The sequence below is a fragment of the Zosterops lateralis genome, assembly GCF_965231275.1.
Source record: "Zosterops lateralis genome assembly, contig: HAP1_HAP1_SCAFFOLD_75, whole genome shotgun sequence".
Lineage (NCBI taxonomy): Eukaryota > Metazoa > Chordata > Aves > Passeriformes > Zosteropidae > Zosterops > Zosterops lateralis.
Window position 1 is genome coordinate 130,243 of NW_028154597.1, and position 140,459 is coordinate 270,701.

At 46.5% G+C, this 140,459-nt stretch overlaps 4 protein-coding genes across 4 annotated transcripts; 2 read left to right on the forward strand and 2 right to left on the reverse strand.

Annotated features, from left to right (window-relative positions):
• Window positions 1–6,174: 6,174 nt before the first annotated feature.
• On the reverse strand, window positions 6,175–17,724 carry LOC310923499 (mitochondrial import inner membrane translocase subunit Tim21-like; the record flags this gene model as incomplete). The annotated part of the gene is made up of 8 exons (XM_083885477.1): window positions 6,175–7,577; window positions 7,672–7,777; window positions 9,562–9,635; window positions 10,916–11,013; window positions 11,114–11,176; window positions 12,342–12,644; window positions 17,493–17,569; window positions 17,705–17,724. 8 exons carry the CDS (start codon window positions 17,722–17,724, stop codon window positions 7,485–7,487), a joined length of 834 nt encoding a protein of 277 aa, XP_083741603.1. The 3' UTR covers window positions 6,175–7,484.
• Window positions 17,725–19,936: 2,212 nt separating this feature from the next.
• On the forward strand, window positions 19,937–53,131 carry LOC310923503 (F-box only protein 15-like; the record flags this gene model as incomplete). The annotated part of the gene is made up of 10 exons (XM_083885481.1): window positions 19,937–20,444; window positions 23,777–23,890; window positions 25,793–25,897; window positions 29,430–29,663; window positions 29,914–30,123; window positions 31,916–32,045; window positions 34,325–34,407; window positions 35,551–35,696; window positions 41,083–41,207; window positions 52,862–53,131. The coding sequence occupies exons 1-10, from the start codon at window positions 20,425–20,427 to the stop codon at window positions 53,129–53,131; spliced, it is 1,437 nt and encodes a 478-aa protein (XP_083741607.1). The 5' UTR covers window positions 19,937–20,424.
• Window positions 53,132–61,388: 8,257 nt separating this feature from the next.
• On the reverse strand, window positions 61,389–67,193 carry LOC310923501 (beta-sarcoglycan-like). The gene is made up of 6 exons (XM_083885479.1): window positions 67,137–67,193; window positions 65,701–65,910; window positions 64,729–64,914; window positions 64,436–64,627; window positions 63,792–63,923; window positions 61,389–62,952 (listed from the first exon to the last, which is right to left on the reverse strand). Exons 1-6 carry the CDS (start codon window positions 67,158–67,160, stop codon window positions 62,749–62,751), a joined length of 948 nt encoding a protein of 315 aa, XP_083741605.1. The 5' UTR covers window positions 67,161–67,193; the 3' UTR covers window positions 61,389–62,748.
• A 6,022-nt stretch (window positions 67,194–73,215) lies between these two features.
• Window positions 73,216–118,174, forward strand: LOC310923500 (uncharacterized protein; the record flags this gene model as incomplete). The annotated part of the gene is given in 11 exon segments (XM_083885478.1): window positions 73,216–73,725; window positions 73,727–74,014; window positions 74,998–75,159; window positions 75,519–75,694; window positions 77,592–77,715; window positions 78,066–78,131; window positions 78,946–78,995; window positions 79,724–79,866; window positions 80,007–80,239; window positions 80,337–80,456; window positions 117,869–118,174. Coding segments are annotated over 11 exon segments (2,178 nt in total), but the record flags the coding sequence as incomplete, so codon positions are not given.
• Between the last annotated feature and the right edge of the window lie 22,285 nt (window positions 118,175–140,459).

Sequence of the window (140,459 nt, forward strand, 5' to 3'; positions counted from 1 at the left end):
TTATGTGAGAATCAAGATCTGCTTTCAACTTTGTGGCTTTTAGGCTGTTTATAATGTAGAGTGATGTATGTGCACATAGGACTGTGCCTGCTGTTTGCATCATAAGCAAGCTGCATCCAGCTCAGGATAAAATATATTTTATTCTTCATATGCATAAAGAATTTCATTCTGTCCTCAAGTGATGAGTTTTGTTCTGCTATGCATAAAATTCTTCTGTTTGCTGTTTTTAACCTGAGTTTAAAACTGAGCTTCTGCTTCTGGTCACGTTCTTTTTCAAGTCTGAAGATGTTTTCACTAAAACCAGAGATTAATTGCAGTGCAGGCATGTGGGATGTCCAGGAATACCAGGCTTGGGCTACTGGACACTTCCACCCTTCATCATCAGTGCTAATATTCTCAGTTTACTATGAAACTTCCTACATAACAATGGATTTTTTGGAGGAATGGCTTGAGATAAAGGTCAATAGTGTTTGTTTCCCTAATGTTGTGACACGTTATCAAACAATTTCTTTACTCATCATTTTGATAGACAGAAGTGATGAAATCTTCTTCCTGGAAAAATGGTTTCAGGTACTGACTTGAAATGTGTTTAGAAATCAAGGGTTTCTGAAAATTGATCCTTCTGGGGTCCTCAGACTCATTGTTTTCTCCTGCTTACCTGACCAGGCTGTCTGCAGCTTCAGTTCCTTACCTGATTCTCACAACATTTGCAAGAAGTGATTATTATAGCAGAGAAAAAGACAACAATACTCACTCCTGGTCCACAGAAGAGAAGGGTGATAGAATTTATCATACAATCAGTATTTTCTGAGTGCCATCTGTGCTCACTACCTATCTGTGTGACGAAAAAAAAATAAATCTGTATCATTACTAATATGTCCTTATTTCTACTAAGTAAATTATTTCAGTGTGAAAGTGTGATTTGCACATAACCCTGTATGAAGCAGTGGTAATGTACAGGCTGTTCCAAAAATACCCATGTTATTTCTGGTCTTTAAAATCCAGTGACATCTGCATGGAATTGCTTCAGAAAGCATGGCCTGAGGGACATGTGTGGTATGCAGAGGTCTGAAAGACCTGCCTGCAGTTGGTCGCTTAATAAGAGGCCAACCAGCAAACGGCTTCTTATTCCTTAAGAAGAGATGAATTAGAGAAGAATTAGACAAGAACCATTCCTGGGGCTCCAAGGGTGAGGAGAATGTATTTTTAGAAAGCATCAGATGTCTGCCATTTGAAAGCTGGAGACTCCCATGAGCAGGACACCAGCTGGCACAGCAGCAAAACCCTTTATAAAAACCATCACAATCACCTCAACATGGATATGTATGTGCTGGTTGCTCCTGAACTCTGTGACAAGGGACAGCAATGTAACCACATCCAAATGGGCACATAGCAGAGTATTTAATCCTCTCACAGAGCAAGATTGCTCACTGATTACAGCATTACCTGGTAATGTTCACAGAAGTGTGCTAAATGTAAAAACATTGATTTCAGTCCATGGAATCCATATTGTTTTCTTCATGTTTCATTTTTTAAAGCATTAGTTTTCCCTTGATTTTGTGTATGCATTGGTATTTATGTTGAGGTGTACAGTTATTTTAGAGGCATTATGCAGGAACACTGTTTAGGACGCACAGAGCTTGTCCTCTGGGAAAAGGAAGTCCCTATGTCACATCCCTTGTGGGAGCAGTACAGCATGACAGCTATAGCCTGTGGATAAATGGGGCTGACTGTGACATTGATGGTTGCTTTAGGATACTTCCCACACGAAAAATGCATGTTTTTACAAAAGCACAAAAGCCATGTTCACATACTTCCACTTCTAATCCCATCCCAAAGGCTGACAAGCTGACAACTACCAGCAAGGCAGGACAACTTTACTGGCCTTTACCATTATAATGCAGGATGGCTTATCAAGAAGGAATTGCCATCATGATTCACTCAGTACAGAAGAGATTAGAATTGACTGGCTCTAATCTTAGCACAACTCACATCCTTTTGCTTATCTAATTTCTTCATAACTCACCTTGAAGTATTTGCCACTGAGAGATACCTGGAGCTTTTGTAGCTGTCAGTCATCCAACGCTTGGATGGGGTGTGGGATATCAGCTAAAAATGAAGGTGTCAATCGGACCCACCACCCAGAATTCAAGAGTTGTTTGTTCCATTCCTATGAGGATCACAGTGCTCTCAGGACCATCTCTGGAGACCAGCTCTGCAACATGACTTGGTCAGTAATGGGAAGTGTCTGTTTTGGAATGGCCCTAGAAGCTGGTTTATTTTGATGTTACCTGAAAAGCTTTCGAGATGAAGTCAGGAACATAAATATATACATATATGGAGATATGTATTTTTTTAAATCTGTGTAATATATATTATGCAACATATATGCTCTACATTATATATTTATAATGTTTTTATGCATGGGTCTATATATGTATAAGGGCAATGAAGCTGACAAAGGGTCTAGAAAATATCTTACGATGAGAAGTTGAGGGAGATTAGCTTTTATTCTGCTAAATTAAATATAGGTAAAGGAGAGACATGCAGACACACAAGTTAAACACAGTAATTTGAAGGAAAAGAGAAATACATGCAGATGCTGGAAGGAGTCCCCACAAAAAAAGGTGTTAAAAGAGAAATTCAAGGAAAATAAGTGTGAAAAATACAAAAAAGTTAGCACAGCAGGACACTTTGCATAGATGTTTTCAGGGAAAAATAGTTGTAGATTATGAGGCTTTTATGCTCAAGGCAGTTGATAGAAAGCTGCTGTTTTAAATCTTGAGATGTCTCAGTTATTTCTCCCCAACACTATTATCCTAACTCCAGTGTCAGACCCCTGAATGTGGTTCTTTGCAGCCACACAGAGGAGACAAGGGCATCTGTACCTCACCAGGTATCACACCAAAAAGCAACTGGTGGCATTTTGCAAATCTGCACTCCGACACTGGGATTTGTCTCTGTTTTATTAAAACACAGGAAAATGCATGGTCCCAGACAGCATACAAGATAGCAATTCACTTCCAGCTCCTCTACAGAGGTTGTAGCACTAATGAAGCAAATCACATCTCAGGGAATATAGCCATGATTTAGTACGTGTATAACTGTAATAAAATGTTGTTATGGCTGAGATTGTTATGTTTTTAATGGAAAAAAAGAAGAATTAGGATTGAAATTGAAAAACAACCCAGTTCCCATAAAGGGTAAAAATGTGCTTGGATAAAAGGTTAATAGAGTTAATTGTGGGGAGTAATACAAGACAGCAACTCGTGCTAGAGAAGATAATTGTGATTCTGATAAAGGGGAATTGTAATTAAATAGAGGTTGGATAAACACGATTATCCTGAAAAGGTTTCCCAGCACAGTACGGGAAGGTTTTAAGATGTGGAGGCAGACGCCTGTACGTGATCTGGAAGTCGAGACACCACTGCTGCCAGCCCTGCTAAGTGCTCACCTCTGTGGCACACTGCCCACGCTGCTGCTCTGGCCAGCAAAAGGCAATAAATTGAGCTCATTTTGAAGTTTAGTTCACCTGCAACACTTAACTGGCAAGTGATGTCCCTGTCTTGCTCACAACCCCCAAGATTTCTCATTTCTGCTGGTCCCCATTTCCACCCCCATCCTGCTGTGGGGGGAGCAGCTCTGGGTGCTGGCCAAGGTTGATCTGCTGCAGGGTGGCTGCGGGCTGGAGCAGGTGAGGGCATCCCTCCCATACTACGCTTTTTCCAGAACTGACAGAATTTTTTTACATGGATATTAAAACGAAATGCAGTAGTTTGATACTGAACCCTGAGAGGCAAACAGAGGCTTTCCACACTGATCTCTTTTACTGAAATGGGTATTTGTGATAAATATTTTTGATTAGCTGAGTTACAAATGTTCTACAATAACCTATATAGAGGAAGGGAATCAAATACAGCATATTTCTCCCAAGAAGAACAAAATTCCAAAAAGCTTTTTTGTTTCCTTTGTTTCCTTTAAATTGCAAAACATTTTCGCTACATTTTCAACTTTTAAGTATATATCATTAAAAAATATAAATAGACTGAATTTGAATACAGGATGGTATTAATTCACATTTTTCTAGAATTCCTATACATTATTTTACAGAACACATACACAATAAAAAACCCTGAGAATTTACTAAGAAAAACTATCAAATACTTCTGCTGTTCAATTATTTATTGTACTGTTTGGAATCACTGTATACCATAACAACATACATTCCCAGATGCCTAAGGAAAATTTCTACTGGAGTTCTATTATTTCCTATTTGGAGCAAGTGAACATCTCTCTAGGGACTCTCTAGGGCCTTTTTTCCCCCTCTCAAAAAAAGAGGGTGAAGATCTTTTTGCTTTCAAATTTTTTGGCTTTGCTTTCAAACTTTTGTTTTTCCAGTGCCAACTGTACCCCAGATCTTCAGACAGACTTCACAACCCCATATGCAGAGACCAGTTGTGAGCCCTGTCACCTTTAAGCTTGACTTCTGTCAGTTTACAAGCTGGAGTGAATCATAAAAGTGGGCTTGGGTTCAAAATGTGTCCTTGATGATTTTTGGGCATAATCTGCAATGTTTGGTTGCTGACAATATACACAGTGGAATAATCCTGTAAGTATTAGGGTGGATAGCATCTGTTGTGATAGTGAATGAGACTGAGAGCAAAGTGAAAGCTGAAAGCAAACTCCCAGCACATTTTCTTTGGCTTTTTATCTCTGCATCTGGCACGTGATACAGTAATTGTCTTACTCACATTCCTGTCTTGTTTGTTTCTTCGCTTGTTAAATGAGTTTGTTGAAGTTTCTTGTATCAGATATGCATTTATTCACAACCATTTCTAAGATCATGACTCCATTGCCTAAATCAGTTGCTGAAACTTGAATTCTGTGCAAGAAATATTTAGGTAACAAGGTTATTTTTAAACTCAGTCATGCACAACAACACCTTTGCTTCCCAATCTACATTCATTTTTTTTTACAAGAGCTTCTGTTTATCAAAGCTTATTGAGTGTTTTTTTTTGTTATTGTTTTTTTTAATTCATTTATTTATTTCATTTTCTTATTTATTTATTTATTTATTTATTGTTTGCTGCTGTTGTTGCTGTTTGGATTTTTTTTAATATATATATTTTAACGTTTCCACTCAGTTCATTTCCTAGAGGGATTTTCTTTTTGTTGCTATACAGCAAGTATACACAGGATCTAGAATCAAACACAGGTCATAGAGATGACACAGTAACATTATTCCCATAAACCACCTCTAAGGATATTGGCTGCCTATGAAGCATACATAGGGTTTGGCATCCACAAAAATGAATGTAGAGATGGGAAACTTAAGACCAAGTTGTACACCTACTTAAAACACATTTTGAATAGTCTGCCACACAGTGTTTCTGGAAAAACAACCTTTCACTGGTGAGTAACATATTTCCGATTCCTAAAGGAGGGGTTTTAAGAATACTACTTTTATTTATTCTGCAACAATCAAAACTGAACTCTGAAAAATGTGTTTAATTTCTATGAAAACTTAATTTCTTTGGCTCTGACTTGCTAGCAGTGATTTTTTCCCCAATACTTGAGTAACAATAACATGACACATTTACTTCAGAAAGTAACTGGCAGATGCTGTAATTTTGTTTTCCCAAGGGAAAAAGAAGTGAGAGCTTTAAAAAGGAAATAGTGAAATGGTTACTGCTTGTGTTTACCGACAACTGAAGGTGAATCTTTCAGTTATTTTGCTGTCTCCCCAGCCTAACAGCCTCCAGTGAGAGGATGGAACACTGAGCTCTGCCATGGAGAAGGATCTCTGCACGACTTTCTGGTAGTACAATGATCCAGTGAAGCAGGGGCAGCTCCATATGGAAAACTGAGGCTAACACTCTTTGGAATTACCAAAGCGGTGTTCTAAAACATTGTTTAAACTCAGTGAACACAGCTATTCCCCTCCAGTGCAAACTACCACCAGGAAAGATGATACTGCACAAGAGATCAATGTTCAGTATTCCAAATGTCTTGTTCAACTAATCTTCACCTAATTTTGATTACAGTGTCTCCATAGATGCATTTGTATGAAACAGAATTTAAGAAAGCTTTGTAAGCATGGGTGCCAGCCAAGTCCACAAAGAGAACTTCAGCCTCAGGAGAAATATGGAAAGAAGTAATCAGTTCACATAAGACTTCTGTTAGCAAAAAATGTTTGACTTTTATTTCTGCAGACAATCTATATTTCTAAAAAGCTTTAACACTCCTGAAGTTTCAAGAGGCTTAAATAATCTTGCTGGTGATAGGTATCCAGCTAGTAGAAAGTTGACAAACAAAGCTATGAAGTGTTTTTTTTTTTTCTTCACTGATGAGATGTTCCTAGAAAAAAGATTACAAAAAGCTTCCTGCAATGAGATTGGAAAGCATTTGAGCCTTGTATTTGTAATTCATTCAAATTAAGAACATTAAGGTCAGATAAAGGTGGATTTCTTCTGCTACTTTTTCTGTCTTAATTTTATCAAGAATATTCTCAGCTTTTTCACAACACAGGAGAAATTATGTCCTTCACAGCTGTGTCCCTCATTCATGAAATATAAAGAAGCATCCTGGTAAATCTCAGCTAGCAAGGTGATGCAGGCAGTAAAAGAAAATAATGTGGAACATTTTACGGATCAAAGATGCCATGATAAACACCACAGGTGTTTATCAGATGTAGATACAGACAAGGTGGCAAAGAGAAGTTTAAATTAAATATTGTGGTTTTCAAAACATTTTGAAGGTGATGTCCAACCCAAATCTCCCCTGACAGAGGTTGAGGCCGTGTCCTCTTGTCCTGTCACTAGTTGCCTGGGAGAAAAGGCCAATCCCCACCTTGCTACAACCATGCAGAGCAGCATGGCAAACACCGGAAAGAGCAGATGGTAGTGATGTTCTGCTTGCTGGTAATTTATTTAGAAGACACCAATATTAAAGTGTTTATCTTCAGTTGTTTGCCATGGGTGTGTGTGCCTCCACCATTCCTACCCTTACATGCCTAGATCTCTTTTGCATCACTAACATTCTTACTTTACCTTTTTACTACAAAGGTATCCAAAATGAAAACAGTAGAGTTCTGTCTACAGTTAAACTACCTCTTTCTTTATTGCAGTGGTAGTGGGAAATCCAAGCCAAGGAAGACAAAAAACTCCCCATCCAAACCTAAATCCTTGAAAAACTCAGGTTTTGGGTGTGCAGAAGTATTATCGATCATTAGACTGTTCATTAGGAGGCATTATTTTCCTATGTCAAGAATATCTTCCATGATAGTTCTGCTATATTTCATTGGTTTCACTTTAAATCCCTTATCTGTTATTATCAAAAGTCCTTAGTGGAGGTCCTGAGAGGCTACTTCCCATAACACAGCCCTGAAGCTGTGAGACACAATTGGCAACACCACACAATTCATGTGTAGCCTGGCTACAACATCATTATCCAATGTGAGATAAGGCAGCAGCTTTGACCGTTGGCTATCTGTTGTCTTCTATAACAATGGTTCTTCTTGGATAGGTCTCAACGTCCACAATAATATAGTGAACCTTGAATTTTCCTGTTTCAAGATTCTGCAAAGAAAAAAATTCAGAGTGTTTTTTTCTCTTTGGTAGTTTAAATTCATGACTTGTCAGGTTGTCAGGTGTATCAAGCAATTGTACATACCTCTTTGACTTCCACATGGACCGTTCCCTGTTTCCCTGATTCAATGCCCTCAATATAGAACTTCAAACGCATATGTTTCAGTCCGTCCTTTACGTATTCAATGTGACTAAAAACAGCAACAGAAAACAAAAACCCAACCACCCAGCAAGAATACAGATTATATGCTAGTTAAGACTTCAAATTTAAACTTACTTAGAGGAGTTGCTTACTTATTTTGTAAGAAAGTGTATTCCAGTGGTGTCCTTACTCTACCTTGGGTTCCTTCTCTACTGCTCCTCTCAAGCTTTACTGTCAGTGCGTAAGGACTAGTGGAGTTAGAAGAGCTAATTAGCTGCTGAGGATTAAGAGATGAAATGCTTAAATGTCCTCACCCCAGTCCTCCCCTCAAAACTGAAAAGCAATCCAGTGCTGAAGACTATGGAAATGCCTTGTATTAATTCTAAAAAAACCCAGATTTGAAGCCTGACATCTAGAAAGGGACCCCACATCACCAAGAATTCCAGAGTTATTTTAGGCACCTAAACTAAGTTATCAAACCGAAACACACACAGCATATTTTTTCAAATTAATTATTAGGTTGGTTAAACCACATCAAAACAAACAGTTTACTATGTGCAAAGTTACTTTGGCAATAATTTTGTTCTGCTGAAATTGTGTAACTTTGGCACTGATATGAGATCTCCAACCTAAATGCTGGTATTCAGACTGGAGTTGGGTTGCGCTCAAGTATTAAATAAATAGCACATCACTTTCAAAGTGACCACTTTGGGAAACTAATGACCCCATTAGAGTTCTGGTTTATGTTTCCTACTGAAAATATTAACTGCTGCTTAGCACCAATCTCTTATTTCCATCAGTCATGCCCAGGTACACACTGTGAAATAAACTTCCAATATAGTTTAAAGTGACATGATGGTAGAGAGAACAAATATGAAAGAAGAGCCTTACTGCAGTAAATTTACATTCAGGGTATTCATACACAAAAAAAACCTGTAGATTTTTGAGACATTTAAGATCATTCTTATACTGCAGATGCAAACTCTACAATCTTACACAGTTCTCATCTCAAAAATTTATTTAAGATACTAGTCATTCAAAATAATGGAAATTAAATACTAGGAAAGCTGATTCATAGTACATTTCCTTATTTACAGACAGGTGCTCAAGATGTTTGTGCACGTTGATTTCATTTAGCAGCTTTACTTTAAACATTTTTTCACTGAGTCTGGTGAAGAGATAGAGCTTCAATGATTAAAAGCCACTTTCCTCAGACCTAACAAGGAATCTCAATTTCATGGTTCAACCTCTGTCTGGGCTTATGTGTCTCATCCTATATGAAACCTCACTGAATATATTCCTGCCAAATAACCCAATAAAGGCAAAGCAGGGAGGACTTACGTTTTGTAAGAAATAGTTTTCTTGTTTCTTTTAAAAGGAAAGTAATAAAAAGACACACTCATGAGAGGTTAAGGTGATAGACGTTCTGTTAAATATGCAGTAGAGATGCTGCTTCAAGTACCAAAAAGCATCCTGTGTATCAGCTCAGTATAGTTTCAGACTGTAAACTTCTGTCAGATTACTGCTCTCCTCATGCAAGCCTAGGCCTCTGCACTACTGTTTTCAGGCTCATCCCATTTTCTGGAGAGCTCTATGTTTACCATGATGACCATTGCTTGTTCTGAGGCATTCAGAATTGGCATTTTATATTATATGTACACTGTACTTAGTGATATATGGCACACAAGAGGCACTGCAAAAAAACTTCTATGTTTGATCAAAAGTGACAGGATATGTTACATACAGTTCATCACTCTAGAACTAACTTGTGATCCAAAAATATCTTTGCTGTGCAGAAACTGATGTCTTTATGGGGCAAGCACCAAGGGGTATCTGACATGCTGTCGTCTTCCTCTTCTTGTTGCCTCTCCGTAACCTTTGATAGATTCACCAAAAACACCAATTATCTACAAGAGAAAAGAGGTTTGAGCTGTCAGAAGGGATAACATACAAACAGGTATTCCAGTATCAGCTCACGCCTCTGCTGTGAATACACCCTCTTTTAACAAAATGCCCCTGGAGAATCTAACATGTCAAGAATAGGAGTGTTTATGAAAAAAAAAGAGTTTAAGAAAAATGCCTCTGTATTCCAGTCTTTTTTTTACAGTTCTGTATTAAATGCCTAAAATAAATCCTATTGATATCTTCTATTTGTACTGTTCTCTGAGATGAAGATGTGGAAATTGACATTTTGTGTAAAAAGAAAAAAAAAAAAAGCACAAAATATTTGCCTATGTCTCCTCCAAGAGAATGTTTCAAAGTTTAAAATGCAAATGCATTCCCCTTCCTATTATCTAAAAACCACGACTGAATAAGAAATTCAGCAATTTTTTTTTTCAGATCTATAAAATCAGAGTAGATCAACATAGTCTTAAACTTACTTTAAATTTGGTTAGAAGAAGAGAAGTTTTACTGTGCAAGTACTGGAAAGAAGTATTAATTCTACAAACTTGTTCCAAAGCAGTCTTTTTATTGTTACTAGAGCAACGACTTGTCACTTCATTTCTAGGTTACCTTCAAAGGCATCTGCTACAATCTTTTCTGAAGGATGTTTTGTCTGAAGTAGTGTTTTTTAAAATCTAGTTTCACACTGATTTTTTTGTTTACACCTAGCTATGATGACTGTGTGATCCCATGACTGTTCTCTGCCTGTTTTCCTGTTAGCCAAAGGAATGCTAACTGTGCTTCAAATGAAGAATTTCAATTCCTGGGTATCAGTGCAGTGCTTCACAGAATGACAGAACCATAGGGAAGTGTCACAATAGAGTAAGAGTGTTGAGAAAAGGCAGCAGGTTAGATCTACACAACTTAGTGGGACTAGTTGCCTCTCTGACATGGAGAATTCAAGTTCTATATTTAGCAGGCACTTAGGTAAGTCCCTAAGAGTTTCTGTATGGTGACACAAGCCCAGGCTCTGAAAGACAGACTGTATTTCCATCAGTTTTTATGCTGTGGCACACTCACTTGGCTTCTAGCAGGCTAGTTCAATGCTTGCACTGACATGTCCTGACGAAGGCTCTGCTCTGGAGCTGACCCACCCCATCCCAGCTAAAAGCACTGGCAGAACTGCTAAAGCACCACACGGGTCTTCAAGTAGCTTGTGAGATTCCTAGTGTGAAGTTTTGACTTGAAGAAAGGCAGTAACTACTGAGAAACACAAACTGATGACTGAAGTTCAAAAACCAACCTCGGGGTGAGATCTGCATTTCTCCAAGGCATCTCCATAGATCTTATTTGGACTAGAAGAAGAGAATAGCTCTTTAAAAATCACATAGAACAAGCCACCTGTAACAGAGACAACAGCAGATGAAATGAAAACTTATGAAACCAGATGGAATTAACGAAAAGTGTCTTCTGATAAAGAATGTAATGTAAAAAAAATAACCTGTAACACCAATTCCAACAAGCACCACAATAAAATAGGTAAAGTCTCTTCCAGCTTCTTTCACTGAAATAAAAAAGATAATAACACATAAGTTGCAGCCTTGGATAACACTTGTATGCCTTTCTTACATAAATGCTCTTCTGTTAGTCTGTAGTTCAAACAACGTTTTACCAGAAGAAAAAATTCCAGTAACAGTTTCCATAATGCCACATTGCTGTAAAACAGGCCAAGGAACATCTCTTACATTGTACAGGTCATGTTTACATGTCAGTGTTAAGCCTTATTACTTTCGGTTTGCCAGATGTTTGCAAGATCCAAAGTAGCAATGACTGCTACTTCTTGGGTACATGAGAGCTAGATTTTTTAGGAACTAATGAGGCATTTAGCACTGCAGTATTCACACTACCACCTAAACGCACAATCACTGCAATCCTTATGCAAAGAAAAGAAGTAAAAATAAAAAAGTGAAAGCTTAAAAGTCACACACACTGAAAATAACCGGTTTTATGAATTAGCAATCAATAGAACAGTAAAAGGGGCAATATTAGCCCCAAAACAATATTTTATTTATTAACAAAACTAACTGCTGTTTGATTAGTTTTTATCTTTCAATTTTGATCTAAAGTACAAGTGTCAGTATATACTTCAAAGTAAGTCATATGAGAGTCTCTCTTTCAAAATATTTGAGTATTTGGAAAGAGACTACTATCTTTTAGTGGCAGTGTGCATTTTAGTGGAGTACAAGTTAAGGAGGAAACGTTAGTAACTATTTCTCCTGCAGTCTTCTAATTAGTTGAAGGCGTTTTTTGTAAATCATTTCAAAGTACTTAAACTTTCTGAGGCTAATTATGCAGTAATCACTTTTCACTGAAGTGAATGAGTGAAGGCAATCCATCACGTGTAGTGACGATTTGGTTGGAGGTGAATTTATCCCAACAGCCCTACAGTCAGGCTGCATGTGATAGGTTTTCCTTCTGAAAAGGAAAATGAGAGTCTGCTACACCTTGTGCCTGATAATTACTTAAATCCACAGATTATTTAGAAGAAATCACATAATTTGTTCTGATTGTGCAACGCATATATAGAAATGTAATAGCTGCTCCAAACAATATGATGCGAAAAGAAACCGGCTCGGTGTGCTGAGATTTATTTTTTTTTTTTTCCTAGATACTTGATGTTTGGAACTACAAAACTTTAGCTGAGCAGCGTACAGCATCCTGCGCCTTACCTTTCTGAGCCGCCGACACCAGCGTCTCCTCGTTCAGTGCCCTTTGCACGGACACATCTTTGCTATCGCCGCCAGGCTTTGCAGCTTTCAGCCCTCCTGCCTGGGTCCCGATTCCCCGACGGGCGGCCCTGAGCAGCAGCGGGGGCTGGTGCCGCCGCCCCAGGCAGGAGCAGGAGCAGGAGCAGGCCCCGGTGCCGGTACCAGTCCCCAGGATCGCCCACCCGCGGGTGGCGAGCAGCCAGCGGCCCAGGCAGCGCCGCCCGAGGGAGGCCCGGGGCAGCATCCCGGGCACGGCTCCGCCGCCTCACAGGGGCACGGCCGGGGCAGGCCCGCCGGATGGAGACTCTGTGCCGCTCGCCACCGCTCTCCCGGGGAACCCTCGGGGAAGTGCCCGGGCGGCCTCCGGCCCCCAGCGGCCGCTGCCCCAGCTCAGGAGCCCACCCGAACCTTTGCCGCCGGCCGCTGCTGCCTGCCCCCGCCCCGGCGGAAATGTTTGGGGCGGCGGAGCGGCGGGCCCTGGGAGCGGTAGTTTGAGCGGGCTCCCTCTCCCGCCCGCCGCCGGGAGCGGCTCCCAGCGAGGTCACTACAGCGCCCGCCGTGCCCAGCGCCGCCACCGCCAGGGCCACGGCCCGCCCTCCGCGGGCGGGGACACACCGCCCCTCACAGGGGGGCTGCTGGCGGCGCCTGCCGTGCCCGTCACGCCTTTAAAGCTGTGTTTTCATGCCTGTGTTTTTTCTTGGTCTTGTATGTTATGAATAAAAATGGGCGGAGAAAATATCAATCTCCATAAACGCCTTTATTAATCAGCTCTTATTAATATTTGCCCGAGGGGTTTGGTCGCCGTGGAGGAGGAGGGCTTTATCAGCTCTGCTGCATGCAATTCAACAGAGTTGGAGGACCGACCCTCGCTGGGAACAAACCCCAGAGTCCTGTCAGTTCTTTGTTTTCTCCTGTGGTCTCATCTCTGGTTTGGTCTTTTTAACTTACGGCTAGTAAGCAAAACCGGAGAAATTAGCTCTTTTGATTCCTCAGGGTCTACACGGCTGAGTATTAGTTCTTATCCGTTTTAATTTTACTTGGTTTTTATTTGATAAGGGTTTTTTTATGTCAGATTTCATCCCGGGACGCTTCTGGAGTTTTTAATTTGCATGCGGGATCACCGGGGCGGGCACTTGGAGCTCTTTGCGGCCACGTGGTAGTCTTTGCCGCAGCAATGGCGTTTCGGTCTCACGCTGCTTCACAGCGGCGGCAACGTTGTGGGGGTTTGGGCCGGGGCTTGTGCGGTGGGAGGTGGAACGTGGCGGGTGTGGGGTTTTTCTCTTGAAGCGGGGCAGCGGTCCGGCCAGCTTGGGGACCTTTCATCTGGCCGAGGCGGCTGACCGCGTGGCGGCTGCGGGCAGACAGGCGGCCGGGGCTCTTTTCTTCGCTCCGGCACGGGGAGCGGCTGGGGCTTGGGGAAAGGCTGCTCCGCGGCTGCGGGCGGGGGCGGCCGGGGTTTCTTTGCGCTGGACCGGCGGCGCCTGACTGCGGGCGGCTCCGTGGGCTGGACGGCCGGGGAGCATGGCAGCTGCGGGCGGCTCTGCAGACCCTGGGTTTTCTCCCCCGCCGGCTCCCGGCCGCGGACGGGGCTGGAGAGGGGCTTTTCCGCGGCGAACCGGGGTGGGGACGGGACAGCCGGCTCTCTCCTCTCTCCTTGTCGGTGGCAGAGCCGGCCGCTCTGCCGCGGCTCCCTCGCCCCGTTTCCGACCTGGGATGGGGGGGCGCAGCGCCCGAGAGTTTCTCTACGGGAACGGGCTCCCTGTTTTTAAGGTGGTCTGGGAGGAAAGGTGCCACGTGCCACTGAGGTGGCTTTTTACTGTTTTATTTTTATCAATTCCCTCCTCTTTGCTTTTGATCAGGTTTTTTAACCTGCATCAACTTATTTATGGTAATACTTTTTGATTGTTTTTGGGGTTTAACTTTACTTGTTCAAGTTTGGACTTTGCTCATATCAATCACAGCTTGGTTTTGTTTTGTTATTTTTTTGTTTAACCTTTGGGGCTTTCTTTGAGGTGCTTTTGGTATTAAAAGGAATCTGAATCTGGGCTATATTTGTGACTACTAGGGACTGTTTGTAGCTTATTTTTTTTTTATCAAAATAATAACCAAATTCTTATTGAGAGGTTTGCCTAGCTAAAACCATTCTCTTATAGAGCACTCTCCAGTTAAGCTCTGCTCAAAGGTGGCCGTATTTTTATAACTAATTGTTTTTTCTCATCCTGACAGGTTGAGGGTTGCAGATCAGCAAAGCAAGTGTGGTTTGGGGTTGATATAAACTCCTATTGAGGACTTTGAGTTCTTCTCATCATTGATGAGGGAATGCCTCTTTGAACCAGCTCTTCTCATGGGTTTACTCATCATTCAGACTATCATGAGTCTTTCCAAGAGTCCAGTGTGAACCAGTTTCATTTTTTCGATCTCACCTGGCCTTGCCTCTTGGTTTTAGGAGCTCTCCGGGTTCAGTTTCTAGAGTTTTTCTTGCACTTTCACACTTGGCTGTTAACTTTTAGGTAGCCTTTTTGGGTTGTGCTCTATGAGAGATTTTTAAATTCTTGTAGTAATTTTCTCAATAATTTATACTAATTCAAAACAACAAACAATCCCACAGCTTTTGTGATTGATATGCGCTTTCAGTTACAACATTACAATAATAACAACAACAAACTTTTAACAACAATATCACAACCACTAATACAAACAGTAAAAAAACTTCTTCTATGCAATATGTAGTCTGGGTGTTTTTTTGAAAGTAATTTTTGAAGAGTTTGAATATGAAACAACAGTCTATGGGGGATGATGTTTTGAAAGGTTTGTGCTGGACAGGATGTTTGGAGGTGGTGTTGCTGGTCCTTTCACTCTGGTCTTTAGCAGCACCTGGAAAGGACTTATATTTTGGGGTTAATGGGGTGATATTTGAATTAAGGGGAGGAGTTTGGGGATTTTGGTTTTCTTTCTTGGTAACCTCCTGGGTTAGGGGGTTAACAAGAATGGAAGTTTAAACATTTTTTTAAGGGGAAGCTCTTATGTTAAATTGGGGCCAGGTTTTAATTTACAGAAGAGCTAGAGGCAAACAAACAGCTGAGCCAATTTAGCTGTGTTTCCTCTATTAATTTGGTTTTTATAATTTTGCAAGTCATACATTTTATGACTTTTTAAGTTTCATCATCTTTTTCATTTAATATACTTTCTAATATATCTTTTTCTCTCTTGATTGCCTCATCAAATGATACTTTTGGGCAATCTTTTTTGAGGTGCCCTATTTCTTCACAATAAAAACACTTTCGAGTTTCCCCTTGTCTTTTAGGGGTCACCCAAGGTAGTAAATTATTTCTTTGCCCTCTGACTGGCTTCTTATCCTCTCGGTGGGGTGAACTCTGGTTAGATACACTTTCTCTAGCCACAGCTACCATGATTTTTCCCTTCGTGATGGTTTTTTCTTCTTCCCTTCTTAAATAGACTTTTAAGGCTTCCCTTAACAAGTCATTTATTCTTCTATCTTGCCAGTCTTCTAACTTTTCTAATTTTCTTCTAATATCTGGCCAGACTTTGTAACAAACTGTGTTTTAAGTAACACCTGGCCTTCAGGGCTTTCTGGGTCAATATTAGAATATATCCGGAAATTTTGTTTTATTCTGCTCAGCCAAGTGGCTGGGGTCTCATCCTTTCTTTGCATACTATCAAATGCAAGCTTTGAGTTATTGCTTCTGGGGACTGATTCTTTAATTCCTTTGATTATCAAATTTCGATAATCATCCATATTCCTCCTGTCTTCTTCCCTATTTGGATTCCACTTTGGATTACTTACTGGCAGTTTATGTTCACCTGGGGGCCCTATTCTATTCTCCCTTTCCCAAATCCTTATCCCTGCCATTCGAATTATCCTTATCTCTTCGGAGCTAAATAAAATTCTGAATATAGAATTTATTTCCCCCCATGTGAAGGTATTGGGACTTAGGAACTGATCTACTTGTTCAGCCACCCCCACTGGATCTTCTACTAAGTTTCTTAGTTCTTTTTTGAAGTTCCTGACCTCTGAGGCTGTCAGAGGGGCATTTACAAATCCCACCCCTCCAGCAACTCCGCCCATTGGAACCTCCCTCAAGGGAAAAAGCTTAGCTTTAGATCTGGTGTTATAAGAATGTTCCTCTGGATTATTTTCAGGGGGACGCTCTATGCTTGGGGTGGGCAAATTTGGTTCCCAGTTTGCAGGTGGGGCTGGAACCATGGATGGTAAGGGAGAAAAAACATAGCTACTGTTGGGGGAAACTGGGGGTACTTCTGTTGTATAGAAGGGGTTAGTACTGGATGGGGGTAGACTCACCGGAGGGCTGGTTAGGGAGGGGGCAAAGGTATTGGTAGAGGGAGGAATAGGGGAATTAGTTTGAGGGATTTGAGGGTGGCTTGGGGCTGAAGGTAGGGGGGAAACAGGGGTTACAGTTTGGGGAAGTCGGAAGGGGTTTCCAGGGGGAACCTGGGGCATATCCGGATATGCGGGAGGGGGAGGTAAGTAATTAAGTGGATCCCAGATGGGGTCATTCTTTTCTTTATCACTTTTTTCTTTTTTCCCCTGTAACTTACAGATCCTTATGTTGTCTCTGTTTTTGTTTTGTTTTTCCCAACAAGCAGCATACTGCATTTGTTCTGCTTCTTTATCACCTTGGGCTCTCAGATGTTGATTTAACTGAGCACACATCCAAGGGTCTGTTGTTCCGTGCCATGGCCATTCTCCAGGTAAACCTAGAGTAGGCCATACTTCTATACAATAATGGATCATTTTGATCCTATCTAAATATTTAGTACTTTCCTCCCTGTCCCACTGTTCTAACATCTTTCCTAGTGGGCTCTCTGGAGGGATATGTGGTATTTTTTCTTTTTGTACTTCAGCCTCTCTAGGCCTACTTATCCAAGTACCCATTTTTACTTGGTAAAATTTATTCAAAAATTTTTTTGAAAGCTCTTTCACTCACACTCACTCACTCACACTCACTCGTGAGCTCTGGAAGCAGTTCGTATGACCCGCCCTTAGGGCCCCGACCACTGCCACAGCCAGCCCCCGGTACCCGTCAATGGCCTCAGCACCCCTGGTGCTTCCGTCACCACCCCAGCCGGTACCCTCTTTCACTCCTGCGCGTCCGGCGTATCCCCGTAAGCAGCCGGTCAACCTGGGCCCAGAGTTCCAGTCACTACTTCTGCCAGGACACACACACACAGTATGCGACTCACTCACTCGCCCTATCGTTAAGTTCCTCGCACGTTGGAACTCCCCTAACTTTCACTCACTGCACCCGGTAGCACCGGCCTTAGATACCCCCGACCAGCTTTACCTCTCCGTGTCCGGTAGCATGGCGCTCCTGGCCACCCCCGCCCAACACGACACACTCAAGCCCGGTAGCGTATCTAATCCGACCCCCGCCCAATGCACTCTTCACACCCGGTAGCGTGCTCCCCTTTGAGCACCCCCGCCCAGTGTGACCGTCCTGTACCCCGTCAGTTACCTCAGCCTGGCCACCCCTCCCTTGGGAGCAGCCCCTGGTAACCTCGGCCAGTACCTCTTTCTCTCCCCACACCCCTGCAGGTCCCTGGGAGCAGCCCCTAGCCACCCTTTCTCCTGCGTCGGTGTGGTGCGTGCCTCACACACTTGTCCCTGGCCTCCCCGCACACTTGAGGTGACCCGGGTGGTTTGCCCCTACAGGTTTAGGGGAAACCCACAGTACCACTCACTCTATGACGTGCCACTCACACTCTATTCAGCCTCCGCACGTCCGGAGGGGGGTCCCCTACACCCCTGGAGACGCCTCGCTCACTCTGTTTCCTCTCGCTTCCTCCTGTTCCTGACCACTCCTCTCGCGAAGATGTGGAAATGCAGTACTGAGGAGTCCTCACTCGCGGCGGGGGTCCGAGCTGCCGGCCCCCGTCTCACTCACACACACACTCGCACGTCTCCTGCTCCCGCCACCGAGTTTTATACTTACCCGGTGCTCCTCAACGGCGCCCCCTTGTGGCTGCTGTGTGTCCCTCGAGGCTGGCGTGCGTTGTCCTCTTTGGTTGTCCCTCGAGGCTGGCGTGCGTTGTCCTCTTTGGTCCAGGAGGCCAGCTGTCCAGGAGGTGCAAGGTGGGCGGCGCCTTCCCGTCTCGGTCCTCTTCTGGGCGTGGCCAATCCCGGACGAGCCTCCAGTTGTTATGAATAAAAATGGGCGGAGAAAATACTAATCTCCATAAACGCCTTTATTAATCAGCTCTTATTGATATTTGCCTGAGGGGTTTGGTCGCCGTGGAGGAGGAGGGCTTTATCAGCTCTGCTGCATGCAATTCAACAGAGCTGGAGGACTGGCCCTCGCCTGGGGAGCAACCCCAGAGTCCTGACAGTTCTTTGTTTTCTCCTGTGGTCTCATCTCCGGTTTGGTCTTTTTAACTTACGGCTAGTAAGCAAAACCGGAGAAATTAGCTCTTCTGATTCCTCAGGGTCCACACGGCTGAGTATTAGTTCTTATCTGTTTTAATTTTACTTGGTTTTTATTTGATAAGGGGTTTTTTATGTCAGATTTCATCCCGGGACGCTTCTGGAGTTTTTAATTTGCATGCGGGATCACCGGGGCGGGCACTTGAAGCTCTTTGCGGCCACGTGGTAGTCTTTGCCGCAGCAATGGCGTTTCGGTCTCACGCTGCTTCACAGCGGCGGCAACGTTGTGGGGGTTTGGGCCGGGGCTTGTGCGGTGGGAGGTGGAACGTGGCGGGTGTGGGGTTTTTCTCTTGAAGCGGGGCAGCGGTCCGGCCAGCTTGGGGACGCTTCATCTGGCCGAGGCGGCTGACCGCGTGGCGGCTGCGGGCGGCTCGTACGGGGAGCATGGCAACTGCGGGCAGACGGGGCGGCCGGGGCTCTTTTCTCCGCTCCAGCACGGGGAGCGGCTGCAGTCAGGCTGCTCTTCGGCTGGAACTCTTTGTGCTGAGCCTGGGGGGGGGAAAGCGGCCGGCTCCTTTCCGCTCCGGCGGCGGCGGCGGGGGTCGGAACCTCCCCGTGCCAGACGGCCGACTGCTCCGCGGCTGGAGCTCCACTGAGGCAGGCGGCTCCGCTGCGGCTCCCTCGCCCCATCTCTGACCCGGGGTGGGGGCGCGGCGCCTGAGAGTTCCTTGATGGGAACGGGTTCTCCGTTTTTAAGGTGGTCTGGGAGGAAAGGTGCCACGTGCCACTGAGGTGGCTTTCCACTGTTACATTGTAGGATAAACATTTTATTTTTATCAGGCACTGTTGAGGCCACACCACTGAGAGTACTGTGTTCGGTTTTGACACCCTCGATTTAAGAAGGACATTGAGTTGCTGGAGTGTGTCCAGAGAAAGGCAGTGGAGCTGGTGAAGAGTCTGGAGCACAAGTCTGAGGAGTGGCCGAGGGAGCTGGGGATGTTTAGCCTGGAGAACAGGAGGCTCAGGGGGACTTGATCACTCTGCACAAATGCCTGAAGGTGGGACTCGGCCTGTTCTCCAAGAGGAAATGGCCTCAAGCTGTACTAGGGAGGTCTGGGTTGGATATTAGGAAGAATTTCTTCACAGAAAAGGCGATTAGACATTGGAATGGGCTGCTCAGGGAGGTGGTGGAGCCACCGGGTCTGGAGGTGTTTAAGGAAAGACTGGAATCTGCACTTAGTGCTGTGGTCTAACTGCCGTGGTGGTGTTTGGTCATAAATTGTAAAGTAATCTCAGAGGTATTTTCCAGCCTAATTAATTATGTGATTCTGAGACCCGAGCCCACAGTGCCCGAGAGCTCGGAGCTCGCCGTGGAGCCGGGGCGAGGCTCAGGCACCTCCGCCGTCCCCGTTACCGCCTCCCCCGTGCCCGCCCGGCCCCGCTCCAGCCCCGCCCGCCCTCAGCCAGCGCTCCCGGCCCCGCTCGGCCCCGCCTCGGCCCCGCCCGCCCTCAGCCAGCGCTCCGGGTGCCGCCGTTCCGGCCCACCCCGCCCCAGGGCGTGCCCCGGGGGGTGGCTGCCCTTGTTCCTTCCCTGCCCTCCCCGCGGGCGGTGCGAGGCCGGCGCTGTCCCATGCTGGAGCGGCCATGGCGACGGGCCGGGGCAGGTAACAGTGGGCTCTGCCGGCCCGGGGCCGCCCGCTCGGCCTTCTTCACCTTTAACGGGGAGGGGGGTTTAATTGTTTTCCCTCAGCTCCCATTGCTCCTCTGAAAAACTTATTTCACGTGTTGCACGGCTCTGGTTTCCAGCTCTCGAGTCTTCGCGGCGAGGGCTGTGGGCATGGTACTCTCCTCTCCTGGCCCAGTGGACGCCTTGCAGTGGAGAACGCTGGTGTTGCCAGGTGCACAGAGGCCTGGGGTTAACACTTTTTTTTCCTGCCTGGGGAGCCTAAACTTCTGTGTCCTTCAGCTTGGAGGAGATGCTGTAATGGGTACCCACAAAGTTAGTTTAGTGGCTGCTTTATACGTCCAGGGTGGTTTGGGTTTTGTGATAAATAGGAGGGTTTCGCTGTGGAAGGTGTGATTACCATAATTCTTACAGTACAGGGTAGGCTTTCAAAATTTTAAAGCATCAGTCTTAGAGGCAAAGTTGAGAAAACAGATTTTTCTGCTAACCCATTTCTACAGCCTTAGGTTTCATAGCAGTTTCATTCCCCCTGCTGTTTTTTGGGTGGGTTTTTTTGCCTTTTTTCAACCTGCTAATGGATTGGGGTAATATCCACCCTTTAAAAATTAAATTGAAATAGACAGCTGAAGGAAAAAAAAAAAAAACCCACAACCAACCCATGCCAAAACATCATTGTAATTTTTCTTTTTCCCTGCATACGCTTACAGAGGTGGAGGAGACACGTTTTTTCACTACTTAAAACTTTGTGTACATCATTTGAAATGTTTCTCAGAAGACAATTGTTTGCTAACCATCAAAAAACCAAAGCACATTGCAAGTATTATAGGGTATGAAAATGAAAATACTGGAAAAGTGAGCCCCACAGGTTGAAAGCTAATGAAAAAGCAATTGAAGTTGTGCCTCTTGAGTAAGATCATCTCAGTTCTAGAAGTCTCTAAAGAGAGGGTGTAACAGCTGTCATTGACTTTCATCTTAGGCTTATCTGCCCAAACTGTGTCAATGCAACCTAAAAGCATTTTGTTAATGCTAATTTAAAATCTTAGCACACGCAGTACTTGAAAAGTAATTTATGGATTCGGTTGCTGTTTGTTTCTTCACACCTTGAGAATATTTTTGTTTTGGCGAATACAAAAGTTCAGCAGATTTTTTTTAAAATTGAAGCTTACAAAAACAATAGCTATTACATTAAAGTTTTCAAGGCACCCATGGGCAAAGTGTTTCTTCCCTCAGATATTTCTCCCTGGAGTGAAGAAGGGAGAGGTTAGTGGTTAAAATGAGCAAGAAGGACAGTCTGTGCAGTTTATGCTTGTCCAAGGTAGCTTATTTTAAAATCCAGAATCCAGCTTCGTATCTGAATTATTTCTGTGCCTGGAGTTTGTGAAATTGCGTCCCTAGAGAGTATGCCCAAACTCTCTGCTTTCAGCATGGATTTAGGGCAGAATAGCCTGGGATGTGCTGCCCTGGAACATACAGAAGTGATGGCTCTGCTGCTGTTGAACACAACTTGTGTCTCTAAATCCCTTTAACAGCAGTTTGTTACTGCTTCATCATCTAAGTGTTTAGGGCCTCATCATCTAAGTGTTTTTGATAATGATACATTAGTAAAACCCTTTGTTTGATCTCCAGATTGTATTTATTACAAGACTACTTTTTTGTAGTTGTTAATGTAGTTGGTTAGCACCCAAGCTCAAATGTGCATGTCTTTTTGTTAAGCTTGTAACAATTCTTAGTAAAGTGTCTTGGATATTTTTGTTTTGTTTTACATAGCACAGTTGACAATGTAGGCCAGCGCTGTTAATTTATTTTGATTTTTTTTTCTTTAAGCATAAATCAATCTTAAATCAAGAACTTATTAAATGTATATGATAACCATATACTTCAAAATTAGCTATTTCCCCCCCATATGGATTGGTTGCCTAGAAACCCCAAGCTGGTTTGACCAGGTGTTGGAAATCTGCTGGCAATTTAAAGCGTCAGTAATGCAGTGAATGGGGAGCTCTGCTTGTTCAGTGGCATCCGAGGGTATGAAGTGTAAGGATTTGGTTTAAGATTGAAACTCTGTCCCCATCTTTCTCTGTGGATTAATGATAGGATTTGTTTGCAATTACAGCTGACAAAGACCTTTCTATCAGAAAACTTGGAAAAATCTGTGAGCAGTTGGATTGTAAGAATTTGTGTTAGAAATATGCAAAGTTTCTTCCTTTTCTATCCCAACTGTGATGTGGAAATGTTGCCAGAGCAGGTTCTTTCACCATGGTGTGCAAGAGACCAATCCAGACATGGAGTTATTTGATGTATTTACAGTTCTGCACAGTGCTGGGTGGCATTTAGCAAAGGAAGGAATTAGTTCCTTGGCTACAAGCTACATAATTCTCTTATTAATTAATTTTCTATCTTCTGTTGGTTAACAATTCTCTTGCTTCTCATGCTGATTAGTTTGCATGCTCAGTCTTTCTCTTTTTTGAGTCAGTGGTGGCAGTCTCACATTTCTGGAAGCTGTAGCTGATTTCAGCACAATTGCTGAGTTGGCTTTAATAGTTTCTTCCTTATCTTGGGAGTTGTTCCAGGTATCCCTCTGGCCTGTAAATTCTGCATTCTTTGTGTCCACTCTCAGTGGTCATCCTTCTTCCCAAGCTTTGTTAACCTCTCACTACATCTGAAATCTTTGAAGTGTGTCAAGCCATAAACCTTACTAAAGCAATTCTACCGACAGGTAATTTGTCTGTCTAACACCTAGACATCCCTTAGACCTTGTTAGCTGCTCTCTGTTTCATGGGTTAAATCTCCTTTCTTTTTGTTTATGCTTGAAAGGATACAAATTCTTTTTGAACCTCAGCAGTTTCTGAGGAAGTTTCAACGTATTGTTTTTATCTGGTATCTTTTAATCGCTTAGCAAAGTTGAGTGGCTCAAAAATGTCTCTGGAGTAATGTTGTGAAACAGAAGAATAATCAGTGAGTTTGACTTGCTGCAGGGGCCTCAGTGGAGCTTGGCTGTAGTGGCCACAGGGGTGCAGCTGTCTAAGGGTAATAAACCTCTACCGGATTCAAACTGATTTGGGGGAGCAGCAACACTATTATTGCCTTTGCCTGCTGTGAGAGATCAATCACAGGGTTGACAGCTGTGAGTTTAAATCTGAATCTTCCTGATGCCAGGTATTTTAACTTGGGTGTAATTGTTCAAATCATAATGATTGCCACGTGGTGTATTCCCTGCATCCTGCCTTGGTTGAAGTGTTGTGTCTAGGTGTGCACAATATGCGTATTTCTTCATTTTGTGAATATGTGTTAACAGCTTTTCCTTCTTACAAGTAGGTTAAGGACCTTTGCTGCCAGGCCTGGGGAATGTTCTGAAACTGTAAATGCTGGCATTGAAAGTCTGTATTTGACACCTCCCAGAAAACTGAAACGAAACATGAGCTTTGAGAGGTGAGTATGTCTGTGAGTAAGTCACCCTGTAAACTGCCTTTTGACTGCTTGCAGTAATTGTATTCATATCTTGGAGATTTCTATGTCAAATATTCTGAGTTGAAAAGATTTTCTTTCCTGGCCTGCTTTGGGATCCTGTGTTCACCTTCTAATGTTTTCTGGCATGGTTCTCCTTTGTGTTATTTGCTAGGTTCATAAGGATTATGTAGGTTTTCCAAGCCATGTGAAGCCTTCAGCAACTTCTTTGGAAGTCATGGGCAGTGTTGTTCCTTGAGAATAAAAATTGTTATTTTATTACTTCAATAAAAGCCAGATTGGAATTAAACTTCATGTGTTTCTCTTGGTTATTGGTTGTCATCAAGTGTATCTTAGTGTATGGAGAGGCTGAGAATGGTGGATTGGGATAAAAGGAGGGAGGAATTACTGGCTGCTGCATATTTACTGCAAGGTAAATGTTTCTCTTGCTGTTTGGCAGTGAAAGAGTAGTTTCAATATAATTATGAGTTGTTTTCTTTTTGAAAATTAGTTACATTTTTACAAAAAATATTCTAAGACTATGTTACCTGAAAAAGCAATTAGTTTTATACATTTGATCACTACTGTGTAGTGATTTCTCTGTTTTGCATTGGATGGCCAGTTCAGCACCTCTATGCTGTCTGACTGGTGTGATAGTGAGAGAAAAAAGAAAAAAAAAATCAGCTTCCTTCAAAGGAGAAAGAATACAGCTGTAAAAACTGCTGTTGAAAATTCTGGATCAAGTATATTATTTTAGCTAATTTGCAGCTTTTTAAGGTATCACTTCTAAATTGTCTCTGGAATGAGTGCACTAATTGCTTTGGACTTAGAGTTTATGAGTTATTTCACATAATAACAGTGCAAGTTTTTGCATGTTATTTCTATGTCAATGTAACTAAGATTGTGAGTTTAATACAAACATTGAGGTATTGGCATTGTTGTGCTACCCTTTAAAGCTCTCTGCTTCTGAAACAGTGTCATAAATCAACAAGTGTTGCAAATAACCCCGTAGTAAAAGGACAAGAGGCACAGATGGGGTGTTGACTTTCACAGCACCTTTTATTTTCAGCAGTGATTTTGATGTGGCCATACTCAATGCTCAAAAAAATTAAGAGTATAAAATGCGTGTATTTTAAACTCTGCAGCTATGAGCTACTGCTCAAATTGTATGAGGTTCATGTCTGCTAATGCAAAAATCACTTTGGCTCAATCCCAGGGTGTGTTCTGCTTGTCATGCCTAGACTGGCTCCTGCATTTCAGGCAGCCTTCCAGATGCAGAGACATTGGCATTTTCAGGATATCACTTGGCTCTTACTTTGAAGTTCACATCTTTCTGCTGACATAAATGAAAACTGCACAAGACCCCTGAGCACGTACAGTTTGGAGATGATGATGAGGTAGAGCATGATCTTGCTGTTAGACTAGGACATTTCTGTCCTGGTGCGTTCTCAGGCCAGACGCGGCAGTCAAAAGGGAGAGTGAATGTATCTGCAGTTTTGCAAATGCTGGTGATTGTGGAATAAACGTTAAAATCATGGTACAAGCAGTAAGGAACTGAAGCTAAATGAGATAGTTTCATATCAAACATAGTTAAAGTTAACAAAGTCTAATAAAACCTCAAACTTACAACTTTTTGTGTAATCGTGCTGTGCCACTGGAATAAGTTGTGATGAATTATTTTAGGCAAATGCCACATACTAAAGAGTGAAGTTACAGCCCAAACTCCACAATTTAACTCTTTAGGTGATTTTTTGTTTCATCTGTTTACAACCTGCTGCTTTCCACCTCTTCTGTTTTTGTCTGGTTTGAAATTAAAATTCTCTGCCATTGTAATTTCTGGAGTTTGCAGGCAAGTCTAACAGAATTCCTCTTTCTCTTCTTTTCTAGCATGCCATCAGAAATGCTGCTGAAGATATTTTCCTATTTAGATGCTGTGTCCCTACTGTCTCTTGGTTGTGTGAATAGACGCTTCTATGAGTTGGCCAATGACAAGTAAGGAAGAGAGAAGGTCTCAGTTTGTGCCCTAGTTGTGTTTACCTGAATTATGAGTCTTTCCAGTTCAGTTTCTCTGATGCCAGAGCACCTCTGGGCAGTTACTCTGCTGAAATTGCCCTGCACAGCGTACAGTACATGTTGCATGCAATTCTAGCTGTGCAGGGCCTGTTGTTTATTGGGGGTTATGAGGCAAAAACTAAATCCAGTGCTTTGAAATGTTGGTGTTAGCACTTTTTTAATTTTAAAATATTTATATATTTATTTGTATTCACATGGACCTGCAGAAACTTTTCGGTTCAGGTGATCCTTAATGGTGTGTTGCCAGTAGCTTTATGGAATTGTAGCTTTGACAATTTTGAAGTCCTGCATACTTTATTCTTTCATTAGATTTTTGAAGAGGAATTGATTCAATCAAATGATCCACTAGTGGTTTTTATCTGTTGCTCTGTTTGTGAATCTTTGGTGACGTCTAAATGAGAACAAAAGAGACAAAGATAAATACCGACACGTTTTTTAATAAGGATTGCTTATACAGAGTTCATAAATTGCTCCAACCAATATCATGATAATTTTGTGAAAGAGTAAAGAGGAGAGACTTGGGTTGGTGTGTGATAACTAGGATCTGGGCATCCTTTTCTTTGTAGGATTCTACTGCATTAGTGTTGTTTGAATGAGAAAATGTCTTCCTCTATAGGAAGTTGCTGTACCAGGTATGAATCTATTTCTCCCTTATTTACTAAAAATTGTGTGGTGAATTAGTTGGTTTACCTTGGCATTAATACCTTTAGAACTGATGAGTTTAAAGGGAAGATCTGTAATCCAGATTTAGGTTTTGAGGGTAGATAAAAATTGCATAGTTGACACAAATTACCAATCTTGGTATGTGTTTTCCACTTCAGGATGGTGAAGCAGGATAAAATCACTGTGGCTGTCCAGGGGAAGATGATTCATCTGTCTCCATCTCGACAATGTCTGTTTCCATTTTCTAATCTCAATAGAGATTAGTGTGCGTGCACAAATGAGACTTTGGAAAGAGTTAGTTTCCCTTATCTAGGAGCCTGACTGGTTCAGGGGGGACCAGGTAATTTCTTCCTGATGGATTTTCCTGGACCTTCTCAAGACCCTGAATCTTGCAGTGAATGAACAGAAGTTTTAATGGGAGTCACTGCATATTTCTGTGACAAATCTGACTGTGGTTTTTAGGATATTTCTGGTGTCCTGGATGTACAGGGAGCTGTCCTTGTTGCAACAGGACCATCAGTCTTTCATTGTGCTATGTCTGTGCTGCCTAATGCAGTGATTTGTCTTTGGGCTGTTCACTTGAACAGTTCTTGGCACTGATGTCTCTCCAGTGTAACTATTGAGGACAAGGAAATGTTTATGACCCTCCCTTTCTGTACCCTCCTTGTCACAGCATGGGATATTCCAGCCTTCCTACCATGCAGTGTGGGAAGTTCATGGGTATGGTCTGCCTGTGAAGGCCTGAGGATTCTGATCACCAGCAGAACGTGCTTGTGTGAGAGGAAGTGAGAGCACAGGGCAAAGTCTTTGCCACTGTGGTCAAGTGATGACTGATGATGATGTGTCTGATTCTGGCATCTGAGTTAGCAGTAGAAGATTTGTTTGGTTTGTTGTAGTCATGTTCAGTAAGAGACCTTGAGATGAGTATTAACAATTTGAGGCAAGAAGGGCAGGGCATGTATTCTGCTGTGAAAGAGGCAAACTTGTGCTTCCCTGTTGGATGCCTTTTTGATTTATCTGCCCTGACTTCTTCAGAAGTTGAGGATGAAGGGGAAGTGATACCTTCCTAAACACTTGTGATTCCAAGTCCTCCTTCATCTTCTTCTCTGTCTCCCTGCCCTAGCTGAATTTTTGAGTTTCTTGAACTAATTTCTTTGCTTGCCCAACACTGTTTTGGGAAAGGAAGATGCAATATGTTTCTGAGAGTGAGGATGAACATGGTAGGTATTTGTCCTTAGTCTATCTTCAGTCAACTAAATTGCCTGAGCCTGCAACTTCAAAATGCAGGAAATGCCTAGTACTAAGCCCTGTCTTTTCAGCATCATACAGTAAGATGCAGAGTATCTCTCTCCATCAAAGGATATCTTTTTTTGGGAAGGAGTTTCTAGTTATCAGGAAAGTTTTATAGGAGGTTATTTTACTGGGTGTTTTAGGCTGGTGAAGACCAATTGGATGATACACAGCTCAAATTCCCCATGTGATGTTATGTTAAGGACATCTCTCCTTTTTTCATGACTGGACAGTTCTAAACTGCTTTGGAGTTAAAAAAAGAACTTTCCCCCTCCATCAGAAATGTTTTTTATACTGTCTGGTAACTTGGCTACCCTTTATGGTCTTAAAGTAGAAGGATTTTAAAACTTTGTTTCAGTTATGGGGATTGTTCTTTATGTTACCCTTCCCACTCTGCTTTTGGTGAATGGAAGGTTGAAAACTCATGATGACTGTGAACCCACCTTTACCAGTTATGGTAACTTATTGGTCTGTGTGTTTTAGACACTTTTGTCTTAAAAAATGGCAGTGGGGAATTCTGTCTATATCTGCAGAGCAGCAGGCTGGAAGGTTTTTGCGAAATTCCTGGGTCTGCTTGCATCAATAACCAGAGCTGGCTCTCAATATGTGGGGAGTTATTCTCAGTAGCTAATGAATTGAGAATGCTTTTGATGGGTAGGAGGCAGTGTGGGATGGATCTAGTCCTTGAATACTTTAAGGAGAAGGGAAGATGCCATACCATACATGCTAGTGTAAGTTTGCCTGAGGATAAGTGAGAACTGGTAGCCTTGCTGATAAATGGTAGAAAATGTCTCAACTATTTGTTGCCCTCACTAGTAATTTTCTTCAGTGCAGTTATGTACACTGTGTGTCTAGCATTTCAAAATTAGAAAACTTATTGGCAACCTATATTCACAGATTATTGATTGAATTTTTGTAGGTTCCTGGACTCAATGTTCTGTGAATTGTCCTAGAGATACTGGGGTGTGCTAGAGATACTGGGGTGTGAGGGGCTGAAATGTGAACTAATAGTTTTCCTGGCATGAAAGAGATGAACCCATCATTACAGTCACATATTTCTTTGACTTCAGAAAGTCATGTCTTCTCTGGGCTTTTCCAAAGAGAGTGCAGAAAGGATTGAAATTACATTAGTACCACCAAACAAAGGTGATTCTAATTGTCCTCCTCAGCTGAACTGAGAAACTTGAAGTCTACAGATGGTCTTTGTTGAATAGGAGATATTAAACCACTTTTTCCACTAGCTGATTTTCTATGAGGAGGACACATCATTGTTTTAGGGTGGAATTTTCAAAAATTTCTGCTTAACCTTTATCAGTTTTCACTTACTTGCTGACTGACTGTGCTGTCACAGAGCTTCATCCTGGATCCCATATTTTTGAGAAGACAGACAAGACTGGTTTTTTGCTAACACTATGCTCAGTGGTAGCTGAGATGTGCATGTAAAAATGAAGTGACTATTCTTGAAATTTACTCCTCTTTATTCTATTTTTATTTTCAGTGGAATTTGGCTGAAACTTTATTCCAATTATTTGCAACCAAAATGGAAAATGAAGTCTAAACAAACAGAAGCTGTTTCTTTGGGCCGTGCTGCTCTACATGATAAAAAGCCTGGGTACTGGAAGAAAGAATACATCTTCAAACAAACGTGTGCCTTCAAGACTAGAGTAATGCGACTCGTTAAATTTCTAGATCCTTACACAGGTCTTACATGTAAAAACACAGAAGCTATGAAGTAAGCAATGCCTTGTCACAAAGATTTACTTCAGAACAATGTACAAAACATTAATGGCTTGGAGTAGTATAGAATTAGAGCTATAAAATGTATATCATAATGGAATGATACAATGATAATCTATAAATGACTGAAACTGAGTCGCAGTTAGTAGAAATGTAAAAATTCTGTTGAAAGCATAGTTTAAATTTTATCACTTTGAGAATTTGTTTTTAAACACTCCTCTCCCCTCTCAATTCCTAAATAACAGAGTCTCTGGCTTGAGTTGGATAATTGTTCTAAAGGACAAAAATGGAAAAGAATATGTAGTAGAGAATCCAAAACTATCATTTAAGGACACATCTGTTACCATACTTTGGTATGGTACAGACTGGCCATGCTTGGACATCCTGTCAACCCTAAAACTGTTTGGAGTTACACCATTGCTTCCTGACCAAAACAGACCTCCCAGCAAGAATGGGTGAGTTTTAATATAGGATTTTTGAGGATTTTTTGGGTGTAACTGATTGATAATATGTCTGTAGGACCTATCTGACATTTGTTTGATTCAATAAGTTAACCCTTCATTTGAAAGCCTCCCCGCAGTAGTTCTTTCTATGTTCTTCTCTTTGGTAGAGCTTTTTAGAGAGGAATAGTAGAAATAGTATAATCCAGCAAGCTATGGCATTAATTCATAGGTTAATTGGCATGTGATATGCAGGCTGATAGGTCCTGACTTGGAAAGCTGAATCTAAGCCCTAGAGCATGAAAGAAAAATGTAAATCTAGAAGACTTTATTGTGAGAAATTTAGCTTGGAAGAGTTAATCAGTATTTATGTGGCTACAGTCAGGTATTCTATGTTGTTAAAATTTATTTTCTGTCTGGTAGGTGTGTATATGAATTTAGGGAACTTGATGTTTAACTATGTGTGCAGTCTTCAGTACATGCATATGAAGTCACACAGTCCACAGCATGTCCCTTGTTTTTTAATTTACATGTGTACAGTGGTTTTTGTCATTATATTCTAAAAAATAAATGAAAAGTGTTTATTTGAGGTATTTGGTTGCTGTCAAGGAGTTTTGCCCACATCTGGGCCTGTGTGTATAGTAGGTACAGAGTCAGCTGCCTGCTTCTTACACAAAGCCCCTGGCCATAGAGCTCTGAAAAGAGGGAATTGGTCACCTACAAAACATCTGGTTCTTCAACCATAAGCAGAGTATATACTTATAAAACAAATAAATCAAGAGAAGCCTTTTGTATAAAGTTAACTGAACAAGTCTTGCAGTCAAATTATGTGGGAAATGTAGTTGTTTTACCGAGATGATGATTCATATGTAGAAAATAAAAAAGCTTGCAGGCAGTTGATGTGTTTATTTCACAGAGTTACAAGTTTTAGAAATTGTGACTAGAGATGAAGTCAGTGGTTTCACCAATTTCAGTATGTCATTGTTTAGACTATAAGGCAGTAGTGCAGGGACAGGCCTGATTGACTTAAAGATGGAAAAGGTTGATGTTGATCAAGAAGAAATGTTTTACTGTAAGAGTGGTGTGACACTGGAATGGGTTGTCCAGGGAGGTTGTGGATGCCCCATCCCAGACAGTGTTCAGTGTTTGATTGTAGGTGGTATTACAGTGATACTATGTGGAAGTCTAGGAACTGTTTTGAATATAGTAAGAGCCTGAGTCTGAAAAGGATTTGAGGAAGACTTCTTCAGTCTGAGTAGGTAATGCAAACTCTTACTTACTGCCCTTTTTTAAAATGCATCATTAGTTAATAAGAGTGTTCATGAACTTATATTTAAGATTTTTTTGGAGCTAATGGCTTTAATTATAGGTAAAATATAGAAAAAAAATCTAAAAAAGGAAAGCTTCCTGTAGCACATACTTTTAATTTATTATATGTACAGTTTGATACTTTCCTTTGAATTTTGCTTCTCAGTGATTTCATCTAGTATCAATAGAGTATGAAAAACAAGTTATAAAGTAATTCTGTATCTTGAAAAATTGGGCAAGTACGTAAGTTCTTTTTTTAAGCATGTTTTAGAAGATCGTAGTGTTTTTTATTTCTTTTCTTGTTAGGGGTTGAGATCCTGCTAGTACACTGTGGTTGTTCAAATGTATGGTTTATGATTCTGCATGGCAAATGCTTTCAAAACCATTTTCATCATGTGCTGCTGGTCAGACTTTACAGTTAAAAATGAAATTAAACTGAACTTTTACATGAATAAGGAGACACAGCCTTTTTACTTCATTCTGTATGTTCTTTTCAAAGACCTCGTCGATTTTCCTTGATTGCTGAATACCCTCTTGGCAACCTGACTGAAAGTAGTGTCGCAGTTGGTGCTGATGAGCTTGTCCAGCTCTTCAGTCTGAGTCCAGGACTGTTAGTAGGAATTTGGAAGGTAAGATAACATTTTGTTTCTGTATTTTATTATGATTTGAATGAAAAAAAAAAAAAATGGCTTGTAGTTTGGGTTTGAGGAGGGCTTTTTTTTTTTTAATCTTCCTTTTTTTTCCCCTTTGGATTTTGAAAGATCTTGTCTAAACTAGTAACCACAAAACACATGTAGGGACAGTAAGTGGAAGATTTATTGTATCCTGAAGAGCTGTCACAGGAGTATATATACTTTTTTAAAAAATCCACTTCTAATTAAGAGATCAGTTATCTATCATTCCATATTAGATGCTGTGTTCAATTTTATTTATTTTACAGTCTTCACATGCCCAAGTTTGATATGCTAGAATAATTTTAAATGGAATGGTTTGAGAAAAGAAGTGCTTCTTCCTCTGATTCATGCCATTACCTGCCCATGCCACTCAAAATGATGAGTTCCCACATAGCAACTTAATTTTAATCTACATCACCAGGTAGCTGTATCCTGCTCCAGCAGCAGGAATGCTGTAAATGGTGCCCTTTTGGGGGTATTAAATTCTTGGTATTAAGAGTCTAGGTTAAGCAGTTAGCCTCTGTAGGGTAAGTGTAGACATGAATGTCTTTAGAGGGCAGTGCCGAACATCTGAAGTCGACTTCAGAAGGAATCTGCATCTTTGCATGGGATGCACTGGCACCTCTGTGTCTGCCTGTGGCTATGTAGGTCTGGGTGCTATGGAGGCCTGTTTCAGGTGTTCTGCTCTTGGTCTGAATTGAGAGGTGGTAGCCCTTTTTTCCTCCCCTCAGCCATGCTCTTGATGTAGACTTAGGTTATTTGGAACTTTCCTAAGGGAGGCTGTGAGCAGTTCCTCAAAGTTGTGTCTAATCTCCAGCTGCAAACATGCTGCCTCAAATGTACACAATCGCCAGAGGCAATGTTTAAAAGTGCAGAAGGACTATTTCTTTCACTCCTACTTAAAGGTAAGAGTGAAAATCCATTTCCTGGAAAACTTGAAAACCTGACTGGCATAAACCCATTATTGGTTGTTTCAGTCTGTGAAAATCTCTGCTAAGTGAACAGCCATTTCTCTCTTATCTTCAGACGTTTTGTAGATGGGTGCCCCTGTATTGTTGGCTCTCTGGTCTTGCTCATGCATTGGCCCCATCCATGCTCAGAAAGAGAGATCTTTCAGCACCTGGAAATGGTTCAGTCATAACCAAGTTTCACATCATTGTTAAGAATCGAGTGCCTCACTCCAGTATATTTTCCCTGCTTGCTTTTCTGAACAGCAGTTCTTATTCTCTGTGTAGGCAGAGTAATATGAGGTAGTTAAGTGTCAGTGGGTGTAATAATTGTAAATGCCACACGTCTTGTTTTTTGCACATATCTGCATAACAGAAACCAAGGGCAGGTTACGTGGGCCTTCTGGTATTTGGACAGAGAAAGACTGAGAAATTATGAGATTGATAGATCTCCCTAGTTAAATCTTTTATAGCTGTAATTTTGCACTTTGAAAATACAGGAGCAGTTAAAAAGCCAAAAGTTTGAATAGAGGATGTCATTTTCTGGTAACCCAGAGAGATGAAAACAGTAGTTGCCCACATTTCAGGAGAGTAATAGACTTCTGGCAGGGAATTATTTTCCTATTGACTTCTGTGTTTGGAAATGCAGGATTTCAAAAAATGCATTTAAAGAAAAAAAAAACTTGATATCCTAGTATTGTGTTCTTGAAGTAAATATATACCTCTGTCTCTAGTTTTCGCATTGATGTTTTCTCTGTATAGACATCTGTAGAAGGTTATGTTTTTAATGTTTTCCTAGGACTAAATAGTCTGGTGAAGACATGTTTTTTACTTTGAAATTCACAGTTTCTATTGAATAATTCTGTATTCCTCACTGATGTTAGCCCTCTTTGGAAATAGTTCTTTACATGGGAAAATAATCTTGATGTTTCAGCAGTTGGGAGTAAGTGCAGTTTGATTTTGTTTAGGTATCTTTTTAAAAGTGGTTATTAGAAGCTAGGGGCAATTCTTGGAGCTCTCATAATTTTTGCCTAGACATAGGTAGTTTCCCTCTCTTTCCCTGTAATACAGAAATTCTGTAATCTTTTATATATATTCTGTACTCTTGTGAAAAAACAGTAAAGGTTTTAGGAGTCCAAGTATTAAAGCAAGCCATTACTAACATTATTACAGTAACTGGCAGAGTAATAAGCGGCAGCATTTCTCTATGAATTTTAATGCTCAGAAAGACCTTGTGAAAAAAAGAATTTCCAGATAAAAATACATATACTTTAATTAACTTTTCAGGAGAAAAATGAAATTGCTTTTGTTATGGCGAATCTTCATTATAATCAACTTCTTGAGAGAAGCATTTTGGGTTCTGCTACTGTGTAAGTTTGGTTTTCCTTTGTGGGAAGTAAAGATAACCTTTTGAATAAAGCTTTGAGTTTTACAATTAAAATTGCCTGCTGGTAAGATGCTTATGTTTAGGCAGTAATTAACTATTCTTGTGTAATATAAACAACAGTTACAGTAAATACAAAAATGTAGAAGCATTTTCATACTAAAATATTGCCATCATTATGCTATTGTGGAGATAATTTAGTTAAAAAAGTGTACTAGTACTGGCTGTATTGAGAAAGTTAGAAATACACTGCCCATACTTTCTCCCTTTTCATAAGCAGTCTTTTTATTTCCTCTTCCTATCTGAAACAGTGATAGAAAAGAGGGAGACATTTCAGGAAGTAGAGAAGTAATCTTTGGCTGTGTAAGAGGGGAGAAAAATTCTGGTAAACTGGTGAGGTGCTTGCAATTATCTTTTAGTCCTATTCAGAGAGTAGCAGGGTTTCCTATTAAGTGTTTGTATATGTGTATATTGCAGTGTATAATGTAATACCTGTTTATACATTATAAACTGTTTAAAAATACAATTTTTTTTTTTTTTTTAGCTTTAGAACAGTATTTGGGGAATTTATTTGCCACTCCGCTTTCTAGTCAGATACTTTTGTATCTACCAGTAGTCTTAAATGCCCACTATAACTCAGTGTGGCTCTTCTCTCACAGAATGTAAGATTTAACACCTTCTCTCTTAGTACCAGATTGGATCCTGTGTAGAAGTTGCTCAGTTGCCTCTGGCATGTGGTCACTTCAGGTCATTTATGTGCAGTAGTTATTTAGTTAGGCACAGGCAAAATAATTTCAATATTTGCTATTTCAGAGAAGTCTCTAGAGCTAGTGGGCTTTTAGATTTGTAGTTAAGCTGATGCTTTTTTCTTTGTTGAAGACAAATCCGTGTTTTGAAGTTTAACAGATGTACCTTTTAAAGTTGACTGACATATTTTCTCCCTTTGGCTGGGCTGAACAGCTGATCAGCAGTTTTAGACACTGTATTAGTTTAAAAGAAGTGTGATGAACTAGAGATGTTTGATTTCAAAACTGTCTTAAGATGACAGTCTCAGTGTAGGGCTGTATGTTACATCTCTATTAAGTCATGTTCCCCCTTGCTAAATTCTATTATTTTTCTTTTTTTCAAGTCAATATACTCCTCCACCTAATCAACCTTTACTGGATGATATTGACTCAGAGTATGGACTGCATGAGTACAACCTGCATCTTGACCTTCAGGGCAGAACCTGCATGTACCTGTGTGGATCATTCAAGCGCCTCTTCTGCAGAAAACGTAAAGTTGACAGAACAATAATGTTTGTTTTAGAAATGATCCCTGTCTTTCCTTCTTGTATCCAGTTTCTCTCTTTTAAGGGGTGAAACTGAAATGGAATTTTAAGAGTAAGATGTCTGTTAGTTGTGTGGTTTCTTTATATCTGCATGGTGCTTTGTGTGGCATCCTAAGGCTGCTCTGTAAGAAGTCTGCCCATTGTTACATTTTTATAGTGTCAGGCCTGGGACTGAATTCTTCAGATTGTCAGGGTCTTTTCTTTTAGTTCTCTGCTGCATTAATAATGCGGTGGCATAGCTCTTGGTGCAGGCTGATGTTTCTTTCAGTTGTATTTTATAAAGGAGAGACAGTTTGTCCTCGTACAATTTGGAAGCTTATTTCTGTAGAATTCTCCTTGAGTATACTTTGGATGCACAGACAGATTGAAAATATAGATAAATTTGTAGAAGTTACTGTGAACTTTAAGATCTATAGGGTTTTTTTTGGTGAGCTTGAGGTTGCCTGTTCTGGCATCTCGTCATTGTGTGGTAAACAATTTCAGTCATTTTTTTTAACTGCTGCTTCATTCTGTTTTCAGCACTTCTTTCCATGAGACGTGATTGACCATCCCTGTTATTCTCATACAGCCCAAATTCATAATTGTACTGAGGTTTTGAAAAATACATGTGTGATCTCTCTTTTGACATAACTTCAGCATAAATTCCTACAGCTACATAGCTGTCTTTCTGTAAGCAGAGACAGATTAAAATATTAAAATTAGACATTGTCATGAATTTAATTTAGAATTAAGTACTGTAAATTAATTATTGCTCCCAAATAATTTTTTTTTGTATCGGCAGTAATTTTTTTTATCCACACTCCTGAGCAGTGCGGATTGCAGAACATGTTGTTTTTCGGTCAGTAGAGGGCACTGTTGTCAGACGTGAGCGCTTTTACCGGGCTACAGAATTTCCCCGTGATTTGGTTTGGTTTTTCTCGTTGGTGTTTGGTGATTCCAAGAGCTGTCATTTAGATGGCAGCCTTGTGCAGTGTGGAGTGTAGTAGTCCTTGAACCTGAAATACACCTGAAATACATTTTTCAGATTCCAGAAAAGTTGCAAGCTTAAACTAAATGAATAATTCTACGGCTAAAACTTCAGTGAAAGTCTACGCATGTAGCAAGAAATCTTACCTGAAGTGTTGTGTAGTACAAGAATCCTCTTTATATTATCAGAAAAAACCCCAAAACGTCTCAAAATTGGCAAGAGGATTGAGTTTTTGGAATTGTGTTGGTTGTTCTGGTTTAGCTGAATGTCATATTTTGTTTTCTAAAATGAAAATGTTATGCTCCTAGCAATACAGTTGCACAAGAAAAAGTATTATGTGGCATACTTCCTTTCTTGATACCACTTTCTTGCTGCTTAGAAGCTACTTCCACAAAAGATTAAGCTGATAAGCTGATCTTTATGCAAATTTTAGGAAATGTCCCTGAGCTACAGTTGTGATGCCATCTCACTTTGCAAGTTACAGAATCTGTTTTATGCTCACGAGTGTTTTCTGAATTACTGGTTTTGTGACCTTCAGCAGTGTGACAGCCACCAGATTCTGGTCTCACAGGACATCAGGCAGCTGAAGCCATGGTTCTGCAGACAATAAGCTCATTTGTCAACTTGTCCCTTCCATGTGCTCACACAATAATTCCTTGTGGAAAATGCTTGACTTCCTCCTGAAATGGTGTAGTGATGCAGCATATGGTTGTCTGCTCTCACATTTTTCATTCTAAGTTGTTGTTCATTTTTCTCATTTTGGTGAACATGGTGTTGCTGAATGTGGTGGCCAGGTTTGTCCAGACTGGTTGTGTTTGCTGGTTTGTGTTTTGGTTTTAGGCTCCCTTCTAATAATATTCTTTGTCCCTTCCTCTGGGAGGACTCTGAAGCATGGAAGTCTGCAATGTTCTTGTCTTGCTATTTTTGAAAATTCTCTACTGAGTCCAGTTTTATTTTAAATTATAGACATGCCCATGGCAATTTCTACAACTTGAGGCACAGATCAGTTGTCAGCTATTATGCTGTTCTTTTACTTATTTATTGGTTTTCGTTAGGGAGCTCTAGGCCTTCCTAGGTTACCAGAGAATGCCCATTTGTATTTTGCAGAATAACTGGTTTATTTGTTCAATATTAATATTTATCTGCTTTTTGTTAGTGTCTATTAGTATTGAGCTTCATTTTGCTACTCTGTTTGCAATTCTTTTTGCAGAATTCTTAATATTAAATTAAAAAAGTTATGTCACACTTCATTGAACCAAGTAGATGGAGTGTATATGGCTTCAGATTTTTTTTTCTGTTATTAATACTTACATTACAGTAATTAGCTGGTTTGCCACTGTTTGGGCTGGGGTTTAGCATTTTGTTTTATTCTCCTTTTCATGTAAACAGAATTGGCAATATGGTCTCACTGGCAGATAGTGTAGGGTGAATATGCTAAATACTTTGTAACTGAATTGAAAATATTTAGAAAACTTTCCTTGTTTTCAGGAAGGTATGACAGGCTTTTCTCCCAGAAGACTCCCAGAAGCTATGAATCCAGCTTCTTAATAAATACTTTTGAAGTGTATTTACCTAGGTTTTCAACTTTTTAAGCACAGCTTTGTACCCACATGGTAGTTTAAGCTTTGACTTTTCAATGTCATTTCTTGTTGATGTAAACTGATGTGATGTGCTTGCAAAATGTGAGAGTTGATTTTTGTGTATTTAGAGAGCTTTTAAGATTTGTTTGAAAAATTTCATATCAGGCTTTTGAAATGTTTTGCTTGACCTTGAAGATTGATTTGCAAGTTTAAATAACCATTTCAGTGTCTTAAGGCTGGTTGTTGGCACCAGAATTAGTGTTAAGCACAGCTTTTCCTCTGAAAATACCAATCAAATGACAATTTGCAACAAAGGCTTGGTTAGCAAAACAAACTTCCTTGGCTTTTAGCTAAAATAAGTACTCCGGAACTATTGGTCTATTTGTTTCTTTCCCCTGCAGTTTGTCTACATGATATATGTTCTTTATTACCTTTACTTGGAAATATTTGTTCCCTATAACTTACTCTGCTGCTTTGCTGCTATGCGTGTCTTGCATAAACCAAGGACTAGAGATGTTATAAGGGGACAATGAAACAAAGTCTGGATCAGGCTGAAGAAAGCCCTGTCCAATTTGCTTTCTCTGTGTTTCTCTTCATATGTTTAACATAGCTTGTTCTGTCCTTTAATTTCATTTTCTTATGTGACTGGGGTGAGGAAGGGAAGACTTCAGTACTTAGCCTGCAGTTCCTTGCTTGTTTCTAGGCAGACTTTTCCCTCCTCTGGAATATAAAGACTGCAATGGAGCTTTTATATTAAAAAAACCCATATATAAAGACTGGATTAACCAGCCCATGAATAATTAGCCTTCAGATTCTTGATCTGTTGCCTATTTCCATTCTGGCTAAAGTTAAGAAGTAACTATAATACACCTTAGCCAGCTGATCTATCTAGCAGTGGTGTATTAATGTCATGCAGTGGCAGTGATGTCCTGGGCTTCATTAATTTATTAGCAGAATGCTTTTTTCAATCCATTTTTAATCCATTCAAACTTCATTTGATTTGAATGAGTAAGAGAAATGGCCACTTCCATTCAGACTGGAATTGTGGATAACCAAATAGTCATCTTAGAAAAAAATGCTTGTTGACTGATGTTTTCAAATCTTGTTCAAAAACTCAACTTTAAGTGTGGTCTTTCAGTGGTTAGTTAGTAAACTAAGTAAAATATTTTTACCTTGAATGACATTTTGTCATTGAATTTGATTTACTGTGGTTTTGGAACTGAACCATTTGGACAGGTATCAAGTTAATGCCCTTTTTCTACTTTGAGCTGGGTCCTGGAAACGAATTCTGCTTACATTTTTCTCACTGATTTCTTTTGCACTTCACTGCAAAGACAGTGGGTATCATGGTCCGGACGATTGCATTTTCCTTCAACCATACAAAGTATTTCCTACAAAATATTTCCTGGGCATGGTCACGTTGGTTACTGTATTCACACTCCTATTCCAGACAGTGTCTGTATTGAAAAACCTGCAGCTGCTGTTCTCTGTCATGTGCTGGGCTGCTTCCTCCCCAGAGTAAGTATTCTCTGGACTCCCCACTGGTGAGTGATGCCTTTCCAGCATTGGTTTGTGCCTTGGCTCTACAGCACCAGTTCAGAGAAGTTTTTGGCCTCTGTGTTGAAGTGTGGGCTTTCTTTCTCCTTCACTGCCTCTAACGATCTGCTTCAAGCAGCCACCAAGCAGAGGTTTTGCTGGCACTGCCTGCTGGATGCAGCCATTTAACTCACAGCCAGCCTTTCTGATGTTGCTTCTTCTGTCTGTGGCCTCATGCTGCTACTTCAGCTTGATCGAAGGAGAATCACAGGCAAAACACTTCCTTTTTCACTCTGTCACTTCCATCTTAAACCTCTGCAAGCCCCTTAGCTTGTTACCTTACCATCCAGGACCTGCTACTGGATCCTGACAGGCATTATATTCCTGGGAATTCCTTCTCGCCCTTCTCATTTGTCTCCTGCAAGTCCTAGATATTTTCTTTTTTGTACTGAGGTCTCTAGTGCTTTTGTTTTGCTCTTTTGAGAGAGAATCTCTTGTTCAAGGAAACTTGTCTAAGGGATGTCCTACCAAGAAATCTGCTTGTGTCGTGTGATGCTTTTATTTTCACTTTTCTTTGTAGTCAGATTGTGTTCATTATAATGTTCCCAAACTTATAATTAGAATGTTGGAGTCCCTGGTTCCTCCTCTGATAGCAAAGGAAAAAAAAAAAAAAAAAAAGTCAATCTCTTCTGAGAGAAGAGATACCAAAGAAATATGGATATACGTAGTAATAAAAAAATCACAAATCATAGTAGTTCTGCCAAAAAAACCCCAAGAACCAGGAGTTTTGGAAAGCTACTTTAAAAAAAATTAAATTCATAATTTAAAAACTTGATTCAAATCAAATCATAATGCATGTCAATTTAAATGATGCAATATCCTTTCTAAGGAGAAATTGTTACCTGTATACCCTTTTTATTGGGTTGAGTTTCCAGTTAGAGATGGAAGTGTTGAATATGAAATTTACTCCTTGCATCCTTGTGTAAGTTCTTTAGGTGCCATTCCTATTTTTATGCTAAAAAATACAAAAGAATTTTTAGCTGCTATTTCTGCTGTGGATCACAGAATCAAACTTCGAACTGCAACTTAATTCCTCTATGAAGTGCTTGATATTTAGCTGTTGGTGTATGGCAGGGTTTCTTATTGGTGAGTGAGATGAAAAAGACATGAAAAGGAGAACATTTACAGCGTACTTGGACTGAATTTGATTTATACTGCTGTAATGTTGTATATTGTTTATATTTTCAGATGACATTGAAAATGGATACCTGAGGCTCAGAGTTGTAAACTTGAAGGATAATAGGAAGCACTTTCCTATTACTGGGACACTTGGCATATGCTGGGAAACAGATGTGTTTAAAGGCAATGTAAAGGTCAGAAATATTTTTTTGTTTGTGGAAATGCTTATCTCAAAACAGAATTATGTTTGTGCATCTTAAATATGCTAATTTTAAAACAATTTTTTGATATGTAGAAGGTGTCTGTTACTAGACAAAGACCTGTGTTCCAATATTTTAAAAAATAAGTGAATTTTGAGGAAAAACATTTTCTGCTTTCTCTCATAGTGTGTGGATTGCATGCTAGACTCATTCATGTAATGTGTGTTATCACTCCAGTGCTTTCCACTCAGCAAAGATGCTGTGGCTGACCAGCCTTGCTTGTAAATGCTGGACAAAAAAAAAAAAAAAGAAAAAATACTGCAGATGTACTTTTTGTGAGGGCTTTTTTTGGGTTTGATGTGAGGGTGGGTTGGTTTTTTTTGTTTTGTTTTGTGGTTTTTTGTTTGTTTTGGGTTGGTTGGTTGGTTGGGGTTTGTTTGTGAGCAATAAGCCTTGAACCTCTGGGGAAATACTCTGCAGTTCTGTGGTGTGTATGCAGTGAAAGTTAGGAACTGCTGGGGAATGTTAAAATGCCAGTGGCCACAGGGAGAAACTACAGACCACATCCACACAGTCAGCACCTAGCTCCAGTCAGGTACATCAGTCAGCTGGATTAACTTTTTATTTTTTTAGAGGAATGCTCACACATTCTGTTGGATAAAATTCCTGAAAGAGTTACTTCAAACAAAGCTTCAGATTATTTCTGTACCTTTTGCAATAGTGGTGAAGGCACATATTTTTAAATGTACTTTATCGGCGTGAATGTTTCAGAAGTTGTAAAAATTCTGATGAATGTAGTTTAAGCACTACTGGAAAATCACTTAGTTCAACACTTGATTTCAAATTTGGCACTTCTTTTGAAAAGACCCTCAAAATTAATAAAACTGCTGTTTCTGCCAATCATGTATAGATGTGGAATGAAATATTGTTTGATAAGGTGAGACTTTTTTACTGAGGCATGTGTTGACAAAACAAGGGACAATATTTTTAAACTGAAAGAGGGTAGATTTAAATTGGACATTGACAAAAAAAGGCAAAAAAATTCTTTCGCCCATGATGAGCATGGTGAGGCAGGGGAGTTGGAATTAGATGACTTATGTAAGTCCCTTCTAACCCAAATCATTCTGTGATTTTAACCCGAGTCTAATCTGTGATTCAGCTGCTTGGCAGGATTTTTTTTTTCCATGAAAATACTCCTGAGTAGTATATAAGAATTTAGGAAGTTATCTGACAGAGGAAACAGCTGTGGCTGTAGTCTTTAGTTTTTCAGTTTTAGTCTCCCTCCTATGTGCATACGGCATAAATTATATTGAGTGTTTGTTTCTACGACAAAATAAAGAATACAATTTTTTTAAATGCCTCATTTTGGGGTGACAGATAGAATTTGTCAGCATATAGCCATGGGTTGAATTCACTGTGGTCTTTACCATAAGTGTCTAAAATTCTTAAAATGTGTGGAGGCCGAATAACATCAGCCACAGAAGTAGGACATTCCACTACTTGGAATTTATTTGAATTTTGTTTAATACTCTTAAGGAAAACCAAAAAACCCAAAAGCTTTCTTGGCACTTCTGGGTTTTTTAGTAAAAAATTTAATTGCTGAAGTACAGATAGTTGGAAATTGTCATGGCTTAGGAATGGTATTCTCCAATTTAATGTTCTCACTGTAACCACTCCAAATCACACTCTCTACTGGCTCTCTCCCCTTCCTCTGCCCTGTGCTGAGCTGGAGGGGAGAACTGGAGGCACAAAGGTAAAGGTCAAGGTTGAGATAAGAGCAGTTTACTGGAAACAGCAATGGGAGAAGAAAATGGAGAGTAGCAGCAACAAAATTAATAATAAGAAGGTACAAGAGAGGCGAGTGATTAACATGCAAACATGCATGTGAAGGGAGGAACTCAACCTGACCATGCCACAATAGCCTGACTGAGAAGAAAACCTTTTCCTTGCTCCTGGAAATGAGATGAGGTGGTATAGAACAATGTCACTGTGTTAGCCATGCTACCTCCTGGCTGCTGCAAAAATTAACCTGATCCTGACTAGAACCAGGAAGGAAATGCATGGAAACCTCACCATCCCACCACCCAACACCATCCCTGTGGTGGTGCTTAAATTCAATTCCAATTGGGTTTTCACTGCTCCAGTTTGGTTTTATAATTTGTGTTTTATAATTTTGTATTTATTACTATTGTTTAAGATGGCCTCTCCTTCCCTCTCCTTCTCTCCTTCCCTCAGACTTTCCTTCCCCCCCCCCCCTCAAACCTTCCCGCCAAAATCTTGTTTGTCCTGGTAACCCCATCCCATAATGGTTGTTTGCCACTTTTCGGTTACCTGTCAATCTTTAAGTTATATAACTTCCCCACCCCCTCATCATGTATTCCTCCTCCCCAAGTTACTTCTTATTGGTTCAAAAGTTCTGCATCCCTCATTATATGTTGGCAAAGAGTTTTAATTGGTCCCACGCAATCCCACCCCTGAACCCACCTAATAAAAAGCCGTGCCATCTTGAGGCCAGCGTCTCTCTCCGGAGCGCTGCCTTGGGGCTACGCATCCCTTGGTTGCACCCCCTGAGAGTCCCGCCTTTCTATTCTGCGCACCATCCGCACCTTGGTCGAGTTTGCCCACGCCTCTGGCAAAGTGAGCCCCTGGATGTAGTGGCGGCAGGGCTGGCCGGAACTGCACCCATTGGAAAAAGCCGAACCACTGCAAGCTGGCGCCCAACGTGGGGCTGTCACGCGTGGGCGAAGAACTGGCAGCTCGACGGCGACGGCTCTGACGCTGTGCCCTCAATTTGAGAGCCACGTGCTTGAATCCGGTCCGTCAGGACCTTTTACGGATTTTTCATTGTCGTCGCACCTCCTAGTGGAAGCAGCCTTCAGGTGCGCTCCCGGGAGGGAGAGGAGGGTAGCTTCGCAGCACCCAGCGAAGTCCTCTTCAGTGCGGATTTACCCCAGACCAAACCGCTGTACCCACGCAGGAACCAGGGACGGGTAAGCGTGTGAGCCCCTTGCCCTCACCCTACCCAAAAGGGAAGATCCAGCCCAGGAGAGACTGTCCTCGGGGGGATCCAGCCGCGCGGCGCCCGTGGGGGGGTTGTTTTCCTCTCTCGGGTTTTTGTTTCGCGGTTCCTGTTTTTATTTTTTTGTTGTTTTATGTTTTGAGTTTCCGCGGTTCCGAGCTGGTCCCAGCTCGCTCCGGGATCGGGGGAAGCGACACGGGCGCGCCGCGGGAAGAAACCGGGGCCGCGAGATCGGGAGCAACACGGCAGAGCCCGTGGTGTAGTGGTTAGGGTTCAGCGCTCTGACCGCCGCGACCTGGGTTCGATTCCCGGTGAAGCCGGTTGCCCCGGGAGCGGGATCGCGGGACCGGAGCGGCGCCGTGCTCGTCCTTTTGCCGGCCCGGGCGCGGGAGACGTAGGTTCGATTCCCGGTCTGGACCGGGACCGCGGAAGGCGCGGCGAGCCCGGCGGGTCCCGGCGCGGAGCCCCCCCGCTTTTTGTCTGCGCACGGGCACAGACGGGGTTTAAAGCGGGCTTTTTTGGTTTTACGAGGCACCTTCGGGGCGGAGGCAGTGGGGGGGGCTGCCTGACCGGAGTTTTTTAGTGCTGGGATTCGGTTTTTAGTTTATTTTGTGTTGCGGAACGGTTTGGAAGTGGAGAATGGGTGCCAGGCTCTCGGCAGAGGAGAAAGGCGTTTTTCGTTGTTTTGTTGGTGTTCTCAGTTTTAATAAGGTTAAGTTTTCTAAAGGAGAACTGAAGCATTTCGTGCGCATGCTCTGTCTGCATTTCCCCGGAACGAACCCGGAAGTTGTGACAGACCCCCGATATTGGGACCCCGTCATCTTAAAACTTACCAAATTAGCTGCCGCTGGAGACAAAAATGCAGCGAAATACCTGTTCTGGTCGCGGCAAATTCAAACTGCCGTGAAAAACATGAAGGGAGTGCAGAAAGAGCGGTCTCCCGGAGAAAGCTCTGTTACCCCCTGTTCTTCCCGTTCTGTGTCCCCCTCCCCTTCTCCCCGCCGTGGCATCCTCAGAGGTGCAGCGGGCATACCCCAGCCCGCCAGCCCTGGCGCTCTCAGGACGCCATCCCCCCGCCCGGGACAGACAGGGCAGTCTGCCCGGGATGTCCGACGGAGCACTGGCCATGCTCCCGAGGAATTTTCCCTTCCCCGAACCTCCCTAAACAAACCCCGAGTTCGGTTCAGTGTTAATGGAGAAGAATGCACGCAAAATGCCTGCGCGGAGCCAAACGGCGCCCGCGCGGGGGGCGCGGGAGGCACCGGCGCGGAGCCGCTCGGCGCCCGCGCGGGAGGCGCGGGGGAAAAGCCGCTCGGTGCCCGCGTGGCAGGCGTCCACGCGGAAGGCACGCGCTGCGCGCGCGTGGAATGCGCACGCGGTGCCCACGCGGGAGAACCGCGTGGCAGCCATGCGGCAGAGGCGCAGGCACGCAGTGCTCGCGCGGCAGAGGCGCGGAATGGCGGCGGCCGCATGGCGCGGTCGTTCTCTTTGTCCGCCCTGCCCGCCAGCCCGCTGCCGGGGGTGCCGCTCGCCGCCGCCGCCGCCATTGCCCCGCTCCCGTTCCCTTCCCCTTCCCAGTCCCCCAAGTTTTCCCCCCCCAACCCTTTTCCGTCCCCTTCCACCCTTCCCCGAGGCTGTCACTGTTCTGAAACCCCTTCCTATGACCCCCCCACCTGCCGCTCCTCCCGAGTCTCCACCCAAAACCACTCCTCCGAAGGCGTGCCTTTCCCAGACCCTGGCACGCCCCCCTCCCGTCGCAGGCCACTCCCCTCGGTGACGCCCAAGTCCCGCCCACTGCCCCCCGGTTCCCACGCCCCTTCTTTCGGTTCCCACGCTTGGGGCAAGGAGGGGGAGGGGTGGGATCCAGGAAGTGATGGTCCCCATGTCCCTTCTATCGCTCCAGTTACCTACAGGAGGGGTAGAGGAGGGCATGAGGAGGCAAAGTGGCAGCAGTTGTCCCAGAATGTTGTCAGGGAACTCATGAAGGCCCTCAAGGAGTACGGCCGCATGAGTCCGTACTTCCTTGGTTTGTTAGATGGCCAAGTTACCGGGAGTGAGGTTGTCCCCCATGACATCAAGTACCTATTCAAGTGCTTGCATTCCAGAACTGAGTATCAGCTCTGGTTTGCAACCTGGAAAAGGCACTTGCAGGACGCTCTCCCAGGATGGTCAAATGACCCTGACACAGCTGTGGACAATGAAGGGAACATGATCACGCTGTCACATGTGATGGGTGAGGGAGAATGGGAGATTCCCCAAAAGCAAGCTGAAAGCCTCCCAAAGCCGTTGTTAAGGCAAATTGCTCGTGTTGCTGTGAAAGCGTTTTCCACCATGCGGCCTTCCGGCCCCATGGAATCGTATTCAGATGTTTTTCAGGGACCTCAGGAAAACTTCCTGCTGTTTGTGGAAAGGCTAACGGTAGCCATAGAGCAGCAGGAAGAGGACGAAGTGGCAAGGGAGAGGCTGGTCACGTTGCTGGCGTTCAGGCACGCCAACGAAGTCTGCAAACAGGCCATGCTGACCCTTCCACGGATTCCCAAGCCGACATTACAGGACTATGTCGAGGTGGTAACTGAGGTGGTCCCCCTGATGACATCAGCAAAGCCAGAGAGGCCGGAACAGCGACGGAAAACCGTGAATGCAGCAACCGCAGAGAGCCCAACCTGCCATCAGGACAACGCGGCCGTGGTACCAAAAGGGAGGCGTCCATCTGGAAATTCAGCTGACAGGCCTTGCGCCTTATGTGGCAAGCAAGGACACTGGTGGCAGGCTTGTCCCCTGAGACGGGAGTTTCAGGAATTTAAACAAGCCAAAGAGGGAGAAGGAGGAAATGGGAGGGGAGGACGCTCCCAACAAAAAAACGAATAAGGGAGCGCGGAGCCACCCAGTGCGATGACCCCAATCGGGTGGCCCAAGCCGGGGGAGGAGGAATGGGGAATGATGATTTGAGTTGTACCGGACATGACATTTTAACGGACTTGACTTTTTCTTCCCAGAGGCAGCAGAGGAGCCCTCTGAGAGGGAATTCACCGGACAAGACAAGAGACTCCCCTTTGAGGAGTCCTTCACCTGATGATCCTGACCCGAATGTGCCTGTTCCTTTCACAGGAAAGTCCTTGACAACAACAAGCGAAGGAGTGCCCTTTCATCTTCAAGTGTCTGATGCCCTGTGGATCCGTGATGATGAATGGCACCGTGTGGCGGTATCTAAAAATCGAGGTACCTGGCACAAAATTGGCACAACATATGTAGTCGTGGGGGATTGTAAACATACCCCGCCGGAGATCGAGATTGTTCCCCAAACCACTCCTGCGGATCCCGAGTGGTTTGAACTCTGGCTTCGCTGCACGACTCCACCCATTTATCTGTCAAAGGGACAGATAGTCGCCCAGGCAATACCATCACTCCCTGAAAGGGTGTGTCCCGAGGGCGACTGCAAGACCTGCCACCCCCAGATAAGCACGGTCGTGTACATCACACATGACAGACCTGAGGAGGTGTGCAAATTAAGGGTGGGCGGGGAGACCACCATCATTAAAGGTCTCCTTGACTCGGGGGCGGACGTAACGGTGATCCCGGAACACCTATGGCCGTCACGTTGGCCGTTGCAGACAGTGGTGGAGCAAGTTGAGGGTGTTGGAGGCCTTCAATTGGCGAAAAAATCAAAGCACATGGTGCAAATTAAGGGGTCCAATGGGCAATTGGCGAACATCCAGCCCTTTGTTTTGAATTACAAAGCACCCCTGTGGGGGAGAGATGTCCTGGCCCAGTGGGGGGCAACAATTGAATTCCCTGACCCTCCACAAAATTTTCAGGCTGCGGTCACTGAACTGCGCCCCACCCAAAAACTGAATTGGAAAACGGATTCTCCAGTTTGGGTGGAGCAGTGGCCGCTTTCTAAGGAAAAGTTAAAGGCGCTGAATGAGCTCGTGGAAGAGCAACTCCGGAAGGGTCACATAGAGGAGACCACCTCTCCTTGGAACACCCCAGTGTTCGTAATACAAAAATCGGATAAGACCCGATGGAGGCTTCTCCAGGACCTCAGACAAATTAACGAGGTCATCGAGGACATAGGCTCTCTCCAACCAGGGATGCCTTCCCCAGCCATGTTGCCCCAAAATTATAATCTGGCAGTAATTGACATTAAAGACTGCTTTTTTCAAATTCCTCTCCACCCCGACGATGCTCCGCGGTTTGCGTTCTCGGTTCCTAACATCAACCGAGAGGCCCCAAGGAAAAGGTATCACTGGAAGGTTCTTCCCCAAGGAGTCAAAAATTCTCCTGCCATTTGCCAGTGGTACGTGTCTTCCTTGCTGACCCCCGTGCGTGCAGCTGCACACCAGGCCGTCATCTTTCATTATATGGACGACGTGCTCGTGTGCGCCCCCAGCGACGACCTGTTGACGCATGCGCTTGACCTGACAGTGGCTGCACTGGTTGCTGCAGGGTTTGAGTTGCAGGAAGCGAAAATTCAAAAGATGCCACCATGGAAATATCTTGGCCTCGAAATTAATAAGCAGACCATTGTTCCGCAAAAATTGGCGATCAGAACCAACATCAAGACCTTAGCGGATGTGCACCAGCTGTGTGGGGCTTTGAACTGGGTGAGGCCTTGGCTGGGTCTCACTACCGAGGACCTAGCACCTCTTTTCAGTTTATTGAAAGGGGGAGAGGGGCTGAGTTCCCCTAGGTCACTCACCCCGGAGGCACAGAAAGCACTGAAAAGGGTTCAAGAGTTGATGTCCACCAGACAGGCAAATCGATGCCATGCTGATTTGCCTTTCCGATTTGTCATTCTAGGGAATCTGCCGCACCTCCATGGAATGATATTCCAATGGGACAACGAGGTGACCAGCATACCCCGGAAGGACCGAGGCAGGAGAGATCCTCTTCTTATTATAGAATGGGTCTTTCTCAGCCATCACAGGTCCAAGAGGATGACACGCCCACAGGAGTTGATGGCTGAATTAATTCGGAAAGCCAGAGTTCGCATTAGAGAACTGGCTGGCTGCGACTTTGAGGTGATCCACGTACCAATTCGGTTGAATTCGGGCCAAATTTCAAAGGCAATGTTAGAGCACTTGCTTCAAGAGAATGAAGCACTTCAGTTTGCCCTGGACAGTTACACTGGTCAAATTTCAATCCATCGGCCTGCCCACAAAATTTTTAATTCGGATGCTCAATTTAAATTAAATTTAAGGAGTGTTCAGAGCAAAAGACCGCTCGAAGCCTTGACAGTTTTCACAGACGCGTCCGGAGGGTCCCACAAGTCAGTGGTGACTTGGAAAGATCCTCAGACTCAGCAGTGGGAGTCTGACGTTGCTGAGGTGGAAGGATCCCCTCAGATTGCTGAGTTGGCCGCAGTCGTCAGGGCCTTCGAAAGGTTCTCTGAACCATTTAATTTGGTAACCGATTCGAGCTATGTAGCAGGTGTAGTGTCCAGAGCGGAGAACTCAGTTCTCCAAGAAGTGACTAACATTGCTCTGTTTAAGTTGCTCTCGAAGCTGATAAGGCTGATCTCCCACCGAGAGCAACCGTTTTACGTGATGCACACCAGGTCGCACACGGATTTGCCGGGGTTCATAGCGGAGGGAAACAGGAGGGCTGATGCTCTTGCTGCCCCTGTCGAGAAGGCCCCGCTGCCTGACGTTTTCCAGCAGGCAAAGCTCAGCCACCAACTGTTCCATCAGAATGTGCCAGGTTTGGTCCGAGGGTTCAAACTAACCCGAGATCAGGCCAAGGCCATTGTGGCGACGTGTCCCAGCTGCCAGCGACATGCAGTCCCAACCTTGCATGCCGGGGTAAACCCCCGAGGGCTGAGCAGCAACGAGGTATGGCAGATGGACGTTACTCATGTCCCTCAGTTTGGGAGGCTGAAGTACGTCCATGTGTCTGTGGACACCTTTTCTGGAGCAGTCTATGCATCCGCCCATACAGGGGAGAAAGCAGGGGATGTTGTTAAACACCTCCTCCAAGCCTTCTCTTTCCTAGGCATCCCTAAGGTCATCAAATCGGACAACGGGCCAAGCTATATTTCCAAGGAGTTCCGCAGCTTCCTCCAGCAATGGGGAGTAGAACACAAAACCGGCATCCCCTATTCCCCGACAGGCCAAGCAATTGTGGAGAGGACACACCAAAACATCAAAAGAGTCCTCAATCAACAGGGACAAATTCTAAAATTGGAGTCACCCCAAATTCGATTAGCCAGGGCCTTGCACACAATTAATTTTCTAAATTGTTCATTTGAATTGATGAATCCCCCAATAATTAGGCACTTTGGAGGGAACCCAAATTTGAAATTAGAATCCAAGCCGCCAGTTCTTGTCAAGGACCCGGAGACCATGAGAATGGAAGGTCCACACGATTTAATCACTTGGGGACGCGGATACGCCTGCGTATCGACACCCACCGAACTTAAATGGGTGCCGGCCAAGTGGGTGAGACCTTATGTTCCCAGGGCCTCCAAAGAGTCAGATAATCAGGTGAAAAATGTCACTTGGCGAAGAAAAAGGAAGCCCGTTGGTCCGGAGGAAGAGAGGTCCGCTCCTTCCTTCCCCATTCCTCACTGGCTTTTTGTTGATTAATTTATTTTGTTATATTTTAAGTTACTCCTAAGTTTTTGTTACTTATAATTGGAATTGCATTTGGCATCATCCGACGAGTCACCCAAAAGACCATCACTGCAGCCACCTCGTCACTCAGCGTGAACAACGTCTGGGCCAGTGTTCCTCCCATCGAGAAGATCGAGATGCAGCAGCTCCCGTCATGGGAAGATGAGGAATACCCTGACCCAGAGGACTTCTTCACCGGAGACTGATGACGAGAGGTGGCTCACGGAACAGAACATCTATCCCCCAAGCAGACACTACCAAAAGCCATCACAAAAAAATAAAAAAGGGGAAGATGTGGTGGTGCTTAAATTCAATTCCAATTGGGTTTTCACTGCTCCGGTTTGGTTTTATAATTTGTGTTTTATAATTTTGTATTTATTACTATTGTTTAAGATGGCCTCTCCTTCCCTCTCCTTCTCTCCTTCCCTCAGACTTTCCTTCCCCCCCCCCCCTCAAACCTTCCCGCCAAAATCTTGTTTGTCCTGGTAACCCCATCCCATAATGGTTGTTTGCCACTTTTCGGTTACCTGTCAATCTTTAAGTTATATAACTTCCCCACCCCCTCATCATGTATTCCTCCTCCCCAAGTTACTTCTTATTGGTTCAAAAGTTCTGCATCCCTCATTATATGTTGGCAAAGAGTTTTAATTGGTCCCACGCAATCCCACCCCTGAACCCACCTAATAAAAAGCCGTGCCATCTTGAGGCCAGCGTCTCTCTCCGGAGCGCTGCCTTGGGGCTACGCATCCCTTGGTTGCACCCCCTGAGAGTCCCGCCTTTCTATTCTGCGCACCATCCGCACCTTGGTCGAGTTTGCCCACGCCTCTGGCAAAGTGAGCCCCTGGATGTAGTGGCGGCAGGGCTGGCCGGAACTGCACCCATTGGAAAAAGCCGAACCACTGCACATCCCACTTTACATTTTGTAATTGGCCTTATATATGCAAGTTGTCAGACCAGAAAATTGTAATTCTTTCTGGTTTCCAGTGATTCTGTAGCTCATATAAGTTTATGATACCATCATTATCAGGTTTGGTTTGAATTTTGTATTTTCAGCATAGTCTGCATTAAAAGGCTTAGGGAAACTGTGTGTATCATACTGCCTCATGTTTGTGCCATCTGCCCTTATGTTGTTTGATTGAAGTAAAGTAATAGTGAAAGCAATGTTAGAGCAACAGAAACACAACTATGTAGTACAGAGAAATAAAGCATTCCAAATGAATTTTTTTGGCATGGAATATGTTGGTTTTGGTTTATTTCTGCTTTTGGACCACAGATACAACATAATTAAGATAATTTGATTCATTTAGTGATTCAGAACTCAAGAGAATAAGGAACAGCTGATACTAACCATGACAGACAACTCCTGTGCTTCTAAGGGATATGGGAAACTATCAGTTTGCAAAGACAAAAGAATTGGCATTAACATTTTTAAATTATCTAGTTGTGTAATCTTGTAAAGAAATATTTTCAAGAATTTGTAAGAGGAGGAATTACATCAGGATTATTACTATTACCTTTTTGGGAACTGAAGCTGTGAGCCTTTCAAAAAGTACTGTATACAGCTGGCTTGGAAGGGTAATTTTGTGTGCTCTGCCTTGAGTGGTCCCTGAGTATCTTTGCAAACATTGCTACATTCACACAAGTTTAGCAACTGACATTAAGCTTAGGTTGCTTACTCATATTGAAGGGACTATAATCATTTGAATGGTAAAGTAACTAATAATTGAGAAAAACAGATGTTAAGGGCTGAAAAATGTTCAAGAAATAATGTCTGATTTGGTTTGGCAGTGGTACCTTCTGTACTGCAGGGTTTCATGTCTGTGGGTTGCAATTTTGATTTCTGTAGAAAACCTCTAAGTAAGTATTTCTTGCAATAGGTCAGTGAACCATTATCAATTTTATTTTGAGGTTTTAACCTTTGTACAAAACCCTCTGAACCCTTTATATTTCTTCTAACATCAGGGACAGATCTACTTACTGGGCCATGGGGAAATAATCTCTTCTGCTTGTGTTTGTAGGACTGCTTTGTGATGGATCTGACTCTCTTGGATGAAACTGGAAAGCCCTTCTGGTGTTTTAGTGCTCCAGTCCACATGGGATTGTCTACCAAGTCATCTGGCCTTTATGACTACATGGGTCATATTTATACTGCAGACTATGCAGATTCAGAGGGTAAAGTCTGTGTTGAGTTTGTGTGGTTGGAAGAAACCAAGGAATATATTGTGGTCAGTTTGGTGCTTTATGTAAGCACCAAAAAGGTAAATAGCTGGTATGGAACAAATTACTGACTTAATTAGGTCACTAATTTCCTTGCTTTAAAAACCAAACAAACAACCCTCCCACAATAAAAAAAAACACAAACTGATATTTAAGATTGACACCAACGAGCAAGACTGCAAATTTTCCAGTAATAAGCGCAATTGCCTAAATTTTTTTAATAGGCAACTGAGGGATCAAAGAGACATATTGATTTATGTGAGAGGCTTTCTTCTCTGTTGAACATTAGTCTGTTTCTCGCTGGCTATATTTAAATTATTTTTAGGAAGATTTTTCTTTATAGACACATGTTACTGTCATTAAGGAATTGCTTCTTTTGAGAGCCATACGGTGGAGATGCCTTACCTTACATAAGCTGCACTGGTTTTGAGAACGTTGGCTTTTAATGCTTAGTAATAAAACAGCATGTGTGCTGTTTGCTCCAGGTTTGTTGGAGTATTACTGGTAAATTACAGGCTTTGTTAAATGCTTTTTCCAGAAAAACGTCACTTAAATATATTTTAGTAAAAGATTGAAAGGGTAGATGGGAAGTCAGGTTTGAAAAATATGTCAGTCAAGGCATTTGTTAAGGAAGTAATGTGTAAAACCTATTTATGACGTTTCTTTAAATTCCTGTTTGTTCTGTTTTCCCATGTTCTAACCTTGTCTGATTTGAGCCTAGATACTTGCCTCACATATTGGCCTCTGAGTAAGTGTCCCAATTATAAGCTAACCTCAGCTGGTGTCTGTTCATACTGCATTTATGTAACATCCAGTTGTTTTGGAAACAATGTATATCTGATAGTTTATCTAACAATATGAATACAATTGAAAATTGAATATATGTGCCTGGTCTTTCCAGTTCCTTGGAGTAAGTTTAGGATCAAATTTTCCACTTCCTGTATTTAAAAAACAAAAACAAAAAAAACCCAAAAAAACCCAAAAACAAAAAAAAACAAAAACAAAAACAAAAAAAAAAAAAAAAAAAAAAAAAAAAAAAAAAAAATTACACGATACTGAGAGTCCAATGTCATTACCTGTCAGGGACAATTACATAGCTGACTGCTCTGACTTTATTATGGTAATGATTTCCTTAAAAATAAATACTCTTTATTTGTTTCCATACGTTAATTGGTTTGTACAATGTTTATATGTAAGCATGTCTTCCATGCTACAGAGGTAGATAGATGTTACAGCCACACAGTTGTATGTTAATTTGACTTTCAAAGGCAATAAGCTGAGGCTGTTACCGTTCTAGTTCACCTTGTTAACTTTACCCAAAGAGACAGTGGAAATGTTTCTACCTTTGGTCGTTAGCCAGAACAAGAATGATCAGCTGCATTTTGTCGTCTTTCTTACTGGATGCTGATGGGAACAGGGATCCCTTGAAGTGATATAAAGGTTTTAACATGTGGGCTGGGTGTGATGAATGCCAGAACGACGGACACTGAAAGTGATCTGCACAGACAAGCAGCCAGTCTGGATATTTGGTTTTGCCCAAATTTAACGTTTGAGATACCAGTTTTAGCAAGGAAATGGTAGCTCAGTCCTAAAGTTTTCTTAGGCATTGGCCTTCCTGCTAAGCTTGTAAACAAAAATGTAGAATTATTCTGGCTATATTGTTCCTTTGAAATGTGCAAGTATGTTCTCTTCCCTGCTGTGAAGCTATCAAAGTCAATGGGCACCCAGCAGCCATCAAATGGTGAGAGGTCTGTCACTGTTCATTCCAGCTGAATTTTTATTGTATTGCCAATGTTTCTGGGTTTAGAGGTTTTTTAATAAAAGTAAAATACTTCCTTTAATAAGCAATTTCAATTTATAAAGTATTTGAGTATTTTATACAATTGAATGTTTTATAGAAAATTCTGGCATCACTATTGGAAGTGAAAAAAGAGAATGTGCTGTCCCTACCCCTGACAGGCTAATCTAGTAGCCTGAAAGCTTACTAACTGAATTGATTGGGATGAGAATAAGTCTTTAGCAGCTCTGTCAACCTAAAAGGTGATACAAGGCAGAGCAGTTTCCTCAGGTTATTGCTGGGCTGGCTTATTTCTGCTGTTCAACAACGTGTATTCAGCAAAACCCAGGCAAACTGTTCCAAGATCTTAAAAAATGGACCCAACTGTTGCAGAGCTATTCTCCTGTATCTTCACTGACTATAATTATATGAAGGATGAAGGATGTGTCCTGAAACAGGCCTCAGATGGACCTAAACTTGATACCATATTTATGCCACTTCTTTGATTTCAGTTGGTTTTAACTTGCACAAATTCAGTAGGTACCACCTGTATGATCAAACCTAGTAAGTTACATATGCCTTAACTGAAGCTTCCATTTCTTCAATTTGCATCTTCTTTTCATTATATATGTAAGGATATACACTCCACAACCTCCACAAAGGATAAGAACCTCCACAGAGGAAAGGGTTTACATTAGGTCAACTGCAGTGGTCCGTTTCATGAAAGAAAGCATCTCTTCCAAAAACTGTTGGAGTCCAGGGCATCCCTCTGGGCGCCCTGGGAAGTCACAGACCTCGGTAGAGAGGCCTGGGACCCAAAAAAGAGGGTCTGGGGTCTGTGCAGGGGGATTTGCCTGGCACAGAGCCCAGGAAGACACAGGCTTTGATTTTGGTCCATGAGAAAAACATCCAACAGAGAGAAGAATTGCAAGTCACAAAGGTGTTACTGAGAGTAGTGTAGTTATCACTGTGCAGAAGATTTTGTAGTTTTGGGTTTTTAGAATGTAGATGCAAAGGGACAAGATGGTGGTTTTAGGGCGGTGCCCTGGGTTCTTCTTCTTCTCCCTTGGCATCCATCTTCTGCAGTGACATGGGCACAAAATAGTTTCAGTGGATTGGATCAAAGTAGAAATGACCCTGTTAGTATAGGTGATAGACATTGGCATAAAATTGTAAACAATGGGTACGTAGTTATCTGTATAAGAGGTAGCGACCTCTCATCACGGGGGGAGTCGCCTTGTGTCCGAGCTGCTGAGAACACCATGGCCGGACACAGGGGAAGGGGAGTCACCTCGTGTCCAGGCTGCTGTGAACATCTTGGCCGGACACAGAGAATTGTAAGATAAGAACTAATAAACAACGCGAGAAACCAGAAAAGCAAGACCTTGAGACTCCTCATCATTCTCGCGCCGAACACCGAGCACCGAGCTCAGCACAGAACACAGAGACACAGAGTCAGACAACAGACCCTAAATCCTTCAGAGGTCCAGAGGGAAAATCACTCCCTTCGTGCCCACACGAACCACCAGCCAGCCTTGGAATCTCGGGTGAGGAAACAACCGGATTAAACCCCGAGAATTGGCGTCCCTGGGTGGGCACACGAGTGGGCACATGGATGGGCACGAACGGGCACGAATGGACACCGGTGTGGGCAGAATCGGTGCTTTCCAGTGGACACAGCAAAACCTCTGAAGCAAAGAAGACAAGCTAAGAAGACAGGGGAAGAAATCTCTAACCAGAGATGTCAGCGGATTGCAAATTCACCTCGGACCGACGAGTTCCAAGGGCCCAGGACTCGTCTCCTGAAATCTGCAGGTCGGTGATCAGGAAACCTCCGAACTGAATTTGAGAACACCTGCACTGCATTCTTCAATTTTGGTAAGAACAGTTAAATTTAGAACACGGGAGGAGACCCTCTCCCGGGAAAAATAAGGGAAAAACCTTCTCCGTGCAGCAGCAGTGTAGCGGGGAGGGAGGAAGAAACACTTTACCAGCTGGCCTGCAGCCAGCACCGGGTTTGTCTGTGGCCAGCAGCGAGCAGCGGGTTCTTTTGCTGGCCGGCAGCCAGGCAGGTCCTGTCGTCTGTTATCAGCAGACGGGTCTCACACACCTCTTACAGGAGGTGGGGAAGGGGAGAGCCATCAGCCTCCTCTGGGTTTTAATAGGAAAGGAGAGATACCAGCACCCTCAGGATTACCGCAGGGAGGTAAAAAAACCCTCGAGACAGGAGAGTCAGCAGGTCTCCTTGAGTTTAGCACAGAAAAGTCATCAACTTTCCCTGGGTTCGCCACAGTCCTCAGGAATTCAGTCCCAGAAATTCGTCTCGGGAAAGTCAAAACTTCTAATCCATCCCGAGATAAGGACATGCTTGTTTTCGAGGCGTGTTCCGTGAGCACGGGACACTTGCCGCAGCAGTGGGGGAGGGAGAGGTGAGACAAAGTGCATCCAGGAGTCTTTGCAGCCCCCCTCAGACACAGCGCGTTCAGACACAGCCTGAAAGTTTTCCACTGCCCTTTCCCCTTCAGCGCAGGGACAGACAGAGAGAGGGGGGAAGGGGGAGTGGAGGAGACACCAGGAAAACAGGGAAAACAAGCCCAGATCGCGTCAGTGGTGAGAGATAACACTGCGGCGTGTGCGCGCGAAAGCGATCGCGACTGGGGGCGGCCGGGGAGTGCCCCGTGTCGGGACAGCGCGGGCTGCGGGGGCGGCGCGGGCGGAGCAGGGCCTGTGTCGCGGAGCGCGAGTGAGGAGCCGGAACAGGCAGAGAAAGTACAGAGTTGGAAACTACAAACCCCAGAAAGCCTTGCGGTTGGTGCATGCGCAGTGACAGAGCCAAGATGGACGGCGCAAGTGCAAAGCTAGAAACTACAAATCCCAGAAGGCCTTGCGGCAGGCAGAGAGCGAGTGGGATGCAGCTGGAGCAGTGGGATCGCTCCAGGCGGGACAAACCCCGACAGAGAGCGAGACGCGGGCAGCGCCGGGGCGGCACAGGCAGTGCCGAGGCAGGTGGTGCCAGCGCAGGCAGGACCGGGGCAGGCAAAGGCAGAGCAAGCAGGGAGGAGGCGTGGCCAGGGCGGAGAGTTTCTCCAAGGCGCCACCCCCTCAGAGCGAGTGCTGCAGAGCCTGACCCCGCCCACAAGCGGCACTTTGACATTGTCAGTCCAGTTCCCTCAAGTTTTCCTTTCAGCAAAAGGTAGCCAAGTTTCCCTTGAATCCACTGCACACACCCTTTCTTCATTTATCCTTCGGCTACATGCTGGGTTTACCCTTTTCTTAGAGTTTTAAAGTCTCCACTCCTCATCCAGGAGAGGGAGGGATGCCGGGGAAGGCAGTAACCCTCGGGGTTAGGAGGGGCTGCATTCAGGCAAAATAAGAATTCAATTAAAGTTACAGGTTTTGTGAATTCAGAAGCAGAGATCTGGAAATCATTGGATGTTTGCAAAGCAGCTGCATGATCAGGAGCAAAAGACTTATTGTCATGACATGGAAAAGGATTTTTGATTATAGTGTTGATGTATTTGGATCCAAGTTGATTTGTGTTTTAGTATTGTATTGACATTAGAAGGGATTTCTATGTGGTTTTAAGATTTGTTAAGTAAGTAAAGTTGAATTTAAGATAAGGATTGATAAAGTTTAAGTGATAGATTTATATTTTATAAATTTAAAGTTTTATTGTATGTAAATTTTAAATGTATTTTATATTAAGCTAAATAAGTTTTAAGATAAATAAGTTAAGAGAATAAGTTTTAAGATAAGTTAAGTTTTAAGTTAAGTAAGTGAAAGTTAAGATAATAAATAAGTTAAAATAATAAGGTAATAAGTAAGATAAGTTGGTAAAATAAGATAAGTTTAAGATAATAAGTTTTAAGTAATAAGTATTGTTAATTGTATCATGATACATTTCAAAATTCTCCTTTATGTTCTTTAGTTGCTTAAGCATTTCATAATTGTTGTTGTTAAGAGCTTTGTTCCAAAAATGTATTAAAGGATATCACTCTAGATAAGGCCAGGGTTTTGGCCACACTTTGGCTTTAACTAGAGGAGAGATGTGTTCATCAACAAGCACAGATGTTGCATGTGAAACTTTTCCTGATGGATTTCAGGTTTTAACAAGAGTTGTGCATTTTCCATCAAAGTACAGTTTTAACTAACCTATGGCAAAGAAGTAGCTTTTGTTTCTGCAGATACAGAACACAAGTGAATTTCTGCAAAGAGTGTGGAAATCATGTCAAGCGCAGAAGCTCTGACGGCTTCAAGAGTGGAGGAGAGAGCATGCAGATGTGAACCAGTGTCAAGACTGCAGACATCTTTCATTCTGCGTGCAAGGACTTATATCTTGCGTTTTCTTTTCCTTCTGTATTGCATGAATTTGTCAGATGGTTCAGAATCAATTCACGAGAGCACAGAGCGGTTGGGAAATGGAGTGAACAAACTCAGAGAAGAAACCAGATCACGGATGAATGGCATGTTTGATTTCTTCAACCTTTCACGGTTGTGGAAGAAAATTTTGAAAAAAATTGTATGTATTTTATTGAGACTTGTAATTCTTCTCATGATCAAGTCGTGTTTGCTTTAATGCATATGGCAAAGCAGCCAAAGAGGTGTTTTTTGGTGAAAACAAAGGGGGGAGATGTTGGAGTCCAGGGCATCCCTCTGGGCGCCCTGGGAAGTCACAGACCTCGGTAGAGAGGCCTGGGACCCAAAAAAGAGGGTCTGGGGTCTGTGCAGGGGGATTTGCCTGGCACAGAGCCCAGGAAGACACAGGCTTTGATTTTGGTCCATGAGAAAAACATCCAACAGAGAGAAGAATTGCAGGTCACAAAGGTGTTACTGAGAGTAGTGTAGTTATCACTGTGCAGAAGATTTTGTAGTTATGGATTTTTAGAATGTAGATGCAAAGGGACAAGATGGTGATTTTAGGGCGGTGCCCTGGGTTCTTCTTCTTCTCCCTTGGCATCCATCTTCTGCAGTGACGTGGGCACAAAATAGTTTCAGTGGATTGGATCAAAGTAGAAATGACCGTGTTAGTATAGGTGATAGGCATTGGCACAGAATTGTAAACAATGGGTACGTAGTTATCTGTATAAGAGGTAGCGACCTCCCATCACAGGGGGGAGTCGCCTTGTGTCCGAGCTGCTGTGAACACCATGGCCGGACACAGAGAATTGTAAGATAAGAACTAATCAACAACGCGAGAAACCAGAAAACCAAGACCTTGAGACTCCTCATCATTCTCGCGCCGAACACCGAGCACCGAGCTCAGCACAGAACACAGAGACACAGAGTCAGACAGCAGACCCTAAATCCTTCAGAGGTCAAGAGGGAAAATCACTCCCTTCGTGCCCACACGAACCACCAGCCAGCCTTGGAATCTCGGGTGAGGAAACAACCGGATTGAAACCCCGAGAGATGGTGAGAACTCTTCACATGCAAGTTGTTTCAGCGTACCCAGTATAGCATTTTACACAGGCATGTAGAATGCACTTTATACACAAAAAATCTTAAGTGCATCTGTGGGACTGAAATAAACAGTGTTCTACTCTATGCTTTTAATACATACAGAAAAATGTACCTTAGGCAGTTAGAAGATAAATAAATGCTCAACAGAAGGCATGTGTGGTGCCAACGTTTATCAAACTGCATAATATAAATGTAAAATATATTAACAATACATAGTGGCTAGCAAATTTGATAATTTATTTAATTTGGTATTTTTATGACTGGTTTTGCTACATTTTGACAAAAAAAATCCACACTTGAAAAAAAATTCTGCAGATCATGATTTAAGAGTACCTTTGTGACAAAATCTTTCAGCTGTACATTGCACACAGTATTTTAAAAAGAACTCTTGATAATTATGGGAATCCAATACTAGCATATAGACATGTCAGTATTAATCAGAGAAGAGCTTTAATACGTGTGTAATCTAGTTGACCAAGGCATTTTCAAGATGTATGTCAGCTTTGAGGATACTGCTGTTTATATTTTGTGTTTCCATTTGTATACAGAAAGTGACAAGCTGCCATTAGCATGAGTGACAATTTGAAAAATGTTAGTTTATTTCCTCCTTTTAACTGTAACAGAAATTGAGTTACCGCTTAGCAGCAAAGATGGGTGTAAAGCAGCAAAATGTGTGTTAAAGTGTTTAGTAACTATTATCTCTGATAAAAGTCTGAGGTCCATAAAGACAGTATGCAAAATGTTAGTACTTCCCCGTAATCTTTAGTGTGAGAACTCAGTGGTTTTTGCTACATTATATTCTGCTTATTCTGATTTTGTCAGAACGGCTCCACTGCTGACCAGCCCCAAACCCCCAACAACTACTGAGCATCAAAATCTGCCTTTGAGCAGTGAGAGAAATACAACTCCTCTGACCTCCCCCATGTGCTGTAATGCCTGACTTATGAATATCCCTCCAGCAGCCACTTCCACCCATACACGTTCTGCATGAGCGTTTACTGCCTTCCATGAAGTTCAGAAATTGGGGCCTTAGAGTTGAATTTCTTGTTACAGCAGGAGCTGATTTGTATTTTATGGAATCCTACGTACTTTAAGCACTGTAAAACAAGGGTAGATGGTTTACCTTCATGTAACAAATAATCAGTTCTGAAGTTAATGTGCAAAACTCATGCAACTTGAAGGTAATGAAGGGTGTGCTTATCAAAAATCTTGTCAAAAAGCTGTTACAAACAGTTTTTTGAGACCTCCAATATTAAGATTACTTGACGCTACTGCTAAACCAAGCTATTTTAAACTGAAGAAATACATGGGGTGGGGAAAGAAAGAATCTTATAAATAGCTGGTTTATTTTTAGCTCAAAACACATCACTGCTGCAAATGCCACTGGAAGGCTGCAGCAGGCCCCAGTTCACCATAGTTTCACTGTTGACAAATTCTGATACACATAGTCTGATGTCCTCCCATCACGTTTAGAATTACAAAACTGCAGTTTAACTTCAGAATTTAATTCCGATGTTTCAGTAATGCATCAGTACTGAAAATTATGGGGAAGGAGAGAACTGACCTCAGACACTGCTGCAACAGTTAAGCTTAGATTATTACCTATCGAGTAATGGACTCAGACACTGTTCACATTAGAGCACCTCGGAAAACACTATTTTTGGGTAGTAAGCAAGTTGTAAGTACATCTTTAAAAACGTACTTCTAATATAAACACATTTTGTAAGTATTTCACATAAATTAAACAACTGCAGAATGCATTAACTGCACAGACAGAATGGAAGTTCAAGCAACACTTCAATAACTGCAAGACTACTTCAAAATTCAAGTTACATTTCCATACTCAGTATTACTTTGCAAATATTATTTATGATAGCACAGTTTTTTTAATAACATGAGAATACATGGCAGAAATCATGTGATATTTTTAAGTGAATCTGGCATTACCCCTCAGTACACATCTGGTAAACCACCTAAGTTTGGGGTAAATCAATGTATCAACAAGAAAGCAGAGAAAAGTCTGCCACTTCAGCCATCCTAGGAGAATCTATTTTCAACAAAAAGTTGACATTCGTGTTGAAGTACTTCAGACTGTGGTTATATTCTCAGCAGTCTTCAAGGTCTTGAGACAGGACAAAAACCTCCTCAAGAGACTACTGTAGGCAGTAGAGGTGTTGCCAAGATCATGTTCTTTTACATATATTCTACTGATCCCAATTCGAGAAGGTACTTCAGTATGCACGTACACTGAAAGCTTATAGATTCAGTGCCAGTACTGCAGCTAACAGGATGATGACCTAATACTGCTGACTGTAACAGCCTTTCCTTAAAAATACAGTGTAAGAAATGTTAGCATAAACTGCTGCAAAAAAAGAAACCCTTGAAGGCATGCAATTACTTCATACAAATATGTGTAAACACGGAGGAGACCTGTCCCTGCAGCAGTTTCTTTCAGTGCGTGGCTCCACAGGGGTTGACAGAGGTCTGGCAGCCCATGTTGTGCCCTGTCACCTGAACCTTGAACAGCGTCCCGTCCGCACACATGCACAGCTTGAAGCGCAGCCAGTTGCCGTTATTGAACTGTTCCCCGTGAGAAGAACTTGGCAGTTGTGACGGGCTGACCATCACAGTTCCGTTCAGGATGATGCTGTTTTCCTAGTAAGGAGACAGGAAAAAAAAAAAAAGAAGTTGTAGAATTACAACTTCTAATGTAAATAAGGCATATTGTTTTTGAGAAGGACAAGCTGGTTTAATGGATAAATAACACGTCTAGGATGGCTGTAGAATCAACAGTAAAAAAAAGGTATGTATGCAAATGTATAATTTTTTAATAACAATTACAGCAATGCCTGTGGATTTCTTGACTATATACAGCAATGTACTTTGCTATTTCAGTGGTGTATTGATATTGAGAAAGACAGCAGTAGGGTGACTTTCCACTTTACATTCTTATTAGCAAATGCAGTAAATATAAAATATGGACATGAAACAGGAAAGAGTGTTTGAATTCATGCATGAAATTCATTCACATTTGAAAGTGCATATACCTTTATTTTTATCCTTTTTTTCCATCGTTCTATATATACTACCATCTTAATCTCCAAAAATCTTAAAGAAATGCCAGTGAATCTTAGAGCAGCAGCACAGAATGCTCCAAACTATATGCTCTGCTCTTCTGGCAAACATTGCCATCCCTGGTTAAGCTTTCAGAGGAGATTAACTTCCTTTGGTATTCATGCCAGTACAGAGGCCAATATATTAGCTTTAACTGCGTTGTAGGTTTTTGGTGTCTTAATAGCGGTAAATCAATATTACCTGGAACTATTCAACCACTACTTAACTGCAAAGTAATAAACCATCTATTTAAATCCAAATGACTTCTGTGCATGAGTAATTTTATAAAATTTGAAATGACATAAAGCTACATCAGTTTACTATCAGCCTAGATTTGAAACTAAGCTGTTAGAAGAATTGCTTTAATTTGAAATACTTACTGCTTTAAGTTCCATGTTTCCACCCATTCGAAACTCAATTGTCTTGCCTGTGATGAAAACACCTTCATTTCCCCGGACAATGGCACGACCATCAACCTTTATGTTTAGATCGCTGGTTGCATTGCTGGTAATCTAAGAACATAACCAAAAAAGCTGTATTACACCTTAATGAAAATGTGCTACTTGCATTTGTCTGAGTAACTTTAATTACCGTAAGAGTAGTGCTGTGCAATGTAATAAAAACCTTGAATGTACTTTTTGCCCTTCTGCCATTAGCTTCTGCATATTTGTTATTTCCCACGTTCAGTTTCAAAACAAGATCAGTGAATTTTGGAAGGTATGTGAAATTAATTTTTCTTGTATAAAAAAAACCAAATTTATATGACAGTTTTATGAGATACACAGCTAACACTTGTACCAAATACAGGCTTCCTGTTAAGACAGATGATGTAAATTTACCCCTCATTTTCACTTAACCTGTTCCTCCTGTGTATTCATAGTTGTGAGTGGTTTTTCTGCAACACGATTGCTCAGTGTTTCCAAAGGCACACTCAACCCTCTATAAAACCACTAACCCAACTCTACTTTTACACAAACAAACAATGGGCTGTATTCTTATTACTTACAAAAGATAAGAGACATACCCTCTCTGTAGAGGCCTTTTGTACATTCAATATTTTAACTCCATTTGGCAGATGAAATTCATGGGTTTCATAGTCGGTGCTGAACAAAGTATTTTGTGTTCGTGGGTCAACAAATTCCATGCCAATATCGCTGGTAATAGAAGTTTTGTCTTTTTCCACGCTAAGCTTGGTTGTTCCTTGCTGAAATACAATCTTCAGAAACAAAGTCATGAACTTAATGATGTTTCAAATTAGCAATGTGAGTGTAATTCTCTAGTGTTGCTCACAAACTTTCAATTCATGTTATAACTTACAGGCTGATTATTCCCAGTGATCACCAAGTCTTCATTCCGTCTCCCTCCTACAGTGCTTTTATATAAGGGATGTATAACACCCATGTCAGACACTTGCTTAAACCGCAGTAAGCCACTCTCATGGAATTCCATACTGTCACAACCATTGGGACCAATTCTTACCACTGCCCAGATAACCAGGGTAATCTGAAAGAGAAACACATTTTCAATCATCATGTTGATTGTTCGGATCTTCCTACCACAATTATTGTATTAATTAGATGTTTTATTTGAACAATTATTAATGTCAATGTTTAAGTGAGGTTTAAGTATGAGTTTACTGTAGTCTGTTCCTATTGAAAACATCATAACACATTTAATTATGAAAAGCATTTAAAATTATTTTTAGACTTATTAGAAACAGTAGCTAAAATTATTTCTATATATATAAAATGTTAAATTGCATCCACAGTTACATCTTTCTTTTGTTTAAGGGTAACCACTGACTAAACAGATTTCCTGAACAGTTCAGCTTGGTATATACTTAACGTTGAACTGCAAGAATGCATCCTCAGAGATGGATGTGCAATTACAAAAAATAATTTATTATTTCTCATTGACCAAGCAATAAAAATGTGGTTATTAGAACAATGAAGTTTTAAAGTGCAGTACCTAGTTAATTCTAAATGTTCACATACAGCTCTGTAATGTAAAATATAACCATATTTTATATGCCATATATCCTGAATTCATATGTACTAGTAACACTTCTCATGGGGTGACCATGATAACCGAAATAACCGTGCCTGAATTGACACCATTCTTCCATCTAATCTTGCTCAGACTACAAAAGAACTAAAAAGAAAGGAGAAAAGTGGGAATCTCCTTCAGTACATTATAAGTCCTTGGCCATCCTGGAAGTTTTATTTTTTTAGTGAACTGTCAGAATGAAACACGACCTAATGTTACTTACGCTATAGCTATTATACTCACAATCAGATTGATGACGGCCAAAATAAAAAGAACAACAATCACACATATGGCCAAGTTGCCTTTCCTGCCACGTAACCCTGTCTTATGGAGACGGTCTTCATCAATTGGAATGTATCCTGCTTTGAAGTTGCTGTTGTGCTCCTTATTAACGTTCCTGCGTTCCACAGCCTTCTCTCGCATAGACTTCTTCACCGGGCCGTTAGAGCTTTGCTGTAACACAGGGCATGGGTTAGCTTCAAAAGGCACGTAAATTAGCTACAATGACACACACATATGTATGCAAACAATGTAAACTGACTAGTGGAATATACTGGATATTATGTTGAGAATAATTTTTCCGTCTGCCACCCTGCTGTCAGAATACACACTTAGAACCACAGCAACCTCTGCTAACATAATGACTAAATTTAAAATCCAGATACTTTCAGACAATATATGACTTTAATATTTATCATGGCAGATGGGAATTATTAATTATATTGTTACAGTTAAAAACCTAAAACCAGCTACCAAGAAATTCATCAAGTTTTTACCTCTCAGAAATGATACAGGACATAATCCTGCACGTCATCTGCCAGTACACAGGATTTTAGTTCCCTCCGTGCTCATATGTGGTAGACTCTCAGTGACTATTCAAGAAGAGCATGGTGGATACAGTTTTTAAATTAGTTTGACAGTACAGGGTTTGCATTCAACTCCTGTTGCTTGCATGCAGCATCGAGAAAGATACTGTGAGGCTTCACACCTGGCATGGGGAACTTGGCCGGAGTGGCTTTCGTGTAATAATCTGAAGTTATGACATTGTAAGGGATTTCCTCTCAATGTAACAAATTAATAGAGGAAACTCTTGTACATATTTGTAGTGAAAATAAATCTTTAATGTATCTTTGTAGCTGTCCAAAACGGAACGGTTTGTTATTTAGGGATTCACATGTTCAAAGAAGAAGCTTGATCTTTTGGACGGAATTAAGTTTGTTCACTTGAATCCTAAAGCTACACTTAAGTGACTGCACTTGCACGTCTACGCTGAAGTAGCAACACCGTGTTTTCTTCTGCTGCTGAAGAGCTAAGAGATAGTACTGAGAAAGGTGCTTGACATGACAAGTTTATGGAGATGTTCGGGCCCCGTGTGGCCCTGCAGAGCACACACGACCTGCGGGCCCCGGGGCACCCGCCGCCTCCCGCCCCGGCCAGAACCCTGCGCCTCAGTGCAGTGCCGGGCCCGCACCATTGCCGTCTGTGGCACACCCACGCCTCGGGCAGCACGGCGCCGCTGCGGGCCGCCCCGCCCCGCCCCGCCCGGACAGCAGCCTCGGGCCGCCTCTCCCCTCCCCGGCCGAGCGGGTCCCGCCCGCTCACCGCGGGCCTGGTCCCCCCTGACCCCGGCGGGGACGGCGCCGCCGCCCTCCCGTGCCCGTGTCCCGCCGCGTACGGACCTGCTCGGGGCCGGCCGCCGCCATCTTGCCCCGCCGCCGCCGCGCGGGGCCCGCGGGCGCCCCCTGGTGCCGCTCCGCGCGGCGGGTCCCCGCGCCCGCTGCCGTTACCCGGCAGCGTCACCTGGCGGCCGCGGGCCGTACCCGCTCCTCGCTGCCCCTCTCCGTTACCGTGGCACCGCCGCCGCCGGCCGTACATCACCATCGCGGCCGTACGGGCCCGGGGCAGGGGCACCGGGCCGGCTGTACCATCGCTGGTAGACCCGCGCCGCCCGAGGAGCGCTCCCGGAGCGACATCGAGCCAACGCAACACCCCCAAGAGCGAGCTAACATCCTGCCATGGCCAGAGACTTAAAGAGTTTGGTGGGCGCGGGGAGCGCCCGGGAGCTGCAGGAGAAGCTGGAGAACTGGCATCAGGAGTACGAGGTGGGTGCCGGCGCTCCCGGGCCAGGGCGGCCGCCGCCGGGCGTTGCAGTGGCTGGTTTGGGCCCCGTCCCGCGCCCCTCACACACCTCTGAGTGCCAGCCCCGGCTTTTTGCCTCTTTGCCCTGAAAACAAGGGCCGGAGGTTGAAAGTGAGGTTTGAGGCACACTGGCTCTAAACAGGAGAGAGCGTTGGAGTAAAAGAGCAGCAGGTGAAAAGGACCCGGGGCGGGCTTGTGCTCAGGAGAAACCGGCCGTGGGCCAGAAACGGGCAGGAGAACGGGGGGGAAAGAGGTGCTGAGGCGGAGAACGGGCTATCCAGCACCCCAGCCCTTCTGGGAGGGGAAAGAGGCTGCTGCAAGGCCACACGGCCCCGAGGGGTCAGAACGGGACTGAGGGAAGAGTTTCGGCTGCAGAGGGAATGTAGTGGAATCCAGGGAGTGACAGGAAACTGAGGAGGTGAAACAGTGGAAGAAATAGAGAAGGTGTGAAATTAGGGAAAGAGGAGGCGGAGGAACATGAAACTTGTCAGGTGTGACTTTGCTCAGTGGAAAATCGTGACAGAGTTTTCACTCCTGCATCCCCAGGTTTCTGTACCTTCAGGATGTAGATGGGGCTTGTGCTCAGGTCAGGAGCCTGTAACCACCTGCTGTGTGCTGTGCTTGGTGAGGAAAGAGATGCAGCGTTTCCAGGGAAAATCAGCTATTTTCTTTTACTTTATGGTTGGATAGGAGTTACAGTTACATAGCCAGTGTAACTCTCTGCAGGATTCATGACAAAGGACAATTTTAGGGAGTTTGAGAGTAGCTGGTAAAGCTACCACAGAGGAGGAACAGTGCCGTGCATTTCAAAATCTTGCAAATGGATGGTGAGGTAGACCTTAGGAGGGCTGAGCAGCAGTGGGGGCTGACCCCTCCATCATGAGTTGGTTGGGAATAGTCTTTCAGGTCTTGGAAAATGAAGATGAACAGTTTCAGGCTGCTGTTGCAGGAAAAGAGGAGCTGGCAGATGGAAACACTGTGTTATGTTGCTGTAATGAGCTGGAAAAATGCACTTTTGTAGCTGTGTTCTTGTGAAGGTGAGCAGGTTGACAGTGCTCCCCCAAGGCCCGAGGAAAGCATATTGCAGCAATCAAAACACAAGCTGATGGGCACATGGGTGGGATTTTCAGCTCTTTTGGAAGCTTGTAAAAACCATACGGAGTCATTAAAACCTGAAGACCTAGAGAGTGATCTATGTGGAAGGTGATACACAGGTTACAGATAAAGATTAAGGAAGGAAGTAAAAAAGTGTGTATTCTTCTGGCAGGTGTAGTTTAAATTGCAAAATTTTCAAAACTGCATTTGCTGAACGTGATGTAGTTTTGTTGTTTCCTAGGCATAGTTCTGGGTTTTGCTCCTTCAGTAGTATATGTTTCAGTTTGTAACTCTTAAAAATCAGGTGAAATTGCGTGGAGACTTCATGTGACTGCTGACAAAGCAAGATAAGAGCCTTTTCCTTGTATGTGTTATTTCAGCTAATATGGAAAACCAGATTTTGTTTTTTTTCTTTTAATCCGACAATCTGCTAGATTATTATTTTAATAACTGTTGAAAGATTTTAACCCAGATTCATAATTTCTATGATTCTTCTTTTAGAGATACTTGTGGTTGCAGCATCTTTATAAATGAAAAGGAGTATGTTTTCTCAAGTAGTGAATTATCTGAGTGATAGAAGTCCTGATGCATTGTTCATTTGCCTATTAAAAATGTGAACCTTAAAAAATGAGTATTCTAATGCATTCAGTAAGGAAAGGTTGGAAAGATGTAATTACAGGGGGGAAAACGTCGTGATTGTAGCTTTAAGTAAGAAAGCCCACACAGATGTAGTAATGCACATTCATTTACAGTTGAATTCCAGTGGTGAAAATCTGACCCGATGCTGTAAATTATTAGAACTGAACACTGCGATTCAAAAGCAGCTCTTCTCAATTCTCAATGAAATATCTCAAGAAGGTAAATCAGTGCCTTGTCTAATTACGAACATGTTTCACATATGGCATTTTTTCCAACTCTGGCTCTTTCTGTAAGTGTTCTCACCATTTCTTAATGTGTGTGTTTTTTTAGAAGACTGTCCAGCAGTAAAAAGCTGTCTCCTGCCAAAAGTATGCTGTTCTGCTTCAGGAGGTCAGGTGTGTAAGAAACTTATTTTAAGGGAATAGAACTACATGAATTGATACCAGCAGAAGATCTTTAATGACTTTCTGTTAATATTAGCCTCTCTCTCAGATTTTACTTAATGAAATATATCCTTAGTTGCTTCAGGAGGAATTTGCTTTGTATGAGAAGAAGTCTGTGTTATTATACTGCTTTCCTCTCCTAGGTAAAGATTTGATATTTACATTTACATTTACATTTGCAGAGACATCATAAAAATGCCATTTTTAAAATGTTTATGAGATATTTGTGCCATATCTCTTTTAGAAAAAATGACACTGTGGAAATACATGTGTAAACTGAAGGTGTGCATAAACTCTATGCATTAATTTGTGAGCTCCTTTTATTTTCTTTTTTAAAGAAAAAAAACCTCTAAGATTATCTTAACACTATATTATTTCCTGGAGTGTTAAAAAAAGAGAAGTGTTCATGTGTGTTGTAATACCATCGTGCTGCTGCCATGATATTTGGAGTTCGTATGTATTTGGTGTTTACTGAAGGGGTTGTAATACTAACAGTTTGGCAGAAAAGACAGATCTGTTGTGGCTTTCTGCTTTGAAAAAAATAAGAGAGTTGGCTAATTCAGGCTAGGGGAGGATCTTCAAGATCCTGAGATTTGAGAGTGATGTCTCCAGGTTCTTTGGTTTCTCATTTTTACACCTGCTCTGTCAAAACCTTTCACAATTAAAATAAGATGAATAAAAAGTGATATCCTTTAAGAGTCAGAGTCTAGTATAATGCAGTAGAAGGGTTCTGCCAAAACGTCCCCAAAACACAAAATAACAATGTAATTAAATGACAGTACACCAGGCATACCAATTACAGATTTGTCATTGCATGTGACATTCAAAATTTAAAGAAAACCCTGTTGCTCAGTTACTTATTTAATTCCAGTTCTAGTAGGCCATTCTATGGGTTGTAAAAGGCAGCTGCATGTATAGTAAGTAGTGTGCTTTCTGGAATGATAATACTTGTCTCCTGTGTTCTAATAACTTTTTCTGTTGTTTTGTGTACATGAATTCTCAAAAAGTTTATTTGAGTTGGTGATGTAGTCAATCAGAAGTTGACTAACTGGAAAAAACCAACTGTGCAATACATCTGCAAAGTGCTTTGTTCTGATGACTCAGGCAGTAAATCTGCATATGCAGACCTTCCATAATTTCTACCATGAGGTATAAAATAAGTGAATCTATTTCTTTATATAACTGAGTCTTTGTTTGCTGTGCTTGAAAAGTATTTCTTATGTCTCAGAGAGAATGCAATTGTTTTTGTTCTCAGTTTCTTTAGAAATGGTAGTTGATGAAATATTTAGAAATACATCTGCCCATAATGCTATAGTATTTTGCTGAGAGAATCTATAAGGTAGAACATTCAAGCAGTGTGACTTCATTTCCTGGTAGGATCCAGCTGGGGGAGAGCTACAGCTGAAAGATTTGGCCTGCAAACTGAAATGTCGACTGCGAGACCTGGAAGAAAAACTAGCTGAAACTCGTGTAGAGCTCTGCGAGATGGAAAAAGAGTAGGGAAATCAACTGCAGTTCTTTCTGTTTGCTTTTTGTTTTTCAGCAAGCCATGTTTTTCTCTTGACATCTAAATATTGATGGAGATTTATAAAATGTTTCATTCCTGGCCTAAAACCAGAGTTTCAAAATGCATCTAAGCTCTATATCATGTGTATGTATCCAATGAGGGGTACAAATGATACTGTCACACCCACATTCATAAATTGACTTGGTAGGTTTTGCTTCTGGCAGAGGTATTGAAAAACATTCCAGTATTCTACATAAAAAGGATTTGTATAGTCCATGACAATCCCATGTGGAGCTACAGTCTATGAAATGTTGCATGCTGAATAAACCCTAAATAAAAAATCAGTTGAGTAGCTATAGTGTAACATTTATTGAAGGACCTACAACATGTCACAATTAATTATGCAATGTAATTGGTATGTAAATATCCGAGAAGATAAAAGCCACTGTCATAAGATGGAGGCAGAGGGTTGGATTTCCAAATAAGTGACTAGACCCGAACAGCTTTTGCTTAGTTGCATAAAACATATTTTGTGGAGCACTACAATATAAAAATAACTAAATTGCTTCAGATACAAATTCGTGCAGTTATTACCAGTTCCAGGGCCATTTAAGAGGTAGCTCCAAGTGGCAGACACATTATCATGCATCCTATTAGCATGAGAACAATGATTATTCACAAGTCTTGGGTCAGTACATTAAGTGATATAAGTTCACGCCCTTATTAAGTGATTCCAAGAATATCAGTTTGGATTTTCCCTGTGCCTATTTCTAGAACTCATTTTCCCAAATCTAATTTTCTTTCCCAGTTGTCCTTTCTAGTAGAATTCTTTAGTCCTCTTTAGCCCTACTGTTCCTGCTAGAAGTCTTCCCTGAAGGAGCTGACTAAGGATGGAACTGGGCAGTCTTTTCTCTTAGCAGATGTTGCTGGCCTTATTACCTGTGGTCATCTCAGTCAGCCTGCTCCTTAAAAAGGTGGAACAAGAATCTTGTCAATTGATAAGTGTTAGAGCTTTTGTTGGTTCAGATCCCCAAAAATCTCACCAGGGTCCTTCAGTAAAGAGAAGAAAGGACAGAGTGAATACCTTCAAAATAAATAGAAAACATATTTTTTAATTTTTTCCTTCCACTTTTGGTAAGAGGAAAGCAACAGTAATACCAGTGTTTGACGGGAAAACAGAGATGTTGGGATAGTTTTTAATATGAAGTAAGAGTAAAGGACAAAAGATAAACTTGCTTCACTGGTTGTCTGCCAACCTTTAAGAAACACTCCTTTTGGGGACAGCAGGAGAGGAATTGTTAGCTTTGGTATTACTTGAATAATACCTGTGATATCCTTTGGCTGAGTAATACATTGCAGCAAAGAAAGGAGCCCAAGAACCTGATAGAAGAAAATACCTAGGTTCTTAATCTGTAGGAAAGAAAACTGAGCTGGTTTAGTTAACATCTTAAATATGAGAAAGAAATTAGTCTTTTAGACCTGATCATCTGAGCTAGTATAAGGACACCAAATGTTAACCAGTGATTTTTCCTATAGCATGGAGTGCTATATCCATCCTCCTGCCACAATACACTTATGCAATTTGAAGTAAGATCAAGGGTCTGCTTTGTTTAATTTGTTTTTAAACTCTTGATTTTTCCTGTATTTCAGGATAAGGAAAGCATACTGAAATTATTCAGCTAGCATACGGAGCTTGCTCAATAATTTTCCACTTTAATCTGCTTCTTTGCATGTGTGTTGTAGGCTTGCACGGAGCTGCTCTCCTCGGCGGTGCTGTGTGAACAAGTCCTGCAAACGCTGCATTCCCTGCGACCCCTGTGATCCCTGCAAACCCTGCAGTCCCTGCAGTCCCTGCAAACCCTGCATTCCCTGCGACCCCTGCGATCCCTGTAATCCCTCTGCAAACCCTGCAAACCCTGCAAACCCTGCAAACCCTGTGACCCCTGCGATCCCTGCAAACCCTGCAAACCCTGCAAACCCTGTGACCCCTGCGATCCCTGCAAACCCTGCAAACCCTGCAGTCCCTGCAAACCCTGCAAACCCTGCAAACCCTGCAATCCCTGCAAACCCTGCAAACCCTGCAATCCCTGCAAACCCTGCAAACCCTGCAAACCCTGCAAACCCTGTGACCCCTGCGATCCCTGCAAACCCTGCAAACCCTGCAAACCCTGCAAACCCTGCAATCCCTGCAAACCCTGCAAACCCTGCATTCCCTGTGACCCCTGCGATCCCTGCAAACCCTGCAAACCTTGCATTCCTTGTGACCCCTGTGATCCCTGCAGTCCCTGCAAACCCTGCATTCCCTGTGACCCCTGCGATCCCTGCAATCCCTGCAAACCTTGCATTCCTTGTGACCCCTGTGATCCCTGCAGTCCCTGCAAACCCTGCATTCCCTGCGACCCCTGTGACCCCTGCAATCCCTCCAATCCCTCCAAGTACCTGCAGTCCCTGCAAACCCTGCAAACCCTGCAATCCGTGCATTCCCTGTGATCCCTGCAATCCTTGTGATCCCTGTGATCCCTGCAATCCTTGCAAACCCTGCAGCCCCTGCAGTCTTCCTGTCAAGATCTGTTCACCTGCCCAGTGCAGGCGGGCCAATGCTTCTCGTCGTGCCTGCCTCATAGATCGCTTTAACTTCATTTATGCTAAAGATCGCCTGGATGCAGAGATCTTGTTGAAGAAATATATCTGTGACACAGAGATGGTGCAGAGGATAATATATGTTGCAGCTCTGGTGAGGAAGAAATAGTATTTCTTATTTTACAGGCTGGAGGGTGTATTGTAAAACACTATGTCTGCATTGGGTTAAATGGTGGGTAAATTAGCATTTCTGTCAAGCCCAGAGAGGAAAAGCTTTCTTCCTTTTTTTTATTTTGATTTTTCTTTCTTCCCCTCACACTTCTACTTTGAACTCTCAATGTAGTGTCCTACCTGACGTGTTCCGAGATTGGAACAGGGTCAGTGATTTATTATACAGGTGCTAAAAGAAGACCAATTTGGTCTGAAAAGTAGATGCTGCCTGCAGTGATCAACATTGCCTTAGAAAAATTCTTTTGGGAATGCTGCATTAAATACTACAACACTACAAAGCTAAAAATCTTCCCATATCATGTTTTCCTTATGCTTGTAGCTATGTGCTGTTTTAATTTAATTGGGTCCCTTGAAACCACCTAGATACCCCACATTTACCATGAACTCAGTTTGAAGAAAATTGTTTTCATTTTTTCTGTATTTAATCTTCTTTTCTATAAAAATGATGTAACACATGTGTTAGAGAGGCAGCATATCTTAATGTGTGTGATCCCAAGCACATTTAACTTATTGAAGATTTTTTCTTTCAACAGTCATTCAGTTTATACGCTCCAATTCATCCTCTTTTCCCAAAAAATGAGGTGTTCCTGTCTTACATGTAGGGCTGCGGGACATAAAATGCTGTTACTCATGATATCTTTGAATGTGATTGCATTGATCATGGGTGTGTGATGGAATCCTGTGCAAATATAGAAAGTTAGGTGGGAAGATTTTCAATCGTACCTTCTGCAAATAAATTGCAGTCAATCAAAGAATTCATTCCCAATGAGTTAACTTTCTCCTTTACAGCAGTTTATTATATTCCTCCTTATTATGATGACAGTGGGTTAAATTAATTTTTGCAGATAACTGATAAAAATTAATCTAGGCCTCCTGTGTTTAACTAGATGTTCTTTATATTTGCAGGAATCTTTCCGTGCAGCAAAGAAAGCCTTCCAGAAGATCAAAATACGTGTAAAAGAGACTTTGGCTGTAGATCAGTGCCGGAGACCTGCAGCACTTGAAATTTCTGCCCTGCATTATATAGCTTGCCACGAGGAGCTGTATGATGTTTGTTGCAGTGTCCAGGTAAGTCAAGGGCAGTGGTGGGAAAGTGATGTGGTGATCTCTTTCAGGAGCTAGTAAATTCAGAATATGTAAACTGAAGGAGAAAAAAGTTACTGTATAGACTTTGTCTTGTAGCAGTTTACTTTCCAGAACAACATTGCTAGGACTAGTGTATGTGTGACTTAGTAAAAGCTCGTTTGTTTGTAGCAGCACATTCTTTCTGAAGTTATTGTTTTCTGGAATAATCTAGGGCAACATGAGCTTTTTGTACCGATTTTTAAATGTAGAAAGCTGAGAGGCATACTTAGGGGTGATTTCTATACTTGCTTGTGAATAAAATTGTTAGCGAGTGCAAATTACCCCTGTATTTTTATTTTCAGGAAGTTATTTGCTGCATCAACGTGAACCCAAAGCTTCCAGGTCCAGAAAATGTTGATTTCAGTGTGATCAGCTGTTTCATTCGAGTGTTGTGCCGTTTGGCTTTTCAAATGCAGACACTCTGTCCTCCTCTTGATGTTGCCTCCGGTGCTGATAGCGAACTTTTCAACAGGAGAATGTAAGAAATCTTTATATTCAGTCAGACTCTTACCATTAAATGTTGTGTAGCCTACTTGTTTCCTAATTAATATAAAAATTTAAGATTTCTAAACATTAATTTGGGCAAAAACCCCTGGCCTGTAGTGAATGTGGTATATCTTTAAGGTTTAGGATAGTGTATAAATGCCAGCATGTACACAAGTGTTAACAATTTTTTTAGTGAACAGCAGAGCAATTTTCTGGATAAACTTCAGTCTCAAGAGCATATTTAATTTATCATTTAAGAAGATAATGATCATCAGATTTCCCTGTTTAGTCTCTATCTGCCTTTTTAAAGATGTTTGCATCTTTGTTCCTCCTTACTGGCCTGTTCTGTAAAAGTCATATTTACTGAGATCTGGCAGTTGATGTTACTGGGATCAACATGTTTGCCGCAACCTCCCGGCTGCAGCTGCTGTATAACATACAAGTATTAATATGGTCCCACCTCTTCTGGTTAAGAGCTGAGCAAAACCAAATCTGCCTTTTAAAAATGTGAATTTTGTTTTAAAAAAATTCACACCATGGCATAGGTTTGGTTTGTTTTTGTTTTTGTTTTTTTTTTTTTTTTTTTTTTTTTTCTGTTGGATCAAGCTGCTTTTTTAGCAGGCAGAGAACAGGGTGCTTCCATATTGTCTAGAAAATTCATGGGATTGATAAGTCATAAAAAATGGCTCTCAAAAGCAAAAAACCTTACATCACTAAGGAGGTTTCCAGTAATACAATTTAGAATAGAATGGGACCCAGGTGGTGAAGAGCTTGAGAAGTCAAGGAGAGAAAGAGAGAAGATGAAAGTAGACTCTTGATAGGAGAGTGCAAAGTCATACAGGACTACTCAAAGATCCTATTCAAATATGGGAAAGTTAGCTTTTGACACTCAAAGCTATTGGCCTGATTAAAAAGCACCAACACTGTGGTATAGTCTTGGGATGCCTTCTCCACCTATTTGGTGTGTATGGCCTTAAAAAAACACATCTAATATGTTTTTGTGTGCTGCTGTGGGAGACACATACTCCCATCTTTCTGTCTATCTATCTAGATAAATGTGGCATATGTGTATGTTTACATGTATAGCATGTATATATGGCACACAGAGATGGAGCAAAACTTGTAGAAATTAAAATATCTCTGTTTATTGTGTGATAGCATTCTATAAAGGGCCAGGTAAACATCATTGTACCCTATGCCTTGCTTCATGCCTCAGGGTACAACATTGTTTTATATAACTTGCTATTGTAATACATTACTAAAGTATAGATGCACGGCTTTTAACTTTTTTTTAAAATTGCTATTTGGTATTTGTTCTGAGTTTGAATCCATAAAGCCAGATGTGTTATTTAGCCAATATTCCAGACTTAGAAAGTCTGGAATTAATTTTTCATAGCTAAAATGTCACCGTTTCATTATCAATATATGAGGATCTTGCTAATCAAGTTGCCTCATGTCTCATAAGATACTAGGAAGTAACTTTATAGTTGAGTATTTCTGCAATGTCCTTTATAGGGAGCTTGTTTTAGCAAGGTATTACAGGAAGAGGGGATGACTCTGTCTGCCAAATTGCTGCTCAGAAGGTGTAATCTGTCAGTGGACAGAGAGGCCCTGGTTTGTGTGAGGCTTATGCAAAAAGTAAGGTCTAGTGGCCTTCTGAAGTGTGAGATGGCTTTATTAGAATGTCTGTCAGTATAAGTAAATAGTATGTTCTGCTAAGTCTGTCTTCCAAGTCCATTTCTTTTACAGGATCACATAAAGAATACGTATTTTTGTGATGTGAAAAGACACTAGCACTGTAGCTGCTTTTTATCAGCACTGATGATTTGAAACGTACTTGTCTTTTGGCACTTGTATGCAGACATATGTTGTACTGTTTGTTTCAACAGGTACTATCGTAGTTGTGACTCAGATTTCACAGCTCCCTTTGTGGCCTATCACGTCTGGCCTGCTCTGATTGAAAATGATACTGTACTTGTGAAGGGAGAAGTAGTCACTAGAAAAATGGTTCAGGTATGTATTTTGTTAAAGGAATACGTTAAGGGAAGTCAGTGGATTTCAACACTGTTTTTAAAATTTAAAAATATAAGTTTTTAACTGTTCCCTATATGGGTGGAGTAGTATATCAAATATCAATTAGGTTTTAGTGCCTTATCCTGTACATAGGATGAATAGTTCCATTTTCCCTAGTGTATTAATTATGCAGATGTATGGTTGTTGTCAGAGCCTGTTCTAAGGAGAAAGCTTACTGTGTTTCCTCTCTTTCCTCAAACTTTGTCTCCAGCATGGCAAGTCTGCTTGCAGAGTCTGTCTTTATTAAGCCTTCTCTCTCAGAAGAAGTTTTTCAAACTCTTCTCTTGTAGTGTTATCGCAGAAGCAAACTTAGAAGCAGAAGCTGCAGCTGTGGCCGTCGTCTTGTGCCTGGTCAAGTAAGCCTCAGCTGAATGTTTGTAGTGTTAACAGCATCAAGTATTTTTACGAGGAATATAGGCAACCTGTTCAAAATGCTGGTATGCCACATATTCATTTCAACACTGGGAATAAATGCCTTTGCTCGATGGTCTTGAATGAGGTGAAGCTGAACTTACAGATAGTTATTGCCTGGTATAATGATCAGTAGAGATACTGTATGAGAAGCAGATCATAGTTAAATTCTCAAAAGTATCAACGGTGTATCTTGGAATGGTTTCTGCCTACTCCCCTTGTTTTAGTGCCCTTCTGAATAAATAATTGGATCATCTAGAAGTATTTCAGTCATTTTGGAGTACATATACAACACATAGGTCCTACCTCCTAGAATTAGTAACCTAAATTTACTCCTAATTTTCTAAATGCATCAAAGGAGTGGAAAATAAGTGTAGGGTGAGCAGGAAGGGAAGGTGGTACAACTAAGCTATATGAAACTTTAGCAAGTTCTGCATATGGTATGGTTACACAACATTTTTAATTATTTCTGTAAAAAATGTGTATATTTTTCTAGTTCTTTTCCCATCTTATTAAATGGAGATAGGTGCCCTCAACTTAAAATGGGAATATTGGAAATGTGAGAGGCTTTGGGTAGGGCCCAATTTTTTGTGTGTGTGCAGGCTGTGAAAAAAACCCTAGAAAGTTGTTGAACTTTGTAACAGTAGAGCTGCACTGATAGATACATGCAGATTTTCTGAATGTTGATGGGTCCCCAGATGGCTTTCTTGGGTACAGTTCTTTAGCACACCTGATTTTCCTTTTCTCTTCATCTTGCAGATGACTCGAAGCCGCAGTCTTTCAACAGTGCGGTTCAAACCTTTGTGTAAGTTGGTAACTTGGTTCCTAGGGACTCATGATATTCACATTAAGCCCTTGAATGATTGAACAAAGGAACAAAATAACATGTTGAACGTCCTTGATTCTAAAATACTTGCCCAAGTCTTAGTTTTAAATTGGGTAGCCCTTTTTTATATGTAGAAAAAGGCTAAGATTTCTGACCTGGAGATTGATTTGTTTTTTCACTCTACTTGGACCACTGTCATGGTTTCTCTCTGGTGGTTGTCTTCACTGTGGCCAGTGCTGTAGTAGTAAAACTTGCTTCCTTCCCTACACAAGAGACAGTTTGCTGCTGCACAGCTGCTGGCTTCCTGCCTTTCAAATTCCAAGGAGATGGCTAAGTGGTGACAGTGAAGTGAGGGATTTCAGGCAGTACGAATATGTGCCTATCTTGAAGCCAACCCAATTTAGAGCTTTAGAAAATATAGTTGCACTGAAATGTATCTTTTTCTTCCATAGGCCGCTAACATGTTCCTACGGTGCAGTGCCTCTGGATTCAACAACTTTGCTGGTGCCTTTTCTCTTCAGAAATACCTCAAATCTCTCAATAATGTGCATGACAATTGTCAAACTGAGTTTGTGTTCAGTGTGTTTTTTAGAATTATAGAAGGCTTATTTATAATTTTAGAATGAAAGCATGAGGCATGTCTACCACGGCTCAATAAATCCCTTACAATTGGCGCCCGAATAGCCAATTCCCCTTTCCCTCTTAAAACAGCTGTGTTGGGTTCGGGTCGCTAAGACGGCGGATCTCGGCGCTGCGCCTTGCTTCATCGGAAGGAGTCGTCAGGCCACTTCGCCCAGAGGAATACACCGGTATTCTCTGCCGATACGCGCTGCCGAAGCCTGAGGGTTGCAACGGTACCGAGTAAGCATGGACAGGCAAGCGGCGTATGAACTTTTTACTACTTTTCTTAGGAAGCGGGATATTAAGGGTGTAGATTTAGATAAAGATCTGCCAGCGCTTTTGGCGCATGCGCTCTCGTATGGGTTCTTTTCAGACCCTCATAGTGTTCATGATTTAGCTGAGTGGCGCAGATACGGAGATCGTTTGTGGGATTTAGTGTTAGATGATGATAAGCCAGCAAAAAAGATGAGTAAATTTTGGAAAGTAGTGCAGAATGCGTTACTTATGGTTCAGGCGGAAAAACGAGCGGCGGAAAGCGCTCGGTTAGCGCAGGCGCGAAACCGGGACTACGATCCTTCCGCACCTAATCCCCCTATGTTCGCGTCGGTAGAAATCCCAGAGGCCCCCCCGCCAGCTCCCCCTTTTCCTGCCGCTCCCCCGCCAGCTCCCCCTTTTCCTGATAATCCTGCCGCTTCTCCGTCAGCCCCCCCCTTTTCTTATAATCCTGCCGTTCCCGCGCCGGTCCCACCGTCAGCCTTGTCCGGCTTGCCGCCGGTACTCCCATCTGCCGTTCCGGTTCCGCTCGGACCACCCCCCCCTCCCAGTAATGCCACGGAGCCGTTCCCCGGTGCCCTGTCGGATATCGCGGAGGCTATGGCAAAAAAGAGAAGGGAGGCATGGGCAGCGTTGGCTAAGCAAGGCATTAATGACGGCGACTTAGATCTGGCAGCAGCGGCCCAGGAACAAGTTCCGGCAATGTCGCTGGCGTTCCCTGTCATTTTTCACCAGCGGCAAGGGGCGCCCCTAAGAGCGGACGTGACACAGTTAGATTGGAAACTGCTAGCACAGCTCCGTGCCACTGTAGCTCAGTTTGGGGTCACCAGCGAGCCCGCAAAACAGATGTTAGATTATCTTTTTAATTCCACGGTCTTGTTGCCCGGAGATATTAAAGGCATAGCTCGGTTAATATATACCCCCCACCAGAAAATACTTTTTGAGGCGCGCTGGAAAGAAGAAGCAGCCGCTTCTGTGGCTTTGCCGCGCCCTGCGGGAGATCCTCTTCAAGGAATTACATTAGATGAGCTCATGGGCGATGGTAACCACATTCCTTTAGAACAGCAGGCTGCGTTAGGACCGGAAAAGCTTAGAGAGGCTATGACGGTTGCAAAAAGAGCTATGGATAAAGTTCGCGATCCGGGAGGTCTCCCCATCTATATGGGAATTAAACAAGGTCGCGAGGAACCTCTTGGTGCATTTGTAGATAAGATTATGACTGCCTTATCCAAAGCAGGCGTTGCTGATCACATGCGTGATGCAATCCTGAAACAATGTGTTATTCAGAACGGAAATTCATCTACCCGGTCCCTTATCTCGACTGCACCAGAAGATTGGACTGTTCGTGACTTGTTAGACAAGGCTGCAGCACTCCCGGCTGGCAGTCAAGTTTTTATGATACAGGCATTAGAAAAGATAGGGGAAAGGATAAGTGAAGGTCTGAATAATCAGGCACAGGCTCAGCAACAGGTATTAGCTGCCCTTGCACCCCTTCAGGCCCCGGCAGTGCAGCGCCGTCCAGCTCCCACAGGAGCTCGGATGAAGTGTTTTCGATGTGGACGTACCAGACACATACGTCAGGAGTGCACCGCGACACAAGGCGACAATGGACTGGTATCTTCTTAATTCTTCAGAACTTGCGGAAGCCCTGCTTAATGCTCCTAGCCACATCACCTCAGCACCGCCGGCCCCGAAGCATTTGCAATGGTTAGGACAATGGCAGTGGATTGTTAAACCTCTTCGGGAGGATAAGCCTATCCCGAATGCGCTTACTGTTTTCACTGATGCTGGACGACGATCACGAAAAGCAGCTGTCACATGGAAAATCCAAGAACAGTGGCATCATCACATTATTCAGGCCACTCCACAAGACAACCTGCAAACCTTGGAATTAGTGGCGGTCATTTGGGCCTTTCAAACTTTTGCACAGCCCGTAAATGTTATCTCAGATTCAATGTATACTGTTGGAGTTGCGTCAAGAATAGAAGATGCGAGCATCAAGGAAGTCAACAACCCACGGCTAGGAAAACTCTTCATGCAGCTACAGAGAACACTACAGAATCGACAGCACCCATACTCCATACTACACATCCGAAGCCATAAACTGGAAGAAGGTTTAGGAGAAGGCAATGCCAGGGCAGATAAACTAGTAGCAATACAACAACCAGCTCCTCTCCCGCGCACGACGGCAGCACGAGAAAGTCACAGCATTTTTCATCAGAATGCCAAAAGACTTGCTCGCGAGTTTAAAATTTCACTTAACGAAGCTCGAGCAATAGTAAAAGCATGTCCCACTTGTAGTTTCCACAATGGAGGCCAAGGAATTGGCCTAGGAGTCAACCCCAGAGGTTTGGAGTCTAATCAATTATGGCAGATGGATGTAACTCATTTTGCAGCATTTGGGAAACTGAAGTATATTCATGTTACAATTGACACCTATAGTCATTACATTTGAGCAACCGCACAGGCAGGAGAACAAGCAAAGCACGTTGAGAGACACCTGCATAGCTGTATTGCAGTTATGGGTGTTCCTAAAGAAATCAAAACAGACAATGGGCCTGCCTATGCCAGTCAGAGATTTGCAAAATTAGTTAGTTTTTGGAACATTAAACATGTTAGGGGAATCCCTAATGTCCCTACAGGTCAGGCAGTAGTAGAACGAGCCAATGGCACCCTGAAGCGGTACTTAGAAAAATATACCGATCTACACATTCCAGCAGAAAGATTGCTTAGGGCTTTGTTTGTATTAAATCATCTTTGCCTGTTTGCTGACAGGGATGTGCCCCCTGTCATGATGCATTTTCAGAAAGACCCCGCACCTGTCCCTCCTGTATATGTTACATATAAAGACCCTAAAACTGGTGTGTGGCAAAGCCCTGCTCAGGTTCTTTACTGGGGAAGAGGTTATGTATGTGTTTCCACCCCTACAGGCTCTCAATGGATTCCTGCTAGATGGACGCGTCCTGCAAATCCACAAAAGCAGTCCGGAAGAAAGAAAGCGTCACAAACTTCAGATAACGCTTGCACCATTGCTGCTAACAATACAGAAGCAGTTTGGGATCTCCTTCCACATCAAATCTGAGGAGGACGTGCAGCTCCACGTCATTCCCCTGTTGCATGAACTTAAAAAATAACTCTGAGTCCATCCATGCCAAGATAAAACAATTGCAGCAACATACCGCACTGTTATGCAGAGATGATACATTTTTTGGACTTAATCTTGGAGATTGGAGACTTACTGGATGGCTTAAGGGTTTGGTTCAATTTATACTTGTAGGAATAGTTATTCTGTTTATGTTATTGTTACTTTTGCCTTGTATTTTGCAATGTTTGCAGCGCATGTTAATGTCAGCATTTACATCAAAAAATGTTGCCTTACTTGCTGTAAAAGAAAACGGGGGAGATGTAGAGAGCCTGACTGAAGAATGGCTGCGTTCCAAAGGACATATACTATGCGGCTAGTAAAAGTTTAAAAGGTCAAAGTGTCATTGAGGCAGATCTGGTTTAGTTAACAAAATGCAGAAGCTTCCTGAGGAATGTAGAGTAAGCCATAAAGATAAGGATAACACTAACAGTGGGATTAGGACTTAGCAACGTGTGCGTCATTGGCTGAGAGCTAATAAGGAGCTATACTTTTGCAATATGTATGAGCTAGTTATGAAGTGTATAAAAATGTAAGACAAATTGTAATAAAACGAGATATGCTGACCATGAAAGCATGAGGCATGTCTACCACGGCTCAATAAATCCCTTACACAAACTCATTCTAAACTAGGCCAGAGTCTGCACAGGCTGTAAAACTTTGTCCAAGAATCAGGATAAATATTCAATCAGTTCATCCGTTCCAGTAGAAACAACAATTCATAGCAGGGAGAAGAGAGTAAAAATCTCTGCACTTAGCAGTTAGGGCAGAGAGCTTGGAAAGAAAATCATGGACAACAGTCCTTGTTTCTGGGACTGGGTTTTTTTTTCTTCAGCCATGATTCCTGTTCTTCCTCACCTGCTGACATTTATTTGGAGACACCATTTTACTCTATGAAAAAACATAATTTTCAATTTTGAAGAGTCTGATCCTGTAGATGTGTGTTATATGTGATCTGAGACAATCTCAGATCAAGACTCTCCTGGGACCTTGAGGCAGGATAATCTTGTCTGTTCAGCTGGCACATCCAATAGATGCTGAGCTTCCCAAGCCTGTGATGGTCTTGCCTTCAGCAAAGGGGCAACAAATTATCTTGCATGCAACCAAGACTAAGAGCTGCCTGAGAGCAGCGAGTTAGCTCTAAGTCTGCACACCCCAGCTTGTATTCTAGTCACTTGTTCATCCATATTCTCATGCCTAAAGATCTCACCATGACAACAAAATATATAATAACCTGCATTTTCAAATTTCTTTGTGACTTCCATCGGGTCAAAAAGTAGTAATAAAGAATCACCTAAAAATAAAACAAAGGTTTTCTCATTCTGACCCCAGAAGCCATGACTGCTCAAGAACAAACTTCCCTTGAGTGGTTTTAAATTGCTTGCTCTCCTCAGACTGATACACAGAATGTTACCAACTGTAACACTACTCTGAAAATGGATCCAAATAAATACAAGTTGTGAATCCACTCAGTTTACAAATGAAAGGATTTTTTTTTTCGTTTCCAGAGACCAGTCCACCACCCTGCTTCTAAGGCTTCTAAAGCAGCAGGTTAGACTCTTCTTTGACATCTACCCTCAAGCACCTATGCAGAAAACCCACCTTTTATGGGTATCTCTGCAACCCACATTAAGATGAGTGACACTAAAAGCATCAATTGCCTTCAGAAATCAGGAGAATGATGTTTCTTTTTTTTTTTTAAAAAAAAAGTCATTTCGGAAAGCACACCCGTTGCTTGGCTGACCTTTTTCTCTCTATTCATGTCCTCCTAAACCTTGAAGCAGTTTCCAGAACACATTTCCCACTGCTGAAAGGTAAACCCCCTATTAATTTCAAACAATACACGGCTGTATTTACCCAAGACCTAAATAGGTGGGACTCCAGAGACACAGTGCGGCACTCCCACCCTGTAACAGGATCAATCAGGTTTATCCACAGACCAGGGTCTGTGAAACAAGTGAAAATTTCTGTGGTAGTTGTGCTACTGGGTACAGTTCCTGGGCTCTGGTGGTCTGTGGGAGCTCTCTGGTGTTCTGTCCAGAAACACAAAAAAACTTTCCCTGAGGCTTTCCTGTGCATAACTCTTCTTGCCTGACAGTGCCACTTTCAGCAAGCAGAACTGACAACCATGGGCAGTACTTATGCTGTGTCTGCCTAAGTGCACCGAACAAAAGTACAGGCACAGGAATTATACACAGAATAAAAGTAAAAATCTGTTTCCTTACACACGAGACTGCAGTGCAATTACATCTATTCAGAATTTTGTTTTAGCAGCATCAATGTGGACTACTGCATATTCCCACTTCTAGAAAGTCACATTTTATGTCCCTACTTTAAAAAACCTTGCAAAGAAAATATCAAAGATTGCTTTTTGCAACTCCTATCTGTAAGAAGACTAAGAACAAGCCTAACTAGTTTTCAGAAAGAACAGAAAATCCAGCATTAATCATCTACCAAGATCCAACATTTCAACATTTTCTCATTAATTCATGCGCTTGTCTGCCCACCTACTTAAAAACCCGAAATATTTCAACACATAATGAATAAATCACAGGAAGAAATGTAATGAAGTATGAAAGTAAAGTGGAATTCAAATACGTCATCCATCAGTTACTACCTTCACCATAGATGTGGACAGGTGTTAAGAACTAAGCATAGAGCAGCATGAGATTCCTCCTGCTTCTCATTCCTTCTATGGCAATTCTGAAATCCTTTTCTACATTCAGGAGAAAATGCTGCAATACTATTATTGTTCTGTGTTTTATGCACACTGATATAGCTCATTCATTCCCGCTGAGTTTCAGTTAAGGCATTGCCAGCCTTGCAGAGAATACAGGAACAGTTTTGCTTCAAATGTCCATGGATTTACAAACTGTTTTACCCTCAGTAGTCAAACATACAGAAAATTTAAAAAAAACCTTTGCATTTTTTTTGTCTCTGAAGAAAATTTGTGATCAGCTTCCATTTGCCTAGCTTTCACCCCCTTGCCAGCTTCTCTTTAGCATTCTGCAAAATCCTGACTGCAGCATGATGACTAGGGAAAGGCGTCGGACCGACATGACAGAGCAAGGAAGCCAGAGAAAAGAACAGCACACTATTTTTCCTTGTCATCTCCGAGGGAACAAGTGAACAAGTTGTGCTGGCTTTACTCCACAGACACCAAGAAGCAGCCAAGGCCACCTCCGTTTAAGGGGGAGCTCCCCATCACTGTGCACTCTTGTGAACAACAGAGGACAGGCAAATAAAGGCCAAAAATGCAATGCCCAAATAATTTAAGGCAGTGTAAACATTACAAGGTTGTACAAGTAGACAATAAAAGATGACAACTGATTTAAAGCATCAACCACTAAAGCCAGCCTCTTTAAACAAAAATTAGATTTATTATCAGACAATTAGAGCAAATACTTTCAGATTGGATCTGTGGACAAAGGATTTTGTTTTGAGAAGAAAGCACTGTATATTCTTTTCTTTTTGCTGTCAGACTGTAAAAACATTGACTACCCTTAATTCACTTGCTTTTACAATAGCATAGTCATTCATTCCTCACCACACTCATATATACTTTATCTTCTATTCATACTCAAAAGCTAAAGTCACATAAAAAGTTCTATATGACACCTCTAAGGAAAGCAGCACTAACCTTAAGAGTATTAAAAAGGAAAATAAGCGTGATCATTTTTCTAGTTAAGATCTATCTCCATTTACAAAAATCAGTTTACATTTAAAAACTCAAAAGGAGTGTGTATCTCTGAGGAAGAACTTGTATCCACACCAGTGGAGAGGGGTGCACATCAACATTAGTACTTTTACTTGTATCAGTTTTTGAAGCACTGCCTACTTGTCTGTACTCAACATGCTTCTGGTTCACATTGTGGAAGTTCCCTGCACATGGCAGCTTGAATATTGTTAGATGGGACTGAGCTTCCATAGTTACTCCAGGGAATTTCATGAATATTCAGTATACAGGACCAAAAGAATGCTACATCATATTAAAACTCCAACTTACACAGCATGGGAAAAAATACATTTCACAGTAAGTGTTTCACATTACAGATCCACCTTAATTGCACTGCTCCATCTGCTGCTGTGGACATACTTATCTGCCTGAAATTATTGGAGGGGGGAAGCTAAGCTTTCTAAAGTGGCCCCTTTTTTTTTTTTTTTTTTTTTGCCTTGACTAGATTTATGGACTCCAGTATTGTTTTTAAAATGAAGCTTGATTCGTGATTCTAAATACCAACTCTGAGTTATTATATCCTTTTTAAAGGTTATCTATAAAAATATCAATAAAACTTGAAGTTTTAAACTCTGTTTCACCACATTCAGAGGGAAAGCCATGGCAAAAACAGGACAAAAGTTAGTGCTTGATACGAAGCTGACGGGAGCTACTGTAAGTGCACTTCTGAGAAGTGCCCCAATAGGACATCCCTTTCAAGGCCTTCAAAAAGTTCAGAAATGAAGGTGCTTGAGCCAGCAGGTGTAAGCAATTAAACTTTTATTCATGATCCTTTACATATGACTAAAAATGTTCACCACAAAATGCAAACTTGTACTTGTATTCAGCAGTGAAAACAGTCACCTCTTCATAGTAAAGCACCATAGCACATCACAGAAGAGTCAGAAATAGATTTCATTTGTCAATTTTTCTCCACACAATGTACTTGACAAAGTTGAAGATTTTATCGAAGGCTAAAAGTTCCAGAACAAATTCTATAGTCACCTGAGTGTTTGGCAGGAACAGTACTATTCAGTAGCAGTTACTTTTTTCTGCCTTTTTTGTAAAAAAGAGCTATTTTTCACGAAAATGAGACAGACACAATTGGGCCAAACATTGAGATGTATATTTCACCTGCATTTTTCAATGGGAGACAAACAGAACAGTTTGCTAGTAGGAGTACCTACAACAACTATAAGAGCAGTTGCCAAAAAAATGGAAAAAAACCTCCAGCTCATTACAGCTGATTGGTAGGGCCAACCCACTTCCAGGCACCTATAACTCCATTCAGTTTTATTCATTACGTTTAACTTGCATTTCATTCATACTACATTTAAAAAGACAACATGATTTTTTTTTTTTTTAAGTTAAGTTGTGTACATGTACACAGTTTTGGTATTCTTTTAAAGCTGTAAAATGTATACATAAAGAGAGTCTAATGACCCTATTACAGATTAAAGAGAAATAACCAGAATCAGTGTTACATACAAAATAATATTCTACCACAGAAACCAATACAGTTATCAAATAATTAATTAGAGAATAAAAGTGTTATACAAAAAGAGAAATGGTGCCTTTTTATCACTTCACAGCAGCATATAAGAAGGCAACGTTAAGAAAAGTGCACAGCAGAAAAAGAATTGTTTTGTTTTCCGAAACACTTGAATTTTTCTTCAGATGTCAGGCTTCTGTCCATGAACACATTGGGTTAGGATTGTTTATATTTTCTCCCAGAGAATGTATTCTCTTCTTGCATGAATTCTCAGTAAGGCGCTTACTCTGACATGTAGGAACGATACATCAGGGCCACGATAATCGCTGCTATTGCTGGGATCACCCAGTTGGACCATGAACTAAAGGGAAGTTTTTGAAAAAGCAGATTAGGAAGTGAGAACCAACAAGTTATAAAAACAAACAAACAGAAAAGTCATTGCTTAAAGAGGTCCTTCCTCCCCACTTCAACAAATACTTCAAATTCAGGGCAACAGAACACCTGGATTAGCCAGTAATACTCCAGACAAGGGAAGAAGCTTGTACAGTAAGGCTTTGTACTGGAGCTTACAAGAAGTTTGCTTACTAGAGAAGAGTAAAACCCTAGGCACATTTAAAGTCACGGTGTGCTGACCAGAATGTCATTCATTCAAAACCCATTTAAGTAGCAGCATCACAATGACACTTCTAAGCACTCAAACTCCCCACCCAGAGGGTCACAGAAGAGTCCTCTGAGGTTTCAGCAGTAGGCAATTGTCAGCAGGATATAACTTTAGAAAGTTTATTCAGTGGTTTTCCAAGCTGTTTTTCAACCCCCTCCCAATTCTGATAGATCTTCCTTCTTCTACACAGAATCCTCTTAGACTTCCCTCAGATGCAACAGTGGTAGCAAATTTTAAAAGCAAGGCATCCATGTCAGTAAAATAGTTGGCAATGGCTTTAAGAGTCTTCCCTTCACGTGGCAGACTCCAGAAATAAAGGCCTGTGCAAAACAAATCATTTGGTAGATACTGACACCCGTCAATATGAGCAATCACTTCACCTTGCAGGCTACAGCTATCTGTAGAGATCTATGCAGTTTCAGGAACTAGTTAATCACTGCATAGTTTGGCCATTGGCTGGATTTATAACCGCTGCTCCAACACTGCAGTTTTTTTATAGCTGACTTCATCCAAAGCCTCCTTGCCTATCCAGGCTGGGCATTTGCCTCGTCGACTCATCTTTTGGCACACAGGGACAGTCTGTTCCTGTGCCCTCAAAATCTCTGTTTTGAAGAACACCCAGCTTTCCTGAACTCCTTTGTTCTTAAGGGCTGCTTCCCAAGGAACTCTCTGAATAAGTCTCCTAAATAGGCCAAAGTCTTCCCTCTGGAAGTCCAATGAAAGAGTCTTATTGATGTAGCTCCTGATTTCACCAAATATCAAGAACTCTGTAATTTCATGATCACTGCCCCAGTCGTCCTCAAACCACCACATCTCCCACCAGCCCATCTCTATTTGTGAACAATAGATCCAACACAGTCTCTCCCCTGGTGGGATCACCTACCAACTGTGACAAAAAGTTATCACCCGTGCAGTCTAAAAATTTCCTGGACTGCCTCATTTCTGCTGTATTAAGTTCCCAGCAGATGTCTGGCGGGTTGAAGTCACCTACACGAACAAGGGCTGACGACCCTGAAACATTCTCCAGCTGCTGATAGAATAAGTCGTCCATCTCTTCCTCCTGGTTGGGTGGATGATAACAGACTCCCAGTAGGATGTCAGCCTTGTTGGCTTTCCCCTTAATTCTTACCTACAGCCATTCAACTGAATCTTCATTAGTTTCAATACCTATGGTGTCAAAAGCGTTCTTATCATAAAGGGCCACCCCTCCACCTCTTCTCCCTTTCCTGTCTCTTCTGAAGAGCCTGTAGCCATGGAGTGCAGTGCTCCAGCTGTGTGAGTCATGCCACCACGTTTCTGTGATGGTGACTACATCACAGTTTTGCTGTTGCCCCATGACCTCCAGCTCCTCCTGTTTGTTACCCATGCTATGTGCATTGGTGTACATGCCCTTCAGCTGGGCTACTGATTTCAGCCCTAACTCAGGCTTAGCACCCTTGGGTCTGCTTCCAGGCAGCCCAGCTGCATCCCCTTCCCCCTTCAAACCTAGTTTAAAGCCCTCTCAATGAGGTCAGCCAGTTCCTGAGCTAAGAACCTTCTACCCTTAACAGAGAAGGAACCATGAGCTTGAGCACTCCCTGAATTCACAGCCCCCCACCTGTGGAATCATCACCCCCGATCCCACAGGTGACCAGGGAGGGGGAGCTGGGCCCAGATATCCTGGGGGGTCCCTGGGTTGGGTTTTTTTTTGGGGGAGAAAGTTTGGAGAATGAAGAACTCCAAAGGTGAGTGGAAAATGCCCCTTGGGGGGACATTGGGGGGTCCCAGTGGCAGCTGCTGGCAGAGGCAGCCTGGAGGAGCAGAGCCCTGTGTCCCCCAGGAGCCCAAAGTGGGGAGCCCAGAGAGGGAGGAGCACCGCGATTGGCGGGACCCTCAACAGCCTGGAGAGGGGCAGGGGGGATTCCTTGGACCCCCTGCACCCCAAAGCAGAGAATAAGGGGAGAAGGGACCCCAAACCCCCGCCATCCCTATGGGGGGAATATGGAAAAAGAGGAGAACTTTCCTAACTCCTGGGACTCCTATGAGCCTGAGGAGGGCAGGGACTGAGTAGACAGAGGACCCCCATTACAAGCGTGACCCCCAGCAGGTGGGACAGGGGGAACCCCCGAACACCAAAGGGGAGAGAGCAGACACAGGGGAAATGCTTGGAGGCATTTTCAGGACTAAATCTTGGTGTCTGGGAGGCGTTTATGGACCCCAGATGCCCAGTGACTTCTAGAGATTGACTTGGGCAGGGAGGCCTTAAAACTCAACATGTTCATCCCTTGTTTTTCCACAAAATAGGATTTGTCATTCCCAAACCTTAGCTCGATGGAGGAGGAGGCTGCAAGGAAGAGGAAGATGTCCCAGGACAGCCAGGCAGCTGAGGAAGAAGTCAGTGCCCCTTTCCCCCTCTCTCCTGCTCCATCTCCCAGCCCAGCACGACCCCCGGCTGCAGGACAACCCCTCTGCCAACACTGTCTTGCTGGGGATGGACTGAGGGGATCTCCTTCCCCTTCCCTCTGGCACGGAGGCAAATCCCATCCTCTCCTTGTCCTTCCTCCCCCAGACAAGGAGCTGAGAATGGAGACCAGGGAGGTCAAATCCCCACAGCAGAAGCTCATGGAAGAAGAAGTTTTAAGTGGCTGCCCAGTGCAAGAATCTAATGGGGAGAAAAAGCCCCAGAGATCCTGCAGGAGGAGGGGCTCCAAACCCATCCCAGTCTGTTCTGAGGCGGAAAGACCCACCCTGAGCCAGGAACGTGGGCAGAGCTTCAGCCAGGGCTCTGAGCTGGTCCATGAGCAGCTTCATGATGGGGAGAAACCCCACAAGTGCTTGGAGTGTGGGAAGAGCTTCAGCCGGAGAGACCACCTGATCAGACACCAGAGGATCCACACTGGGGAGAGGCCCTACGAGTGTCCCCAGTGTGGGAAGAGGTTTCAGACCAGCTCCACTCTCCTCAGGCACCAGCGGATTCACACTGATGAGAGGCCCTTCCGCTGCCCCGACTGCAGGAAGGGCTTCAAGCACAACTCCACCCTCGTCACCCACCGGCGCATCCACACTGGGGAGAGGCCCCACGAGTGTGGGGAATGTGGGATGAGCTTCAGTGACAGATCCAACCTGATCTGCCACCAGAGGATCCACACCAGGGAATGGCCCTACAGGTGTGAGCAATGTGGGAAGAGCTTCAGCCAACGCTCCACCTTGATCAGCCACCAGAACACCCACGCTGAGGAAAGGCCATACAAGTGTGGGGAATGTGAGAAGGGCTTCAACCAGAGGTCCAAACTGATCATCCACCAAATGAGCCACACTGGGGAGAGGCCCTACGAGTGTCCCCAGTGTGGGAAGAGCTTCACCCAGAGCTCTCACTTGAACAAACACCAACGGAGGCACCTGTAAAGGAAGCCCTGAGAGTGCACCGACTGTGGAAAGAGCTTCATGTGAGTCTCCAACCTCATCCCCCAAAAGAAGACTCTTATTTTGCAGAACCCTGGTGACCCACATTTACCATGACCCATGCTGGGAGGAAACCTGGCCCTTTCTCTGCCCCTGGCAATGATGTGAGGTGGGATTGAAGAACATCAGGATCTGGCCATGGCCCTGTCATTGTCCTTGATCCCATATCAGGTCATTGCTGGGGTCAGGAAAGGGACTCTCTCTCTTTCTCTCCCAAGGAGAAGGGTGTTCTTCCCATGCAGGATAAAATGTGTTGCTGAGTGAGCCAGTTGGTAATTGGTTGCAATTTCCCTGGATATAGTTTGTCTTATCCCCTTCTGTTATCACCGCTGTTTCTGTTCCTGTTTGTTGCTTATCCTGTTGCTGTTGCCAATAAATTATTCCATCCCAGCCTGGGCTCTTTGCCTTTTGTACTTTCAGTGGGAGGCTGGAGGGCAGCCAGGGGCGGCACGGTTTCAGCAGGAGCAGGAAATTGGGGAATCCCATTCCTAAAGCCCGGCCCGGGGAAACCGAGCATCACAGCTGGTACCAGCCCTGGCTGCCCTGGCAACAGCCTTGGGAGCGGGTCCCTGGCTGGGGGCTGTGGGAACCTTTTCCCTCTGGGGCCCAGGGACAGGACTGCAGGGAAGGGCTGGAGCTGCTGCCACTCTCTGCTCCAAGTGCCTCCTTCCAGCCGGGCTCTGGGGCTGCTGAGGCTGCTCTGGGCTCTGCCAGGGCTCTGCTGGGGCTCAGCTCTCGGCCACGCTGGGCCTGCTGCCCATCACATTGCTCCAGGCACCTGAATCACAATGGGAAAGAAGGGAAACTTGCAAGCAAGATGAGATTCAACAGTTTTTATTCAAAAAATCCGAAGTAGCCAACAGAAAGCTGTTCTCAAGCACTGCATCTCCTCTGCACCCACGTGTCCTGTCTCCTCTGGGCCAGCTCTTGTTCTCCAGTTGCTCCTTGCAGGCCACAACAAGCCAGCAAACACCCTGTGTAGGCAACATGGACAGGTTTTAAATGCCAAGTTCAATTTCTCTTCAACTTGAACTAGTTAATTTGGTAGTAGAATTAACCCTTCCTCAAAAAATAACCCTTGCTTGCCGATTTTTAAAACACTCAGATGGTGTGAATTTGTTTAATCGTGTACATGTTATGTTAACTTGAAAAATGTTTTGAAGAGAAAAACACATTTACTATTTTTATGTCTTCCAGTTTTCATAAGGAAATCTGTCTGGCTTTGTTTCGTTCTGGTACTGCAGGTTTCAGACCCAGTCCTTGCAGTCAAATTGAAGATGTGTTTCATGGCATAGAATAGAAGAATCTACCACAGAGAATGAAGGGTAACAGGTTAAAATAATTCTTATTTGGATTATTACTTGAAGTACTTATAAAAACCCTTTCCAGGAGCTGGGTTTTCAAGCTGGAGGATGAAGTACAGCAAGTTTCTCTGGATAATGCTGGAGCCCATCTCAGCAGATGCAGAAATGGGACAGAATCCAGCATTTGGATTGTGAATTTGGGCTCCTGGCCTTGCCCCAAAGGAGAGACAGGATGTCCCCTGCAATGTCTGTATGGAGCAGACAGAACAGATGGGGAAGTGTCTGCAGGGTCCCTGGGAGGGAATCTTGGGGTTTCTGTCAGCAGGATCCTTTTGTAGCTTCAGCCTGGGCTGGGCAGCACTTCCATCTGCAGCTTCCATGTGCTGCTCCAGCAGCTGCTGCTGGGGACCCTGAGGGAAGAGGCCCCGGGAGGGATGGAAATGCTGCAGGGACAGCCCCAGCCAGGGCCAGGAATGAGCTTTGCCTTCCTGGCTGGTGCAATGAGGCTCCTTTGGAGCAAGAGGAGGCAAAGATAAAGTCAAGTTCAACAGTTCAAGGAAAAACGTAGAAAACTGGAAGCCTCTCAAAATGCCACACATTCATCTGTTAGCTCTTCAGTGTCAGTCCTTGTGAAAAGCCTTTCCAGTTTTCCTTTGGATTCCAGGGCCCACAGCTGGGCTTCAGAGCTCAACTGATTTTTATTTTCCAGGTTTTTAAACAGAGCTCTTGTCAATTGTGCAGCCCTTGTAATTTTTTCTCCTCTGGTGACCTTGACAGTGGTTCTGTGCTCCTGTGAGGCACATCTGGAGGGGTGGTTGGCAACCATGGAATCCTCTGGGAAAGCACTTGATTGACTTCAGGGCAGGGCTGGAGAGCTCAGCCTGAGGACAGAACTGTTCCAGATGCCTCTGTCCATGTCCAGCTCCTCACAGCTGAGTTCCTGAACATGCATGGTGGTTTATAGGGAATTATTTTCCCCTCCTGTTCATTTGGAGGTGATTTTGGGATCCTTTAGAGGAACATCTGACCAGCCCCTGTCCCCATTCCGTTTTATTCTCTCCACTTTGGAGTTGGTCTGCTGGGTTTGACATGGAAATTGGTAGTGTCTCCCCGTTCTTCCCTCCACCCCTCAATTGTGACTTGTATTAAACCCTACAAATAGCCTCATTTATCTGGTGGGGAAGATGTGAGGTGGAGAAAGTTAATAGGATTTTGTTTACATGAAACCTGTGATGGTAAAGAAAAATGAGGTTTGTCATTTTGGTGTGGTGCTGGGTGTTGGGATTTGGGGGCTTATTTCTTGTTCTTGTTCTTATTATTCATTAGTATTACTTTTCATTTTAAGACTTTTAAATCTTAGACATTATTAACTATGGCTGGATGTCACTCACTGGGAAAATTCCCTTGCTTTTCCCACCAGGATTAAACTGCACAGTCAATTTCAAGTAGTCAGTGGATTCTAAAGATGGAAAATCCTGTTAATGGTGTGTTTGGTGTGGTTTGGAGCTGGGGAAGGGTCTCATCCCCTCCCGGAGGTGCCCCAAGCCCGCTCTGCTGCCACGTCTGCACTGGCGGCCCCTCAGGGCTGCCCTGCCCTGGGGACATGGTGGGACCCCTCTCCTGCCAGGGCTGAGGCTCCTCATGGCCCCTCACAGCCCTTCATGGCCCTACAGAACCTCTCCTGGCCCCTCATGGCCCCTCATGGCCCTTCATGGCCCCACAGAACCTCTCCTGGCCCCTCATGGCCCCTCACAGCCCTTCATGGCTCTTCATTTCCACTCAAAGCTCTTCATGGCATCTCACAGCCCTCACAGCCCCTCTTGGTCTCTCACAGCCCCTCACAGCCCCGCACGCCCCCTCACAGCCCTTCACAACCTCTCACATCCCCTCAAAGCTCCTCATGGCATCTCACAGCCCTTCATGGCTCCTCATTTTCCCTCACAGCCCCTACACTCCCTCACAGTTTCTCACAGCCCTTCACATCCTTTCATGACCCCTCACAGCCCCTCATGGCCCCTCACAGCCCCAGGCATGGGGCTCCTCCCAAAGCAGGAGGGGTCGGGCCCTGCTTGTTCTCCTTTCATTTCGGTCCCTTCCCAGCCCTGAGGAAAGAAAGGCTGCAATGGAGCCTTTCCCCAGCCTTTCCCTCTGGGTTCATTGCGGCTGAAGCTCTGTGCTGGCGCTGGCCCCAGCGCCAACATCCCCGCAGCCCCGCAGGCCTTTGGTGTCCCCCCGTGTCCATTCCCTGTCCCCGAGTCCCGCCCGGCTCTGGCAGCAGCAGGAGCCGCAGCGCAGCGGGCGCCGGCCCGGCCCAGCCGGGGCTCCCGGGCAGGAGCAGCAGCAGCGCCGGCCCCTTCCCACCTGCTCCTGCCTCGCCTTCCAAGGCCTTTGTCCACCTCAAGTCGGCACTAGAGCAACAATCACCCACCAACAGCCCTGATTGCTCAGGGCCCGCCTGTGCTGCCATGGATGAGATGAGCACTGCAGAGCTCTTCCCATCCAAACCATTCCAGGACTGCACGGGGACGAGGGGCTGCTCACTGCCCTCCATCCACTCCCCTGACTCCTCCTTGTCTCTGCTGGAGCCCACATCCAGCAGCCAAAGGCAGCCCCTGCTCTGGCCTTTCCCCCCTGCCCCAGGGGCTGCCAGAGCCAGGGGGGCACAGGTGACCTTTAGGCTCTGCAGGGCTCAGGCCCAGCGGCTGTGCCAGAGTCAGGGCTGAGGTGACACTCTGTGGGCTGGGGCAGAGGCCAGGCAGAAATGAGCCCTGAAGCAGCAGCTCTGCAGTGGTGGCCACCAGGCCCGGGTTGCCAAGGGAGGCTTCTGGCCATGGCCTGGAAGCAGCTGCTGCTGCCAAGGTGCCTTTGGTGCCTCAGGCTCTCCCTGGCACAGCTCCCAGCACGGCACTCTGCACTTGTGCCCGAGCCCTTCCCTGTCTTGGGGCTGGCCTGGGGCTTTTCCTGCAGCGGGATCTGCCTTGGGCCTGGCACAGGAAAGGCAGTTCCTGCTGGAGTAGGAGGCTCTGCCTGCAATGCACTCCAACAACTTCAGCAAGGCCCTGTTTTCTTAAAAATTTCTTCCTAGAGCAGTATTTCCTTATAATTGTTATAGCTCCTATACTGTGGAGTGAATTACTCTCTTTTTTTATTGACTCGGTGGTGTAAATGAATCTTTCTATCAAATCCAGATCTGAATCAGTCATACCTATATTTATAAAATGTATCTAGTATTCCATTGCTTATCCTGTAGGATAAAATGCATTTTGGTTCAATTCCACCTGTCCAATCTTTAACACATAAACTTCTGACAAAGTCTGGGCCTAGGATTGGATCCAGCCACTTTAAGTTTTTTTCTTAGGTGGAATTTTAAAAGTCTAGACACCCTGGAGGGGTCTGAGGATCCACAGTGGCTGTTGGGTGTCATTTCTCCACCTCAGGACTCATCAGGAGTTTCTCCAATGCAGAAATGAAGCTTTTGCCTGAAGCTCCCACTGTGTCCATGACAGGAAGCCCTGGGAGTGTCTGGGACATCCTGGCTCTTTGGCAGCCTGGGCACTCCTGGGGTGTCACCGTGGAGCCCCCGTGAGTGCCTGTGACAGATGGGTGCCTTTGCAGCCCAAGGTGCCCTGGGATGTGCCCATGGCATGGCTGGGACTGCCTCTGCCCACAGGGCTCTTGAGCATCCCAGCTCAGGCCTGGGGCCAGACTCCCTTGCCATGGCAACCATTTGCAGTCCCATGGCCAGGGCCAGGGCATCCCAGAAGGGATCCCAGAATGGGCTGAGTTGGGAGGGAGCCATCAGGATCCTGGAGTGCAACTGCTGGCCCTGCACAGGACAGCCCAACAATCCCAGCCTGGGCCTGGCAGCGCTGTCCAAAGGCTGCTGGAGCTCAGAGAGCCCTGGAGCTGTGAGCCTTCCCTGGGAGCCTGTTCAGTGGCCCAGCAGACTCTGGGGGAAAAACCTTTTCCTGAGATCCAAGCCAAAGCTGCCCCGAGTCAGCTCCAGCCATTCCCTGCAGTCCTGTCCCTGGGCCCCAGAGGGAAGAGGTTCCCACAGCCCCCAGCCAGGGACCCGCTCCTAAGGCTGTTGCCAGGGCAGCCAGGGCTGGCACCAGCTGTGATGCTCGGTTTCCCCGGGCCGGGCTTTAGGAATGGGATTCCCCAATTTCCTGCTCCCGCTAAAACTGTGCCACCCCTGGCTGCCCTCCAGCCTCCCACTGAAAGTACAAAAGGCAAAGAGCCCAGGCTGGGATAAGAACAATTTACTGGGAACTGAAACAAGATAAGCAACAAACAGGAACAGAAACAACAGTGATAACAGAAGGGATAAGACAAACTATATACAGGGAAATTACAACCAATTATCAACTGTCACACCCAGCAACATATTTTATCCTGCATGGGAAGGACACCCTTCTCCTTGGGAGAGAGAGGGAGAGAGTCCCTTTTCTGACCCCAACAATGACCTGATATGGGATCAAAGAGAATGACAGGGCCATGGCCAGATCCTGACGTTCTTCAATCCCACCTAATATCATTGCCAGGGGCAGGGAAAGGGACAGGTTTCCTCCCAGCATGGATCATGGTAAATGTGGGTCACCAGGGTTCTGCAAAATGTCGAGTCCTCTGATAGGGGATGAGGTTGGAGAATCAAATTATGCTCTTCCAAGAGTCAGGACACTCTCCGGGCTTCCCTCACCGGTGCCTCCGTTGGTGTCTGGTCAAGTGAGAGCTCTGGGTGAAGCTCTTCCCACACTGGGGACACTCGTGGGGCCTCTCCCCAGTGTGGATGCGCTGGTGGGTGATGAGGGTGGAGTTCTGCTTGAAGCCCTTCCTGCAGTCGGGGCAGTGGAAGGGCCTCTCCTCTCTGTGAATCTGCTGGTGCTTGAGGAGATTGGAGCTGGTCTTAAACCCCTTCCCACACTCGGAACACTCATAGGGCCTCTCCCCAGTGTGGCTCATTTGGTGAATGATCAGTTTGGACCTTTGGATAAAGCCCTTCTCACATTCCCCACACTTGTATGGCCTTTCCTCAGTGTGGATGTTTTGGTGGCAGATCAAGGTGGAGCGGTGGCTGAAGCTCTTCCCACATTTCTCACACTGGTAGGGCCGTTCCCTGGTGTGGATCCTCCGGTGGGAGATCAGGCTGGATCTGTCACTGAAGCTCATCCCACATTCCCCACACTCGTGGGGCCTCTCCCCAGTGTGGATGCGCCGGTGGGTGACGAGGGTGGAGTTGTGCTTGAAGCCCTTCCTGCAGTCGGGGCAGCGGAAGGGCCTCTCTTCTGTGTGAATCCGCTCGTGCCTGAGGAGACGGGAGCTGGTCTTAAACCTCTTCCCACACTGGGGACACTCGTAGCGCCTCTCCCCAGTGTGGATCCTCTGGTGGCTGGTCAGGTCGGGTCTCCGGCTGAAGCTCTTCCCACACTCCAAGCACTTGTGGGGCTTCTCCCCATCATGAAGCTGCTCATGTACCAGCTCAGAGCCCCGGCTGGATCTCCAGCCACCTTCCTGGCTCAGGGTGGGTCTTTCCTCCTCAGAGCCCCCTGAGATGGGTTTGGAGCCCCTCCTCCTGCGGAATCTCTGGGGCTTTTCCTCCCCATTGGATTCTTGCATTGTGAGGCTGCTCAAAATGGCCTCTCCCATGAGGTTCTGCTGTGGGGATTTGTCCTCCCTGGTCTCCATCCTCAGCTCCTTGTCTGGGGGGGAAAGGACAAGGAGAGCATGGGATTTTCCTCTGTGCCAGAGGGAAGGGGAAGGGGATCCCCTCAGTCCATCCCCAGCAGGACAGTGTTGGCAGCAGGGCTGTCCTGCAGCCGGGGGCAGTGCTGGGCTGGGAGATGGAGCAGGAGAGAGGGGGAAAGGGACACTGACTTCCTCCTCACCTGCCTGGCTGTCCTGGGGCATCTTCCACTTCCTTGCAGCCTAAATTAAAAAAAAAAAAAAAACAAACGAAAAATTAAACTAAAAACGCAGTAGTAAAAAAAAAAAATCTACTGACAGAGTCAGAATACAACCTGACACCCAGTTAGTCAGGGTGTTTGTGGCTGCAGTCCTCCTGCAGTGACAGATGTCGTTTTCTTAAAATAATGATCTTTCAGAAGGGTGTAGTTTACCTCTGATGGTCCAGTGGTGGTGTAGATGGGTCTGGTTCTCCTCTGGAAATCCAGTGGAAACAGACTGCTTTTGGTGTGGTGAAGCTCAGATTATATCCAGGTAGGAATGCTTGGCTCCTCCCTGTGGGAGGAACATCTCACAATGGGATGATTTACTTTTATCAGTCATGCAGTGAACATCAATGGCCCATTAACAGAAGATAAGCCCCTGGAGAGAGGATGGGTTGTGGAAGAGATAAAGAACACTGCCCCACCTGGTTTTAACAGCTGGGCCGTTAACAGAAAATAATCCCTGGAGTTATGAGGGATGGGCCATGGAAGAGATAAAGAACACTGCCCCACCTGGTTTTAACAGGTGGCAATGGAATACAAACTTTTGGTTCCATCTTGCACTGCAACCCAAGACTTTTGGTCAAATGCATATTCATGAAGACTATACACATTTAAACATTCCTTTGTGTGCACATTTTCTGGCAATTCTTTAGCTTAGTTTGACTCCTGACCTCATCTGCCTAAAGGATGTGCCATAATTCAGATGTGATTTTGAGACTTTTGTGTTTTATTTCCTCTCGAGGCCACCTGGTCTGTGATTTGGCAGTTATTGATGGCCAAGGAGGGGTTGGTGGTGGATTCCTCCTGGCTCTTTCTGTGTTATTTGCCTGGGATTTTTTTCAATGTTATCTTATCATCCAGACATTTTAGCCAACGTTTTTCTCTCAATCAACATTAGCCATTTCACTATGGTCAGTCAGATACAGAAATACAGGCATCAGTCATTATTTCCCAACCATAGTCACTTCTGCAAAGATAATTAGCACATTTTAATTTTTTAATATTTATATAGTCTATTAAATAGTATATTTCTATTGTTGTTTATATTTGTATTTATATTTATGTTTATGAATATTGTCTTTATACTATATATTTATAGTTTTATAATATACTCTATTTCAATATTTTGCAATACCATAAACTATAATACTTTTATCACAGTGAAATAGGCAATCTCCACAGGGATTAGGGTATTAACTGCTAAAGAGTGACAAATTAGACTATATCAAAAGCACTTTAAAAGAGATTACAAACTGCACTGTGTCAAAATAATTTGCAAAAGCCAAGATATAAGTGTGAAAGCCAAGAACTACACAGTTATTTTTAACAGGTCTCCTGGCCTAACAGAACACCAGGACTGTGCTAAATGAGCAGATTGAAGGAATTACAAGTCTGCATGCTAGGAGTACTGAGGACACATGAAAGGCTGTCTTCGTTTGAAAGACAGGGATCTGCTGGGGAGGGGCAGGGCCTCCCTAGAAATGGAGAATTCAAACCCCCTCCCTCCAAATGATTATACTTTAGAAAAGGAAAGGGGCTTTCAGGCAGAGGGATGAGGTAATGAAGAACAGTTCTTTACTAGTATATATAACAAGGCAAACAAACAACAACAACTGCAGCATTAATAGCAAACACAACCAGGAACCTTGGGAGGCATTGTTTCACCAAGCCCGGGGCAGTCCAATCTCTTGGGACCCTGAGAGCACCAAGCTGGAAGAGTGGAAAAAATCCCGGGCTGGTGGATGGGATCAGAAGCTGTGCAGTGGCAGCTGGAATGGCAGGGATGTCCCAGCAGGGCAGGGCAGTGTGGGGTCACAGAGCAGCAAAAAGCCTGAAGGCAGCGCTGAAGAAACGGCGGCAGCGGGATGGGGCTGGGCCAGCAGGGCAGGGGGAGACGAGCTCAGAATTCCTGGGCACATGAACAGGGGTTGGCAGATTTCACAGGACTGCACTTTGGTGGTGGCAGCAAACTCCTCCCACAGCAAGCAGCAGCCTGGCTGTCCTCTCCCCGACACCGAGAGCAAGAGAGAGAAGCTGCCCCCAGCCCTGTCCTTTTTCCTGCCCCAAAACTCACGTTATCTCCCCCTCCTGACTTTTGGCCACCTCTATATTTTGGTCAAGCACCCAGAATCACTCAGTACTTAGTCTCCTAGCAATTTATGGAGAAAAAAATCTGTAAATAAAAAGGGATCAAACGGAACCTCCAATACTCTCCTGCTCCAACTCCTACTTCAGGGAACTTGGGCTCTGTTTTGGTTGGAATAGACAGGGATCTGCCAAGGAAGATTGGAGTCTCCCTTGGAATGTAAGCCCCCTCTCCCCTTTTTCAAATAATTGTAAATTTGCAATTAAAGGGGTGTTAGGCAAAGATTTGGGGGATAGGTATAGCAGTTCTTTACTAGGAATATTAAAAATACAAATGTTGTAGTATAAAAAAAACAAACATGCAAACAAACAAACAAACAAGGAATCTCAGAAAACAAAGAAATGAACAAAAACAAAAACAAAAACAAAAACAACCAAAACAACCTAAATTGTGATAGAATCAGAAATACAACCTGACACCCTGTTAGTCAGGGCGTAGGAAACAGTCCAAAGTCAGCCCTCCTGGGGTGGCAGAGGTGTCCTGTTGGAAGCAGAGATGGTCCTGTGGAGCCAGGGGTCCTTAGGTGGGTCCAGACTTCCTTTGGGAGTCCCATGGGAACACCGGAGTGCCTGATGACACCTGTGGATCTTTTTTATCTCGGCAGAAATGGTTTGCCTTCTGCTCTGTGGTAGAGCATCTCACAATAGGGTGATGAAATGTGTCATGCCATTGCTGAGCTTTAATGGTGCATTAACAGAAGATATTCGTATGGGGGTAGTGAAAGACTGAGCAGAGATAAGAGATAATAACCCACCCGGTTTTCAACAGCTGGCTTGTTATCAGGGAATGCAGTTACCCCCTCCCTTCTGGAGTTACAACAGATAAGATAAAACCTCCCCAACCGAGCTTTTGGCCATCTCTTTGTTTTTGGTCAAGTACTCTTTAAGTATCCAACTCTTAGTCTCCTTGGTAATTTATGGGGAAAAAATTCTTTAAAGTAAAAAGGAGGAAACCTAACCCCCAACAAGCAGCCAGCCTGGCTCAGGGCACCAGCCTGCACTTCCTCACTTTGGAGTTCTGCAGTGGCTTTGACTTGTCTGATTGTTCTTGGGAGATATTCTTCTCTTTAGTGCTTCATTGCCATGACTATCTGTGCATGCACTGAAGAGAAATGAACTCAGTTTCTGGGGAAATGAGCAGCTGCAAGTTGAGGGTGTGAATTTTAGATGGTTGATAACTGGGTCTTGCAGGGCTGGCCATGGATTTCCCAGCAAAGGCTGCAAAGACACTGGAACAGACTTGTCTCTGGATTTCTCAGTCCCTGTGGATTGGTTTTCAAAACCTGTGGATGGACTGCTGAAAGTCTCTAGGTTCTTGTTGAACTCCAGGAGTTTGACCAGAGCAGATTTTCTTGGTCAATTTTCCAACCTATACTCTGAATTTTGAATTTGAACCATTCAAGAGTGTAAAATTGAATTAAGTTGGTTTTTTATTTCTTCCCATGTCTGTAAAGTTTTTTACCTTTGAGAACTTTGTCAGTCTTCTGCAGGGGCATATGCTTGTCTCTGATTATTTTGTAGTTTTCTTCTTCAATACTGTTTTCATTACATGACTTTTATCAGTGTTTTATCAATATTAAACATCTGAACAGTGTATTTCAGATGAATATATCACAGCCCATAATCAGCCTCAAAGATTTTCCAGATTATCTGGAGGGAATATAGGTACAATCAAGGTTTCAAACACCACAGTCACTTAGACCTTGATCTCTCAAAGTACTCATCAGCATTTTTTAAACAGTATCCTCTTTTCCATCTCCTTTCATGTAAGAAAGGTCTTATTCCTGCCATCACGCTGCCCCACAATTAAAACCCCACAGCTCTGTTTAGTACCTGTAGGTAGTTGAATTGCACTGTTTCCTTTGAAACCAGGTACGTGCTTGGGCTGCAGCCCTTGAAAGAATTCCTGATTGCAACATAATTTTGTGTGTCACAGGAGGTTACTGCTGCTGGGAGGCTCTGTGCTGATCCTTTGGAGAAAATGTTAAAGGATAAATCCAATGGAAAGCTCAGAAAAAAGAGTAATTGATAGTCATACAGATCTTAATTTTGTCAGTTTTCCCTTCCTTTAATTTTTTTAAAAAATAATTGTATTTTAAAGTGAAAGTCTGTTTTTCAGCAAAAAATTATTTGGAAGTTTAGTGGGCCATTCATTCACTCCAAATCTTGTTCCAGTTCATTTGAATCCATGATGATTCAGAAAATTTACAGTCATTCCTCTTGAACTTTTTCTTATCTCTTATCTCTTATCTCTTATCTCTTATCTCTTATCTCTTATCTCTTATCTCTTATCTCTTATCTTTTTTTTTATCAGTGGTAGTGCTGACAAAATTTAAAGGGCTCTGCTTTGGACAAAAAACCCCTTTTTATAGATCATCAGATTATTTTCAATTTGGGAAAGAGGTCTTAATTGGTAATAGATTCTCTTAGGGAAAGGAAGATTTTCTATTTTGAGGTGATGTGTTGAAAGAGATTCATGGAAAGATTTGACCCATTTATCTCCATCTGATTTTAGGGGGAAGATGTGCAGGCTCTGAAGAGCAGCATTTGATGGCCTCAAGTTGGGCAACTCCAAACCCAAGGTGTCTGTTTGGGAAAATGTTGATTTCTGTAGAGCAGGTACTAAAGTTGGGGCCAGAGCTGGGAAGTGTGGCTCCCAGCCCAGAGCCATCATCTCCATAAAACCACTCCTCCAAAGTCCTGGCATATTTTGGGATAGCCTGCACCTCAACAGTGAAAACCAAAGTCTTGTATAAAGAACAAAGAGGGAAATGGGAAAAAAATGTCAAAAGAAAGTAATTTGCATGTCTTGGGAGCAGAGAAATCATTTCAGTGAGCCATCTCTGACAGAGAGTTTTGGAAAACAAACACAGAATGTTAAATTCCCTGCAGGGAAAAAGCTAACTCCATGCTCAGGCCATGATATTTATCAAAAGCAAGTCTGTGACTGCAGGAACTCTCCTGCCCAGAGGAATCCTGCAGGGCCAGCTGCTCTCCGGAAGGAGCCTGTGAGCTCCATCAGCCTTTTTGTCAAGCAGGGGCCAAGTCCCAAGTGTAGCAAGTGATTGAAAGATCCTGCCCAAGCCCCTGCCCAGGTGACCCAAGGTGAAGGGGGGGGGGAGACCCCAGAGCCTTTTGGGGACACCTGGGACACACCTGGGACCCCCTGAAATCCCTTTGGGAGACCCCAGACTCTTTTGGAGACACTTGGGAACCCCAGGACCCATTTGGGGAGCCCCAAGACCCCCCTGGGATCCCCCCAAAACCCTCTTGGGACCCCCCCAAACTTTTCTAGGCCCCCCTTGGGACACCCCTAGACTAATTAAGGAACCTCCTGGGGGCCCCAGACCTTTATAGGGACACTTTGGGACCCCCAGGGTTCTCCTGGGATCCCTGCAGACCCATTTGGGACATCCCTGACACCTCAGACCCATTGGAGGCCCCTAAGACTCCCCCACACCCATTTGGGGAGCCCTTTTTTGACCCCCCCAAACTCCTCAGAGACCCCCTTGGGACACCCCCAGACCCATTTGGGGATCCCCAGCGCCTCCAGACCCATTTGGGGATGCTCCAGGACCCCCCTGGGACACCCCCAGACCCATTTGGGAACCTTCAGATCCCCCCAAAATCCTCCTGGGCCACCCCAGGCCCATTTCTGCCCTTCCTCCTCCCTTTCACCCCCCTCCCAGACACCCCTGGGTAACTTAGGGGATATTTGGGGGTTATTTTGGAGATAGTTTGGGGCAAATTTGAGGAATATTTGGGGGTAATTTTGGCCATATTTTGGGACTATTTTGAGCTAATTTTGGTCTAATTCTGAGGCAATTTTGCTGATATTTTGGGGATAATCTGGGGTAATTTGGGGGATGTTTTAGGGTAATTGTGGGATATTTTGGAGATATTTTGCACTTATTCTGGTGTAATTTTGGGAGATGTTTTGTGATAAATTTTGGGTAATTTTGGCTTTTTGAGAGTACACATTTTAAAGATATTTTGTGGTAATTTTTGTGTAATTTTGTGGATATTTTGGGGTAATTTGGAGACAGGTGAGAGAAAATTCCCCGGGAATGTTCCGAAAAAATTCCCAAAAATCTGCAGGGGGGTGCCTATAATGTCCCCAAAATATTCCAAAAAAATTCCAAAAAATGTGTGGGGAATGTTTCTCTAATCCCCCAAAACCCATCTCTGTGTGCTCAGCCTGTGCTCAGCACCCGGCCCCAGCAGTGTCCCAGTGCCAGCCTCTGTGGCATCGGTCCCCACAAGGGGTTTCCATGGCAATGGCCAGGCCAGGTGACCCAGGTGTGGTGTCCCAGGGAGGGCTGCCATGGAAACAGTGGCCAGCCCTGACCCTTTCTGTCTGCCTGAGTTGCCTTTGGCCCTGGCAGTGGCGTTTGCTGCTGGTCCCGCGGCGCCTGAGCAGCCAGCGCGGCACAGGGCAGGTGGCCATGGCACAGCCCCCAGCAAGGGATCCCCTCTGCCTCTGGGCACTGACACCAGCCCTGAGCAAGGGGCCCAGGCAGTGGGCTCAGGGCAGTGCCCGTGGCCACAGCCCCTTGCCATGGCCCAGGCCAGCTTGGCATGATGATCCACCCTCACTCCTGGCCCAGGCCAGCCCTGCACTGCCCTTCCCCACTGCCTGTCTGCACACAAGCACTTCCAGGCCTCTCTGCATTGCCCTTGCCCTCACTCTGGGCTCACTCACACACCTCCCAACAACCCACCTGCAGCTTGGAGCTGCAAGGAGTTCAAAGCTTGTCTGGCCTTCAGGAGTTGGTCTAATTCTGCCTTCAGCCAACTCTGGATTTGTGTTTCTTGCAGAACTTCCTGTGTGTCTAAATCATTCCTTGCATGGTTCTGCCTTGGGGAAGGGGAACCTCCTTGGTGGCACCTTGGCCTTGGCACACACTTGAGAAGTGTGTCTGAAACTTAGGAGTTTTAGATTTCTAAAAAAGGAAGGAAATCCCTCTCTGCCTGAGTGCAGCCAGTTCTGCAAGCAAAGCAGGTCCCAGGTGAGTGAGGAGAGACAGGATGGGGTTGGGGAATGTGGAGCAAGGTTGTCCACACTTGGTCACAGCTCAAGGCACAGCTTCTCTGAGCAGGCCAGACTTCCTCGGGAGAGTCCCTGGGTCAATATCAGTTATTGAATGTTTCAGTCATCTCTTCTCTAAAGAGAACAGTAATAAAATACCTCCTTTCAAATAGAAATGTGTATTTCTTAGAAGCTCTTGGAAACTTTTCTCCATAACTGCAGTAGGAAACCTTCCTAATGAACTGCACCAGACCAGAGGGAAATCAAGGCACAGCCATGGTTTGTCAGCACTTGTTTGATCCTAATGAGCCCCGTGGTGCATTTGGAGTTGAGCCCTGGAACCTCAGGGCCTGAGAGGAGATTGCACAAACCTTTCCAGGAGTCAAAGTAAGAAGAAATGCCCAAATTGTCTGGAAGCATTAATGGGTCTCACTGAGGTCCATCCCCAATACAGGCTCCTCCTGGAGTCCTTGGAGGAGAGATTTGGAAGCCAGGATTGCACAAAAACCTCTCAGAGACTCAGTTTTGGAAGGAAAATCCGAAGTAACTTAAACACTTAGAGTATCTCAAAGTATTAATGAGCCCCACTGAGTGTCAATGCAAAGCTCCCAAGGGACTCATTAAAGCAGATAATTGGAGGCCAATTATCACACACAGCACTCAGACTCAGTGTCAAAAAGTAGTTCCTTAATAAACTTTGAGTACCCTGAAGTGCTAATGAGCCCCACTGAGTGTTGTTACTGACTCAGAATCCCAAGGGACTTGTTAAAGTAGATAACTGGGGCCCTGATTGCACAAACCTCTCCTAGAGTCAGTTTTAAAAGGGAAACTCCAAGTACCCTAAAATAACTGAAGTATCTTGAAGCATTAACGAGCCCCACTGAGTGTCATTACTGACAAAGCCTCTCAAGGGACTAATTACAGCAGATAATTGGATGGCAAAAGCTCTCAGAGATTCCAAGGCAAAAGCAAAACCCAAAGTCCTTTGAAAAACCTGTTATCACTGCCTGCAGTTCTCTGCTCTGCCTGGGGCCTGGGGACACTTTCTTTGTCCTGTCCCTCAGTGGGGCCCATTAGAACTTCCAGAAACTTTGGAGTTGGATTCTGACTTGGAGTTCTGGAGAGGTTTCATCATCTCCCCCTGATGTTAGGGCCTCATCACCAAGCCCCAAGAGGGTCATTAAAGTCCTTGTGCTGTGTCTGTGCTGCTGAGCTGGGCCGGGCTCCTGGCACAGAGGCAGCTCCTGGTAGCCAAGAAAAGCTCAAAACCACATTTCTCTTGATGAGCAGCTCTTCTCCCAGCCCAGCAGGGCTGGGGCACTGCCTGCAGCCACCCCGGGCACAGCACACAGGCACAGAGAGCTTCAATCACTCAGGGCTGGGAAGGGGCTGACAAGTGCCTGGGGGAGAATCACTCCCAGCCCTTGGCACAGGAACCTCTGGCTGCAGGACAATGCAGCTGCAGCTCCTGCAGTCCTCTCCTAAAGCTGGAACATGCCAATGCCTACAGACTCTGTGAGTACATTCTCTGCTTCTCTCCTGTGTAGAGCAGCCAGGGGTGCCCAGGGCTGTCCTGCAGAGCAGGGTCCTGCAGCCCAGGGCGCTGTGCTGGGGCAGGGACTCTGCTGCCTGCCAGGGACAGCTCTCAGCCAGCCCTGGGAGCTGCTGCCAGCACTGGGGGACAAGATCTGGGTGGAAGGAGACAGCTGGTAAGGCTTGGAAGTGTTCTCCTTGTGTGGTGAGGATACTGCATTGTTCAGGTGTGCGCCCAGCATGACATTTAACTCCAGAACATTTCCAAGTAGATTATCCAGGAAGCACAGCGAGGCCATGGCCACATAAAAGAAAAATCCTGCTTTATTAATCTATTACTCTGTGTTGCCTGGATGGGAAATTGCACACAGATATTCATCTTTCAGATCAGGGACCAAAAAAAAAGAAAAAAGAAAAAAAAAAAAAAAAAAGAAAAAAGGAAAAAAAAACAACCAACAAACTCAGACCTTACTAAACCAGGCAGTGACAGAAATCAGCACAGGGCCCCTTGCAGGCATCAGTGTCACTTTTCCAGCCTCCTCAGGGTTGCTCTGAGGTTGCCATCAGAGCCTGCAGAGCCAGAGCTGCCCCTGGGCAGTGCCTGAGCTGGGAGGGCTCTGCAGGGCAGAGCTGAGCCCCCAGGGCTGGGCTGGGCTCTGGCAGCACTGGCAGGGCCCAGCCCTGGGCACAGGGAAGCAGCTGCAGGCAGGGACAGCTCCAGGCAGCAGAGCCCTGGGCAGGCAGTGGGGGGAAAATGCCACCAAGCTGGGCTGGGATATTGAAAGTCCTCTCCAAACCAAACTGTCCTATGATTAATTTTTTTACAGATCCCCATGCCAAGACACCACAAATGTCCAACAGCAGCTCCATCAGCCACTTCCTCCTGCTGCCATTGGCAGACACGAGGCAGCTGCAGCTCCTGCACTTCTGCCTCTTCCTGGGCATCTCCCTGGCTGCCCTCCTGGCCAACGGCCTCGTCATCAGCGCCGCAGCCTGCGGCCACCACCTGCACAGCCCCATGTTCTTCTTCCTGCTCCACCTGGCCCTCAGTGACCTGGGCTCCATCTGCACCACTGTCCCCAAAGCCATGCACAATTCCCTCTGGGACACCAGGGACATCTCCTACACAGGATGTGCTGCTCAAGTCTTTTTCTTTATGTTCTTCATCTCAGCAGAGTTTTCCCTCCTGACCATCATGTGCTACGACCGCTACGTGTCCATCTGCAAACCCCTGCACTACGGGACCCTCCTGGGCAGCAGAGCTCAATCCCCTCAATCTCCTCCCCAACCCTGGATCTGGCACTGTCAGTTCTGTACTCAGTGGGGTCTCCAGCCCTGAACCCCCTCATCTACAGCCTGAGGAACCAGGAGCTCAAGGCTGCAGTGTCGAAACTGATGACTGGATGGTTTCAGAAACATTAAACGGATAGCCAGTTTCTGCAAATCACTTGTAATAAAACTCAATTTTGATACTTTTTGTTGGTTTGGTTGTGCGTTTTTTTCCAGTTTTCTGCAGAGATGCCCCTTTTGTTCCCCTCTCTGCAGCTGCAGCAGCAATGTCTGTGTGCAGAGCTGGGGGCAGATCAGGGCTGGCACAGCAGCTGTGCCCAGGAGCAGCAGCCCTTAGTGCTGCCAGTGCTGCTGCCATGGCCCTGCCCCGCTGCCCTCCTGGCCCTGGTGTTGCTGTAGGGCCTGAGGGCTCTCGGGGCTGGGCACAGGGCTGGGGGTGGCAGTGCCGGGGCTGCAGCAGGGACAGGCCATGGGCACTGCTGGGGCAGCGCTGACGCCTCAGGGCAGGGCCTGGGGGCTCCAGGCTCCTTGCCCAGGCTCTCTCCAGAACACACCCAGGCAAATGCTCAGCACAGAAAAGCCCCGGGAGCAGCCCCAGGCTGGCCCTGGGCAGGCTGGGGGCAAACAGCAGGGCTGGGGCTCTGCAAGGGCCCTGGGGGAGACGGGAAGGAGCAGCAGAGCAGGGCCTGATCCATCCCCACTGCGCTGGACACCCCAGGGCAGCGTCCCAGAGCGTCCTCATGCACCTGCCAACAACATCCCCCCTGGGCAGCCCTGGCCTCTCCCCCAGCTCACACAGGGGCCGCATCCTTGCAGACACAGACACGGCAGCACTGCCTCAGGAGCCCCTGTTTGCACTGCCCAGAGCGGGCCTCAGCACCCCCATGCTGTCGGTGTGGGGAGATGAACCTGAGGGAGCACAAATGCCATCAGCCCCTGGGGCCAGGAAGGGCTGGGCCACAGCAGGGAAACCACTCAGCTTTGGCGTGGCCTCTCAAGTCACACAGAGAGTTTGTTCCCATCAGCTCTGAGTTTCCTGTGCCACTGCAGACGTTGTTGCTCAGAGCCAGGGCTGCCTGGCAGCCACCCCCAAACTGCCCTGAGCATTTCCTTTGCTTCACCTTGGCTTTCTTTACTCTTTCTGCTACAAATTTCTTCCTGTGGCCTTCCCCTGTTCCCTCCCCTGCAAACAGCCCATCCCTGGTTGCCCTTTCCTCTCTGGCCCCACTCCCCATTGCAGTTCCTGAGTTGGCACCATGGGAACGTCCCTTGGGGAGCAGGATCATCCTCCAAGGGCTTCAGGAATTGTCTGCAGGCTCCTGCAGTGCCTGGGGCTGCTCCCTTGCCAGAGGCACCCCAGGCCAGAGGGGCACATCTGGGCTGCTGTGTCTGGCTGTGGGGCTCCTGTTGTGGGCCATGAGGAGGAGCTGCAGAGGCTCTGCAGGACTGACAGGATGGGCTTTGTGGCTGTCAGGAGAAGCTGAGGGACCTGGGCTGCTGCACCTTCTGAAGAGGAGGCCCAGGCCTCATCCTGACACTGCTGCAAGGCTGCTTTCAGAGAATCCCACAATCAGCAAGGCTGGAAATGACCTTGGACATCATCAAGTCCAAGCTGTGCCCTGACACTGCCTTGTCTCCCCTGAGCCTCCTCTTGTCCAGGAGAAACAAGCCCAGCTCCCTCAGCTGCTCCTCACAGGACTTGTGTTCCAGAGCCCTCCCCAGCCTTGTTCCCTTCTCTGGACACGCTCCAGCCCCTCCATGTTGTTCCTAAACTGGGGGGCCCAGAACTGGACACAGCACTGGAGGTGCTGCCTCAAGCAGTGCCCAGCACAGGGGAAGAATCTCTGCCCTGCTCCTGCTGGCCACACTGTTCCTGATCCATAGGAGTGCCAGGGCTTGGATGAGGGACATGGTGGGCAGGGCCTGGGGACAAAGTCGAATTTCTGTCAGCCATGAAGGGTGTCTTGGGTTTTCCATCAATAAATAAATAAATAAATAAATAAATATTGTATTCCATGTTTTGGAACCTGGTTGGGGAGGTGTTTTTTCTTTATCTGTTGTATGTCCAGGAGGGAGGGTGCAAGTGCCTTTCTGATAACAAGCCAGCTGTTAAAACCCGGTGGGGCATTGATTCTTATCTCTGTTCGCCCTCCCATTACCTCCATGGGGATCTCTTCTGTTAATGGGCCATTACAGCTCAGCAATGACAGTTAAAAAATATTTGGGGAATATTTTTCAGATATTTTGGTAACAGTGTAGGGATATTTGGCAATAGTTTGGGAATGTTTGTTCTTGGGAGTATTTTGGGGACATTTTGAGAAGATTCCTGAATTATTTTAGGAACATTTCAGAGACATTTTAGAAACGTTCTGTGAATTTTTTGGGTGGAAATTAGGAATGTTTGGGGGATATTTTGATGAAGTTGTGGGCATATTTCAGGGACATTTCAGGAATGTTTTGGGAATATCCCAGAAATATTTCTGGAACATTTTTGGGATATTTCAGGGATATTTTGGAGATGATTTGAGAAGATTCTGGGAATATTTCAGAGACATTTCAGAAGCAGTCCACGCACATTATTGGGAATTTTTGGGGAACATTTTGAGGACATTTTAGAAACACTCCATGCACACTTCTGGGAATTTTTTGGGAATATTTCAAGGGATTTTAGAAACACTCCATTGACGTATTTGGGAATATTTTTTGAGAATGTTTCAGGGGATTTAAAAAATATGCCATGCACATTTTTGGGAATATTCTTAAGACATCTTGGGGGGTTATAAAAATATTCCCAACACATTTTTTTGAAATTTTTTCTGGAATATTTCAGGGACATTTTAGGCACCCTCCATGCAGATTTTTGGGAATTTTTTGGGAACATTCCTGGGGAATTTTCTCTCACCTGTCTCCAAATTACCCCAAAATATCCACAAACTTACACAAAAATTACCACAAAATATCCCCAAAATACGTACTCTCCAGAAGCCAAAATTACCCCAAATTTACCACAAAACATCCCCAAAATTACACCAGAATTAATGCAAAATATCTCCAAAATATCCCCACAATTACCCCAAAACATCCCCAAAATTACACCAATTTATCCCCAAAATATCAGCAAAACTGCCTCAGAATTAGACCAAAATTAGCTCATAATAATTAGTCACTTCATGTGAGTCTTCAACTGCATCTCCCATCAGTGGACCCATATTGGGCAGAGCCCTGGGGATCCACATTCCCTGTGATCTGCACTGGGAAGACACCTGTCCTTTTCCTCTGCCCCTGGCAATTACATGAGGTGGGATTGAAGAATATGAGGGTCTGGCCATGGCCCCTTCATTGTATTTTTTCCCATCCCTGGTCATTGCCAGGGACAGGAAAGGGACTCTCTCACTTCCTCAAAAAGAATGGTTTCTTTTCCAGGCAGGAGGAAATACATGGCCGGGAAGAGCCAGGGCCTCGGGAAGGCATTGAAAACAGGCAAGTGGCCCAGAGAGGAGGCTGCTCTGTGCCCTTGGTGGCACAGGCACAGCAGGGAGGGGGCCCAGGACATTTGTCCCCAATGGCAGCCTCTGTCCCCAGGCGCTGGCAGCCCTGGCTGCTGGGCCCAGGTTTGGGGGCACTTTGGCTGTGGCCCAGCTCTATCCTCCTGCGGGGCTCAGGGCTGTTCCCGGCCATGGCCAGCCCTGCCCGGCCTCTCTGCTGGCCCAGAGCCCGGCAGAGCCCGGGGCAGGGCTGTCTGTGCAGCCCCACAGGGGCCACGGGCTGTGCAGGAGCTGGCAGAGGCTGCCCAGCAGGGAGGCCGTGGGGCACAGAGCCCCAAGGCTGCCGTGGGCACCACGGCACAGGGGCCGTTCCCACCCGCAGGGCTCCTGTCCCGCCCTGGGCCTGCACAGGGGCTGTGGCACCATGGCTGGGCCAGCGCGGCACAAAGGGGCCACGCAGCCGCTGCTGGGGGCTGACAGCAAGGCCAGGCACACATGAGGAATTGCTGGGCACTGCCTGCGCTGCCCAGGGCTGACTGTGCCAAAGGCATGGCTCAGCTGCCCTTGGGGGCTGCAGGAAAACTCCAGAGCCCCAAGAGCCTCCATGGCTGTGCTGGAGACCAAGGCTGGAGGAGGGAAAGGCAGGGCTGCTGCGGGATGGGGAGGGGATTGAATTCCAGCACACACCTCACTTCTCTGATCACCCCGGCACGGTGCTGGGCCCTGTTTCAGCCTGGAGCACAGCAGATGTTGATGGGACAGGAGCCCTCCGGGGCTGTCAGGGACCTGCAGCTTGCAAGGTGCTCTGCTCTCCCTCAGCTCCTCTCTGAGAGATGCCAACCCCAGCTGGGCACCTCAGGGCACAAGTGGCACTGCCTGTTCATGGGCACTCACCTGATCTCTGCCTGGAAAGGGGCACAGGTTTTAATCCCTGTTCATTTCATAATATACAAGCACATTTTTATTAGCTGGGTCATTTGAGTACTTTTAAGAATAGGAAATTTTCCCACGTGGAACAAGAATTTCCTGGAAATATACAGATGGCAGGAGAAGAAATACTGGTCTTCCCTTCTACCTTTGCCACCAACATTCAGTCTAATATTCCATGACCCTGTTCCTTCAGGTGTTTCCAGCTCTCCTGTTTAAATGGCCATGACAAAGGACATCTCTTCACTTGACCAGCTGGATCTATGTCCTTGCAGCTGCTCCCAGATTTCCACATCCAGATGCTCTGTGGTCCTTCAAGTGCCTCTCAATTGACTGGTTTCATGCTTTGAGCTATAGAGAGCTCCCCAATTTTTCTTAAGTTCAAATAAGTATCACATTAGTCAACATCTGATTGTGTCTATATCTATGACAGAATTACCTCTTCTTATATCTTTGTCTAAAACTGTTCCTGTATGGAAATCCCCTGGGGATGGTGGACATGTCAGATGCTGCTGGGACATCACAGAGAGCTGAGGGAAGAGCTCTGATGGTTATTAAACTGTATCATGTTCACTTCTGCTTGCTGGCAAGAAACCTTTCTGTGCCTCTGAGTCCCAGCAGTCCCTGGGCCCCAAAGGACACAAACCTGATGAGTTGTGGTTCCCATTCTGGTGGCTCTTGGATCTTGGCACTGCACAGAAGAGCTTTTCATCCACTTTCTCTCTTTTCCTTCCTCTAGGCACAGAGGGAGCTTGTGAGTTCAGCATGTGACTGGTGTGTGCAAAGAGCAAATCTGGGCAGAAATGGGCAGGGAGGGTTTGGGGGGACCTTGGGACCTGTGCTGGGCACAGAAGATGTTTTCCATTGGTCTGAGACTGTCTGCTGTGGAAAGTGGACTTAATATCAAGCAGAGGAATGACTTTTGCATTTGATGGAGCTGTGCCTCCCCTTGGGTTTGTTGGCTGACAATGAATGAACATCTCTGTGTCTCGGGCAGCTCCTTCTCCAAGGAAAGCAGCTGGGATTTGGAGCCAAGGAGCTGAAAGCTGCAGGCCCAGCCTGGGCTGGAGGGAGCTCAGATTTGCACAAGGCTGCTCTGAGTCCCAGGGCTGGGAGAAATATTGGGGTGGGGGTAGGGACAGAGTCTGATTGATTGTCAGCCATGAGGGGCCTTGATTTTCATATCTATTCAAACTGAACATTAGAAGCTACTTGGATTCAATGTCAATTGGAGATTGCACATATCAAGATATTAAGAAGAAAAAAAAGCCCTAAACACGACCTAAAAATTGTTTTCTTGCTGTCTTTATAAATATAATACATTCACTTTGAGTTCAGTTCTGAAATCTGTCTAATTAACCACAAAATTTGAAATTTTAAATCAAATTATTCCCAGTGTCCTGGCCTGTTAAGGTGTTCTGAATGTTGATGAGCCCTGGGGCACTGAATTCCTGAACCTGAAGAGCTGAAGGCTGAACAAGCCTCTGGAGAAGTCAAATCCTCCAGCAGCCCCCAAGTGTCTGAGGATGTCACAGCCCCCACTGAGGCCATCCCTGCCCACAGACCGTGGGGGAATGGAAACACAAGGAGAGCGTCCCTGGGGCTGGGCAGGCAGAACTCAGAGGCACCAGCGGGTCCAGGTGGGAAATGGAGTGTGCAATGTGGCTGTGACAGCCCTGCCTGGGCTGTGCCAAGCAGGACAGACAAGCCCTGACCCCCATCCCCCAAACAACTCTCTGAATTAGACGTTTAATAAGAATTACAATTGTTTGTGTCCTCTGAGTTGGAAACACTGGAGAAATACCAACAAGAGATTCTCAGGAGCTCAAAACAACAAAACAGCCTTTACAGGGAACTTCAGAAAAAACAGACAAAGTTTGGCAAAAGGTTTAATATGACTTTCAATCAACAAAAAACACTTCTCAAAGCATTTACTTGGCCCATTCAACTTCACAAACTCTAAGCCTGTTCAATTTTAAGTTACTCAAAATTAGCAAGAGCAGGGAATTAGAAGATGAAGGCAGATGAAGATACAGGGAAGCAAACACAGAGCTACCAACTCCTGGATTCCAGCTGTGTTCAGACAGAAATTCCAAAAGGAGGGAGGGTCAAGCTGTAGATGTGTGCTTGCCTTATGGTCAGCCTTAAATACCCCTTGTTCTTCCTGGGCCCTTCCCCCAGGTGGGACTTGGGGCCATCTGGTCACTCAGGAGCTGGGCTGGGGCTGCAGAGGTGGCAGTGGAGCATTGCCTTGGGTGTGCCAGGGACTGGCAGACACTGCTGTGTGGGAAGACAGAGACAGTGCTTATGGCACTCCTGCCTCTGATATATTGCAGTGTGTTAATTACCACAGAGTGGGAACAGCCTTGCCCTCACAGCTGTGGGTGTGACAAAAGAGTGAGTGAGTTGGTAGAGAGTCAGTTGGGGTCTGCTGGCTGTGCTGTGAGGATGAAGGGACAGGAGGTCGTGTGAGGGACAGAGAAGGGAAGCCACTGTCCCAGGGACAGACAGGGTCAGGTGGCCGTGCTCGGGACAAGAAGCAGCGAGCTGGGACTGCAGAAAGAAGAGAGAAAGAGCCAGAGCTGTGGGGAGCTGCCTACAGGATTGCTACATAGAAAAGGTATGAAAGACATCTAGATAACATGGTGCTGATGCCTGAAGCACTCTGAAGTTTTTATTGAAGCACTCGGAGTTCAGTGGCCCTCTCGACTGCGACACTGCTTGGCTGGGATAGAGGCTCTGGGGGGATTGGGGTTCCAGGGCAGGGCAAGGCTGGACCTGCCCCTTCCTGCCCCACACACCAAATGTTTCCAGCCAACAATCTCCTCTAATCTCTGACAAGAGGCAATGCTGGAGGTGGAATCCCAACTGTGGCCATGGGCACCTGGACAAGGAGGACAGTTCTTTCCCATAGGAAGGAAAGCACAGAGTCTTCCCCAGGGTTTTGGGGACAGATGGGAGGTGACCCTTGTGAAACCATTGCCAGCCAGACTTGTCCTGGCAATATTCCTATGGGAACAATTCCTGAATACAAGGAAATTTGGTGGTAAAATCTGAATTCTGGGTGCATTTTACAGTATTACCATGGGCTGGCACAGGAGGGGGAGATTTCCCCCTCAAGAGAGGCTCATATTGCAGTTTTTGCATTCAGGCAGCTCCACATCCCTCAGCTCTGGCTGCAGAGCAGCTGGAAATGCAAGTGCAGGAGCTCTGCTCATGCCCAGCCACAGCAGGTGACAGCAGGGACAGGGTCCTGGCACTGTGACATTTGCAGAGAGAGCCTTCAGCAAACGCTGGGGGCTGGAACTCTGTGCAGAAAACGCCCCAGGGGTCTGTGCAGGGAGGCAAAAGCAACAAAGTTTCGGTTCTGGCCCGGCCGGGGAGCACCAAATCGGCTCCATTTCAGGGCGAGGTGCCATTGCCGGCTGCTCTCCGAGCCCCAGAGCAGAGCCCAGGGGGCACCGAGAGCGGGGACTGTGCAGGAGCCGGACACGGCCAGAGAGGCCGGGCTGAAGGTGAGCCCGGGGCGGGCAGGGGCTGGAGGGGGCCCAGCCCGGGGGGTTCCCGCAGAGCCTCCCCGCTCCAAAGCCCCGCCTGCGGCAGCGGGGCAGCTGCCGGGAGCCTGTGCCGGGGCCGGGCCGCGGGGGGTGTTCCCGGGGCCTCCGGGGGAGCGGCTTTTTGTCCCGGCCCGGGGCCGTTCCCGCGGGGTTGGGGTCCCTGGGAAGGCGCCCGAGGACAGGGTGGGAGCGGTCGGTTGGCGGTGTTGGATCATTGTTTGCGGTGGGGTGATGGCCGGTTGGGGTCTCAGTGTTTCTGGGCCCGGGGCAGTGTGTTCTGTGGGCTCCCCCAGCGGTCGGAAGCCCCGCGGGTGCGGGGAGCGCTGGCGCAGCCCCGGCACGGGCGGGGCGGCCCCGGGTGGGCTGTGGGAGCCGGGAGCGGCCGCCCGGGCCCGGAGCCGCCGCCTTGGGCCGGGAGCCCCCCGGGCAGAGCTCTGTGCTCGGGGCCGAGGCCCGGGCGGCCCGGGGAGCGGAGGGTGCAGGGTCCCCCCGGGCTGGGGCTGGGGCTGGCTCTGCCCGGCTCGGGGGCTGCATTGTCAGCCCAGAGGCGCCTGGGGATGGCCCGGTACCGGCAGGGCTGGGAGGGGAAGCCGGAATGAGGGAGCAGAAACAGGCAGTGGGAGAGCTGGGGGTGTTCCAGGAGCCTGGACGTGTTGGGAGCATGGACAAGGGGGACCCGTGGATACCCCAGGACCCCAAAACAGGGACCCCGGGCAGTGCTGAGCCCTGGGACGCCTGTGATGCCAAACTGGGGAGCCCAGAGAAGGGGAACCTCCTGGATTCCCAGGAGCCACAGCAGCCCAGAGAGGGGGAACACCAATTCAAACTTGATCTGCAGCAACCCAGACAGGGGGGGCTTCCAGGACCCCAAAATAGAGAGAGCAGAGAGGGGAAACTCATGGTTGGGTGTTTTCTACTGAATCTTGGTCATTTCTGTATTTTGGGGGAATGAATCTTGGTGTTTTGGAGGTTTATCTGTGCACCAGATGCCCGGTGATGTTGTGGTGTGTTTTGTTCTAATGGTTTGTTCTGTTACTCCCCTGAGTTGTTGGTTTGCTCCAAGTTTGTACCCACCTACCCAGTTGTCATTCCTGCCCGGATTCTTCCCATTGTTCCCAAATATTCCCTGTCATGTTACTTGGCTGTCAATCCTTCCCTTACCCTGCCCCTCTTCCAGACTGTTCTCTGTCAATCCCTCGATCCTCGAGGCCCCATTGGAGCATGTGACCCACTCTCCTCCCCTTGTTTGCCCTCTTGGTTCAGCAAATGGAAACCCCACCTTTCACTCCTCCCCTACTTTCCTCCCATTTGCTAAAGATTTGTACCCTCCCCTGAACCCTCCCCAGTTTAAGAGGTCACAAGCAGCCGGACTCCTGTCTTCAGTACCTCCTACCTCAACTGGAATTAATCCTTTTGCAACCCATACTGAAGGTCTCCCTCTCATCCTTGTCTCCATCGTGTGCCTGACAGCAGCCTGAGTGCCCCAGAGCATCAGCTCTAAGCCACTCCTTGGGTCACCTTGGGACAAGGTGTGTCCCTCTCTTGGCGTGGTGTCCTGGAAAGGCCGGTTGGCTCCGGGACTGGGTCACGGTGACTTCTAGAGATGGATTTGGGCAGAGGGACCTTCTAACTTAATGTGCTCATTCCTTGTTTTTCTCCTAACCAGGATTGCTTATTCCCAAACCTTGGCTGGATGGAAGAGAAGAGTGCAAGGAAGAGGAAGATGCCCCAGGACAGCCAGGCAGGTGAGGAGGAAGTCAGTGCCCCTTTCCCCCTTTCTCCTGCTCCATCTCCCAGCCCAGCACGGCCCCCGGCTGCAGGACAGCCTCACTGCCAACACTGTACTTCTGGGCATGCACTGGGAAAAATTCCTTCCCCTTACATCTGGCTCGCAGGCAAATGCCATCCTGCCCTTGTCTTTCTTCCCCCAGGGAAGGAGCTGAGGATGGAGACCAAGGAGGACAAATCCCGATGGCAGAACCTCGTGGAAGAGGCTGTTTTGAGCAGCTCCACGGCACAGGAATCCAACGGGGAGGAAAAGCCCCAGAGATCCTGCAGAAGGAGGGGCTCCAAACCCATCCCAGGGTTCTCTGAGGAGGAAAGACCCTCCCTGTGCCAGGAAGGCAGCTGGAGATCAAGCCAGAGCTCAGAGCTGGTGGTCTCTGAGAAGCTTCATGATGGGGAGAAACCCCACAAGTGCTTGGAGTGTGGGAAGAGCTTCAGCTGGAGGTCCCACCTGATCAGACACCAGAGGATCCACACTGGGGAGAGGCCCTATGAGTGTCCCCAGTGTGAGAAGAGGTTTCAGACCAGCTCAGATCTCCTGGTGCATGAGCGCATTCACACCGATGAGAGGCCCTTCCGCTGCCCCGACTGCAGGAAGGGCTTCAAGCGCAGCTCCCACCTCATCAGGCACCGGCGCATCCACACTGGGGAGAGGCCCCACGAGTGTGGGGAATGTGGGATGAGCTTCAGTGACAGAACCAGCCTGATCGTCCACCAGAGGATCCACACCAGGGAACGGCCCTACCAGTGTGAGCAGTGTGGGAAGAGCTTCTGCCAACGCTCCCACTTGATCCGCCACCAAAACACCCACGCTGAGGAAAGGCCATACAAGTGTGGGGAATGTGGAAAGGGCTTCAACCAGAGGTCCCTACTGATCATCCACCAAATGAGCCACACTGGGGAGAGGCCCTATGACTGTTCTGAGTGTGGGAAGAGGTTTCAGACCAGCTCCACTCTCATCCGGCACCAGCAGATTCACACAGAGGAGAGGCCCTTCCGCTGCCCCTACTGCAGGAAGGGCTTCAAGGACAACTCTAACCTCATCAGGCACCGGCGCATCCACACTGGGGAGAGGCCCCACGAGTGTCCCCAGTGTGGGAAGAGCTTCACCAGGAGCTCTATCTTGACCCAACACCAACAGAGTCACCGGTAAAGGAACGGCCCTGAGAATGCCCTGACTGTGGGAAGAGCTTTGTGACCTGCTCCAACTCCATCCCCATCAGAGGACCCACATTTTTCAGAGCCTTGGTGACCCACATTCCCTGTGATCCACACTGGGAAAGACACCTGTCCGCTTCCCTGCCCCTGGCAATGATGTTAGATCGAATTGAAGAATATGAGGGTCTGGCCATGGCCCTGTCATTGTATCCAGTTCCATCTCAGGTCATTGCCAGGGAAAGGAAAGGGACTCTCTCTCTCCCCCAAGGAGAAGGATGTCCTTTCCAGGAATGAGGAAATATGGTACCAGGATGAGCCAGTTGGTAATTGGTTGTAATTCCCTGTACCTAGTTTCTCTTACCCCCTTCTGTTATCACTGTAGTTTCGGTTCCAGTTTGATGCTTATCCTGTTGTTCCCAGTAAATTGTTCTTATCCCAGCCTGGGCTCTTTGCCTTTTTTACTTTCAATGGGAGGCTGGAGGGCAGCCAGGGGCGGCATGGTTTTAGCGGGAGCAGGAAATTGGGGAATCCCTTTCCTAAAGCCCGGCCCGGGGAAACCGAGCATCACAGCTGGTGCCAGCCCTGGCTGCCCTGGCAACAGCCTTGGGAGCGGGTCCCTGGCTGGGGGCTGTGGGAACCTCTTCCCTCTGGGGCCCAGGGACAGGACTGCAGGGAACGGCTGGAGCTGACTCGGGGCAGCTTTGGCTTGGATCTCAGGAAAAGGTTTTTCCCCCAGAGGCTGCTGGGCCACTCAACAGGCTCCCAGGGAAGGGTCACAGCTCCAGGGCTCTCTGAGCTCCAGCAGCCTTTGGACAGCGCTGCCAGGCCCAGGCTGGGATTGTTGGACTGTCCTGTGCAGGGCCAGCAGTTGCACTCCAGGATCCTGATGGCTCCCTCCCAACTCAGCCCATTCTGGGATCCCTTCTGGGATGCCCTGGCCCTGGCCATGGGACTGCAAATGGTTGCCATGGCAAGGGAGTCTGGCCCCAGGCCTGAGCTGGGATGCTCAAGAGCCCTGTGGGCAGAGGCAGTCCCAGCCATGCCATGGGCACATCCCAGGGCACCTTGGGCTGCAAAGGCACCCATCTGTCACAGGCACTCACGGGGGCTCCACGGTGACACCCCAGGAGTGCCCAGGCTGCCAAAGAGCCGGGATGTCCCAGACACTCCCAGGGCTTCCTGTCATGGGCACAGTGGGAGCTTCAGGCAAAAGCTTCATTTCTTCATTGGAGAATCTCCTGCTGAGTCATGAATGAGAGAATAGAACTTAACTCCACATAAAATCCTTTAATGAATATTTGCTCTTTCCACAAGTCACTTGTGATGAAAATGCAAGCAAATCCCAAACATTAATAAACTGACAATACAACAATTATGGTGGCAATTCCAAGTTTCATCCCACAGGAAGGTAAGCATCAATTAACTGCACCAGATCTGGGGGAAATCAAAGCACAGCCTTGCTGGCACAGAGGCTGCTGTGCCCCAGGGCACCAGGACTTGGCTTCTCTTTGTCCCCACCTGTCATCACTGCCTGCAGTTCTCTGCTCTGCCTGGGGCCTGGGGACACTTTATCTGTCATGACCCTCAGTGGGACCCATTAAAACTTCAGAAAACCTTGGAGTTGGATTCTGACTTGGAGTTCTGCAGGAGTTTCTACCCGTCCCTCTCAGGGACTGATGTTCAGGGCCTCAGCACAATCCCCAAGAGGGTCACTGAAGTCCTTGTGCTGTGTCTGTGCTGCTGAGCTGGGCCGGGCTCCTGGCACAGAGGCAGCTCCTGGCAAGGGCAGCGCTGCAGAGAGACAGCTCTGCCCAGGAGCAGCTCCTGTGCACAGCCCAGCAGGGCTGGGGCACTGCCAGGGCATCTCAGGGACACGAGCAGGGCACAGGCAGAGCTCACAGGGGCTCAGCACTGGCAGGGGCTGTGTGTTTTCTCAGAGGGGGCTGTGTCACAGGGCCCCAGAGCAGCTGTGATGTCACAAAGGGGCTGTGTGACAGCACAGAGTGGGTTGTGTGAGGTCACAGATTGGGCTATGACATCACAGAGTTTGTTGTGTGAGGCCATTGAGCAGCTACAGCATCACAGAGGGGAGCGTGTGACATTGCAGAGCAGGCTGTGACATCTTCCTGTGGCTTTATGACATCATAGAGTGGGCTGTGAGATCATAGAGTGTGCTGTGACATTACAGGGTGGCTGCATGACATCACTGAGTGAGTTGTGTGACATCACTGAATGGGTTGTGACATCACAGAGCTAGCTGTGACTTCATAGAAGGTGAGTCTGTGACATCATAAAATGGGATGTGACATCACAAAGTAGTAACTCTAGAAAAAGAAACAGGAAAGGTCCCAATGAAAAAATAGACAAATAGGAAAAATGTATGAGATTGTGAAGAGTTGTATTTGGAAGCTTCTGGAGCAGGAAAGAGGGAGTTTATTGCTTCTGTAAAGATCCAGGCATCATTTTCCTCAAGGGATCCATGAGCTCCTGGTTCCTCAGACTGTAGATGAGGGGGTTCAGGGCTGGAGTCACCACCGAGTACAGAACTGACAAGGCCAGATCCAGGGATGGGGAGGAGAGGGATGGGGGCTTCAGGTAGGCAAACAGGTCAGTGCTGAAGAAAAGGGAGACCACAGCCAGGTGAGAGAGGCAGGTGGAAAAGGCTTTGTGCCGTCCCTGATCAGAGGGGATCCTCAGCACAGCCCTGAAGATCTGCACATAGGAGAAAACAATGAACACAAAACAACCAAATACCAAACAGGCGCTAATAGCAATGACCCCAAGTTCCCTGAGATAGGATTTGGAGCAAGAGAGCTTGAGGATGTGTGGGATTTCACAGAAGAACTGGCCCAGGGCATTGCCATGGCACAGGGGCAGCGAAAATGTATTGGCTGTGTGCAGCAGTGAATAGAGAAAGGAACTGGCCCAGGCAGCTGTTGCCATGTGGGCACAAGCTCTGCTGCCCAGGAGGGTCCCGTAGTGCAGGGGTTTGCAGATGGACACGAAGCGGTCGTAGCACATGATGGTCAAGAGGGAAAATTCTGCTGTGATGAAGAACATAAAGAACAAGAGCTGAGCACCACATGCTGTGTAGGAGAAGTTCCTGGTGTCCCAGAGGGAATTGTGCATGGCTTTGGGGACAGTGGTGCAGATGGAGCCCAGGTCACTGAGGGCCAGGTGGAGCAGGAAGAAGAACATGGGGCTGTGCAGGTGGTGGCCGCAGGCTGCGGCGCTGATGACGAGGCCGTTGGCCAGGAGGGCAGCCAGGGAGATGCCCAGGAAGAGGCAGAAGTGCAGGAGCTGCAGCTGCCTCGTGTCTGCCAATGGCAGCAGGAGGAAGTGGCTGATGGAGCTGCTGTTGGACATTTGCTGTGTGTGGCCCTGGGGACTTGTTCATGGATAAAGGACAGTGACAAGTCAGGACAGGCTGCTTTGAGCCAAACCTGTGACACTCCCTGTAGACTGTCCTGCTGGTGTTGGTGTTTTTGGTGCTGACCCTGACTGCTGACAAAACAGCAACACATTCACTTCAGAGCTGGACTGGGTTGATGCACAAGATGGCGGATGGGGCTGAGGCAGCCACACACAAAAGATGGGGATGGGGCTGGGGCAGACACACACAAGATGGCGGATGGGGCTGAGGCAGCCACACACAAGATGGCGGATGGGGCTGGGGCAGACACACACAAGATGGCGGATGGGGCTGAGGCAGACACACACAAGATGGCGGATGGGGCTGAGGCAGACACACACAAGATGGCGGATGGGGGCCGAGGCAGACACACACAAGATGGCGGATGGGGCTGAGGCAGACACACACACGATGGCGGATGGGGCTGAGGCAGACACACACAAGATGGCGGATGGGGCTGAGGTGGGGCCTCCCAGCACAGTCTGCGGCCCCTGCCAGCCCAGCTCCAGCCCCGGAGCCGCGCGGGGCAGGGAGAGTCCTTCCCTTCAGCCCTTTGTTCAACAGGACATTAACAGACACCCAGGAAATGGGCACGGTGTGGCACATTTGCTCTGTGCACACAAATATAGACCAGCCAGTTTGGAATGTCAGCTGGTAGTATTTTGATGCCAAGGCAATTCAAATAGGTGAAAATAGGAAAAAAATCCAGGCATTGATCATTTTAAACTAAAAGGCTTTAATTTTTTTTCTCCAAAAGAGGGCCAAAAGCATTTCCTGTGCAGATGGACTTTGTTTAGCATCAAGAAGCATCACAAGTGGTTTGGTCCAGGCAGGAGTCACAGTGACTGTGAGGGGATGAAAACGGAGATGGATCTGCTGGAGGCGGATGGTGCAGTGGCTGCTCACCCGCAATGTGTATCCCTCAGGGGACCTATTTCTTTAGAACACCATGAAGACTACAGAGAACTGAAATACAAACCAAAACTGCAGCAGGAAGCCCAGTGCACTTTAGGTTGTTCTCCATGAGACTCTTCAAGCTGAGCACGGCCGTTCTGTTCAGCAGACGCACAGGCAGGGGCTCCTTGGAGTGCTGCTCTGGCACCCGTTCTTTGGAGTAGGGGATTGCAGGGAAAAACAAGAGAAGCCCATCCACTACTGAAGAGGAGCAGTCACTGACAGGAACCAGTGGGTTAAGAAATGTGAGGGGAAAAATGGCAGAAATTGTGAGGTGACAAGTGTGAGAAATGGGAGTGGAAAAAGGAGAGGAGTGTGAGGGAAGAAAAGGGTAGGAAACCTGTGTGGGAAAGGGTGAGAGAACTGAGGGGAAAATGGTGAGAAATGTGAGTGAAAATAGGAGAGGAAGGTGAGAGGAGGAAAAGGCAGGAAATACAGTGGGAAAATTCTAAGAAACATGAGTGGGAAAGGGTGAAAAACAAAGGGGGGAAAATGGAGGGAAATGTGAGGGGAAGGGAGTGAGAAATTTTACTGGCAAAGAGAGAGAAACAGGCAGCAAATGTGAGGGGAACATTGTGAGAATCCTGAGGGGAAAAGAGTGAGAAACCAGACGACAGAGAAAGGCAGAAAACATGAGGAGAAAAGAAGGGTGGGAAATTCTGTGGAGGAGATAGCTGAGGAATGTTTAGGGGATAAGGGACACAATACCTCTCAGATTAATCTTGTAACTAGAAGCTAGGACAAGGCCAGCATGTTCCTGGCAGAACTGTTAGAAAAGAACAGGATGAGGGAGAGAAACTGAGATCATGAGAAAAGGGGAACTAAATGCTACAAGGCAATACAACTGTTGCAATATGCTGATATAACATGAAGTAAGCTATTGTGTAGTCACTACCAATCAGGAGCTTGGCTTTTGCAATATGTATGAACTAATTACTTAGAATATAAATGTAAGCGAGAAAACAAATAAAATCGAGCCTGATTGATCAACATTGGTTGAGTCAGTCTCCCTCCATCCAACAGAGTAAAGAGTTCTTCCCTGCCCCTTTCTTAAAACAAGAGGAACTACAGAGGTTTTCACCCAAAACGGGGAGTTTTTCTGGCCTGCTGCCTGGCTGCTGCTCTCCAAAGCGAGCTGAAGACAGGCAGGAGGGGCTGGGCTGGGCCAATGAGGTGTTAGCACAGTTAGAGGAGTGTGTGACATGGGCTGCAACACACAGTATCCATTTGCTCCCAGCAGTTACTGCTGTGATGTGTGCTGGTCTGTGTACAGCTGTCGGGTCAGGATGGGCACCAGATCCCATGATACGGGCAAAGGGCATCCCAAGCGCCATGCACCCCTACAAACTACAGACCCAAGGACTGGGGTAAGGCCTAATACAGAACTTTCTTTACTTGACACATCTGCATCTCCCCAGCCTGACTGTGCAAACTCATATGTGGGATGCGGCTTTACTTTCCCCCACTGGGAAACTACATCAACGCAGGGGTGCCCGGAGTGATTGCTGATGACTTGAGCCATCAAATCATTCAAGATCCTTTCGGGCCGTCTTAGACGCTTAGGGTGAGGGATTCCTTCCAACCTGGGCCATTTTGGGTGGAGTGGGGGGCAGCGCCAGAGCAGGTGGCAGGGTGTGCAAGGGCCCTTTAAGACACACTGCAGCACGGTAATGGTGGAATGGAAGAGGAATGGGTGTCCGTTGTGGCATGTGGTGACATAACCATTGGTGGCAACACAGCAACGCCAGAGTGCTCAGTGCAGGCGACGGGACAGGACGCGCCAGAGCAGTGCTGTGAGGAGTCCCTGCACAGTGCACTCGTTGGCGTCTGACCCAGAGCTTTTCTGACGCGCTACTCCCGGTGCTGGCCCGATGGCCAGACCGCAGGACTTGGTGACTCGGAGCTTTTCCGAGACCAGACGGCATGGCTGGCATGGCGGCCAGATTTCTCCGTCTTTTTAAAGTTAGTAGGAAGAAAAGAAATACAAGCCCTGCAGATGCTCCAGCACAACACCCTGAAGAGCTGGAGCAGTTCCAGCCACTGCAGGACGGTGAGTGGTAGAGCTGGGCTACAGGGCTGATGGCTGTGGACAGCTTGGCCCCATCCCATCCCCATTCCCATCCCGCCTACAGACGGGATGGAAGAGGGGCTGAGGCTCTCCCCACAGCAGCTGTGCTCCATCCCCTGGGGCATCCTAGGGCTGTCCCTGCCTGGGGAGTGGAGGGCTGGCTTCTCTGGCCTCTCCTGCAGCCCCCTCAGCTCTGGCTGTGCTCTTTTCCAGATGCAGCCATGGACCAAGCACAAGGGCAGAAGCCCGCCCGTGGCCGCATCCGCAGAACCCTGAAGGTACCTGCAGCCATCTCCACCTGGGCTGGGCATGCTGTCACTGCTCAGCCGAGCTCCATGCTTGGAGCGCTCCATGGAACATGCTTCTCTTCCCCGTCCTTTGCTCTCCTGCAGGCCTTCCACAAGTTGCTGTCCATTCGACGTAGGAAGACCCGCACCGCAGCAACTGAGAGCACGGCCCAGCCCGACTCCGGGCTGACCGAGCTCCAGGCAGAGCCTGATGTCAGCCCAGATTCCACCGAGCACTCAGAAGACCCTGACGCTGCAATGAATGCTGACGCTGCAAAGATGGACACGACAGTGACTGCGGACGTGGCCGTCATAAACACCAACACCAGAGTGACTCAGGGCGTCGTGAATACTGATGCCATGCCCGCTCCCACTCTGGAGTTTTTCAAGGAGAGTGCTACTTCTCAGCAGCAGGCAAGCAGCTTGGGGCCAGGGCTGCAGGCCTCTCAGGATCAGGTGCCCCCTCAGGCCACGGCCACTGGACCACCTCAGTCCTTGAGGCCAGCAGAGTGTGGCAGGAAGGGAAGCACTTCTTGGGGGAAGCTGGGGAAGCTGTTCCCTTGGACAGCGCTCCAAGTCTTCCCCATGTCTCCTCCAGGTGCCAGCCGTGGTGAAGAACATCCACCAGAGACTGGCGGCCTGTCCCACTGTGGATGCCGGGCTGCGCATTAACTTTCTGAGGCTGGCTCAAGATCAACCTGCAGACGTGGTTCTGACCCTCCTGCGCTGTGCCCCAATGTGTGACAGGTACGGGGCCCACCTGCCTTGAGAGCTCAGGGCTCACCAGCCTCTAGGGCCCCTCACCCTGCACAGCCCGTCCAATGGGGTCTGCCAGACAGGCCGAGTGGTCCAGGACCCTTGGGCCTCTGTTTCCCAAGCCTGCTGCCATGCTCCCTCCCTGCCCCTCAGGGCACCAGGGCTCTGTCCCCTGGGCCTCCACAGCTGCACAGGGCATGCTACTGTGACTGAGACGCCCCTGACACAGAGCTCCAATCCCATAGAGCTGCTGCTATGATGTGGAGAGCCATAGGCTCGTCGGCTCTGACAGTGGAGAAGGTGCTGCCAACGCTGATGACTGTGATGGAGGATTGGCCACTGCATAGAACGTTCACCTCTGATGGGGACAACGAGGCCGTTTTTGCCCTGGCGATGAGTTTCTAGAACTGGCCTCTCCTCCCCGGTCGCCTCTCCATCAGCTCTCCACTCTCTCCCTCCCTGCCTCAGGCACTGGCTTAGGGCTGGGCACAGGGGGCATCAGCCCCGCTGCTCCCCCGGCATCTCTCCTCGGGCCCTGCCACACGGACATCTTAGCACTGAGCTCTGTCTCGGGCTGCTTCTTTTGCAGGCAACTCTGGGGCTCTGGGTGACTCTACAGGTGCCTGGGTGCCACATGGCACCATTCCTTCATTCAGCCCGCCTGTTTGTGGCTCTGCTCTTCCACATTGTCATCACCACACAGCAGATGCCAGAGGAAGTTGCCAACTTCTGGAGAGCGTGCCGGCAGGAACAGCGCCTTCCCAGCAACCCCAACAGGTGCCAGTACTCCTGTCTTCTCAATGTCCTTGTGGCCAGCGCCAGTGCTCCCAGTGTGACCTGGGCTTTGCTCTGCACACAGGTTTGCAGTGCAGGCCATGAAGGCTCTGTTCAGCCAGAAGTGGTACGACAAAGAGCTGATGGCTATGGAGAGCAAGCACGGCTGGGACACGCTGCTCTCTGCTGACACCCAGCACTATGCCGTGGGTCTGCTGGCCAGGTGAGAACCCCTTCTCTGCCACGTTTGTGCCCTGTGCCCGGGCTGCCCCACACAGTCCCTGGGGTCATGGCCACGAGGGCCTTGTCACTGAGGGATGGCCAAGCAGACTGGAAAAGGCTCTCCCAGCCTTTTCCAGGAGGGTGGTCAGAAGGGGCCACCTCCCAAAACACCCACATCCCCCTCCAGGGATGCTGGGGAAAGACCAGACCTCTGTGAGTCAGACCCTGAGGACTGTCCCGTCCCCCCCCCCCCACCTTGAGGTCTTGGTGTCTTTTTCCCCCTGACAGGGAGATGCGCCGTGAATTGGGCTACATGTGTTCCCACATCGCATTCTACCTGCTCCAGCTGCTAAGCAGGGAGGAGCCACGCTGGGATCTGCCCTTCCTGGCATTCCTCGTGGAGGTGAGCCAGTGCTGCCTCGCTGAGCAGCCTCCCAGCTCTCTGCCCTCTCGTAGCTGCAGCTGCCTGGGCCAGTGCCCGCGCCCTGTGCTGCTGCCTGGGCCCAGCCCTGTGCACTTCTGGGCTCCTGCCCTTCGTGTCCCCTGTCACTGCCCTGTGCCTCTCAGGTCCTCGAATGCCTGGACTTGAGGGAATGCGTGGGCAGTGTCCTGGAGGTGATGGCAAGGCACCTGTGGCAGGGGTGCAGGCAGAGACGTCGCCTGGCGCTCAGAGGCCTTGTGCTGCTCAGCAAAGATCCCTCGATGGTGAGAAGGGGGCAGCAGCTGAGGCTGCGGTGGGGAAAGCAGCTCCCTGGGCTGGCTGGGCTCCAGGAGCTGAGGCAGCTGCTCCCAGCTCTCCTGCCTCCTGCTCGAGAGAGCTTCGCGATGGGCCTTTGGCCTCCGGGCCCTGCAGCAGCAGGGTGGGGTTGCAGTGCCAGGGCGGTGTTGGCAGTGCAGCTGTTGACGGCTTCCCAGCACAGCCTTGTGTTCCATGCAGGCCAGATGGATATGGAGCCTGGACCTAAACCTGCTGGAGCTGCTGGGTGATGCCGATGGAGAGGTGGTTGGCATGTCCCTCTCTGTGCTCACAAATGTGTTCGGGAACAAAGACGCCGTGATAGGCAGGACCACCGCCTGGTTGCTGGCCGAGCGACTCCTCTCGCTCTTTGGAAACGTAAGGCTCTGTGCCACGGGCACCAGCTGCTGCCCAGAAACTTTGTACCCAGTGGATTTTTCGGCTTTTGCCCAGCTGGGCTGGAGAAGTTGGTGCTGAGGTCTCTTCTGCTCCCATTCCTTCAGGACAACGGCCACGTGCAGCTGCTCTCTATTCAGCTTTTTAAAAAGGTGATGGGCTTGGTAGAGCATGAGGGAAAAAAGCCCCTGCAGAGTATTGTGAGGCAGAGCCTGCTCCCACTCTTCCTGCACTGCCATGAGGGGAACCAGCGCGTGGCGAAGGTGAGGTTTTGTGTGATGCTGGTGCATCCCTGACAGGGGCTCGGCCGCCTCCTGCCCGGGCACCTCTCCCGGGTCGCGGCCTCCTCCTGGCCTTGGCAGTGGGACTCAGTCCTGTGCCCTGGGCTGGGCCGCGCTTCCATCACCTCCCGTCCCTGCCGCTCTCCAGGCCTCTCGGGAAACGCTCCACGCTGCGGCCGGCTTCCTCCAGAGGAGCGATCTGGAGCAAGTGCTGAAGACGCAGAAGCTGGTGAAGTTCGCCGAGTGTCTGGTAAGGACGGCCTGGAGGAGCCCCCTGACCGCGGTGCTCAGTGCGTGGGGCCGCAGCTGCGGTCCCTGCCCAGTGCCGCAGGCAGGGGCGCCGGCCAGGGCCCCACACGCCGCTCCCTTCCCTGGGGCCGGGCGGGCTCTTCTCCAGGCTCCTGCCGGCCGGGCCTCGGGGCTGTGCGGGCAGGGGAGGCCGAGGGGCCGAGCCCGCGCCAACCCGTCCCTCCTGCCGCTCTCTCCAGCTGGTGCAGGACGAGAGCCGAGCAGCCGGATACCTGCGCTGGGCCCTGCCCTACCTGGGGAGCCCACGGGAGCCCCTGCGACAGGCGGCCATCAGGATCATTGGTGAGCCACGAGCCCAGGGCCCCCCCAGCCCCGGCAGGGACATCTGTGCCTGGCGCCCGGAGCCGCGCCTGCCCTCGGGGCGCTGCCGCCCTGTGCTGGTCCTGCCCCGTGCCGGTCCTGCCCTGCCCTGGGGCCTCAGCAGGCGCCAAGGGCCCGGGCTCAGCCCTGCCGGGGCAGGGGGCCGTGCGGCCACAGGGCTGGCAGAGCCGCTGGGAGGGAGCTGTGCCGCTGGGGCCCTGACAGGCTCTGTGTTCCCAGGGATCGCCGGGGTGCTCCTGATGGGGCAGAGGGAAGAGCTCCAGGCCCTCAGCCAGGGTGAGTGAGGGCAGCGGGCTGTCGGCGGGGGCTGCCGGGGGGAGCCGCAATGCCTGGGCAGGGGGCTGCAATCCCTGGCCCCGGTGCGGAGGGCTTCGCTCCCTGTGTGGACAAGGGGGGGCACGGGCAGAACACAGAGAGGTTTCAGGGCTGCGGGCGGGGTGATTTGTGGCCAGCGCCTTGTGGCCACTCCCGTTGGCCCCTCCTCTCTTGGGGTGGCCACGGCAAGAGCTGGGGGGGATGGCCCTTGGCAGGAGAGTCTCCTGGGATTCCCGCAGATCCCGGCTCTGACTGTGGCACTGTGCCTGTCTCTTCCAGCTCTTCAGGCCCTGAGAGACGATGACAGCCCCTCTCGGATAAGCCTTTTTGTTCAACTGAAATTCGAGGGGCGAGCTGCAGAGCTGCGGTCATCTGCCAGCCCAGAAACACCAATGTCCTCAGAAGACCTTCAGGCACCAGGAAAGATGAGAGCACCTGGATACCAGAGGAGACAGAGACCAGCCCAGAGCTCCAGGCACAGCTGGCGATTGACACAGCAGAGCCTGTGGGAAGCTTGCGTGGCTTCAGCCCCCTCCCTGCCTTGCTACACTCTCCATCCCTTCTCCCTCCACTATTCCTCCCTTTTGACAGCTCCATCCCTTCAGCCCTCAGACCACGCCCTTTCATCCCCTTTCTTCCCTCCCCATCCCTTTAATCCCCTGCCTTCCCCAGCTCATCCCTTTGCTTTGCTTTCCATTAATAAACCATTTGTCTTGTTCACTTTATCTCTGTGGAGCTGAAGCAATGTAAATCCAGAGCCCTGGGACACACGTTCCCTTGCTGTGTCACACCTGCGGTTTCAGGATGGCCACCAGCCGGGACGTGTCCCAGGGAGGCCGTGCCACACGGACATCTCAGCACTGATCCCTGTCTCGGGGTGTTTATTTTGCAGGCAGCTCTGGGGCTGTGGGTGGTTGTGCAGGCCTGAGGGCCCCGTTGCCCCCGCTGTGGGCCGCGTCCTGCGCATGAGCTGCCAGGAGGGCCGGGGGTCCCACGTGCGGGGGGCCCGGCCAGGCCACGCCCCCACCCCGACCCCGGCACCCGGTGCCAACACGTCAGGGCTGCCGGGTCCTAGCATGTGAATAAAAATTCATTGACCTTTCCACTGCGATCTGGCAGCGTTTCCTTCTTTCTATGGAGCAAAAAAAAAATTATTTTTCTGCATATGTTCTTTGAGCTTTGTCGCTAATTTCTGGTGCTTTTTTTCGTTCGTCTTTGTTAAAGGGTGTCCTGGTTTAGGTTGAATTAGGGGAGAACCTCCAAAGGACTCCCCTAATCTACCACCCCTCCCCCAGCCCTGGGTTTGGGAAGGAATTTCTCGAACAAAGTGGAAAAAACCGGCTTATTAACAAATGAATAAACACCCCCCGACACAAGGGAAAAAAAAAAAAAAAAAAGAAAAAAAGCTCAGGTTACTGTGAGGGGGAGGGCGCAGAGCTTCTTTCGCGGGCCCCGGAGATCCTCGGACTTCTCCCGTCAGGTCAGCTCCGGTGCTGGTCCTAAATCTGGGGGGGGGGGGGGGAAGGGAAGAAGGGAAAGAAAGGGAAAGAAAAAAAAACGGAAACAGCGAAGATGAGCAGCGTAAGGAAAAATAGAGGGAGAAAGCGGCAAGCGGAAAAAGCAGCGAGCTAGCCCAGAGCAGCGTAAAGCCAAGAGAGAGAAAGAGGGGGGCAGCCTGTGCCCGCCCAGCCAACAGGAAAACAAGGACAGCTGTTACACATAACAAGGTAGTCCACAATATGGGATAGGAAGCACTGTCAACCCAGGACATTCCACCCCTTATCCCATATCGTGGACACACAATAAAAAACTTCCATCTCACTTACTCAGACCTTCGACACTTACACATTTCCATTCATCTTACTTGCTCAGACCTTTGACGCTTATACGTTTCCTTCTGTTTCATGTCTGAGTGATCTAATGTACAGACAATGATAGTAACATTCAGCACATATGAGTTTCACCCCACATTCAGATCTCCCTGAGGTACACATCGTGTTGTTCCATCTTTCTGCATTATCCACCATGTATAACCCGCTCCTTGAGCAGAGACAATTCCACGGATGGGTTTGCCTGTACTCGAGGCAGGGTTGATCCATACTGTCTTTCCCAACAAACCTCTAACATGGGCCACTGGAGCTTTATCTCCATCTACTATATTAAGGAGCTGGGACTGAGCAGGACCCGCTCGGTTGGTAGAACCTCAGGTGTTAACTAGCCAGGTGGCCTTCGCTAAATGCTGCTCCCAGTTTTTTAAGGACCCTCCACCCAATGCTTTCAGGGTGGTTTTTAACAACTCATTGTACCTCTCCACTTTACCTGCAGCTGGTGCATGGTAGGGGATATGGTATACCCATTCAACGCCATGTTCCCTCACCCAGGTTTTAATAAGATTATTTTTAAAATGAGTCCCGTTGTCTGACTCAATTCTCTCGAGAGTACCATGCCTCCAAAGGACCTGCTTTTCAAGGCCCAGAATAGTATTGCGGGCTGTAGAATGAGACACAGGGTAGGTTTCCAACCATCCCGTGGTGGCTTCTACCATGGTCAGCACATGGCGCTTGCCTTGGCGGGTTTGAGGCAGTGTGATGTAATCAGTCTGCCAGGCCTCTCCAAACTTGTACTTAGACCACCGCCCTCCATACCAGAGGGGCTTCATCCGCTTGGCTTGTTTAATGGCAGCGCACATCTCACAGTCATGAATAACCTGAGAAATGCTGTCCATGGTTAGATCCACCCCTCGGTCTCGTGCCCACTTATAGGTGGCATCCCTACCTTGGTGACCCGAGGCATCATGGGCCCATCGTGCTAGGAACAACTCTCCCTTGTGCTCCCAGTAAAGGTCTATCTTCAACTCCCCTATTTTTGCAGCTTGATCTACCTGCTGATTGTTTTGCTGCTCTGCATTAGCTTTACTTCTGGGGACATGGGCATCTGCATGGCGAATCTTCACAGGTAGTTTCTCTAACTGGGCTGCCATATCTTTCTCTCGGGTTGGTTTTCTCACCCGAGATTCAAGTTGTTTAAAATCCTTGCCCTCTAAAAGCCCCGAGTCGCATTGGTACAAAGAAGCAGAGTCTTCAAGGCCTTGCTTTCTGGTTTCTCAAGTTGTTTATTATTTGATATCACAAAGTTTTTCTCCGCGCCCAGCCGAGGTCCGGACAGCGGCTGGGGCACGAGGCGACTGCCCACCAATGGGACGTCACCTTACATTTATACAGATAATTACGTATAGGATATTTACTATTTCACACCAATGCCTAGTGCTTACACTAAGAGGGTCACTGCTGCTTTGACCCAATCCACTCTAACTATCTTATTTCATCACCACCCCAGAAGATGGAGGACGAGGAAGAAGGAGAGGGACAAGAGGTACCACCCAAATTCCACCATCTTGTCCCCCATTTACCTCTATTCTAAGAATCCTAAAACTACTGAATCTTGTACGTTCTACTGTATTAAACTACTATTTTCACTTCCTGGTGATTTGCAATTCCTCTCCTAATGCTGGAAGTTTCTCCCATGGGCTAAGATCAAACTCAGTGTCTTCCTGGGCTCTGTGCCAAGGTTTCCAACCCCCCTGGACCGGTTCCACACCCCCCTGTCCAGGGCTCAAATTCTCTTTCCCAGGTCTCAGGTCATCCAAGGGGATGTCCTGGACTCCAACAGCTGGGGGCTGGGAAAGGCAGGAATGGGGGTCCAAGGCATTCCACGCCATCCCAAAGTCAAGCACACGTGAAGTCTGGAGGATGGGAGCCATGGGATGGCCGGGAAAAGGGGAGCAGGGGGTGCTGGTGTTCAGAAATGGGGGATTCAGGGGGTCCCTGTGCAGGATAAGGGGAGGAGGGGGTGCTGGTGTTCAGAAATGGGGGATTCAGGGGGTCCCTGTGCAGGATAAGGGGAGCAGGGGGTGCTGGTGTTCAGAAATGGGGGATTCAGGGGGTCCCCGTGCAGGATAAGGGGAGCAGGGGGGTCCCGGGGCCGGGAATGGCGGGTCAGGGTCCCGGGGCCGGGGGTCCCACTCCCCCTGGCCCCCCCAGGAGCGCCCCCAGCCCCAGCCCTGGAGCCATCCCGCTGCTCCTGCTCACTCCCAGGATGATCCCAGTAGGATCCCAGTACAGCCCAGTCACTCCCACTCCTGGCATTCCCCCCGAGCCCCCGGGGATCCGGGGGATTCCTGGTGGCCACGGTGCTGCCCAGGTCACCAAGAGGCGCCGGGAAAAGGAGGAGATCCAGGCTGAGGAAGTGACAAATGCCCTGGGGCACTCCTGCCTGGAATGGCTCCGGAAATGTGTCAGATATGGGCGGGAGGCACTGGAGCATAAAGGGGGGAGGGCAGAATTCCCATGGGAATGTGGGAGTGGGAAATGTGGGATTTGGGAGGGAAAAATTTGGGAACATGGGAATTCCCGTGGGACCTCCAAGGATGGACCCCACTGCTGTCCCATTCCCATGGGAATTCTGTAGCTGGATCTCACTGCCATCCCATTCCCATGGAATTCCATGGGCAGATCCCATCCCCATCCCACTGCCAGGGAAGCTCCAGTCCAGATCCCCCCCAAACCCATCCTGGGGGTCGCCCTGTTCTTTGCCCTCCCCACCCCCCACAAGACTCCTGGGGGTCCCCCCATGACCCCCCCGGCCCCCCCAAACTCCTCCTGGGTCCCCCCTCATCCCCCCACGGGGATTCCTGGGAGTCCCCCCGTGTCCCCTCCCCCAGGACTTTGGGAGTCCCCCCGACCTGTCCGTGCCCCTCCCCCGTTTCTGCCCCCCTGTGATGGTGGGGGGTGGGGGCCGAGTGCTGGTGCCCCCCTGCCTGCAGCAGATCCAGCGCTGGGGGCACTGCAGGGGCTCCCTGGCCATTTGGGCTCCCCTGGGATTTGGGGTGACCCCCCGGGCCCCAGGATCTCCCTGAACACGCTGACGCTGCCCGGGCACAATGAGAAGGTTCAGACCCGGCTCGGGGTCCCAGCTCTGTCACCGGCCCCACCCAGGGACCCCCAAACCCTCCCGGGACCCCCAAACGCTCCCGGTGAAAAAAATGAAATTTAGAATGTTTATCCTGTAATGTAACAGTGAAAAGCCACCTCCGTGGCACCCCTCAGACCACCTTAAAAACTGACCTCTAAAGCGAGAGCCCGTTCCCTTCAATGACGCTCGGCACCGTGGCTCCCCCACCCCCCCTGCCGAAACCCGAGAGGGAGAAACCCCGGTCGCCCGCAGCCAGCCGCCACCAGAGCGGGAGAAAGAGGAGCCGGCCGCTCCCCCCCCAAGCTCGGCACAGAGAATTCCAGCCGCCATGCCGCCCGCTCAGCTCAAGCCCAGCCGCAGAGAAGCCCCAAAGCCCGCATGTGGCTCAGCCCGCCCGCAGTCAGCCGCCGCTGCTGGATGGCGCGTCCCCGAGCCCGCCGGACTGCCGCCCCGTTCCAAAAGAAGGGAACCCACGCCCGCCACCTTCCACCCCCACCTCACAAGCCCCAGCCCGAACCCCCGCAAACATTGCCGCCGCTGTGAGGCAGCGTGAGACCCCCGAGATGCCATGACTGCTGCAAAACTGCCATGCGGTAGCAAGAGTCTCCAGCCGCCCGCCCCGGCTAATCCCACATGCAAATCAGAAACCCCAGATGCATCTCGGGATACCGTTTAACACCAAAAACCGCTTATAAAATAAAACCAAGCAAAATTGAAACGCACAAAAACCAATGCTAGGCCGTGTAGACCCTGGAGTATCGAAGGAGCTGATTTCTCCGGGTTTGCTTATTAGCTGTAAGTTAAAAAGACCAAACCAGAGATGAGACCCCCCGGAGGAAACAAAAGAAACCAAGAACCCTGGGGTTGCTCCCAGCAAGGGTGGGTTCTCCAGCTCTGTTGAACTGCCTGCAGCAGAGCTGATAAAGACCCTCCTCCTCCACGGTGCACACAGGCAGCCAAAAACCCCTCGAGCAAATATTGAAAGAGCTGATTAATAAAGGCATTTTAAGGAGATTAATATTATCTCCGCCCATTTTTATTCATAACACCAGGACCCCCAAATCCCCCCCGGGACCCCCAGCCCCCCCCGGGGCTCCGCTGCCGGAATCACCGGGAGTGGTGTTGCCCTTTGAAGGGGAGTTTTCCTGGGAACCCAAAACAGGCGCCTCTTCAAGCGGCCATGGCAGAGAGAATCCCAAAAATCCACCCCGGGTGGGGGGGGCAAAACATCCCCCAGAGGGGCTTGGAATGGGGGTCCCCTATAAAATGTCACCTGACGGGGGTGATGAGGTGCTCCCAGCACAGCCCAGTCACTGCCAGTCCTGGCATCCCCCTGGGCCCTCTCTGCCTTCCGACCTTTCCCGGCTCCATCCCCGCTCGTCCCGCGGGCTGCGAGGGGTTCGGGAACGGGGCAGGAGGAGGAGGGAGGGAGGAAGAGGCGGAGCGGCCGCGGGAAGCGGGAGGAAGAAGAGCAGAGGAGGGAGCGGGCGGCTCCAGCGCTCCCTGAAGCCGCAGCAGCCCCGGGACCATCGGCCCCATCCCGCAGGTGCCCGGGGAGGGGGAGCTCGCCCAAATATCCCGGGTTTGGGCTCGCTGGGCTTGGGGTTTTTGGGGGGATGTTTGGAGCTGGCAGGGCTCCAAAGGCGAGGCGCAGATGGCCCTCGGGGGGACATGGGGGGGTCCCTGGGAGGTCGTTTTGTTTGTTCATTTTTTGTTTTGGTTTTGGTTTTCTTTTCTTTTCTTTTCTTTTCTTTTCTTTTCTTTTCTTTTTGGGTTTTTTGTTTGTTTGTTTGGGTTGGGTTGTTGTTTTTTTGGGGGGAAGGAGGTTTGTTAGTAACCACACACCCCTGTGTGCTTCCAGTTTCCTTAGCACTCCCAGTATGAGCCATTCCCAATTATTCCCCAGTACGGTACAATTTGCCCCCAGCAGGGTCCCAGTTGCTCTCAGTTCCTCCTTCTTTCGTCTGCTGTGTTCTCAGTTCTCCCAGTTACCCCTAGAAAACCCCCATCACTCCCAGTATGATGCCAGTCTCTCCCAGCAGGGCCCCAGTCACTCACAATTGGTCCCAGTTCCCACCAGCACATTCCCAGTGGCTCCCAGTGTGATCCCAGTCACAACCTGCATGGTCTCAGGCACTCCCAGTATATCCCAGTTGCCCTTGTAGTCATTGCCAGGCACTCCCAGTTCCCTCAGCATGGTTCAGTTGCCCCCAGTTTTATCCCAGTCCCTGCCAGTACCTCCCAGTTGTCACCAGTATGCATCCTGTCATTCCCAGTTGCTCCCAGTCTATTCCCAGTTGATTCTCAGTATGGGTCTGGTGGCTGCCAGTAACCCCCAGGCAGTGTCCATTCACGCCCACTCTAATCCCAGTATGATGCCAGTTGCCCCCAGTGTGATCCCAGTCTCTCCCTGTCAATGCCAGCATGACCCCAGCAGCCTCCAGTAGGATCCCCATGACTTCCAGTCTCTCCCAGTATATTCCAGTCACCCCTAGAATGTTCCCAGTCATTCCCAGTTCCTCCCTGTTTGTGTCAGTGTGATTCCAGTTGTTCACAGCCACTCCCAGTCAATCCCAGTATGAGTCCAGTCCCCCTGAGTGTGATCCCAGTCTCACCCAGAGTGGACCCAGCTGCTTCCACTGTGATCCCAGTAAGACCCCATTTGCTGCCAGAATACTTCCAGTTGTTCCCAGTTCCTCCCAGTATGATTGAAATTGCTCCCATTTGCCCCTAGAATATTCCCAGTCTCTCTCAGCAGGGACCCAGCCATGCCCAGTAGCCCCAGCATGGATCCATTAACTCCCAGTTGTCCCCAGCGTGGTCCCATTTGTCCCGTGCATGATCCCAGCTGTTCCCAGTGTGGTTCCAGTCACTCCAGTACAGTTACAGACACTCCCAGTATATCCCAGTTTCCCTCAGCATGCTTGTAGTCCTTCCCAGTCACTCCCAGTTGCCCCAGTAAGATTCTGGCTGCCTCAGAATGATCCCAGTCTTTCCCAGTTTCTCCCAGTTTCCTCCTGTATGTTCCCAGTTTCTGTCAATTGCCCCAAGTGTGTTCCCAGTTGCTCCCAGTATGATTCCAGTTTCCCCAGATTGGTCTCAGTCCCCTCAGCATGGTTCTAGTACCTTCCAGTTGATCCCAGCTGCTCCCAATGTATCCACATTTCCTCCCAGCATGGGCCCAGTAGCTCCCAGTTATCCCCAGTCAGGATCCATTCACACCTGCTGTAATCCCAGTGGCTCCCAGGATGATCCCAGTAGGACCCGTAGTCACTCCCAGTGTGGTTCAAGTCACTTCCAGGATGATCCCAGTCACTCCCACTACAATCCCAGTCACTCCCAGTATGAGCTGTTGCACCCAGTCACCCCCAGTATGACCCCAGTGTGGTTCCAGTGACCCCCAGTATGACCTCAGTCACTCCCAGATACTCCCATTGCTATTGCAGCCATGCCCTGAGTGACTCCCTGTCCCTCCCACTGTGGGCCCAGTTGTTTCCAGTTGCCCCTAGTATAGTCCCAGTCATGCATAGATGATCCCAATCCTTCCCAGCATAGTCCCAGTCATGCCCAGTTGCCCCCAGTGTAGACTCACTCATTCCCACTCCCTCCCAGTCACCCCCAGAGTGATCCCAGTTCTCCCCAGCGTAGTTCCAGCTGTTCCCAGTGTGGTTTCAGTCCCCCCATTATGGTCACAGACACTCCCAGTATACCCCAGTTGCCCTCAGCATGCTTGCAGTCATTCCCAGTCACTCCCGGTTGCCCATGTAAGTTTCCAGTTTCCCCAGTACAAACCAGACCCTCCCACTGATGCCACTCCTGGGATCCCCCCTCCCTCTGCCTTCCCCCCATCCCAGATCTCCCGAGAGGAGCCCCAAGGGCTGGCAGTGCCCAGCCAGGGCGCCCAGCAAGGACCAGTTTGAATGTGCAGCCCCCAGTTTTCCCAGTTTCCCTCTCCTTTTCCCCAGGCCGAGTTCCCCCCGGCCTCAGCGGGTGGGAGCAGCCGAGAGCCCCGCGCTGCCCATCCCTACCTGTCCCGGCTCCATCCCCACTCCTGCCTTCCTGCCAGGGATGGACTGAGGGGATCTCCTTCCCCTTCCCTCTGGCACAGAGGCAAATCCCATCCTCTCCTTGTCCTTCTT

What these genes read in the sequence shown, in the direction of transcription:
- LOC310923501 (XM_083885479.1), bottom strand. Translation starts at nt 67,160, where the DNA reads ATGGCGGCGGCCGGCCCCGAGCAG. An exon ending in TGGCCGTCATCAATCTGATT is followed by an intron (nt 64,915 to 65,700) that starts GTGAGTATAATA and finishes TTTCTCTTTCAG; the next exon opens with ATTACCCTGGTTATCTGGGC. An exon ending in AAAAGGCCTCTACAGAGAGG is followed by an intron (nt 63,924 to 64,435) that starts GTATGTCTCTTA and finishes TTATGTTCTTAG; the next exon opens with ATTACCAGCAATGCAACCAG.